This window comes from Myiozetetes cayanensis, unplaced genomic scaffold (assembly GCF_022539395.1).
Source record: "Myiozetetes cayanensis isolate MyiCay16 unplaced genomic scaffold, myiCay2020 scf9, whole genome shotgun sequence".
Classification (NCBI taxonomy): Eukaryota; Metazoa; Chordata; class Aves; order Passeriformes; family Tyrannidae; genus Myiozetetes; species Myiozetetes cayanensis.
In genome coordinates, this window is record NW_026088185.1 from 29,268,523 (window position 1) to 29,398,296 (window position 129,774).

The 129,774-nt window shown below is 42.8% G+C and overlaps 3 protein-coding genes and 1 long non-coding RNA gene across 6 annotated transcripts; 1 reads left to right on the top strand and 3 right to left on the bottom strand.

Moving 5' to 3' along the window:
- Positions 1 to 4,141: 4,141 nt before the first annotated feature.
- On the bottom strand, positions 4,142 to 37,300 carry SNX4 (sorting nexin 4). 2 transcript variants are annotated; one of them, XM_050340344.1, is made up of 14 exons: positions 37,134 to 37,300; positions 36,060 to 36,175; positions 26,594 to 26,732; positions 26,368 to 26,517; positions 25,298 to 25,345; positions 21,231 to 21,286; positions 16,564 to 16,636; positions 14,995 to 15,056; positions 13,433 to 13,498; positions 10,120 to 10,209; positions 8,766 to 8,865; positions 7,881 to 8,026; positions 6,405 to 6,519; positions 4,142 to 6,034 (listed from the first exon to the last, which is right to left on the bottom strand). In XM_050340344.1, exons 1-14 carry the CDS (start codon positions 37,257 to 37,259, stop codon positions 5,987 to 5,989), a joined length of 1,335 nt encoding a protein of 444 aa, XP_050196301.1. In that variant the 5' UTR covers positions 37,260 to 37,300; the 3' UTR covers positions 4,142 to 5,986. The 2 variants fall into 2 exon arrangements, with proteins under 2 accessions (XP_050196301.1, XP_050196300.1); XM_050340343.1 differs by having other exon boundaries at positions 37,128 to 37,285.
- A 1,780-nt stretch (positions 37,301 to 39,080) lies between these two features.
- LOC126652999 (uncharacterized) lies at positions 39,081 to 44,939 on the bottom strand. The gene is made up of 2 exons (XR_007632100.1): positions 44,653 to 44,939; positions 39,081 to 41,909 (listed from the first exon to the last, which is right to left on the bottom strand). It is a non-coding gene; the product is annotated as an uncharacterized LOC126652999 (long non-coding RNA).
- A 22-nt stretch (positions 44,940 to 44,961) lies between these two features.
- On the top strand, positions 44,962 to 76,099 carry LOC126652997 (TGF-beta receptor type-2-like). The gene is made up of 7 exons (XM_050340342.1): positions 44,962 to 45,102; positions 64,025 to 64,175; positions 66,489 to 66,691; positions 69,734 to 70,542; positions 70,656 to 70,797; positions 71,977 to 72,104; positions 75,887 to 76,099. Exons 1-7 carry the CDS (start codon positions 45,051 to 45,053, stop codon positions 76,097 to 76,099), a joined length of 1,698 nt encoding a protein of 565 aa, XP_050196299.1. The 5' UTR covers positions 44,962 to 45,050.
- OSBPL11 (oxysterol binding protein like 11) lies at positions 74,954 to 119,716 on the bottom strand. Of its 2 annotated transcripts, XM_050340333.1 has the most exons (13): positions 119,505 to 119,716; positions 103,792 to 103,860; positions 102,889 to 103,064; positions 102,012 to 102,091; positions 100,832 to 101,014; positions 97,018 to 97,219; positions 92,581 to 92,726; positions 90,420 to 90,560; positions 88,094 to 88,592; positions 86,300 to 86,486; positions 82,830 to 83,012; positions 82,067 to 82,220; positions 74,954 to 81,350 (listed from the first exon to the last, which is right to left on the bottom strand). In XM_050340333.1, exons 1-13 carry the CDS (start codon positions 119,639 to 119,641, stop codon positions 81,273 to 81,275), a joined length of 2,235 nt encoding a protein of 744 aa, XP_050196290.1. In that variant the 5' UTR covers positions 119,642 to 119,716; the 3' UTR covers positions 74,954 to 81,272. The 2 variants fall into 2 exon arrangements, with proteins under 2 accessions (XP_050196290.1, XP_050196291.1); XM_050340334.1 differs by lacking the exons at positions 103,792 to 103,860; positions 119,505 to 119,716 and having other exon boundaries at positions 100,832 to 100,988; positions 102,889 to 103,035.
- Positions 119,717 to 129,774: the final 10,058 nt, after the last annotated feature.

A 129,774-nucleotide genomic window follows, 5' to 3' on the forward strand; every position in this document is an offset into this window, starting at 1 on the left:
GTTTCCTTGATGGAGCAATAGTATTAATGCAGCAATCCACCATATCATAGCTCTTCGCACTCCGGTTGGGCTGGTCCTGCTCTTAATCAGAAAGCAGAGAGCCAGCCTAGCATGCCCTAAAACAAATTAAAATCTGGTCAAAGGCTTCAGGATGCAACTGGAAATGGGAACTCTTTGGGGAAGCAGGGTCCGGCCGGGTTCTCGCATTGCCTTTGTGCTGGTCAGCGTCTTTACTGACAGCCTGGGCAGTAAGAGCATTACTGAGACCACGGGTGAGATGGAGGTGGAAGGGATTAGAGGACCACAGAAGAAGAGGAGGCTGTGCTGCTGGGAAGCAGTGACGAGTCACCTGATGGAAACAAACAAGGAACAGGTCGGTGGCTCCATGTGGCCTCCCTCAGTGGGGCCCAGCTGGGGGAAGAGCCACTCTGAAAAACAGCAGGAGCACCCGGTGTAGCTCGAAATGATCAGGATTACCTTGTGGCTGACAGGGTCCATGGAGGAGCATGGGGAATGGCACATGGGAGTGGGAATGCTGCTGTGGCTGTTGCAGCGCCTGCTCCAGTTTGGCAAATGTGGCTCTGTCACTGTGACTCCAGTGGGATCTTGATGCAGCACAGGGAGCCCCTGGCTCTTCCCTGCTGCTCCCTGAGCATCCCGTATCTGCAGGGCCATCAGAGGTGAGCGGGCAGGAGACACCAGCCCTTTGTTTGGAATCTAATCACAAACAAGTGAGACTGGAAATAAAGTCTGTGCTCTTAGGCCCTCGAACAATCACCATGAGATTTGGCCTCTGTCACCAGAGAGCACACACTTCAGAAAAAGCTCATTCAAAGCAGCTCTGGGCCAGGGCGACTTTGTCATCTCTTACACAGGACTGCAGCTTACACAAGAGGCCACAGATCATTCCTTCTGAGCATGCAGCTGGCACCACTTCCAAGCAGTTATTAAAAATAAAAAAATACTGCTAGCTCATAAACCTTTAAGTGGAGCTCACAGCGGCATTTGTGTGGTGTGAAAGGCACCCAAGGAACCTGCACAAAAACTGCAAATCACGGTGTAATACATGGTGTTATTAACAGCAACCTACAGCAAGACACAAACTCATAACTAAATCCTGCATAGAAATCTGTTCCAGATTAGCCATCCCTTTGTATTTAGGCTTCCATTACACCCCGGCTGTTCGATGGCTCTCATACCTCTGCAGGGCAGCAGGCCAGAAGGTGTCCTTCGCCTCCCTCCTGCCACAGCTGTATCCCGGTCCCTGCGAGCTCCTGCTGGAGACCCACAAGAGGGCGGTCGGGGTTGCCTTTTCCCTCCGACTACATCATTTTCCACCTTAACATCCCGGGGAGCCTCATCACAATGTCACCTTTCATCTTCTGCGGCCACCTACAGCTGCTTTCTGAAGAGAATGTCATTGGTGTTATCACATGCCACGATATATACAGGTATTAGAACCTGTTTGCTGCAGATGAAGAAGCTAGCTATTAATTGTAGTCCCTGGGATGGTGGTGATACTTGGGGCAGCCTGTTTTAGAGCTGCATCAGCCAGGAGGCTCCCCAGATACCACAGCTGATTATGCTGGTGTTTGTAGGATCGGGGTGTCCACAAAGTTTATGCTGCGTTTTTGAAGACTGAAGCTGCTTCTCCTGTTTTATTTATTTGGAAAAGTCAAAATGATTGTATTAACTACAGATACAAAATATGAGAAAAAAGTACATCTCTCCTTCTGAGCTGAGGAGAAATATTACACCATTATCAGTGTTGAACTCCAAGACCAAGGTCACCACTACAGGTTTCACTCAGGTATTGTCATTACAGTATCATTAGTAATATATAGCTGCCTTTGACAGCTCTTGGAACTTCCTTACCTCCCGTTATCACCTCCCTCCCTTTTTTTACCTCTCCAAAGCACGGACCACACAATGCTGCTTTCCCCTTCTCCTGTACAGCCCAGCCTCCAGGTGCAGAAGCTTTCCATCTGTTCTCCTCTCCAGTTCCTCCACCCATTCTATCTCTGCTCTCCCTCCTGCCTGCTCCCTGTCTCGTCTTTTCCTTACCTTCTCATCCTCTTGTGCCTCTCTCCTCAAAACAGGTCTGTCCTCATATGCGGCTTAATCCCTTCCCTGCCTGTCCAGGCACAGCACCATTTCCCCTTATCTCAAAAATACACTGTACGTTCATTGTCTGGAGCTGTTTTTCTCCAAATCCACCCAAAATCCTTTCCAATTTGTCTTTGTTTCATTTTTAAGATACCTTCTACAACCAGTCAGAGCCAGAAGATTCTTTTTGAAGAAAACACAGCACTAGGAAGTCCAGTCCAGGTAAGCCATTCAAAAACAACAAAAAAGGCAGTGGGGCAAAGGAGGGAGGTTTTTCTGCATTTGACCCTCCTGAAGTCAGAATCGTAAAATCCTTTTGGTAACACTATATCACACCAAGAAGAATCAGAAAACAGCAGCCAGCCTCACAAACCTTAGGGAGATAACCCTGCCCTGAGAAACGCAGCTCTGCGGGGGAAGTAGGTGGGAGGCCACCAGGCAGGAGCAGACATGGGCTCTGTGGCAGCAGCAAAGCCACTGCTTACACAGGTCATGCTTTTACTGGTCATGCACAAGTATTTTGTGCTTGCATTTGGCACCAAGGCCTGCACTCCAAGTTTCCCAGTTCCCATTCCACTTGCTTCCTTTCTTTGCATTCCTACAGAACAGCTCTGTAATGGGGGCTTTTACTACACATTGTGCCTCCCCACAGAGCTCTGGGGGCAAATACAAGACAGAGGCACCAGGGATATGGAGAACAGGGGGCAAAACGAAGCAGGGATTAGAGCCCTGCCCTGCCATTGTATGACAAGTGCGGGGAATTAAGACAACTTCCTTCCCTGTAATCCTTTAGGCAACATTAGAAAAGTGTTTGTTGTTTCTCGAACTAAAATGCACAAAGGAATTTCAGTGGTAGGGAGAGTGATACAAGAAAACAAGGTCTCCCATTGTCAGATGCAGTGCTCCCAGCCCAGCCAGCTGCTCCGGGAGTTCAGCCTTGCTTCGCTGGCTCTGCTGTGTGTTTGGCCACAGCTACCACTTTTCCTCTGGCTCACCTGCACAAGGCAAAGTCCTCAGCGTGGACTCAAGTGCCAGGATCTGCTCTGTGTCTGCCAAGGTAGTCCCTGCACACAGCTGCTGGGTTAGCGCTGCTTGGGCTGAAGTGCCAGATACTGAAACAACACAACATCAAAAAAAGAGTTCATAAAACCACTCTATCTTTCCATTTCAGCTGGCTCCCCTCACCCCAGCTGCACTGCAGGACCAGACAACAGTAGCAACTAAAATGCACTGACAAGCCAAGGTCCCGCCAGTAATGGGGAAGGTCAGAGATGGCATGAGCAGTGATAATCCACCCAGCAAAGCTTCCTGGGACAGGAGTGACAGGATCAGCAAATCAGATGATCCAGGCAGGTAAACGCTTTCACGTACAAACATTTTGCTAAGATTGAGTTGAAATGGTCTTCCTTTCTGCTACGATTCTCAAGGCCTCCCGCCAATTCTTGATGTTTACTGGGTAACTGAAGGAAGCTCACTGAGGCAAAGTGGAACAGGTCACAGGAGCTAAATCCACGCTGTAACTGGAAAAATGCACATTTCACAAAGTGTGTACGTGTCACATGGGCACTGTTATCCACACAGAAACAGCCATTAACTAGCTGCTTTCATCTTAAAAAGTTAAAAGGCTAGAAGGAGAAACCCCCACTGTTTGCCAAGATCCCCAAGTACACACGTCACATGCAATGCTTTTCTGGAAACACAGAATAAAAAGCAATAAAGATATTGCAAATTATCCTAAATTCGCCTTTCACCCAATTTCTGTCAAACAATGCAAACTGTTTTCAAACACATCTTCTCCCACCTAGGCGAAGATGCACATGAAATTCAGACAGCTGACTTGTAACAAGGACCTAATTTTCACCTTAGCACTACGTTCTTCACCTAAAAGGCAAATGCACACAATTTACTGAATTTTAACCCCAAATTTGGAGGTCACTTGAGAGCTAAGATGGACAAGAACTGATTTTCAGAAATCAAACAGCAGTTTTCAGAAATGGAAGGCAGTGCTTTTACAAAAAACAACGTAACAAAAATATCAAAGAGCAATTTTATTTATCTTTTTTTGGCACAAAACTTACAAGAACCATTTTGTTCCCTTCTTAAATTTAGTACAACTAGCAAGGAAAAAAAAAAGGCATACTAATACATTTAATGAGCTGTACAGCAAGTGACATGTGGAAAGAGGCACCAGAAAGATCTACCAAAAATCAAAGTGCATGAAAAATACCTACTCTGAGCGCCTCATGGTATTGTATTAAGGCACCACTCCTTTAGAAGGTTTACTGAATACGTCAAGTGTGCAACTTCTTGGTTTGGAATGTAAGAGTCCTTCAGCCTGTATTGGAACCAGATACTGCAACCTCTGCATGGGAACAACACTTCTCCTTGTAAATGTTAAATGGAGAGGCCTCTTCTTGCCCAACATCATCTCTCAGCCAGGTGTGTCACTGTCATATGCTTTGAAAAAGCCAACACAGGTTATCAGAGTGACCAGCATTTTACTTCAGAGTTTTAAGCTGTAGTGTACACCAGACCTATGAATTCTTTACGATGGTTTTATAGAAAAGAAATGCTGCAGAGACAAAAGTAACATGGGACACATCAGGAACTACATTTAGATAGTTTTATCAAAAGAACATGTAAGCACTTTCTGGAATATCTCTTAAAAAAGAAAAAAAAAAATCTGAGTAGTGTTGTAAGCCAGAATAATTAAATACACTTTTCAACAGAATTATTACAAAGCTTCCTCCATGACTAGCAATCAAATCTGACAATTCCACAAGACTCCAGGAACTTTCAGTACAGATGTAGAAAAAGCCCAATATTAGACAGCAGTGATTTTCATAATTAGAAACATTTAATGCAAATACCTGTAACTGCAAATCATGTCATACAGGTGTGTATACACACACATACACACACACACTGAAACATCATTACAAGGGCCAAACAGACACCTTGGTTCACTGGGGATTCTGCACATTGCTGCTCTGAAGTACTACAGAAGCTGCAGGTTTTTTATTTCAGCACCTTCATGAGGAACTATCTGTTTAAGAACCAAACCACTTCAGTAACAAGAAGGCGCCACAGGCCAGATTCATATCTAGGTAAACAGGTTCCAAACAACCAAACAGAAGTTGCATCTGCTTCTTACCAGCTTTGACTTTGGTTTTGCTGCTCAGCTGGATCACCAGTCTCCTTTACTTGCAGAAAGAAGTTTAATAAGAAATCAATGCCCGTATCAAAACTGAAGTGGGAACCAGTAAATGCAGAATATTGTTATCAAACCACTGTACAACACCTCTACTGTAGAGAGTTTCAAACATCTCAGGAGCTTGAGACTGCTTAACCTGAACTCTGGAAAAGTGTTTTTCTCTATGGACATGCAAAGGCATTTAAATATGAACTCTAGGAATTACAATATTTCATTTTTTGTCCTCTTATGGTGTAAACCTCGAGAACACAACTGTGTGCCCCATTATAAAACCAAAGAACCCTTGAGCATTAAAAATTCTAAACAGCAAGAGCTGGAAAGAAGGGCATCTGGAAGTGATCTACACATTACAGAGCATGGTGTTTCACAAGTCTCAGAACAGTTCAGTTCATACTTGCTGGGATAACTTTCCCTATACCTTTGTCCCAGTACAGAGCTGTAGTTTTCAGTAACTCTTTTACCCCTGCATTATTTGCTCCCACATATAAAACATGCCACAGAAGTGGCATTCAGGGCTAAACGTTTAACAATATGTCCTTTTCATCCTTTATTGACAATTACATTTATTTCATGATTTGTATGTAAGTCATGTAGCAACTTAACATTGGTGTTATTCACTGTGCTTCCATTCTCTGGCACTTGGAGGAGAAATTCATTTCCAGACAATCACATCTTGCTGAAGCATTCCTTTGCATTTGTCCAAACTTGAATTCCCTTTAAAAAAAAAACAATTAAAAAATCAGTAGGTGGGAATCTACTTTATTTGCAAACCTCATCCACAGACTTTCTTCTACAGAAGACTCTACAAAGAAGTCCCATAGAACTTCACACAAGAATAAGACAGAGAACACAATGAAACTGGACCATGCTGACTACTTTATATATATATATATATATATGCATGTACACACACACCAACATTAACATGTCACAGAGTTCAAGTAGGATGGAATATGTGGGAGGTTTTATGCTAGTGATTTCCAGTCTTCTGTGACTGCCACGTTCCTAGTTACTGAAAGTCTGCATCTGTCTCCCTGCTGATACAATAAATACACTGGCCTGGCCTTTCACAAGCCAAACATACCTTTTTGCACATGCTAATCTGCATAACAGCATAGCTTATAAGTGCCTCCTTCAAATCGTGATTCTTTTGCTCCTTAAACCGTTCAATGTCAGCCCAGGCACTTTTCACGAAGTCTCTGAAATTAAAAGCAATTATTTCTGTTAGTAAATGTTTTAAAAGTTCCATCCTCAGCTCACCTTCCTTCTTCTGGACCCTCAGCAGAGAAGCTGTGTATGACAGTGAGTAAATCCAGTCCTGCAATTATTATGCATCTTTTGGCGTCCTCATTTAATAAATGGTACTACTACCTAATTCTCCATCTTATTCTTAAGGTTTTTAACTCAGAGAATCAGTTTCACAGGATGCATTTGTATGTTTGTTTGGTGGGTTTTTTTCCCAGGCAGCATCACTGCCATAGAACCAGTGTAAGTCAGAATACACATTTTTCTTCAGATTCCTTTGGGATAACTAAATCTTTATGCAGATATTCAGCACACAACACTGCATGTTTCTTTTTCAATTGTCAAGTCAGAATCTTCATCTTCCCAATGCGAAAACTTAGGATGCGAGACTGTCAAGTACAGCAAACATTTACAATGCAAATGTAACTTGGGCAATTCACTTCAGAAATTAGTTTTGGTTGGGTGATGTGTGGTCAGGTCTCTTTAACCAAAATGGAGGCAGATATTTGTAATTCATAGTTTCATTTGTGCTGGATGTTACATACAAGGCAAGTATTCACTTGAAGATTGCTTCCAGAGCTACAAAAGCACATCTCCAATACATCTGTCAAAATGATTAAGAAATTGCATTTACTGTGTATCTTGTTGTTTTGAACTATTCATGAACCGGTCTTATCTTTCCAGCTCTAATGCTAACATATTAGGAGATGCCACGTTTACCCCTTGTGCTGTATGACAAACGTGCTTTGACACAATCACGTCGCCTTAGGAATGTTCGCTCCCATTTTTCATTTTCGCATTCCTGAAGAAAATTTCATTAGAGCACCAAGAAGCAGTTACTCAAGCACAACTCACCAGAGCTTCTAATCTCCTTCAAACAGGAGTCAGTTGTCCCCCGCTATGAGAGGCTGCAGAACACGAGCTCGGGACCCATACACGTAAACCAAACTAAATACTGTATTTGAAGCAAATCAGCTTTTGAGTCTCAGCCCACTCAGCTGCAGACCCACAAGCCCACCTGCTAAATATATTACTAGCTGAACATAAAAGCACGCAAGTCAGCCATTAGAGTGGGCTCAGTAACTGGGAAAGTCATCAGGTTTTACATAAGCCATACACTCAGCCCAGAAGCTAACTGCATGTACTGCACTTTATTTCACAACTTGCAGCTGACAGGAGCTTTTATAGACAGCTCATAAACACCAAGAATATATTAAAAACACTTATAAAATGCAAACACCTTCAAGAGCATCCACTCAAGGACTTTTGCTAAGACAAGCCCTGTGTTTTCTTTGAAACAGTCAAGCCTGTTTACCTGCCCTCCAGATTTTTAGACTTCAATTGCTCTTCTCCTTCCTGTATCTGCTCTTCTAGAACCTTTATCTTGGCTTCTCTCTGCTCGGGGGTTTCCTGCCCAAAGAGCTTGCTGGTCATCCCCTTCAGGGAGAAAGTTCTCACAGTCTACAAAAAAACCAAGACACGTTAGATTTGGAATTCCTGAGCACAGCCACAAGACATCAGGTGATTTTTACCAGCATTTGTGCTTATTATTTGGCTGATTTTTTGCTTTGACTTCCATTTCATTAATTGATAGGTAGCTATGGTGGCTTACATTAGACCAAGCAAATTGGGGAGGAAGTAATTTGATGTTCAAACTATTCAAGGCTGATAAACTTTCAGAGCAGTCTTCCTACTGAAGTAGGAAAGAAATTAAGAGAGAGAAAAGCCATAAAGGAGTTCTGTTTAGAACATTAATAGATCCAAGAGCAACATTAAGAATTGTAAAAAATTGTCAGTTACCATTTTCAGATAATATTTTAGATAACATTACCTTCCATATAAAAGGGACTAACACCACATATCAGTAACACCCACCATTCAAAAGGCAGAGGAAGCCTTTTAGAATTCCCAACATTTTGATCTTTAGGATAGAGATGTCTGTGTTATTCTGCTCAAGTCATATTTACTGCAACTCTTTACTTGCTCAGTATTCAATAAAAGAAGTTTGGCACAAACAGCTTATGTCACTAAGAACCAAGTTACTTTAAACCTCAGATGTCTAGAGCTCATATGATACTGCTTCTCATAAGCAGCAGCCAGCATGCTGGTGCCATTTAAATGTCATTCTAAGTAACTTGGCTTAAATAAAAATAAATTAAAAAAGGAGGCATCTTGGAGAAGAAAGTGGAAAAAGACTCACTCCTGTTGCCAGCTCCTCACACTGCTGTTTCTTAGATGTTAAGTCCTGCGCAGCCATTTCCAAATCATATTGCATTAGTTCGTGTTTCCTGCAAACTGCCCTGAAAAGTAAGTAATGAAAGATCTGTCACATAGTCTTTTATTTTACTACATTTCCCTTCATGTAAATTTTAAAAATGGCATCATATCTTGTTTGGTTTTTTGACAGGAAGCACCTCCAGTTATTTATCTAGCTCAGATTCAACAGCCTTATCACAGACTGCGTAACTCTGCAAATGCTGTAGTTGAGCAAGTTTGGATCAAAGTAAATAAAGTTCTTAGTGCAGCAGCATTCTGCTCCTCTTCTTAGACTCATTCTAAGACACACTCAGCAATACAAGCCCTACCACCCACTTAAGGACACCACTGTAAAATAGTTTTATTCAAAATACATGACAGAAAAATCACACCTTTGACAAAAGGTACCTGGAGACAGTACCTGTCACAGCAGTAATCTATCAGTCAATCAACAGAATTCCTCACATTTTATTTTTTAAACACCAAAACAAGAAACTGTTTCTAGATTCACACAGTGCCTTTCATCTGGAAAAGAGGAGTTTCCTCTGACCACCTGCACTAAGTCCCAGTCCTGTGTGGGCTGCTGATGCTACATCCGTACTCCACTGCCGGATGCACATCCGTCTCCCAGGAGAGGCTACTGGTGCTCTGGGCTCCCACACAGCAGCCGTCACACTCGCCAACCCAATTCCCTACAGCACCACTGGACCTCTCCAAGAGGTTCAGAGCCAGCCCTCTGAAAGCACAACAGCTTTAGGCAAAGTCTTACAGCATAAAGCAGTTTGCTTTTGTGTCCACACTTGTAAGGGATGACTGCTTGGTAAAGACTGAAGTAAAACAAAACCAAACAAAGAAATCAGTATTTACATGCACAATACTGTACAGCTGATGGAAGTTACACTGGGCAGTTTGAAAGTTCCTGGAATTTATAATGGCTGTAGCAGCTCTGTTTGGACTATCTCATCTGAAAGCTGAAGCTTTCAGCACCTTGGGGCACTATTACACCGGAAGCCAAGGAAACAGTGGAACCAGAGGAATAAACAGCATTTACTTCCACAGCATACAGATTTTAACATTTCTGTCTTTTCACTATTAATCAGCTCAGTTCTAATTTGTATTGCCACTCATATGGCAATCAAATATAAGTAAACAAAATAAGAAATGATAACATGGAGACTCCACAACATTAAAATTTCCCCTTTTCAGAGAGAAGAGGATACCAAACTAAATTCAACATCAACACAACATTAAGAAAAAGGACTGCAGCTTCCATTTGAGCTACAGACTTCTGTACATACCGTAGTGCTTCTGCATAGAAGAGATACTCTTTCAGCTGATCTGCATAGTGTTCCTCTTCTTCCAGAATGTCATCAATAGAAGCTGCATATCTAAGGAAAACCAGTCATAGTTAAATATAAAGTTGCTAAATTTAACCTTTAAGGATAACACATCCAGTAACAAGGGAGGACACATCTTTGACAGAAACACCAGTCACAAAATAAAACACTGAGACTTCCAGAAAGGGTTTTTCCCTTTGTTTTTAATTAAAATCTGAATCAGCTAATGTAAACATTCCTGTGGGCCTGTTTCTTTGGTTGTTACTACAATCAATCTTTTGACAAGTACAAAATCTGTCATAAGTTTCCTGCTGAAGATGAGGTAGGAAAGAAAAACAATTTATTCCTTTTCTTATAGGCAGCACCAAGGCAAAAAAAAAGACACGGTGCAGAAAAAATCCTGCAAGGCTTAAAGCATTAGGGCACAGGAATGTGAATATGATATCTTCTGAACAGTGAAGAGGCTGCTTTCATGGTTCACTACTAAGCCCAAGTACCAGATATCTCACAGTGGTGCTCTGAACACAACAACATTAAGTCCCTTTTTCCCTGTGCCTCTCCAGTAACTGGCTCTATGGAAGAAGTGGCAGAGTTTCGAACTGAAAGGGACCTGGTTACATGAATTTGATAAGTTTGCAAGTATGACAAGTTATTTTGATACTCTGCAAAATCAAAGAGCACGTCCAGGAAAAGCCCTACCAAGGCTATTGGTGATGAATACACATAGCATATCAAGTGGCCAGCAACAGCAGATCAGTTTATGTAGAAGGGATAGAAGAACAGGAAGAACAAGAATCCACATTGTAAATCAAAGTAAGGAATAAGTCCAAACTTGCAAAACTTGTTGAAAAATACACTTAAATACACTTAAATACACTTAAAAATACAATTTTTAAGTCTTAAAGTGCAATAATTTTAATGTAGTGGTTCAGATTTCTCAGGGCAGCAGATGGACCAGATTTCTGTTTCAAGTAAGATCTACATTTAGAGCAGTGCTAGAGCTCATTGTGGCAGAACAACTTTCAGGGAAAAAAAGCAACAACCAAGAATCACACCAAACAAAATCCTACCTTACCTAGACAGGGTTATGAGCTTTATTTGACCAAAAAAAAAAAAAAAGTAGTAAGACAAGTTATATTTCTGACTGCCTAAATTTAGGCAAATCAGGGAAAATGTTGAGGAGAAACACTGCAGTAAGTTCTAAAGGTACCTAACATGTTCTCACCCTTCGTGGGAACTGTCAACTAAACCCCTGTTTTACTTTAGACTGGTTCCACCTGTAATGACAGTCTAGTTGATGCAGAGATAAAGGGTCACTCATTAATAACATAAAGGACAGAAATCAAAGGTCTGGCATTGTTTTCTTTCATCTTTTAACTACCAGAATTACAGCCATTCACTCCAACTTTCTCAGCATACTCTGCCACTTTAGCAAGCCTCATCCTGTAATACAGCACATATCCAGAGAGCTTTGGGATGTCTTCTCCAAACATTAAGCAGTTATAGATCATACTAGACAATAACAACTCAAAAATTTAAATAAACATCTAGTAAAGACTACAGCATATGGGGTAGATAGAGAATAATTAAATTAGTCTTGAAGTTTAACATCTATATTAGGCAACCTTCTTGAAGTAGCTTTCTGTTGCAATAAACTCCTGCCTGATGTTATGGGAATGATAACTGAACTGCTAAGTTATACTTTCAAGAGATCATACATATGAACCTTACTGGCAGAAGACCACATGGGTCACTGAATGAGTTCCTGAATCTCACAGCTGCTGCTTCTTGCTTGATTGTCACTAAGGGATTACTGTTACAGGAGAGTGCCAGAGCAGAGGAGATGACAGACAAGGAAAGCTACCTCAGGCTTCAAGCAGTGATTAAAGTTACCCAGAATAGCAGTTACCCACTGCCTTCACTCTGCATCTTTAGCCCTAACTGTGTTACAGACAGAAATATTAAATACTTTGGATGTGTGGAGAGGGTTCAGCCTCCTGACCGAGAAGTGAGACAAACTTTAATTTCTAGGGTTTTGACATCTTGGTGTGGTGTATCTGAACTACTGAAAACCTACTTTTGATTCCTTAGCTCCACTGTATCATGCCATGTTTTCATAATCTCTTCAATTTCCACCTCTACTTCAATTTTTTTTCTTCTGAAAGCAGAACACGTTCTCCATTTCTTTATTCTCACCAGAGCCCTCTGCCTAAAATATATCATAGCTTTTCTTGGATGCAAACTACCACGTTAGCCAAAACACAGAATTGTGAATAAATTATTCAGGGGGCTCAAATTCTTAAAGATCTGATAAAACCAGAATTATTCTGAAGAAGCTGAGGGTGTGGCTCTTCAAACTCTTCCATTTGACAAGGCCAATAACAACTGATATCTTGATAACTTGACACCACCAATAACAACCAGCAGTAGTACATATGTAAATCTGCACTGTAAACTAAACCTAGTAATTTTATTTCCACACAAATTACATTTTATCGGTAAAAATACTGTATGAAGTGTAAAACACCTTCCATTTCTTGCTGGAGTGGTTATTTATCTGTTCTGTGGGATTACAGAAGAGGAATCAGAGTGAAATGTTGTAAGAAATGCTGTTTCACTTACTATACATGACTACTTGAGAAGCAGAAAGCATGAGCCTTTACACCACTTCTGTGAGCATTCTCGTGTGCCAGACTCTTATTTTGAAGGCTGTGCTTCAGTATGCTCTGCCAACTGACTCTAAAGATGCAAAGAGGGAGGATTTTATGCAAAGAGGGAGGATTCTTTATTATATCCATTCAGTGTTTGTTTCAAGTATCCACTGGAGTTTTGGTGCCTATTAATTAAATTTCTTAATTCTCTGTAATTAAGTCCAAACCTGTGTACCATCTACTGCATGGTACAAACTGCTGCTATCAAAACCAAATGGATCTCATCAGGTCTGCAGTACATTAAAGTTGTATTCCACCAGTTTCTGGCATAGTAGCTTAAAAGGAAAACTGGAAGAAGTCCAAACACTTCTACAGTTTCAAAATAATAATAAAAAAAGAAACCCCTCTGATTCTCCTGAGACTTTTTGAGCTACTTAATACAGTATATGGATGCTAAAACTGTGCCTGCATCCAAGTCACAGAAACACTGTATACCTAAAAACAATGCACCCCCAACTTTCTCGGTACTCATGTGTGCTTTAGGGTTGAGGGAAAAGAGAGGAAGGAGGGAGAGTTCCACATCTGGCTTACATCAAACTATCAGATATTCAGTCAGTACTTACACATCCATGTGGTGGCCAGCACTCTGCAACCCATCCCCCATCTCCTTTTCTATTGCGCTCCACTCACTGCAGGAAAAACAAACGAGAAACAACATCACACATCAAGGGTAAGGGAAGTTAATAAGCTGCATCCTGTATACAGTTTCTTTCCAGGTGACACCTGAATGGAAACTGCCTCAAAGTTAGACTTGGCCAAACTGTTTTCCTTCTCTAAAGGAGTAGCACTGACAATGTGGCGAGGCTATTCATGGCACTCCGTTAAACAACTGGCCCTAAACTCATTGTCACAAATATATTTAGTTTGAGATTGCTTTTGAGCAGAAGGTCTTGTTCAAAGAGCTGAAACTCTATTTAAAACAAAACCAGCCAAACAAAAACAAATCACCTAGCACTCAATATAAAGAGGGCAGGGGACACCGACAACGATGAACTTTCTAAAACAGATTTTGGTCTAACATACTCATCAAGAAGAAACTAAGCTTTCCAGACTCACAACATATCAGATAAAAGCCTCTCATTCCAAAAAACAGAGGGCAGGATTTGACTTTTGTAAGCATTTTACTTCTCCCGAAGCCATTTGATGTATACAGCTGTTTTCACAGTAGACTGCTGTTTAGTTCTATTCATCTGAAAAAATACCAACTTGCAACTGTCTCTTTATTACAACTACCTAGTTATGTTAGAGAGATTATTTAGATCAAGAAAGAAACAGAGCTACAATAAAGATAGAAAGAGACTTGTTCTGAACATCCTAGCATGTGCACTGCAATTTTAATTGTGTTCTCAGCTTTATGAAACCTTATTAGAGTTCTTAGTTAGAAGAATTACACCACAACTCCTTTTACAAGGAAAAAAGGAGAGGTTCCCCTTATATTTCACATAATTTATGTGTAATGCATCTATTCTGTCCATTTTTTCATAAACATTCCACTCTGCTGATGTTGACATTTGTTTGTCTTTGTGTTATTACAGAACTACACCTAATTTCATTTTAAAACCCCCAATGAGAAAGACATCTGCAATCCATTAACCCAGAGAATTAAATTTAGCACTTGAACAGTGTGTAGAAGCAGGAGGTTTCCCTTAACCAGAAGTTTAGATTCTTTAATTCTCCAGTGAGATGGAAAACTTGAGCATGCAATTCACTCATATAAATCAAAAAAACGATTGGCAAATTCACTTTAAAAAGCTACCAAAATCAGATAGATATAATTGTTGATTTTTAACCACTAAAAGTACCTAGAAGCTGTTAAGAGACAACTGCGTGAAGATAGATGGGAAGTTACTTTCTGAAGAAACAAAATGCCAACGCAACAGCAAAAGGCCCAAAGGTCTGGCATACAAAACAAAAAGCTAGTCTTCCACTAGAGACTAAGCTCAGCAGATCTGGAGATTGCTCTATGCAACACAGAAATCTCATCAGTACTGCAGTACAGAGCTTTTCAAGATAAGACAGTGAAATGCCAGATATACTTTTCAAAAGTGTAACAACATAACCAACAAATTCCCTTCTCTCTCCCCACATGTCTTTTTATGTATTTAAAAACTGGATGAACTCTTACCTGAATACTCTTCCATAGTTGCCATGGACCTTATAGACACCATATAGCCGGTCTGCTACCCTCTAAAATGTTTTAGAGAGAGGTTTAGATCATTGGCATTAAGTGCAATTGCTTTGTGAAAGCCCACATACAAATTCCAAGCTAAAGCCCTAATGTTATTACACAGGTAAACAAGATTAGGCCTAAATCTAATCTAAGCCACTACTGAAAGAAAAATCAACAGCATTAATTTCAGAAGACTGAACTCGCAATCAAGGCTATATTGGAAAATTAGCATTTCAAGTATTTCTTTGGAAGTGCTCAATTATAGGATATGTCTATGGAGACCATAAATAAGCAAGTTCCCTCCAGTTTTTGATCAACAAATATAAGGCATCCTTTATCTGAATAATGCCAAATTTATATACACACTTCTTTATTTAACTTATCGATGGCAACATAGAAGTCCATCCTGACATCAAGACTGTAGAGAAATCTTTGGTAAAATTCCAACAAGTGACTTGATTTTTCCACCCTGCTCAGTGAACTGAGGGAAAGGAAATAAGCTATCTGCTGCAGGACCTACTGCTCAATCTAGATGTCATTTCAGCTGTTTGGAGTGTCAGTGCCTGCTGCAGCCAGCACTACAATGCTGGCAACAACCTCAGAAGAAAAGACACGTGTACACTCTGAAGTGTGAGTTGTAATCCAGATAATGCCCTTGGAATCATGATGTACCAGCAAATGAGGGTGAAGTTCTGCAAGAGCTACCACTGTTATTATGTCTGTCACAGCAGTAAAAAGGGAACGTAAGCAAATTGCCCAACAGATCACACACACCCAGCCCTGAGAGAACAGGACTGTCTGTAGAGCACCAGTGATTAATCCTCTCAATCAACAGGGCAATCCATTACTGTCCTCTCTGCTGCACAACTTCCATCAAAAATTAAATCCCTGTTGAACTTACTAAAAAGTATCATGCTCTCATTATTGGAACTGCAATTTCCTATTTCCTTTTTGTGACTTTAAAAAAATAATAATCTTTCACTCTCAGCCCACAGCGTATCTTGATGCATGACATTATTGTTCTCATCATTAGAAAGACTATTATTCATTACAGATTGAAGAACAAGCCAAAAAAAGAAAAAACATACTGGGAAGCATACAGGATTCATGCTACAAGCTCTGGAAAGCAAAGTATTACATGTCTGACCAGAAAACTGGTATTTTGGGGCCCTTCCCAGCCCAGACATCCAGCAAAAGCAACTCATCTGCTGTGCAGAGAGAAGCAGACAAATCGATCCTCTTTGAAACACCCCCCTGTGATACATGGACATCACAGGAGAGGGCAGATTAGCAACATGCACTGTCAAACTCAACCATTGTATCTGGAACTTTTCCTCCTCCCAGATCTGTACAGTCAATGCCCCCACCCCTTGCTGTCTCCTGCTCCACGCTCCAGAGACAGACTCCCTCCGGCAAAACTGCCCTCATTCTAGAACACATACACCACTTCTCTTGACTAAACAAGAAATACTGCCTTATAAATAAATCATACTATTTGTCACGACACACATGGGAAATACTTACAGCTCTGACTCGCAGAAGGTGTGATATGACAGACTGCAGTTCATCGCTATAGTGTTTTAGCTCAGTAAATCTCCTGGGAGCAGGAAACAGATAGTACATCATTAGCCATCATGAAAACAAGCTTTCACAGCATGCACGACACAGCCACGATGCCACAGCCAGGGAGACGGAGCCTGGCCTGTGCTGGAGTGGAATTAGCTGAAGACTCCCAGAGAAGGGACTGCAAAGTTTAATTCCCCCAAAGCGAACAACCCAACACTTGCATGACTCCTGTTTTTTTCATATGCAAATGTTGAAGGTTCAGATCAATTTAAGAGATAACATTTTATGAAATAAAAGTGGTTAGGTGAAGTTAGCATCACTGTTTTGCTGTTTGGGTTTGTTTGGTTTTTTTTAATGGGATTTATAAAAGTGAGGGTTAGTGAACAGGAAAGCTTCAAATGAGTACAAAGTCAAAATCTTCTGAAGCGTATTTCTTAATACAAGCACGTTCACACTTCTGACCTGGCAAAGACACTTTACTTTCAAGATGCCATCTAGCCAATTTTGTGCACAGCTCTTCAGGAGTTCAAGGAAGCATTCACAATTCCCACAATTCCTCTAAGACTAATCCATACAGTAACTGTAACATTATATATGAAACCCTATTGAGACTTGTACCTGCACAGGAGTCATGTATGGCCAAAAGCCATCAAACCACTACATCTTAACAAGGTACCAGACAGGTAACCCCTTGCAAGTGACCATGTGCACACTGCTGGCCTGTCACTTCTGAAGAAGAGGCATTTTATCAGCCAGCCCAGTTAAGCCTTGGAGGCAGTTTAAGCTGATACCTTTAGCTCAAGCTAATGACTTTGCCACAGCCTTGCTAGTGACAGGTAACCAATTAAACCACAGCAACAGCCTCTTGTGTACATATAAACCCTCCCTACTACACACAAGTCCAACTCCAACTCATGACCTACTCTGGTACACAATAAAGTACTTATTTCATCCAGAGGGGAAGCCAGAAACAGCTTTACCTAAATTTCTAAACAATGATCTGAAAATAAACACAGAAGAATGCAACTAGAATTAAAGAATGGGAGTCTAAGATTAGCCTTCCAGGCTGATGTTCAAGAAGGAAAAAAGAAATTTCATCCCTCCTCCCAGCACAGGCACACAGTCAGGCTTTGTATTTCAGAATAGCTTGTACCCAAGGGGTCTTACTGAAATGAGTCGGGTCACTTGTTTTGGGTGACCAAGTATGAAATTCCAGGGTTTTTCATTTAGCACCTCTTCCTCCCCTGCCAGGAAGTCTTCCCCAAAAATATTCTCATCCTTACATTCAGGAAGTAGAAGTTTTATTATGATTTCTAAGATTTGTGATTTTCAAGAAGTATCTTTTATAAGATTATGACACACACAGGGTTAAAATACATAAAAATATTTAAAAGCCAGCAGAGAAAGTGTATGGGAAAAAGAAATGTAGTCACTGATCTGCACAGTGGGATTTAGAGAGCAATCTTTTCAGTTTACACTTTATAAAGTATGCACCAGGGCTGCATGTCAGACAGCTGCAGACACGTACAGTGAAGATACTTGAAATAATTGAACTAAAAACAAAAGATTAAAAAGCATGCCTTCAGCTCAGGAAGACTTCCCTTTCCACTCCAGAAATTTATAATGAAAAGTTTTATTTATCCTGCTTTGTGGCAAGAAATCTTTTAGGAATGCTGTACTCCCTGAAGGCAAGAGTCAGGAACCTAGGAAGGCTTTCTGTATCCTGGAATGCAGCAGCAATACCTCTTCTCCCTTACAAATTCCTCCTCCATTAAAAAATAAAATAATCTTTAAAAATTACTTCTGAAGCAAGTTGTCCTCTTTTTACTGTCTCAGAAAAGCATAAACCAAAGTGCTGCTATTTTTCCCCAATCTTCTGTGAAGGTTGAAAATTTTAAAAACACAGTTTATGGAAAAACTGTTTTTAAGAGGTGTTGCAGATCAAATACTTTTTCTGAAGTATTTGCTTAAGTCCTACTCATTGTTCATGTAAAAAAATTTACAAAATTATAATGTAATTTCTGAACTGAGTTCAGTGAGGCACACAAAGGGATGTTCACTTTCCAGTGCATCATAACAGTAGAAGTGTGAAACAAGACAGTTTTGGCACTCAGTAACTGAGGCTTTTTTAACTAGCACTTTTCACTTGGTTTTACTTGTTTTACAACATTACCAACAGTCTAGATACTTAATTAAGCTATTAAATAGAACTTGAGACACAAATGAAGAACTGATTGGTCACACTGGTGTAGGAGCACCATCAGGTCTCTTAAAAATATCTTTTATGACACTGGAAAATAAGAAAATTTTATTTACAGTAGACAGCATTTCAATATAAGTTATTTACTTTGTGCATGTTACTTAGTAGTACTCCTCCCTGCATCAGTGAGGGCAGTGCCACTCTCCTGTTTTGTGAAGGAAGACACTACAAGAACAGAACTGTTCACTAAAGAACAAGTCACTTGTCTGAGTAACCAGACAAAAATAAAGGAGGGTTACTTTAAAAGAAAAAAAAGTCTTCCTTAGGAAAGGATTTAGTGTTTTCTAAAGAAATCTTTCACAGAAAAAAAAAATAAAACAGTTACTGTTTTGATTAAAGCACAGAAAGAGAACAAAAGGATGGGCACCACGAGGCCAAATCAAAGAGGTCTGCAGTAAATACAAATTTACCTCTGAGTAACCAGAACACCGTATTTTTATCACCATTTAATTCCACCATTAAAGATATAAATTGCTTCCCACAGGAGAAGGTTTCGTTTCCAGTCTACACTTGACCTGGAGGAGCAGCCTTGTTCCAGCTGTGTAGAGCTCCTCACGCTGCTAAGCTGAGGGGTGCAGCTCCACAGCCCCGCAAGGCAATCCGGACTGGGAGCTTCACCTGAACCCCTCCTGCTCCAGGAACCTGAAAGCCTACACCCCACACAGCAGTCACACCTTTTGTTTCAGCAAGGTGAGCTTGCTGAACCACTTCACCACCCAGCCACATAAGCACCAAAGATAATGCAGAGGGACAAGGCATCATATTCAGGCAGCTCAAGCGTGAGTGTGCTGGGCAGAGCAAGGCACTGTCCCTCCTGTTAAGAGCCACATGTGCTACGGTAAAAGGCTCTCCCTGAATTTATTAAAAAAAAACAAAAAACAAACAAAGAAAAAAACCCCCAACCAAACAAAAAACCTCAACTTCTGCTCATCAGTTAGTTATTTCTTAAACAACTTGTATCCCACAATTCAATTTGGAAGCTCCTGTAGCTGGCAGAATACAACAAAAAACATGTGCCATCTCTCTCAAGCACTTTGAAGGCTCTACCGAGACACTTGGGAACTGTTTTCGTTACAAGCCCTTTGTCGTGTTATCCTTTTCCTCTTTTCCTGCTTTTTAACAAGCCACTTCTCACGACAGCTTTGTTTTCTGAAACATTGTTACCTCAAAAGACAACAGGATATTCCTTAAACAGTCTTGCCCACCTATGCCTACAGTCAGACTTCTGGGGAAGGTTTCCCTGCTGTGAGAACAGGAACTGCTAACTCCTACCATCCACAGGGGAAGATGACTGAGGATGAAGCATTCAAAAAGGGGCCAATTTCACCTGCAGGCACAGAGAGAATTTCTGTCTTCCAATCTCATCCATGAATGTTTCCTTTTGTATTGAACCCTGGCTGAAAGTTTCCCTGCTGCCACAGAAGGCTGTAAAAGCAAGCACATTTAAAAGGAAGGGACTGGACCAATTCACAGGTAGGTCTATAAAGAGGTTCAGAAAGGTATGTACCCTCTAAGATCCTTAACACAGTACACAGAGATTCTGTGGAAGTACAAAGGGAACAGACAACAGAAAGCAGTCAGGCATGTGGGCTCTCCCAGACAGAATCTCCTATTGCCACTGCTGTACAGCAGATGAACCCAGAAGGGCACTTGGTAGGGGTCTCCTCAGCTTATGGATGCCCACAGCAACATCTCTTGGCCCTACTGCTGCACACTGATGCTTCTAACTATTGCAGAAGTTATACCTAATATCATTTTATCCCTTCCCACATCACCCAGGGTCTGATGAACCTCCCTCTACATACCCTGATGATTCTGAGCAGTTCTTCCATCCAGCAGACTGCTCTAGTGTCTGTCCCAGAGCTTCCTAAACTGTAATGGAGCTGAACTGACCTCTGGACTTCCAAAAGCATCTGTGAAAATTGGCAGCTTGAAGGGAACTATGAACAGCAACACCAGGGTGTGTGCATCCGAAACTGCACACTAGCAGACTTCTGGAAAGATCTACTGTCAATCTGTATTCTGTTCACGCTTGGAAAGATTTCTTTGCAAACAATTATTAAGAGTTTCTTTTGTTGAGTCTGTGTTTAGGGGTTTTTTTGTTGCTTCCTTTTAGTCTAGCTAAAGCGAAATACTCGTTTTGCATAAAGTGATGGAATTTTTCTAAATGTTTCCTGCTTCTAGAAGCAGGATTTATCAGACCTTTTCACACTACCTCCTTACTGGGCTTCTGTTAAGATTTGAAGTGCAGAAAGATAATTTTTCTTTTCTGAATTTAAACTGAAGAGAGAGAATATTCTGTCACCTGAAGTTATAGATGTAACTGAAAAAGGGAAAGGGAGGGAAGAAGTATGTGGAATCTTACTTGTCTGGGTTTTTCACTCTGAATGTTGCATTAAGAGCTTTTAATCTGGAATCTGCCTGAAAAAGGGGAAAAAAAGCTTTGTTAATTTAATGCAATTAAATTTCAGTGACAAAAAAATCTCAGCCTTTGGCAGCACCATTAGAAAAAAATCCTGCCTTCCTGGCATATTTAAATCTTCCAACATTGAACAAGTTGACACTAGCTGCCCTGCATCTCAGATATTTTTATTAAAAAGTAAAAAAACTGAGCTATTTTTGTGAATATGATGTAAACAGTAACCACTAAAATTAAGCTGGTATAATCCAAATCCCACAAAAATAGTCCCTTCTTAAAATGCTGCACAAATCATGGAGTTAAGATACACAACCCTGCATTCTTTTTAGATGAAGCAATTAGGTAACATAAGACCATATGGACAAGCTATTTTATATTTTTCAAACCAAATAAAACCAGTGGTAGAGTGACCTCTATATGCTCCTTATTACTAGGAACAGTTCCCCAGTGAAATCAAAATCTTATATATGGTGTTCCCTTATTTTATGACTTGCTTTACAGAAAATATGTAATTTGTATATCAGAATAGAACCATTTTAATGCAATGTTCTTCTCTATAGTAGAGCTCATATAAATCTCTACAGAATAAAGTTCAATACCTAATTAAAAAGGTAATTGGCTGCTTTAGTTTTTGAGATGTTGGTTTACCAATGACTGCAACAGTAGTATTGAACCTTGCTAAGGAGGTGGAGGAGGTTTTTTCCAGTTTAACTGAATATTAAATTGTGCAATGGGTATTTACTCTTAATAAGACAACAATACAGACGAGAGATCCCAGCCTCATCCACAGAGGTCCCGATCACTACAACTCTTCATTTCTATAATGCATTTTACACACAGCTCACTCAGGGCTCATCTACGCTGCAGGAAAACTCCAAATCTGGGTAAATGGCTAGACTTCGCTCTTGATCAAAACATCCTTCTCCCCAGTAAAAGGAAAATAAAACAAACACCCCTTGTGAGGTGTATAGATTTCCAACAGTGTACTCTTTAGCTAACAGGCTGTGCCACAGCTGTGAGCAGTGAGTTACTTCAGCAGTACTTGTTACTGTTGGTATATGACACAGGAATATTTTGTGCGCTGTTACAGCCAACTCAGGGCTTGAAGAGCTATTCTGAGTTTGACAGTGAAGGGAACACAGTGTTTTCCCAAACCAAGAGCAGCTTTCCTTTAGGGCCCTTGCAATAACCTCTACAGATGAGACAGGCACAGTTTGAGACTGTTTGATCTCCTGCTGCATTTGGGCTGAGCAGAAGATATACCATAACTAACCTGGAGAAAGGGAGGCTCGGGGGGAACCTTAATGCTCTCTACAACTACCTCAAAGGACTATAGTGAGGTGGACACTGGTCTCCTCTCTCACATAACAAGCAATAGGACAAGAGGAAATGGCCTCAAGTTGCAACAGGGGAAGTTTAGATTGGATACTAGAAAAAATTTCTTTACCGAAAGGGTTGTCAAGCACAGGATCAGGCAGGCCAGGAAAGCGATGGAATCACCTCCAAGGTGTTTAAAAAGTATGCTGACGTGGCGCTCAGGGACATGGTTTAGTGGTGGCCTTGGGAGCGTCAGATTAACTTTAGCTGTCCTTCCAATGACCAAACCATCAAAACAAAACATAACCCATAACCCAAAAGGTAAGTGAACAAAACCCTCAGGACTGACACTGGGAGAAAACTGTTTCACTGTCACCACTGCGTGTGGCACTTCTCTAAGAGTATCTTGCAAAGGGAAGACAAGGCAGCATGTCCCAGACAGCACAAGAAACACAAAATCCTGCTGGAACTCCAAGTCTCACTCTTCATGTTTATTCAGAGCTCTTCAGGTGCTTGTATGGTCTTGATCTCCACTGCTATACACACGAGTCAATACACAAGCCAGTTACATTTTGGGTTGTTCACACACACCTACGTGTACTCCTCGCATACCCTCTCACAGTACAAACATCACCTGGATACACTGACATTGTATCAGGGTCCATCCCTCTAAGTAGCTATTTCAAAAAGCACTGTATTTATGTTCAAACAGCAGTCACCAAAGCCACTGAGTTGGGACAGCATGCACATTCCACAGGTTTACACTTGGTCACTTCCAAACCTACAGCTGCAGGGCAAGCTTTTTGTCTTTTGTCACAGAACACGCAGAGGTCTGAAGGAAGAGTTCAGTAAAGCACTGTCAGGCAGGAAGCACAATCCTGCCAACACTCAACCATCTAAGTAGGGCTACTTCCTTCTTGCCCATCGCAGCAGTAACTCCCACTCACCACTTTTGAGCATTTGCACCAGAGTTGAGCTTCGAGAAAAACATCTGTCCAGTCTTAAAACTGATTTAAGACTAATACGCACAAGCATTTTAGAGATTAACTCCCCATCAAATGAAGTACAGTAGAGGAGTCTTCAGACAGTTAATTCCTACTATGATCCTATAATCATTTAAGTAAACTAAAGAGAGGGGGGGAATTTTCCCTTTCCTAAAGGAAGGGTTAAAATCCCAAGTGACAAATCCCTTAAATATAAAATTAAATGCTGGGGGTAGGAGGGAGGAAAGTCATGATTTAATGATATAGCTGGTAGAATAAACAAAGTCTCCAACATCAACATTCAGCTGTAACATGCTACACTGCATTAATGTCCAATTTAAAGTTTAGTTAGCCTGGTTCAAACTCTTTCAGACAAAAGACACATCCTGCTTTAATGCAGAGGCAACAGCAACATGTAAACCAGTGGTCTGATTACAGTCTAAGACATTTAGGGAACAGAGGTTTTCCCTCCAGTGTAGTGATAAATCTTGAGGGTTTATGCTTTAGATGTAGAATAAAGGAAAGATGCTCTTTAACAGGCTTTTGAAAAAGTTATTTTTCTTTCCTAAGGAAACCAGAACCTGTAAAAGGGAAACTCTACACAATCAAATCTAGAAGGAAAGCAGGACTTGCTCATCTGTCATTAATCTACAGTGTGGTTTCAGGTAGGCAAACAGTCTCACCATTCTGCTATGAGTTTTCACACACCACTGTGTGCACTCCTGAGCATACCCTGCCAGTACAAACCTTCTGAACTCCTATGAGTGTAAGCTGAAATAAAGATGTGCTGACTAGGAACATACAGCTCCAGAGCTTTACACTGTTTGCACTGTGAATAGCAGCAATATGCAAAACCTACTGTGATGGAAAAGAATTATTGTCAACTTAAGTTATCAACAGTAAGTGTCAGTATCAAAGCCCCTTGGACACTGAGGATAAGAGCACCAGGGATTTTCTTTAGCTCTCACTATTCAGAATAATTCCTCATAATCCACCTAGTTTTCAGCTGTGATTTCATGAGAGCAGATCACATTACAATGAAACAAAAAGCTCAGTATTTGTCTCCATACAGTAACTCTTCCAGACACAGCCCAGCAATCTATCAGCTTCTCAGATTCTTGACCTGTACAGACACATGACCTTTGATCATTTATTCCTGCAAGTCTTCCACCAGTTTACCCAGCCATGAACTCAATGATGTCAGTGGGGATAGCATTACTCCAAGACACATTCTGTTAAACAGTTAAGGGGCACCAAATCCGTCTGTCTTAGTCCCTTTCAGCAACTTCTCCTTGTAAACGAGTCCTACAATTCAGACCTCTTTGCTTACCTTTTCTTTTTTTTTTTTTTTGACACCTTCCACCTCTCACCAGGCTAAATCTGACACCCACCTTTAAAATGATGCTAAACTGAAGTGACAACATAAAAAAGCACTGCTATGGGCTTATGTTCATTACTTTTAAAGCTTATAAGGACCATAATTCTACATTTCTAGAAGAATTACACAGGCACATAACAAGTCTGCTACAGAACTTAACAACTGCAATCCTACCTATCACGTGCAAAGAGCATCACTGTTTCTTGCAGTTACAAGTATACATAAAGCAATACATTTAACTCATTCTTACAGCAAACAGCCTTTCATAAATAGCCTAAAACATTTGCTGGAATATGTCTGTGTCACAGCAGGCATGAGACAATTACAGTAATTACCTTTAACTGAAATCCAGTCTCATTCACCATTTCTTTCCACCCACCTTCCTAAAAATACAGGAAAAGAATGTTCAGTTAGAGTAATTAAAGAGTGCTGTAGCTTTTGCAAGTCCCTCTTTGAGAGCTTATATCAAAAGAGCTTCTCCAGTAAGCCTGGCTTCTGCCTCAGCTACCCTTCCCATGTCTTTCCAAGATTCTGGGTTAAGAATAACCAATCATTATGTTGTGCTTACATACTAATCTCCCCCCAAAACGCTCTTCTCTTCACTACTCAATTACCTCATTCTATCAAGTGGGGGCAGGACCCACACAGCTCTGTCTAAAGAAGTAGTTCAGCTCTTTAGAAAGAAGAGATTATTGCCTTTGAGATTATCAGCAGCTCCAAAGACCTTTGCAGCTCGAGGCAAAGTGCAGAGAACATACAGGTGACAACAGTTTATGTGCACACGCTGTCAGCTCCTATACATTGGTTCACCTACATACTATACTGTGCTGCGGCAAACGTAGCTGCTCAGTCCACTATTTGGGAATCTCTCATCAAAGCACAGAAAAGAGCCATCCAACATCTCCTAAAGTTGAAAGCTGCAGAATGCAGTGCTTAAGCTGACAACTGGACCACAACTTTTGAAACAATGATCATGATCTAAACCTCAAAGCTACAGAAACTATGGATATCCAAAGAGTGAATTGGAAGCCAGTACTGTCTCTGCAGCCAGCAGTACAGCATGCTTACTATTTCAGCTTTAGTCCTGTGGAAGCTTTCCCAACCAACATGCATTAAATGTTCCCAACATGCTGTTTCAAAGAGGTAGAAATTCTCTCTTAGGAGTCCTAAAACTTGACTGGAAAAAAGTCATGAGGTACATTAGAAGAGCAACTGCACAACTGCAGTGGGTTGTTAAGAAACCTTTAGCTGGACAAGCCTTTTCCACCTCAAGTTTATTCACACTGTCTATCCTTCCTCCTGACATAGGACAAGCTATGGGTCAACAGAAGGGAAGAAGAGCAAAAGGACATTGTCTTAAATAAATAATCACTAAATAATGTATTTAGAAATAACTTTACTATACCTGCGTTAAAAATGAATAAAATATTTTGTCTTGGCAAAGAACAGGATGTGAAGCCACACGTAACAAGAAGTTTTCCAAACCAATTCTTCTTCTTTCCACAAAATCGGGATCCATGTTATCTGCTGATAGCTTATGCCAAACAAAGTCAGCCTAGTTAAACAGAAGAGTGTCAATAGTAAATAAATAACAAACAAAACAAAGCAAGCTGCAGCCTCAGCTTCCTTACCCTTTTTTCTGGCAAAGGTGGAACAACAATATGCGGGTAAGTAACGGACAAATAATTCCTCAACAACTCAAATTCACTGTAACGTCGCCACAGGGACTCCACTGGTGCACATTGTCCCTCACTCTGGGACTCAACAGCTCTGAAAGACAAAGTAGCAAATCTGAGAATTAGTAAGCTATCACCCATTCCCTCAAACCAGCAGTACCATTACAGCAAAGGCCCCAAGAATACTACTGATTACTGAATAACTTGCTCATACCCTGAAGGAACCTTAATTAATGTCATGTCTACATACTTCATTTAAAAATATTTGTAATTTCTCCCTGATAGCACTCAATTTTTTTAGGAACACAGGAAAAATCAATGCATTTACACACCAAAACCAAACAGGTAGATCACAGTCAAGTAAAGAGTCACACAGGTTCAGATCACTGCAGAATTAGGCATATTTCTCTTGGAACAATGTTAGGCTCCAAATCAGCACAATTTTATGAGCAGTTGAAGGATACAGAGTATTATAAGAAGGAATCACTTCAGAGCATAAAAATTGTTTTGCATGCAACAGTTAAAATAGTTACAAATAGAACTTTAATAAATATTAAGTAATTTTAAAGGATATTTTTAGAAAAACACAGCAAATTTCAAAGTATTTCCAAGTTTTTGTTCAAAGTAGTATCTTTTTATATTTAAGGACCAAGGATATAAACTAGCTAGAGTAAGTAGGTACAAAATTGATGCATCTGAAAAATTTGTTGAAAACTTAAAACCAACATGACCTAACAAGGTATTGAAGGATTTTATGTTACTAAAATAAAAGGAGAAATCATGAAATACTGTAGAATTGAAAAATAATACAAAAATTTGACAAGAAAAATCATTTTTCACACAATACATTTAAAGCAACAGAAATACTTTGCAATATCGTAAAATAAGCACTGGGTCAGTAACACTTCTTGGCAGTGAGCATCAGCTGTCTCTTTCAGAGGTTGAGCAAACCCATCTCCCTCAGCCTCTTCCTGCACGTCAGACACTCCAAGCCCATCATCACCCTCATGGTCCCTCACTGGACTTGCTTCAGTAAGTCCACATCCTCTTTGTGCTGGAGAGCTCAGAACTGGGCACAGTTAAGTTATGAACTTCAATTAGTTACTCATATGGTACTCAGTAGAACAGATTGCTATGTTATTTCTTCCAGCTGAAGTCAGGTTGTGCAGTTTTTGAATTCATAAGAACATTCTGAAGTTTTAAAAACATCTAAGTAGCACAGAAATTATTGATTTTTTTTAAGCTATTCTTAACTTAAAGGGTTGGATTTCTAATGACCTTGCTGAAAAACAAACAATCCCACTCTAAAGCAGCCTTACATCTTGAGGTGGAAATAATGTAATACAGATTTATGCAAAAGATATTTTCTTTACTGAGTAAGGTAGAATGACTTCGGTATATCTGCCCTTGCCTTGAGGAAAGGACATTTATTCCAGGTGACTGAATTTGTAGAGGAAAAAGACTTCAGAAGGAAGAAGAAAAAAGGATGTATTCATAGCATTCAACACAAACTGCTGCAGATTAAAACTATTTGAGAGTGACTCAAGAAGAAAAGGTGAACACACTGATGGCAGCCACCAAAACTGCACTGCCAGCATCCCACAGAATTCTTCCCTATTAGAGTATTTCGATTCAATGAAGTCACAACTGCAAATAGAGTTCTGAAGAGGGTAAGCTCAGCTTAGCACTGGACTGACAGGCTGTGCAGCATTCCTCCCCACACTAACATTGCACAGTTTAAATACTGCAAGACCACTTCAGCTCAAAGCAGGTATCTAGTGATTGAACTATTGCTGAGTAAAAGGTAAACTGAACAGATAAGGAATTGAGCTACTATGCCTCGAAAGATTAATTGTTTAGTTGAAAGCTGAAGGCACACACCTTACATTCCTAGAGGAGAAACTCCCAGGGTTTGGTAAACAACCTGGCCATCCAAGACACACAGAAGTACTTCAGTGTTACAGATCCTTTTAATCTCCAGCTTCAGCGGCTATCAACCAGCTGCACAGACTTACACCATGGGTTTCAAGAGCACTACTTTCACATGGGTTATCATCAACCCTTAAGCAAGACTGACACCATCAATACATCCTCGGATTATGTGGACCCTGTCTGAGAACACAACCGCACAAGCAAACATGAATAAGGAGACAAGAAAAACACAGGTCAGGACTGCCCTGAGGATCCAGTCAACATCCCAGGAGGACCCATGTGTGCTGCATACACAGATGCTGCTGTGACAGCAGGAAGACAACAGAGACTCACCCAGAGCTCAGTAGATACATTAAACAGAATGTACAAGACTGCAACTACCTTTACCCAAATGCAGGAAGATCACAGAGATTCAGATTTCAGATCTGGTACAAGAAGTTCACCAAGTTCACCAAGATCTTCTGTCAGACAAAAATGAGAGGAAGAAAAAAAAACAAACTGCAGGATGCACTTGGTCCATTGCTATTACATCTCTGTCACTCCTATGCATAACCATTTCCTGGTCACAGCAAATGCAACCCTGGGATTGGCACAGGAGTTGTATTTAATCAGTTCTTCTTTCCTGTATTGATTTCTCTGTAATATGAGAGTTTCATTATTCACTTTTCTCTAAAATGTAACTAAAGTTTATGACTGAGTGCATCACCTCATAACTAGAGGCAGGTTCAGTGTGTGCACACTAGTGACAGTAGAGCGACAGAGACTTAAGAACTTACCAACAAAGGTTGACTGCAAGAACAGTTCATTTTATTTTTTAAAAATCATTCTTATTTTTCTTGTCAATATGAGCTCCTAAGGAAAAGTACTCCTAGTTGCAATTATTTTTCATCTCCACATACCTTATTCTTTGGGCTTACACTGCCATAGGTCACTTCAAATATAAAGTTTTCTACTTCCCAAATACAAGGAAAGTTCCCAAATACTTAGGAAAGTTCATTTGTCTGTTTCGTTTCAACACAGAGTGTGCTTAATTGTTGTCTTCTGCCTCTAACCAAACCCACTCCCAATGCAGTACAAGCCTGATCTTAATGTATCACTCTCTGAATAACCTGTAACATCAATGAGGTCAGCACAGAGAAGAATGAAAAGGAGTTTCTCTCTCCAGGAAGTTTCTGGCCCAGACATTCCTACCCTGTTTTCAAGTGCACTGCTGTAGAAACACAGCTTCACATGACATCAGAAAAGAACCACCTCGAATTTTGTTAGGATGCATTTGTAAGTGGCCTCAATATATCATTCTCATATCAGACACAATTACAGTAATATACATTAGATAAAGTTGGGCAGCTTGTTGATCTGCCTTAACTCATCCTGCTCTGGCTTGTCATTCCTCCACACACCCATTTTTTGCCAAGGCAGCTTTATCGTGTAAAAGTTGATCTGTATTTTTCTTAGAACTCCCAATGTCTTAAGTCAAGAGAAACACATTATCACTTAATAAGTTTCAATTGTTTTAACACCACAAATATTAGAAAAGAACTAAAGAATAGTAAACTAATAGTAGAAAAAGAAATTAAATCAAGAAAACTGTCTTTACAAAGTGACTTCACAGATTCAAGTATGTTTGGGGAACTACATAGACTTGACTTCCATAGTATAGATTACAGGTTAGAACCAAATGCACTTATGTTTCACATTCTTATCCTATAGATACTGAAGGAAGGCAAATACACCGATAAGATCATCGCATATTTTCATAGTGCAGCAGTTCATTTATCATTTGCAAGGGTTCAGGTCAACACACCATCACTAAACTGTCACTGTTGGAGTTCACAGCCTTCTGACAGGAAAACGTTCCAGTGTAAATTATGCTCTCAGTGCTCCATAACTGTTTGGTAGAGTTAATTATAAATTAGGAGAAGCAAAGATCATGTGGAGACTCAACTGTGCAAAAAACTTTCTCAAGTTTTGCATCAGCTGTGCATTCGTTAGAATTAACAAGAACACATCAGTTATTTAAAAAAATCAAAAAATCATAGTAGTAACATCTCAAACGCACACACATATACAAGCATTAAGCAGAAAACTAAATAATAATCAACATTTTTAAAAGGTCATTTAGGACTGTAACACTTCAGCACAAACCACTACCTTGTTACTTGAAGTTTTATGTCCATTTGGGGCCTCAAGAACTCCAGGAGGAAGGAAGCAGACTGCCAGACCAGATCATGCCACTCACTGCATCTTCCCTGCCCACACTGAAGACATCAAGGAAGTTTATTAGATCTAAAGCCTACTGCCACTTTGTTCTGACAAGGCAGATGTGTGGACAACAGGCTAGGCTTCCCTCAGTCTAAGTTAATCAACCTTTACAACCCTTATGAGGGACACAAAAGCTTCACACTTTACCCTGAAGATAAAGGTTAAATTACTGACAGAGAATCTTGAAGGTCAAACCTGCCTGTGTAGTTTGTTCTTTCTCAACTAGACAGCATCTACTACAACCTCATCACAGTTGTCTGTGTTAAGCAGCCTGACACTATTTCTCTTCTCAGATCATACTTACATCCTTTATTCTAACATGCATTTATTCTGTCTTAGGAATGCAAACACTGTCTTTTACAATTGCAGTTGTTGCTTTATCTTCATCAGGAGGGCACCTATGTAGCACCAAACAAAGAAGCCATGCTTCTTTAATTAAGCAATTTAAATAAATTTAAAATTACTTTGAAATTATCAACACTAGTTTCAGATTCCTGCTTATACCCAGGCTTACAATAAAGCTGCCAGAGTCTGCTTTTCAGAGCACACAACACTACAGATTTGGGTAAAGGAGGGGAACAGTAAAGTTATTTGCAAAGCTGGGGTGCAAAATCACTGCACAGCCCTCAGTTTGAAGCCTGCACCCACACCACGGCCTTTCAAACGAGGTAATAAGAGTTTGAAACTGCATGGATGGATTTGGGACAGGCAAGTAAGATTAGAGTTTTTTTTTTTTTTTTTTTTAATCACACCAAAAATGTCTCCACCTGGTTACATATGAGACCATAAAATATCACCAATTACAAGAACATTTCTCCCCAGGAACCCCATTTCAGAAAGGAAGTAGAAATCCACAAAGGTACTCATTACACTCAATACCTTCACTACCATCTAATTTTTTAGACCACGTTATGAACTTCCCCATTAAATGCAAGTATTGCAGACCAGTTTCAATTAAGATTATAATCACTTGTTGACGTTCAGTCAAACTTCTCAATTTGTTTTGGTTCTAAAAACACAATATAATACTTGTACAGTCTTCAGGCAGGAAAACCATATGTTTCCCCTTTAAGTACTGTTTGAACAATGCAAGTTATTCATTCAATGAACCAACCTGCCTGAAAAAATTAAAAGGACAAAATTGAAACCTTCAGTTTTTACATTCATAACTGATGTTATCATAACCGATTCGAAGATTACATTACTCCCTGTCACGTTCATTTGCCTTAATTCAAAGTGCCAATGTGAAAACTTCAGTCCATCTAATTAACCTCTTCTCACTTCCCGTTTAAAACCAATTACCTCAAATGAGCCATTAAACAATTCTGAGCGCAATAAAAAGACGAACAGCTGCAAAATATTAAATTAGACGTGAAGGAAATACACGGTTTTATTTCCTTGTAAAAGCCCTCGCCTCTTCAGCGGCAGAAGCATTAACTTTGCTTAAAGCCTTTGACCTTCCAGTGTATGAGAAGTGACACTTCCACTCCCCTGCAGTGGGCAAGGTTCACTCTCTGTGCAGAGGAACACCATTTTAAGGGATGGGCAATTTTTCTCACTAGCTACTTAGAAACAGTCTCTGTATTCAGGCCTCTCAGACAGCTGATATCTAGTGACTGCTCTTCTACCTGGCAAGCTGTATGACAAAGAAGCACTTCTCTTGCTATGGGATTTTTCACAGCCAGCTGATTCTTTGGTTTTTTACACTTCACCCAGTTTGCTGTATTTAATCAAAATACACATTTATTAGGCAGATTAATTATTCAAACTATCAATCAAGTAAAAATCAACAGTAAGTTTTCAAATCCTCTGTCTTCTTTCACGTCCCAGCTCTCCCATGGTTAAAGCTCATGCTGAATTTAGACTTTCTTTTTTCCTAATACCTCCTTTGGAGGGAACAGACAAGTTTTCCTGACTCTCAGTGACCAAAATCTGCCTTTTGCTGTTTTATCAGAAGACAACATACTTCTGTGGGCTTTCATCTTGTGCCTCTTCCCAAGGAACCCACGAGTGGGCTTTTCACCTAGCCCAGCATGGAATGGGAGATTTTGAGAATGGTATTCCACCAAAACATAACAAAGGAAAACTCCTGAAATCCCATGGTGCAGACCTGCTACCACTGAACTGTGGCCTGGCTGGTTACTGATTTCCAAGTTCATTTCTCTCACAGAAACTTTCTTCAGAAGTTCTTACACTTCGGATGGGCAATCCAAGTTCTTAACAGAGAAGCAGGTATCACTCCTGTCACAGTCTAACTACGAGAAAACTTTCCAAATATTGAAAACAGAAATAAGATTAGTAACTTCCCAGTAGTACTGGGGGAGTAAAAAGGAAATACACTGAGCCACCCTGTCAAATTACTTCAAGAGGAAGTGAAGACTAGTAGGGCTGGAAACCAGGGATCCTGCTATTAAGTAGTCAGATACCAGGCTGCACAACATTGTGCTACTTTTTCCTAAAGCCCCATTTAAAACAAACAAAAAAAATTACACTCTAGTCATCATATTGTTTGATAACAAAGGCCAGACTAGAGGTCTTAAAGTGAGCAGGATGGAAGCAAAGTGAAGTACATGGGAAGTATCCTACCACTACACTTGAAATGGTTTACTTTGACGGAGAACAGGCAAAAAAGGCATTCCCCAAATATCCTATAATTAAAAGTGCATCAAAACAGATCACTTACAGAGGTGCTCTGCATTCTGATTGACTTTCAGTCTGTCATGAAAAATAGGAGGTACAAGAGCAGGAGTCAGGGGTTTATACTATCTCAGTTCTTGTTGTTTCATGCAGACTTAGAATTTTAGGCAACTGTGTCTTACATCAAACAAGCAAGTCTGAATTTAGATAAGGTCTTGGATATTTGCAATTTCCCTTATAGAAAGCAAGTCACAGGCTGAGCACTTATATCTCAAGAAGGAATATTCAACTATACATCTTAATTATAAAAATTTGTACTTGCCTTAATGCCATTTCCAAAAAAGAAGAAGAAATGTCCCCTCTTCTTACAGGGAGAATATAAAAACTAAGTTATTTTTAAATAACTGTATGGTTTAACAGAAGCTGTGAAACAAATTGACATCATGACTAATTGAATAGAAATAGATCCCCACAAAAATCTAATTAGCTTATGCAGAAAGGTGTAATCCAAGAATATAGGGGATGCTTTCAAGAAGCAAAACCCTTGCAATTTGCTGAGGCTCTGTAGTCTATGGGAATGGAGTTTATTTTGTTTCAAAGAAACCCATCTTCATCAAGGTATAATATAACTTTAAAAAAAAAATCATAAAAGTCACATGAAAATGCGAGCATAATAACAAATCTTTTCATTTTGAAAAGAAAAAGTAAGCAACACCATCACTTGCATTTTGAAAACATTTTCATCAGCACTAGTGAAACTTAAATGTTAAAAGTTTAAACACTTAGCTCCTGTTCTCTAACAAATACACAGGGGTAATAATTGCATCCCTCTTGTGTCTCTTATTCACCCAGATACAATTCCTCAATTAAAACTGAAATTAAATCCTAGATAGCAGTAACAGTGGAACCCCAGTTACATAAACTTAATGCAACTATTATTAAGTGGTCTTCCTTTTATATTACTATAAACAGTTTTTTTCTTCAGCTACAGAATATCCTATTACCCACAGACAAATTGCTGTAAGCCCACCTACAGCTACAGGCTCAGCAGGAAGCACATTTAATAGCTACCAATTATATTTATGCAAGAAATTTTGCCTTCTCAGCAAAAGGAAAAGAGAACCCATTTTATTAAGAGATGTGACAAACCCACATTTTCAACAGTTCTGCGACAAACACGTCTTGGTATCTGCTGACCACAGAATAAATGAAAAAATGCCATCTGAGCAGCAAAATACAGTTTTGCCACTATAGAAGAACAACTGGGAAAGACCAGCAGGAGCGAATGGAAAGTAACACAAGGATGACCGGGAAAGGACATGCAGTCAGCATGTTCTGGGGCTGCATAAAGCTGCCCCCAGCGTACACTTCACATCATAGTTAGACACCAGTGATTCCAGCTTTCTTCTCTTTTCCTTCAGAAATATTATTTAAGAAAAATAACACTTATTTTACATAACATGTGATCTTTAATATCAATACACTGTAAAAGTATTTTTTAAGCATCTGAGCAACTGCCAAAGAACTACAATATTTGAAAAATATAATATATGTCTATTTTGGATTACATTCTGTAAGTTTAGCAAAAATACAGTAAAAATATCCCAGTAGGTCTGCAGTCAGTTTGACTGGCACGCCCATTAGTTAAACAAGCTAAGAAGCCTTTTAAATTTGAAGTCTTCAGGGCCTTTGCAAAATGCAACTGCTTTTTTTCAGAAGGTTTTATCTGTACAGTAGATCATTTCCCAAGGCAAGGCCCAAAGATTAAAAGTGGTAATATAAAGAAAAGAGAAGCAAAACTCCTAATAAAGTCTAATTCTGAAATTCTTGCTTCAGCTGGGTAACATGATCCTGCATAACAGGAGTCATCTGTGACTGTTTGGGAAGTTAGGATAAGTTAGAAAAGATTTTAAAGCTTTGTTCATTACTCAGTACTTGAAATTTTAAGTTGTCTTTGTGGTACTGAGCATGTTTACCAAAGTAGTAGTATTAACCTTGTTAACACAAGAAGACTGAAAGCAATAAGTTCTCCAGTGAACGTTCAAGGCAGTATAAAGAAAGGAAACAGTTAATTAACTCTAACCCTTAGACCATCTACAGGGAGGATGTGGTGATCAGTTTAAGCAAAACACTTCAAATGTTAGCAAACAGTAAATTTTCACCACGTGACATAAGTCATGAGACTTCTCTATTTTCTTGTGATCTCCAGCAAGCTTAACCACTACATTAGACCTCTCTCACATACAACCTCATAAATATGTGTATAAATTTGTCCAAACTATGTCTAAGAAATAACTGAGCAGTTGTTGACACCATATTAAAGCAAAAACTTTCAAGCACGCATTTTCCCACCTAGCTCCAAATCAAGAATTACAGTACAGTTACACAACACCAGCACTGGTACTGAACTGGAGATCAGCTGCCAAGTTTTCACAGGAAAAGATCCTCCACAGTGGGTTGATAACCACATGCACAAACCAGCTAAATTCTCTCATCAACTGTACCTGAATATTTTTAGGGGTGGAAGGAGGGGAAAATCTGTTTAGAATGGCACATCCATGTACTCTAAGAGCGATCTCTTATCACCCACCTAGTCTCAATGAGGTAAGCAGTGTATGTTTCTTGTATGTTCATGGCATTCCTCCCAGTCCGTTTTTCAGCTTCTGAAACAGTGATTTCCATTTTCTTTGCCAAACAGTCTTCCATCTTTTTAGAAGAGGAAAATAAAGATTCATGCAACATTAACCACACAAGGCAAAGGCTACTAACCCTGCCTCCCCTTCTCCCACACCACATTTGTTCAAATAAGACAGGTCTCTGTGGGATAAAGGCTTTGACAGGACTTCGTTTTATACCTATGTTCTCTATCACATTTGCAAGCAAAAACAGAACACCTGCTTTGGGGAGAAAAGAGCAAAGTCAACAAACTGACAACTTCAGGTACCAAAAATCACCATGAGCCAGGAAAATACAGAATGGAAAAGCATTTTTCTTTACAGGTAACAAACTAACCTTTTTAAAAACAAACACCAGTACTTTCTATCCAAACACTTCCCAACTACTGGCGAATTCCTCCTCAGGACACCCGGGACGTGTAACCACCTCTCCCCTTTCACAGGAAACACAACACATCCGGACCGAGATGTTTTAATCTCTTAGAGGAGGTTCGTTATCTTTTACACATTTGCGGCCAGGAACCAGTCAGGACCACATGCCCACCCTGAAAAGGCAGAGCTTCACTGAGCAGGAAGAGGGGATTCATTTGTGAAATTAAGGGGGAGGGGGAGACAAAAAAAGGTAACTGATAATAATCAGTAATAATCTAACACTAGGGACGAGGACAGAGGGTGCACAAAGCTCTCCGACAAGAGACCAGACCGGCTCTGGAAGCAGAGCCGCTCAGCTCAGAGGGTCGGGCTACACAGCTCTGCCGGGCAGGGCTCGGCCCCGGGCAGGCGGACGAAGGGCTCGTCCCACCTGTAGCCCCTTCCCGCGGCGGCGGGCAGCGCTGGGCACCGCCCGGCCCGGCCTCCCCGCGCCCCGCCGCCCCCCCGCCCGGCCCGGGCAGCGCGCTCAGGAAAGGCCGGTGCTCGCCCCGGCCGAGCAGGCCCCGGGCCCGGGGCGGAGAACACCGCCCCTCCGCCGCCGCCCCCCTCACCCTCACCGCGGCCGCGGGCTGCTCCGGGGGCGGCAGGGCGCCGTCCTCCTCTTCTTCGTCCTCCTCCTCCTCGTCGTCGTCCTCCTCCTCCTCGGGGCGGCTGCCACTCGGCTCGGGCTCGGCGCTCTCCATGGGGCTCGGGGGCTCGGCCGCGCTGCGCGCAGGCGCTGAGCCCGGCTCCGGGCAAACCCATGGCCGGTCCTAGAGCCGGGCCGGGCCGGGGTGTGTCCGCGGGGCCGGCCCCGCCGTGCCCACCGACACGCTCGGTCCGCCCTGCTGCCCGCAAGGGGCTCGGTAGTGCCCCTGTGCACCGGCAGCCCCCGCTGTGACCGTGCTCCGCAGCCCTGAGCCTCCCGTCCGGGACGGGGACAGAGCTTCCCCCTTGACCGCCCGCCCTCGGTCGTACAGCTGTCAGCGTTCATTTCCAAGCTCTGTTTGTGGTGGTGTGCCTCTCTCTCTAGTTCTCAGGTCACCCAAGAGTTTCTCACGCCTTTCCCGCTTGGATTTTTTGGCAGCCTGTGTTGTTCTAGCAAATAGCACACCTTAAACAAAATAAAACAAACAAACAAATATATATATATATATATATACCATATTAGTAGGAAATATTTCAGATATTTTCCTGTCTTTCGTCTGTAGCAGGAGTTGTCACTTTTCTTTACACAGCCTCTTTCATCAGCCAATAACTTTCCCACAGGATGTTTGTTAGCATTAGGCAGCTCGGGTTATTTTTTTAAAGCCCACCAGCCCGCTATTTCCCCACTCTCAGTCCTTTACTAGTAGAGAAGGACTCAGTCGTGTTGTATTCCTTACTCTACCGGATGCCCAGCCTTTTCCATCAGCTCCCTCCCGGCGATGACATGACACCCAGAAGGGCATTCTCCTGCTCAGCATCTCTGCTGGTTGACACCCAAGCATGTCCCACCCGGCCAGGCTTCCCCAGGAAGGACCTGAGTGGTTAAAATCTGCCGAGTTCAGCTCTGGGGAAGCCTCTGTCATTACTTATTAAAAGCTCCAGCCGTCTTGTCTCTTCTCGTTAAGCAGGAACAAACCTTCTTGTGCATTTCTGTCATTCCTAGCCTGTGTTTTTGGAGAAATATACAGCAAGTCCATCCAGGAGCTCCTACAGAACATCAGTTAATGTATCACAGACTATACATAAATACACCTTCATTACTGCAGCCTTTGGGTTTATTCCCTCATGATCCCGTGGTACCTACACAGTCCTTGTGGGGCTGGCAAACTGGATGAAGAGATTGTTCCTATTTATTCCTCGTACTCCAAACACCATTTTGGACACTCAGGAACAGCACCCTTGTTCCCTGGTTTACATATCACATCATTTCCTTGAGACTTCCCATTTTTGCACCAGATTCATGTCCTTTGATTCAGCATTGCATTCTTTATTATTCTCATGTAGCTTTTTTCTTTTCCTGTCCTTTTCTAACCCAGGTTAAAGGCCACCTCAGGGGATTACAGAGTTGATACTATGTGTTTCTTTGCTTTGCTTTTTTTCTGTTTTGCGTAGGAAACGGGTTTTTTTCAGTGTTGACCAGAGCTGAATTTGCATACATTTTTCATCCAAAATTTAATCTTTTTCTTTCAACAACAATTAAAATAAATCTCAAAATCCCCTTTGAAGACCCCATGAATTAATATTTGGCGTCTGGTTTCTATTCTGTTGTCTTCAATGTTTATTCAACTTTTTCCTCAGATTGTTTGAACAGATACCTCAATCTGTCCTTTCCCACCCCTCCACCACTGTAGCTGGATGGAGTTTCCCAAGCTTTTCCACAAAAGGCTTTCCTAAAACAAAAGTTTTTTACAAGTATGTGAACTGTGATTTGTCCTCTGAATAGGACTGATTTAAGATTATTTTTCTAAACACAAAGTCCAGTTTAGATGTAAAGGCACGATTGCACTTTGTAAGGCACAGTCTGTTTTCCATTAGGGTATGGTTTTCTTATGTTTACTCAAGATGTGCATTAAGATACATACCTTGTATCAATTACACTTGCATTTGCAGCATGCACATACTGAATTTTTTCTGATCCGTTATCAGTGATATGATGGAAATATTTATGTGAAGCTCATGCAGGATATTGTACTTCGTACTAAATGTTGTTATTATGGAAACAACATTATCAATAAAGTACAGTAATATTTTGTGGGTCTAACATTCCATGATTTCAAAAACTATTTTCACCTTTGAATTTTCTTCACAGTAGTAAAAGTTGCGGAGAAGAGTTAAAACACTATGGATATAGAAGGAGGATAGGGATAGAACTTGCCCAAATTAAGTTGACCAGCAGCCTAGGCAGCCCTCATGTACATTATAGCCTGGGAAGCTTCATATGAGAGTGAGATCTCCTGAGAAACTAGTGTGCAATGGAGAGGTCTTCAATAAGCACCAAAGTCTCCATCAAAATGCTCTTCCTCAGCCATATTTTCCTACCTCAGCCTGCAAAATGGGCTAACAGCATTTTCTCATGGCACAGTACTGCACTCAGAACTTCCAGGACTTGTGCTACTTTGGTCAAAATAAGCTTTAATGTTTCCTGCCTAAGCTAGGCACAACCACAGCCAGGGCCTCTTTGGATCCTCTCTTGTCAAGATGTGAGTCCAGTTTCCTGCAGGTCACTCTACCCAGGACACTCTACTGCTCATCAGCAACTTCACTAGGCAGCATGATCTTTGTTCTTCAACCTAGAGCAGGCAAACTCAACTTCCTACTTACAAGTCCCTTCAGTCTCTGAAGCTGTCCCGACTACCATCACAGCCTCTGGAAAACAGGGAGTTCCATCTTTTTCCATCCTTAGGTCTGTCCTTTTTAATTCTACTGTTACTCTGGATAAACTGCTTTTTGACAGAAGAAAGCTAAGCAAGGTATATTACCTTATAAATTAGCTTCCTAGCGCTTTTTGTAAGGTTATGTGTGTTACCTTTCCTTGGATCTTTTGACAGCCTGTGAGCTCTAGCAAATAACACACCTTAAACAAAACAAAACAAAAAAAGAACAACAAAAAACCAAAACAAAAACAAACAAACAAACAAACAAAAGCCATATTAATGGGAAATATTTCACAACAACTTTGTCACAACACTATTTATCAGTATCTTCATTTAGAGTTCCTCATCACTTCAACCTCTCAGAAGTAGTTAAAATTAAAAGATAACACAACTACCATCAACAACCATCACTTTGCTACTGAGAACTTAAATGAAAACACCTAAAGCAGCGGCTCTGCTTTGCATCTCTCCTGCAACACCCGCAGCCTTTCAGTAACCTTAGGAAAAGAGAGTAAACCAGCCAATATTCCTGCTGACGAGAGAAGCGTATCCTGTGCAGTGTCTGGCTGTGCCGGTGCATGAAAGCGATGGGGCACAGAGTAGATTCATGGAGCAACACAGCTGGAGCTGAGGACCCACCATCTGCACCACACATATTTTAGCTGATGATTTTTAGGGTGCCTCTAGTCCACCCCCAGGGATTGGCCACCCTTCACACCTTCCAGTTTGCCTGCTACCAGAAAAAAATTCAGAGTGTGCCCTGCCTTAAGCCTGCCTTGTAGCATAAGCCAAAGCAGGAGGGTCAAGAGTTTTTCTGCAAAAGCACATTCCTGATCCATGGTTCAGGCTCCTGGATCCTATCATAGTTTTACTACCAATAATAATAGTACAAAGATCGTGAATCAGGCTGTCAAACTGCTCCTACAGGCTAATTCCTCCAGAACCAAAGGTGTTTGCTATCTGGAGGTGTCTGGCAGCTGAAGTGATGCCTGCTTGTGCTCTTGGTCTTCAAAGGCTGATCCTCACTGAAGACCCTGGCATCTGTCTGCGTATGATGTCCTTGGTATGATGGATGCAGCAGAAAACAGTGCTTGCTTAGGATCCTTAAGAAAACACTGAAGAGGAGTGAACGTCAAGGAACTGTCACTAAAATGAAGGAGTAGCTGCTTCAGCATGGAATACTGCAGGACGAAAAGTAGGTGAGTTCAGGCTCCTCATAGACATATTTCTAGCATCTAAATATCTGTGTGAAATGATCACTAAACAGCAGGAAAATCAAAATTTTTTCAGAAGAAGAAAAGCTCATGGAAAGATAAGCAGAGAGTGGAAAAGAGATATGGGTGCAGAAAATCACTCAATTCCACTCAGTCTGAAATTGGTAGCAGTGGTTTCCATCCATTTCAGCTACAGCAGATCTGGTTCCACAAATCACACACAAAGGCCCAAACTAATACCCATTTTTGAAAGAATCTGTGCTAACACATTGATAGTATGAATGAAAACTTAATGAAAGTGGCTTCAAAAGTATCTTGAAGTGAGCTGTGAGAAAAACTCAAAAACTTCAGAGGAAGAAAGCCAGAAGATTTGGGACAGAACTGAAGAGAAAAAAACCAGCAAACCAACTCAGTGACATTGTGAATTACAGAGGTGTTAAACCTTTACTTAATCTTGGTGCATCATTGATCAAGGAACCTGTTGCACGCAATCTGTGAGAAGTCAGAAGTTAGGCCAGTGTTTCTGGCTTATGCAAAGACTCCAGTGAAAGTCAGGCATCACAGAAAGTGCAATTATCCTTCATGGCTACCAAAATGAGCATTAGCTGAGAGGCAGGAGCATGGAGAAGTTGAGGGCTGAGGAGAATTGGTTGAGGCAATGCAGACAAGGCCAGAGGAGTTGCGGCCATGTCCCTCAGGATGCAGTGCTGGCTTTGACTGCTCATACTCCTCTTGCTATCTGGGTCATCAAAGGTTACCACACCATCGCTGGGACAGGCTGTAGCAAGAGAATGGAAAATGCTAAAGGTATTTTTCATGGTATTTTTCCTTAGGTTAAAGCAGGATGGAGGTGGTGGCTGGATTGGATCTACCCAGCAGGATGCACATCTTTCTCAGGCAACTGTTGCTGATGGCACAGTGAAACCAAGGTCATGCTTATACAGTGCAGAAGTGATGACATTTCCGGGGTTTAATTAACTGCCAGGACAACTTGGGGGTAGTTCAATATGATCACACAATAAATGCACATACATTAAGCGTATGGATTTGTGCTCACTGGTAGAAGCTAAGTCCCTATCCTATCAGGTAGCCGTTTTCATTAGACCCGTCTTTTAATTCTTCAAAGTATAAAATTAATTCTCCTCACAACAAAACCACTCATGGAACTCATCTAAAGCCCAACATAACTACTGATATAAACAGATTAAAAGAGAACAGTGCTTAAGCAACAGATATTAGTCCAGTCGTATAATGTGCAGGAAATCAAGAGGGCCAAGGGAAAATCTCCTGATTGCACAAGTAAACCCAACACTTTTTGCTGTAGTCAGTCATTTTAAACTCAGTGCCCCTGCTATGATCTCTGGGGTCTAGAGGGCAAGGAGGAGGTCCGGGGAAGCTTGGGAGCATTGGCCCTTGCATTACCACTGTCTTGGGCATGGTTACGTGGTTCCTTTCTCTCCCTTCACATTCCTATCACATGAAGGTGATCTTCACCCCTGGGAAGCATAATAAGTTTGACTCATCTGGGTCTGGCACACATCCATTGTGACATTACCCTGCACAGAGGTATTTAGTGCTCATGTTGGAGCTTCAGAACTCTTACTCGATTGCTGAGCCTTGCCTCCCACGGTGGAAACCCAGGCTGTTTGCAACCTTCCTTTAAATATATGTTATATTGTTTCAGGTGTCCACAGTCTTATTTAACTTCTCTAGTAAATATCTTCCAGCTCCTAAACGAGAACTTTGGGAAAACTTCTCCCACAATGCAACTTAAAAATCACCCTGCAGAGACCTTACGTTCCTCAGCTTAAATCCAGCCTTCAGTGTGCCTTGAGTTATGAGGCTATCCAGATCACTAATAGAGAAGCAGGGGAATTTACACCAAAAGGAATAAACAAGCCAACAATAAAAATAACCATTTATCTCTTCTTCCTCCCCAGTGCCTTACTCAAAAGTTCACTGTGTTCTTTCGTGGAACCAAAGCTCTATAATGTGAGTTTAGATACTTTAGGTTCTTACTCACTTTCCCCGAGTAACTTTGGTGGATTTTTAGTTTGAATTTTTTCCTTGCATAAGAATCTAAGAAATAACCAGGATTTCCAGAACAGAGCTGTTAGTCAGAGAAAAGCCCAGGTCAGTGGGGCACGTGCTGCGGGACTCCCCACTTAACTTGGCATGACTCATGGCATAGTGCTAGGAAAGGAACAAGCTCCCTTTGCTCCTATTTTGCAGATGAGGTTTGCTTACAGTAGCCTCAGCTCAGTGGACTGAAAAGGCAGGTTACAGGAGGGTATATCTAGCTCTGTGCAGTCTTACACAGAGGCTGAACAGACAGGTTACCCCTGTGCAGAAAGCAGCCTGCAGAGCCCAGTGTTCAGTTTAGGACAGCAAACCCCTGCCCATGTCATCATGGCACCATGTTTTACCAACCAGCAGACCTAACACCATCTAGAAATAAGTACAACTGTTTGGAAAGAGCGGGACATGCACTGCTTCCCAAAAGCTTCCCCCTGCACAGCTTCCTGTAGAAACTCCACTGTCTTGTAAAGGTGTCCTTGCATGGGACATCTACTGCCTTTGTTCTCATTTCATGGAGGACTGGCCCCAAATCTCGCCCTAAGATTATGCTGCAGAAAGGATGAAGCATTTTACAGGGTTCAGTTTGGCCCAGAAGTTATTTGGGATTGCCTGGAATTTTGGAAACTGCAGCTCCCACAGCTCAGGGTCCCTGGCTGCAGTGACATTGTGCAGGCTTCCTGCTGCCTTCCCAAGTTTTGCTGCTAAAAAAAATAATACCCCATGCTTCCCTAGAAGTTCCAAATCATACAGCGTGTTTTGTCAATGTCCACCATTGTTTAAAGCCCCTCTGGGCTCCTGCTGGGGACATTATTCCTCTCCAAGTTTTATAGGCAGTGGGGGATTCTTCCTGATTTTAAAGAGGGCTCTCATGGATCATGAATAATCTGTGACATTGCTAACACAAGCCTTATCCAGTTGTCTTAATAACAACATCTCTTTCTCTGCCACACTCGAATACATTGATCTGAAGGATTGGAGTAGATCATAGGGCAAGAGTTTGAGGATTTTACTCTTCCTTTTGCCACTGATTGATTGTGTTAACAACCAAGGCAAGACAGAACTCTGCTACATTTCACAGTTTCCCTTTTGTAAGTGGGATAATATTTCTTACAAGTTTTGTAGAGCAGTTTGGATCTTGGGGAAAAATGCTCTATGTTGTTATTTTAGGCCCTGCTTCAGGAAAGCATATATGCTTAAATCCTGCTGCTTTAATGGGTTGAAAGCACCTACTTTAGGCTAAGCTCATATTGATGCGGTCTTTCTGAAAAAGCTGCCCTAAAACTTCTAATTACCTTTGTTAAAAATGTAGCCCATTGAAGCTTACTTAAAAGATAATTTCTAAAAGAGAGGGGAAAAGTAGTGAATTAACTGCAGCTCAGCATATTGAAGCATTACCTTTCATGCTTTATTCAGATGAAAGAGTCGTGCAGGAGTACCCATACCTTTTTGATTAGATGCACACAGCAGATTTTAGGTCCCCTTCAAAGATCCTTGGGCCGTGTGGAGCCAGGAGCAACTCCGCACTGTCATCAGAAAAAAAAAAATCAAACTCTTTTTCTCAGAGCCTGACTCCTTCGCCCAGCTCCCCCCTCCCATATTTGTATATATTTCGAGAGGAGAGTCAGACTTAGTTTGTTCATAAACTGCAGTTCCTGGGCGGACCCCACGCACAGCTGGGCTTTAGCGGCTGGATCCGCCTTCCCGGCAAGGCTGGCTGGGAGCCTCGCAAACTTGGAGCTCCGGGCTTGACAGCAGAATCGCAGGAGACTGGCTCCACCGAGGGAAGATGAATTGGTCAAAGCTGTGAAACCGGGTTTCTTGTTGCTAGTGGGATCCAGAAATGGGTTACCGAAGGAGTCCGAGTCTGCTTCCCTTACTGCTGCTCTCCTTCTGTGAGTAGAAAAATGTTTCTGGTTAGGCAATGTTAAGCAACATACTCTGAGAAGTCGTTTATTTTTCCTTCCCCCAGCAAAACAGCTAATCTTTGATTTCTCCCCTGACAGCAATTAGCCAGAGGATTGGAAATAGCTGAGAGTTTAGTAGAATACGCTGCTGCAACTGCATCAGCTGCATATTGCTCTTATGGCGAAGGGCGAGCGATCTCTTCGTGGAAAGTGCTGCGTGCTCGCTTGGAGCAGCTCGCAGATGTCAGTGTTTACAGTGCAAAAATATATATAGGTCAGCATTACTTGTTGGAAGTTTTTATTTTATTGTGGGAGATTAAAAGCAACTGAAGTGCACGGCTGAACGACCTGGCTTCGACAGTGTCCAGATGTGGTGAAGTTTTCAGCTTAGAACTTTTATCAGCCGTGGTTTATGCGCGGAATTAATCGAACTATTAAAGAAGGGAAGAAGTGGAGAGAGGGGGAGGAGAAGTGTCTTTGCAACAACATCTGGTTATTCGGCAAACCTTTCCAGCACTTACGTAAAGATTTCTTTGTAATAAGTGCCCTGTTTCAGTTTTGATAGCACTTCTTCAATACCGGAGATAAAACCCTCCAACAGCACTTGAAAATGTGCCCATCCGTGGTTTAGCTTTTCTTGTTTATATCTTGATGATTGTTTCATAACAGGGAATGGATTTGTGTATAAGTGAGTGTTATATACACATCTTCTAAGTATGTGTGTGTGTCTTTCTGTATATACAGAGCCTATGTATGTGTATACATGCATATATCCCTATATAGTGTATATTTATATGTTTGCATGGACACTGACACTTTTTAAAGTGAACTCTGACAAAGACAGACCCATTCCCCTTGCTATAGAAATTTCCATGCAACTAGAATAGCTTTTTTCTCAAAGCAATGAAGTAGGAGGATTACAACACCAGTATTTCTGCATCCAAATGAAATAACTGGGGGCAGGGATCTGTATCTGTATTCACTTTACATGGGTCCCCCTATCTACAAGAACAGGGAATAAAAGAATGATTGGTCAGTAATTTGTGTGTAGGCAAACACAACCCTGGGGGCAACTGTTGAAGCAGAGAGAACCACATGGGGAGATTTAGGACACAAAATCTGGTTGATTTTTCAAAAAGTTATGGAGATATATAGTACTCATTATTGTAGATAATACCCTAAAGTATGGTTTGAAATGTAGGATGCTATACCGATAACATCTTGCTAACTTAATTGCATTTGGAGCAGAAATTACTACAAGGTATTATTTAAAGCACAGTCCTGGGTTGTTTTTGGTAAGAAAGAAGACCACTAATTATCCTTCAGAAATACCTAATTTTGGAGTTATTTAACTTACTGTTTCCTTTTTCTGAAAGGCAAGGTTTTAATCTGAAAGAAGCCAAACCAAAACATATCATGATTACTAAGTTCATCTGAAAGGTTATGTGAGTGATATGATGACAAAATTTGCCTCTGCACAGAGAAAAAAAAATAAGCCAAGGCTTGCTCTCTGTGATTCAGCTAATCAATGATAGATGTTTTTGGAGACTACATCCACTTCCCTTGCATTTAGTGATAAGATTGACCCTGCAGCCATTCTGAGACAATAAAAGTACCCTGGGAGCCCACTTTGCATTGACATTAAAAGAGAAGGGAACAGCAAGTTCCCCAAGTAGACAGAATATACACATTCAGCTGTTCTTCAAGCAACAAATCTTACCACTCATCCAGCCTCTCTTTTAAGAGTGACAGTGCTAACCTGGTGACAGCAGCAAACTTGCTCCTCTTAGCACAGAGATTTAAGACTTGCCACAGAGAACTTGGCTCAGACTCCAGCTGAGCATCTTTAGGGATTTTGCTGCTCTCCCTAGGAGTTTACACCAGGGCAGCAGAGACTCCAGTCTGTGCTTCATGATGCCTGTCTCTGTGCCTTGAATCACTAGCATGGTGAAGTGGCCATCACACAGCACCTCTGGCCACTTTTGTCCATATACAATGGAATAAAGGGCTGTAGTCTGACAGACCTCTGTAATTCCCTAATTCTCCCTGGCCAGCCCTAGCAAAGCTTCAAAATATCCACCCTTAAACTTCTCCCCAGTGGCAGTGGCTGCTGGAGGGCAGCATTTTTGCATGACTTTCTCAGCAGAAGGGGCAGACAGGAGCTGTAGTTGCACTGCTGCTGACACAAACCCTCATGCAGGTGAGCAGACAATCCTTCCAAGGCAGGCCTGGACTTACCTGGCCTGGGACAAAACAAGAAGAGGACTTCCTCTTCTATGGAGCAGTGGAAAAACAAGATGTAGACACTGGAAGCTAAAATGGGGTGCATTTGTGTTAGAGCATAACACAGTAAAGTTGTTCCAGCAAGTAATTACTCAGGCTGGGGACATGGTGGATTGTTGCTCAAAGCCTTCAAGACTGCAGGACTATCTGCTTGGAACTATAACCCATACAGAAGCTACAGAGCTGAAATCAGGATTACTGTATTGTGCACATGGAAACACTCTGGCCTTAAAGTTAATAATTAGGAGTTTTCCTGCCCTGTTTCGTATCAGCATTGGAAAAGTCTCCCTTGTGCTCCATCTGTTAGGAACAGGGCTCACATCTGGCCAAGCAGGCATGGGACTGAACAGAGTCTCATCTCACAGAGAGGACAACAAAGCTCAACAACCCTCTGACCTGTGGAGGCAACCTCAAGAGTGTGAACTAAGTATCACTGGTGTGACAACAGCTCTCAGGGTGTGAAGAGCCCCAGCAGAGTGTCTTTGGACATCCAATCTCCAAAAGAGGAGATGAAACTCAAAATCTGGCAGGGCACGTAGCACTTCCAGAGTGAGAAGCCTCTCTTCCACAGGGAGAGAGAGCTGTACCCCATGGGATCTGCTGAAGCTCCAAAGTAAGAGAAAGGAGATTTTTGAAATGAGGGGATGTTGCAAGTCTGCTGCCCCAAGTCCAGATCTCCCAGTTTCTGGGGTTTGAGTCTGGTTCCCTACAACTCAGCCTCCTATTAAAATGCTGGTCCACTAAAATATCCTAACATTTTTGCTTAGTCTCCCAGGCTCCCTTTGTCATGGTCCCTCATTGATTGAAGTTTGATGGCTCCACAGAGGGTGCATTTGAGGGTTATCTCCTGGTAGATGGTGGCTCTCTGAAGCCATATGCTCTTTCCTGCTTACACAAACTGTTCCCCCAGTGAGCCTCTTCAGCTAAATATATAGAGCGTATATAATTCATAAATCAGGACAGGGAGCTCCAGGGCTGTCAGAAAAACATCTCTGGCTTTTGATCTGCCCAAGAAATCTCTGACCTATCCCAGGCTCCTTAGGCAGCTTGTTCAAGAAGTTGGCCTCCTATTTCTGAGGTCAGCAGAGTTAAACCAGGGGTTGTAGTGCCACCAAAATGCCAGCCCACTCCTCGGGCAGGGGAGCCATTGGGATTGCACACCAACACCAACGTATGCACAATTCAGGAACACGGGGTCAAATGTGAGCTGGTGAGAGGACAGGAGAAGAAATAGGACAAAGGAGGAGTCACCCTCCACTTCACAGGCAAATACATCCTTTTGCAGAAAGGGGCTTTGCAGGTCCAAGGCTGAGCCAGGGCAGCTGAGCAAACCTCTTCTCCCAGACTATGCAGTGTGTGGGTGTGGGTGCTGCCTACTCCAGGACACAGGACTGCAGGGTTGGTAGTTATAGTCCTTCTCAAGTAGCACCATGTTTTGCTTTAGTGTTGATTTAAGCCAGCCAAAACACCAAGGAAGAAATTATCCCCTCAAAACAAACCAAGGGGCTGCAAAGGCCCCACGTTGGCTGGGCGTAAGTAGCTCAGCTGGGAGCAGGCAGAGCATCCCGCTGCCTGAAGGAGAAACTTGTGTGTCCTACCATGAGGCTAAATAAGAACAAAGCTGGAACAAATTCTCCAGTTAGGAAATGAAAGGGGAAAACACAATAAAAACCCTGACAATGCAGAACTGGAGTCCTCTGCAGTGTTGCAAGTGGCAAGAGATTCAGCAAGGAAAGCAATGGATTATTTTGAATTCAGATTTACACTTCTCTAAATCCAATACTACTGTTTCAGTCTCATGTAACTTAGATTAACTGAAGGTTAAGAGGACTGGCAGCTTACAGCTATGTCAGATTTATGAAAACTGGCATTTCCTCTCCCCTTGCACCTCCAGCTTTTCTCAGGCCTGAGGCAGGCTGGTCATCATTAAAGCTGCTCAAATCTGTGTTTTGGTGGGGGCTTTGTGGAGGAAAGTCCTTTTTGAAATATAATTCCATAACCCCCAAAACCTCTCCCAAACAGAAAAAACACAAACCAACAGTAAAACTGATGCTTACTGGTGTTTTACTGGTGTTATTGCTATTTAATAATGGTCACAAAGACATTTTTGTTTACTAATAGTAAATAAATTCAGCCAGCTGCAATCATGATACTTGTTACTCCCATTAGAGATGGAGTTCTGGGCAGTTGTATCCCACATATTCACTGAACATGCAGAAAGCAAGCACTGGCATTAAAAAGAGGTGACTGGGGGTTTTTATTCTGAGAAAATATTCAGCTCTACTGCCTATACTCCACAGCTTTATATTGTTCCGTGTTTTGCTCTGTCGAGTTTGTTTCCTCAGGACATTGTTTTCCTCTCCCCTTAGTGATAACTCTTTGCAATAACATTTGCTTTCTGCTGGGTTCCACAGTGTTGCAACTTGCCATAAACTAATGAACTCTCCCATAGATTGTCATGTTTTCAAGGAAGTGCAACATCTGATCTTTTTATTAAAAAAAAACAGTCCCACCAAGGAGACAAAATCAGCAGCTCCCACACACTTTGCTCTTTTCACATCCCATGTTTAGAGCTGTGTGCCAAGTGAAAGCCTTTTGCTGGAAGGGGCCTCCACACAGAGGGGAGATAACACCACGGATGGCTGCCTGCCCTATCAAACCTGGGGATTATAGCTACATTATCTCTGTGCTGGACCCCAACTGTGGGATAACATTTCCTTAGGGATCTTTAAGGGGAAGTGAAGGGATGGCTGAAAGCTGTCTTGGCTCTGCTTGCATGCACATCCCTGAATTCAGAGTCAACTGTTGTGATCCTGCCTCTGGAAAGGATCTGTAGTGTCCATCAGAGTCTTATTTCTTCTTCATCAGTTGGTTCATCTTTTTACTACAGTCCATGTAGGGTTGAAACTCTCCTGCCAGCTGCTGGTAACTGTCAAAATTTTAGGAGAAGTAGGAGAGCCTGCTTATCGTGCAATCCCCTCTACAGCCCATGCTCCCACCAATTACACCGCTCCAGGACCTACCCTTTCATGGAGCTGTTCCACTGCAGTGTTTTCCTTCCCATTGATAAGCCAGGAACATGCCTGACAGACGACAGCTGATTTATACTACAGCAAATGCATCCTGGCCTTGGGGTAATTAATGTGTCCAGCTGTGCACCGCAGCCCGCCAGTCTGCACTGGAAGGGGGGCTACTGCCCGTGTGAACTCCAGCAGACCAAGGACATGCCTCAACCCAGTGCTACCCATGACTACACAGGGTTATTTGGATTCAAGATTAAAACTTTTTCTTTTTTTTTTTTTTTTTTTTGAAGTGCCTTCTCAGTACTTGCACTGTGTTCCACTCCTGCCACTCTCAAAGTAGGCAACAACTCTCACAGTGGTTGAAGCAACATCATATTGGACATACTCTGCCTGTGGGAAGAGCTCTCACCTTGCCACGCTGTGGATGGAGATGTTCCCTTTATCTCTATGTCATTTACTCTCCACTGGACCCAAAACTCCAGTCCTTCTAGATAAGTAGATGTCCAAAGAAAATTGTGCTCAGCAGCTTCCACCCTGGCTCCAGAATCAGTTCTGATGAGGCCTGAAGGTTTCTGAAAGAAATGCCAGCCTGCCTTCACTCAACCTGCAAAGAGCTTTTGTCCTGCCCTTGCAGTATATGATGGCAAGTCCTCTGGCCATGTCTGGGAGCTGGAGAGTCCAGGACCATCATACACACCCTAATGCATGCCCTGCACACAAAGCAGTACAGACAAGTTTGTACCAGCAATGGGAACTAGCACAGCCATGACTAGCCAGCAAACAGGGCTGGTTGATTACCATGGCCTGGGGTCTCGGCAGGGCTGAGCCCTGAAAAACCCCCTGAGAGCTGACACCGACTGATATCGCCCCAATATCTGAGTCTCTCCTAATCTTTTCAGTTCCTCCAACACCCCTGTGAAGATGTTCACTCTGGGAACAACACTTATATCTTTGCATCTGGGAGGCCCAGTGACATCTGCTGAAGTTCTTGGCTACTAAGAGGGGCCCTTTCCTTAGATCAACAATGCAAAACCCTGGGATTTTGATACGGATCCCTTCTCATTTCAGTCGTCCCAAACCAGAAGGCTTGGCTGTGTCCTCCATTGCCACAGTGCACCATGCACCCCATCAGAAAGATGCTATTGCCAATGTGAATTCATGCTGTGTCCAGCACTGAAAATCCAGAGTAGAATTTCTCCCCTATTCCTGCAAAATAGGCAGCTCATCCCCCTTCCTGGAAACAGTTCTTGGGAGTGCCATGACTGCAAGTGCTTCTGGTGTCTTCACAACTAACACTGTATAGCTATTTCTTTAGAAAGATCCATTGCTGTTTTCAGGTGGATTGTTTAATAAAATGCTGTCTATGAAGAATGAATGCCTGTGTCCCCAGCGAGTGTTTGACAGAGCAGGTTGCCAGTCAAGGCAGTTGGGACACGATGAGGAACATCTGTTTGATGTTGCTTGATAAAACTTCCTGCCTGGGAGACTCTAAACATCAGCATCCAGCATGGAAGAAATTGAATCAGCTGCTGTCTTGCTGTGTACAGCATTTTTTCCATGCTAGATCTGTCCCAAAATTAGCCCCAACCAGTCCATGATAGCAAACAAGACCCTTCTTCTTACAATGGGAAGTGACACACAGAGCTATAAGCTCGAGAAGTTGAATGAATCATCCTTCTTCAAATAGATCCAGGGTATAAGCATCCCCAGAAATAAGACCAATGGATCCCCTGGGAGCTCAGTTCCTGCCATGCCTTTAATATGTCAGAAGGCACTCGATGGAAGAAAATGGTCGCAGATGTTCCCACCAGAGGCAGAGTCCGTTTGCTTGGGGATGTGATCTCAGCACACATTTACTGTGGGTTTGTGTCTTTGCCCTGCATTCACCTCCTGTAAAACAGTGTCACAAGCCTCTGAGCTTTCCTTTCATCCTTGCCAGGACTATCAGCTCTGCAACAGGCCATAGCTTGGGAGGCAGTTCTGGGGCAGCAGTGCTGCTCAGCAGCATTCAGATTCACCATGTTTCAGAGGTGTCCAGAGGCAGGATGCTGAGTTGAAAAGGCAGTGCACTACTGCAAAATGATGAGATCTTGGAGCAGAAGATGGTGAATAGAGAACATCCCCCTCTTCATCATTTCCTCCATGTTGGAGGAGCAGCTTTGCCCCCTGCACCTCATCCCCTCCAGCTGGGACTTGTGGGAACCTTCTCCTTCTCCTGCAAGTGGGATCTCTTGAGATGCATCACAAAGACAAGAAAGCTCCTGTTACTGTCACGTGCAGAAAAAAAGCACTTTAGGTTCTGTCAACAGGGCTCTTTGTTCCATTCCTGAAAAAAATTCCTTTCCAAACCCCTGCTCCTTCTGCCCTCCTGCCATAGCTCCCTTCTGCTCTAGAAAGTGGAAAATGTTCAAGCTGAATTCAACCCTATTGGGCAGCGCTTTTTGGTAGGTTACAACACAAGCTCTCTAAAAGATATTTTAAATAGATCAAGAAAGGCATGAAAGAGAAGAACACACCATCCATTTACACGCTAAATGTGGGACACTTCTGAGAAGGGAAAAAGTTTTCTGTGTCTGTAATCCAAGCTAGCCTCAAGTTCAAGTTCCCTCTGACAGCAGAAATTATTTAATTACTGTTAGATCCGGTCTAAATGAGGGCAAAACTCAACTCTACATAATAATTTTAGCAGACATAAAGAACTGGCAGTGCTGGTACAAGCTGATGACAGCACTCGGATGGAAAATTAACAGAGCATCTCTGCCCCGGTAGCTTGTCTTAGAGTCCCTTGCAAGCCCCACTTGGTCTGATTCCTTGGGAATCAAAGTAATTTAAATGCAAAAAATACAAACTAGTCAATCACAAAAAGTCCAACCCAGACATGAAGAGCAGTTCCAGTCTAACGTCTCTTTGTGGGCTCATCAAAGACCTTCTAGCAGATGGCAAACCGAACGTGTGCCAGGAATTTCAAACACTCCTCAGGAAGTTCATCTAAATCATCAGTAAACCATTTGCACTTAAAACAGAGCGAACTCCATTGCCCAAATGTGACCCAGATAATGTTTCTGATGTGTTTACCTATTTGGATGATATCTTTAAATTTCAATTCCATCTATTCACAGAGATCCAGGATTCCTGCAGAGCCTGAAAAATGTACACAAAACTGAATTCCAGAGCATAATATGATGATAATAGTAAAAAACCCCTGAGTGCCATGCAATAGTTTTATTGAACTTGTAGTTTAAACAGAGCGATGTCTGCTACCAACTTGCAGCTTGTGCTTTTTCTCCTTGGTCATTGCTGCAGCTTTTTAAGTGTAAAAAGGGGTACTCCTCTTTGCAAGATCTTCCTGAGAATGAGCTGCAGAAACTGCAGTTAAATGGGATATAAGGTAGACTATAGGTACCTCTGCAGAAACAAGAGCAACAAAAATGATGGCAACAGCAGTCTGGAGTTTGTTGACTCTTACCTTCTGCCATTCACCTCCCAGTCCTGAAAGTGCTCGAAATACTCAGCAATTTCTGCAGTGACTTGTGACAAGATGAGCTCAAACCAGCTGCATGTGGCCAGGCTGTGACTCCTTCTCCCAAGCAGTGTGGGAGGTGGGAAAAAAGACTTATTTTTAAGAGAAAAATTTAGTCAAAACCAGATCACTGCAAGGTGCTCTTCAAGGGGCTGAAATCTCAGAGCCTTCTGAAAGCATGGCATGCAAACCTGCCAATATCAGAAGGTACTTTCCACGGGGGATGTGGCAGCATAGCCCTCTGCAGACCCCACTGGCAGCCCATGCACACCATACCATGACATATGCTAATGCTAACCCTAACCCTAACCCTAACCCTGCAAAGCCCCAGAAAAACAGAGGTGCTGGCAGAGTTGCTAAAACTACTTATGAACTGCTGAAACTCAGCATTTCCCCACCTCCTCAGACCCTGGAAAAATTGCTTTCCATCTGACAAGGAGAAATGGCATGTTCCCATCACACACTGTCTGGGCTGGTGGGAGTTGCTGAGGCCGTGGGGCTGTGAAGTGATCCTGGTCCAGGTGACCACACAGGACTGTCTGAATACATGGGCTGACCCCTGGCTGTGGGGTTTTTTTCTCTCAGTTCCAAACCTGTTCAGGCTGCGCTGCTGGTTTGGCTTGCTCTCTCAAGGCTTTTCCAATACAGCACATGGTTAGAAAGGACAGCAAAAGACAGGAAAAAATAAAGGAGTGGGGTCATAGTTGCAATGAGGGGGACTTGTTGCCAGCTGAGGTCTTGAGCTGCACGTTCAGACACAGGATAGCCATGAAATTTGGTTTGTGTCATAGCTCCTCACGTCTGACTTTCTTAGCCCAGTCTTTAACCAGCCACTGCCAAACGCCTGATGGGATAAGTACAGTTATTACTGGGCAAACTCACGACTGGTTTTGTCTGCCAGGGAAGTTTGCACCTGGTGTGGTAATGGCTCTGGAGGTACCAGCCATAATTACACAGCGACCCACAGCAGCCAGCACACACTTGGCACTGAGGGAGTGAAAAGCCCACTGTTAAGCTGCTGTCCTGTGCATTGTGAGGGACTCCTGTGCTAACCTTCTGTCCTGTGCTAATCTTCAACTACCCCTTGAGCCACCTTTTCAAGGCAGGATGCAGAGCATACCTGCTCATCTTCCGAAGAAGTAAACTAGCCTCCAGAACAGTGGACAACCCCCTAGCTTGTGGGTTACCTGTTTGCTGTGGGACAACTGTGCTCATCTAGAGAGTCAGCACAAGGCTGACACCCACACGGAGCTGTGAACTTGCACTTTCAGGGCTGTCCCATCCTGCCCTTTCGTAACCATCATCTGACCCTGGATCATGGCTTGGTGCCACTTTTATGTTCAAGTTGCAGCCCAGCAGGTGGCAAATTATATTCCATGATCCATCAGCCCAGCCAGGTCTGATACAGCAATTCACCTTAACTGGACTTAGCTTCTTGCCCAGGTGAAGCAGGTGCTTGGCTACCACAGGGGCTTACTGAAAAATAATGCAAATAACACACAACCAGGTAACCCCCAGTCACCAACTTTATATTGATGTTTCAGTGAAGTGCATTGTCGAAATGGATCCAGAAATACACAAAATTTTCAAACACTGCTGAATGTTTCAGACACTGAGGAACAGCAAATGAAATAGTGCAAGACCACTACTGTTTTATCCATTCCACATTCCTCCATCCTCAGGTCAATATCTCTGGGTGCTAAGTGGTGTTAATGGGGAGGATGTTGCTCATAACACCAGAAAGAAAGGGCTCCTGCAAGAGCTTGGGTTCAGAGTCTGATGGGGTATAATTTTTGCATCACCTGATACTTCCAAAGCTCAGCAAGGGAAAACATCTTCCTTGTCATATTGGGTTGGGTCCTGTTGGGCTTCAGGACCTCAGGACTTGCCTTGTTTTTCAAACTTTAATGCCAAACTTTCTTTGGTGAAAAATTTTCACATTTGAAGAAGTTACCCAGCTAAAAGACAAGCAATAGGCAATTGTAACACATTTCAAGGGGCAGCAGAAATCCACAAAGCTGCTTAAAAAATGTTTACGTAAAATAAGCTTCATCTTAATAATTTTTGCTTGTAAGACAGTGTCGTGTTCTATGTGCAATTTTTCCATAACTCTTTTGTAATGGGTTGCATGAGAGCTTGGATGCAAAGCAGCCATGAGGAGATGGGGAAGATCCTCCAGGAATTGCTTTGCATGTGGAAATGGATTTCAGCTCAGCCACTTCAGAGCAATTTTTTGTTTACTTTCCACTGACATGAAATCAGCCACGATTGCATCGCATGCGGGATTGGTTAGCCAGTTACATAATGCTTAATAAATCCAAGAGAAATAATATAAAACACATCACCCAGTCTGGGAAGTGGAACAGTATCTCAGTCAGTGTCACTAACCCGCCCGGGCCTGGCATCGCCGAACCATCTGAACCGGTGCTGGGGTGGGGGTGCAGGGTTGTGCTGTTGCATGATAGATGTGATCAGGAAAAACGCTTGTGGCGTGTGTAGGAGCCTTGAAGACAGACAGATTGCGTGGGCAGACTGTGTGCAATGGTGAGGGTCTATCAAAAGCAGAGGTCACACTCCCGCGGGGAGGGCAGCTCAGCCCGTCCCGCAGGGCAAGGCAGGCACGCGCTCGCCCAGCTCTGGCTGTATCTGCCGCTCGTGTAAGGCATTACCTCACCCTAATAATTTTCCTCTGAATGCTTCATAAAATCATAACGGCCCTGTAAACAGAGAGAGCAAGATTAGGTGATTAATTATTTACCACAGATTATTTCTGCAGTGGCATGTGGAAGAGACAGAACACTTCACTGGTGGTCCCCAGGGAGTGAGAGGGAAGGGAGACAACCCAGGACAGGGTTGCCAGGCTAAACACAAAACTATGGTGCCCACTTGCACCTGAAAACTGGGCTGTGCATGGAGACTGCAGGTGCCTCAGGCTCGGCAGTGCCAGTACCCTGGCTCTCCCAGGAAAGCTGTCCAGCCCATGGGTGTATCTCTCCAGGCACACTCCACTGCTCTGCACAGAGCAGCTCTTGGCCTCCTTTCCCACATTTCCCTGCCTTCTTTGCTCCCCTGCTTTGCCTCTAGTCCCAGAGGAGACCTGCTGATGTCTTCACCCACGCTGTGGCTAACTTCCAGCAGAGGAAAAGCTAGGGATGAAGGGGTTAATTACTACAGGCACAGCGCAAGCCAAGCCTCTAAGTGACTCCCTATTGCTATTTCAAAAAAAGGCTGCCTGGAAAGGGAAAGGAAAAAAAAAAAGAAAGAGGTTTACTTTACAACCATCATTATTTCATCTGCAGAGTTTATACAATGGAAAATAAAAGCCAGGCTACGCGAAGTCAAATAATTTCTGTTTCATTAATGGTATGGAAATCGTTTTGTTTTTATAGGGGAAAAACAAACGTGAACTTGATGTGTGTGTGTGTGTGTGTGTGTGTGTGTGTGTGTGTGTGTGTGCATGCAGCTCCCTTCATCGCAAAGGGCAGAGCAGTGAAATCCAGAAATAAAAAATGACTCAGAGGCCGTAGGATCTATGAGTCAGTTGAGCTGTTTTTGTTTTTAAACACAAGCGAGAGCATAGCATGGCAAAAAATTGCCCCTGCAGCCCCCCCACGGCAGGTGTCCAGCCCAGCCCAGCCAGCCCCCAGCTGGACACCAGACAGACCCAGGCTCAGCACCCCCAGAGCCCCGGGATCCAGGCAAGGGACCAAAGGGATGGAGCAGGGGCTGTCCCCGCAGGAGCAGCTTTGGGGGTCAGAAAGTGAAATCCGGGAAGGAAACTTGAGATCTTGTCAAGTGGATGGAGGAGACAAGTGGCTCTGAGGGCGGACGGAGGAGCCCTGTCATTGCCCACAAGCACAGACATCAACTGACCAAAATCAAAGGGAAACTGCTCTGACCAAGTTCTCCCTGCATAGTGCCAGGAATCACCTCGCTGGCCCTGGCATTCCAGTTTGCCTGGATGCTGCCAGCTTTGTTGAGGTGCAACCCTGGGATACATCTGTATGAAATGTCCCAACCCCCCCAAAAGCAGAGTCATTGTGCTGATGCATAAAAAAACTTGTGAAAGGGACCCAAGAAATGTCAGAGATTACCAAAGCAGAAGGATGGACAGTAATCTGCAGAGCTCATCTCTCCCCGGGGTGAAGTTAGATCATGATGTAATTCAAGCATCTGAAGGAGATTGGAGGAGCCTGCTTGGTACGATCCATACCCAATTTACTTTGTAATGGGACTAAGCAGTATTTGCTAAACACTTAATTTAAAGGGATATTTTCACAAAGGAAAAATAAGTGGTGGAATAAGTCAGTTACCAGCCTGTTTGAAGAAGGTCCAAGCAAACCAGAAATGTATACTGCATGTCTTCCTGGCACTGCGAAGCACTGATGTCTAATGCAATCAAAATCAGTCCTTTTTTATTCACCAGGAAACATTTCTGGCTCATTCCTTGCTCCATACTGTACTCTGCCAAGTACAGTATTTATAATGCAGGGAGATGTGGGACCACATACCTGAGGGCAGAGCCTGGTCCTCTTATCCGAAGGCAGCCTGTGCACTGCTGGGTTTCCTGGCAGAGCCAGTGGTTTATGCCTTGCAGAGGCAAAAAATAGGATTATAAGTCTTTTCAGCTCCATTTGGTCTGCTCTATCTTCCCTATGAAGATAAAGTGTAAAACACATGGCTGGAGAAGAGCAACCCAATACTAAAAATGTCTTTGATTCAGCAGCAGAAAAGTAGCACCAGACCCCACCACTGGAGAACAGAAGTGTGCTGGAGGAAGCCAAGCTGCTTCCGAAATAAAAGTACAGCATTTTGAGGTCTGGTTCTGGGGAGATTCTGCAGCACAGCAGGATGCCACAACATGACCAGGCGCTTTCCAACAGCTCAAGCTGGACCTGAGTGCAAGAAATCTGGGACCTCTGATAAACAGGTCATGCCAGGCAACTGCAGAGGGAACTTCTGACCCTGTATAGGATCTCCTGGCAGTAAGGACATAGGAATTACCCTGATGTGCAACCGTGGCACTGCGTGTTTCTTCGTGGAGGGGGCAGCTCAGGAGCAACTCGCTGATGGAGAACACCAAGGACCTGGTGCTCTCACGTGGGTCAGCAAGAGAGCAGAGCTCATCAGCTCTGCTGTTGGTTTAGTCTGAAAAACAAAGTACTGCATTTATAAAAGGGAAGGAATTTGTTTGTTCTCATAATAATTTTATGAGAGGCTCTGTTATTGCGTAGTTGTGTCACTACCCATGGATGAAGCCCAAGGTAAAGCCTAATCCTAAACTTGGCAGCAGACAAAGGACTCGCCGCTGAACCCAGGCTCACCGAGGTGGGAAAGCAGGTCCCAGTGCAGATTTCCATCAGGACACCTACTTGGGTGTTTCCAAGAGCAACCTATCTGCAGGGTCGGTGTGGAAGTGCTCCCCAGTCCTACATTTTCGTGTGCTGCTGGTTAGAGAAAGCTGCAGATCCCCTCAACTAATCTCCATGGCCTTAGCCTCTCCAAGTGCAAAGCCTGGGGATTACACCTTGACCTGCATGGAAAAGATGATGCAGAGAGCTCCCAGAGCCACCACAGTAACAGCATGCTGGGCAGCCCGCTGTGAATACTGAGTTAGTGTCAGCCCCATTCTGGGGTACTTGGAGATACACACAAAAGAGGGCCTAGGTAGAGTGTTTATGACCTGAAAATTATCAGGTTTTCTTTGTCGTTGAGAAATACAAGCAGTATAAGGGTAATTATCATGGCAAGACAGAGCATAATCTGAAGGTTGCATAGAGGAAGTCCTGGGTGGCAGAGGCCTTGGTCCCCCTCCACCCTGGGAAGGGGAAAGCTGGGGATCTCACACCAAGCACCTTTCCTTAAGCCTCTGTGGTGTTTAGGTGTTCTGAAAAAGCATGTCAGGGAGAGTACGTGAGAACTGAAAGTGTTCATTGCCTGCCCGCGCTGTTGCTTGTGCTACACAGCACTTTCTCCTCTGCTATAACAAATGCACTGTGCCTGCACCTCCATGCACCCCAGGCTTGCTCCTTGGTGATTTTCCCTCCATGGGGACCTCAGCGTGCAGAAACCTGGAGCCAGAGCTGGGTGGTGGATGACCTACCTGCTCCCTGGGAATGCACTGGCAGAGAGGGGCTAACAAAAGCCCCCTGCTGTATTCTTACAGCTGCAATAAGAGCAGCTGAGCCCCTGGCAAACAAGCAAAGAGCTCATCTGTTGGGGGCTGACTACTTCTGTGGCTGCAGCATGGGATTGGTATGAAATTCCCTTGGAGGGCTGTTTTCAATGATTCTTTTATGGGGGAAGAGGATGGGTTATTGACTGCAGCAGTGGTGCTTCAATGGGCTTTGCAGGTGGCCAAGCAGAGAGTGTGGATGCCGTAGGGGCAATGAGAGGAGGGAGAGCTTCCCCGACACGCATGAAAAAATATCTGGGGTCCTTGGGTGGTGGTATCACTCCCACTGCTCTTGCAAGAGAGACACGGGCACTTCTGGCATCATTTTTCCTTTATTTCTTGACTTGAAAATCATCTCATATTCTCTCAGTAACCTCTCTGGGGTCCCAGTTATAGATACCAGAAGATTTGATCCTGCTCTCATGCACAGGAGAACAAGCCTTCCTATTGATGGTAAGCCAAGCTCGCTGTGAGCCCACCTATCGGTGACTTCAAACCATCTTTCCAACTGTCGTTCCACAGTAACTTTGACTAACTGTACTATTTATTGGCTCACATCACATCCTTATGGCTTCAATTTATTTTTGGAAAACTCAACCCCCATTTAATTAGTTTATAGTTTGTTCCAAGTTTTGCTTATCCAGATTTTTTTCTTTTTTTTTAGATTTTTTTTCTTGAAGTTTGTATTTTGATGTTTAGCGTTTGCCTTGGCAACATCTGGAACCCGTTTATGGAAGTGTATTGTTACTTTTACTGCTTGTGCAGCTTTATTAAATCATCTGACTATTAATATTGAAAGTGTTCATCTGGGTCTAATCAGGGCCAAGATGAGTGATGTGGCAGTTAAATTGTACCTACGAGCTAATGGTTCAAGGACACAAAGTCCTGAAGAAGCTTGTAGTGGAGTGGGCTTTGTGCTCTTCTTTTTAGCTTCCTAGGAGAAGAATGAAGGGGGGAGGGAGGGAAAAAAGAGATATTCCTGCTCTGACCTTTCTTGCAGAGCAGATAACAGAATCACAGCCTGAGCTAGTTTAGAACAATTTGTCTCCAAAGAATTTTGTCCAGTTACGGCTATATTTCTGGATCTCGTTTCCATATTTAACTCTTTCATCTGCCCTGGCTTCTCAGCTGCACAGCTCAGGGGACTGCCAAGTCGAGATCTGCACCAGACACAGCAGTACAACACTGTTGGGGATGGCGTTTTGCTCTGAGATTTCGACTAAACCCTTGACATAAATAAGTAAATAACATACCTGGTAGGTATAAATACACCAGTAACAAACCTCATCCTGTGCTAGCAGAATCCACAATCTGGATTTGTCCTTTTGCTGCTCCTCTGCAGGGATATCCCTGATCATCACCCCAGATATCCCTGGGTGATGGTGCTGAGCCCACAGTCCTGCACAAACCTGCTGCAAGCAGAGCAGGAGCCGTGGCATGGATGGGTGGAGCTGAAAGGGTGAAAGCAGAACTATGGCAGTGACACCAGTAGAGCATAGACCTGGCTGTGGTAGGACTTGAGTTTGGGAGGGAGAAACCAATTTACCTTCAATTCTTTGTTCCCATGTAGAAACACCAGTGGAATTTGTAGGGTGTAGTGGCTGCCACTGGAGGTTGAGAGCTGCACACAAATGCTTGGGCTTGATTTCTATCCCATCCCCAAAATTCTCATCCTCCAGAGGATGCTGCCTGGGATGCTGCAAGTTCTGCCCTGGCAGAGCAAAGTGGGGAGGTGAGGGCAGTTGGTACTGGCTGCGGGTGCTTCAAATCCCAGCTGAAGCTGTGGTTTTGGTAGCTAACCCTTGGATGGATGTGGGGCATTGGTTCTGTTCAGGTCACCACAAAATCACAGGACACTTTAGCATGGCCAGAGAAGCCCCCTGGCTGGGGGGATGCTGAACAAGAGGTTGTGGGCAATATCTTCACCCACTCTGCTCTCAGCTCCCTCACCACCTGGCGCAACACAAACCCTGCTGAGCTGCACTTTAAGCCTGGCATCGGTCACTTAAACAAAAACTTCCTCCTTCCAACCTTTAGATGTAACAGGTTTTTCCTCTACAGCCAGGTTTCCCCTCTGCCATTAACCTTGGCCCTACATATGAGGCCACAGGAGCTTGTAAATGGTTTATTTCTGTGTGGAAGCCTTCCAGCAGCTCTTTACGAGGGTCACAGGGAGGGGGGCCTGGGCCGTTGAGGGAAGCAGAGCAGGCACATGAGATGCTGTCAGAGCAGGCTGTGTGCCCTGGATTTGGGGAGCAGAGTTGTTAAAAAACCCCTTTTTGCTATTCAGACAGTACTGAAGAGGGTCCTTAGGCTTGGCCATGGACCACAGGCAGGTGACAGATGTGACTACAGGAGGTCCTGCAGGTTGCTCACAGACCTGGGGGTGCCTGTGGGTGTGTTCCTGGATGAACAGGGCCCTGCTTGCAGGGGCTGAGGCTTCGCAAACCAGAGCCAGGGATTTTGGGATTTGTTTCTTCTTCAGACTAACAGCTGGTGATGGAAAACCCTACGATGGCTGTTGCAGCACATGACTGGCTTTTCCATAGGGGCTGGGAGCACCCAAGCACTGCTAGGTGCACTGGGGACATGGCAGACAGAGAAGCATGGATGGCCCAAACCTTCAAAAAATGAGCTGCTGTAGTTCAGGTTCATACCTGAACAATTTGGAGTGTATATATTTAAGTAAAAAAGTACAAATATACATTTCTACATAAGCCACTTTGTGGCTTTTTTGGTTTTTTTTTTTTTTTTTTTTTTTTATTCTTTTATTTTAAGACATTTAGCAGCCTTAAAACAGGAAGTTTAAATATAGCTGGGATTTATCCCTTAACCAAGCATGGTTCATGTGCCCTTTCTATAAAAATAGAGATAATGTTATGCCTGTGAGATACAGGCAGAGCAGCTCCCCACAGGCAGCAGTTATTCCTGCTGCTGCAGCAGATACAGGGCTTTAGGGGCAGATCATCTGATGCTGGGATGGGGCAAAGTGGGCAGTGGAGCCCTGGAGGGAGCAGTCCCTGTTGCCCCAGAGCTTGGGAAGTCTCAGTCCATCTTTTCTTGCAAGAACACAGATGCTCAGGGTGGCAAACACTCTTCTCAGGTGGCAAACACACTTCCCAGCTTGGGCTCATTGAACAGGCAGAGGGAGGACGAGGAGACAGCAGGAGAGAAGGAAGCCATCCCAGCCTGGCCATGCATCCCCCCCCAGCACCTCTCCTCCTGCTGGGAGGGGAGTAAATGAAGTCTGCAGGCATGCAGAGAGCTGGGGATGTCCCTTTTTGAACACCGCGTGTACTCAGGGTGAGGGGAAATGCCAATCTGAGCCCAGGCTGTAGAGGAAGAAGTAAATTTCCCCTTGATGATAAAGGGTACGGGAAACACAGAGGGAAAATGTGGCTCTCTGCAGCTTCCCAGGCTCTGCAAAGCTCTTGTCCAGTGGGACCTGCCTCTGCACCACCAGCATCACCCCATCTCCTCCAGGCTTTGGCGTAATACAGAGCACATTTGACTGAGTGATGGAGCAAAATTGCTCCAACCAAAATAGGCTGGATATTAGGAAGAAATTTTTTACGGAGAGAGTAATGAGACACTGGAATAGGCTACCCAGGAAGGTGTTGGATTCACTGTCCCTGCAGGTTTTTAAGATGAGACTGGGTGTGGCACTTGGTGCCATGGTCTGGTAACCACGGCGGTGTCGGATCAAGGGTTGGACGTGATGATTTCGGAGGTCTTTTCCAACCTGGTTGATTCTATCCTACGATTCTAAAATGAAAGACTTAAAAAAAGTGCGTGGAGAAATAGGGTCAGTTCAGGCTCCTTCTCCACTATTTGTGTGAATTGCCAAAAGTGCCCCACTCTGGGCACGCACGGCCCCGCTCAGCCCCCGGCCCCTCTCTGCCCCCGCAGCCTGCAGTGCCGGCGCTCGCCGCAGCCTGAAGACCAACCTGTGCAAGTGGTGCGACTCCACATCCCCGGCCTGCGAGGAGAAGGTGTGCTACAGCAACTGCAACCTCAACTCCTACTGTGAGGACCCCTACGAGATCTGCGTGGCCATATGGTGAGAGGAAATTCCCCTTGTCGAGGGGAGACGTGGGGGAAGAAGGGGTTTGGTCTTGGAAATGCTCATGCATGTACCCCTGTGCTTGGATTATTGCCCACTGAACTAATTCAGGACTTTCTCTTCCTCTTTCTTTGACTCCACTATAATTAAAATTACAATTCACTGTAAAAAAACTGTTCGATCTGCCCTATAATTAGTACCACTTTATTTTCTAAATAAATTAAGCATTTAAGTACCTGACACAAAGCGTGGCAAGTTTGCTGCAGGACCTCTAAAGCCCCATAAACCTCTGGATTTAGCTTTACGAGCTGAACTCAAGGGCAAATCAGCAACCCTGACCTCCAAAGCTATGATGTCCTCCTGCATCAGGCTGGCAAAACCTTGGTTCACATGCAGGGGTGCAGCTGAGGTCTGTCCCCATCCGGCACATGGATATCTGAGCTGACACCAAACTGGGCTTTAACACACTGGGTTTAACCCACCTCCTTCCTATCCCCTGGAAAAACCCTTTTCTGCTCCTGTGGGAGGTGCCTGCAAAGAAAATGCAATCTTGCATTTCAGGCCGAGCGTGAACTGCATGGTTTGGCCCAGAAGAGTGCCTCCCCCAGCTTTTTGGTCCTCATGAGCAAAACTAAAAAAACAACCATTTTGGGTCTGCCCAGAGTGATTTTTCTCCTCTTTCCCTTTTAATTTGGCTGCCAAAGTGAAAGCCAGCCAAGCACTTATCGCTAGGCTTTATCTCAACCTGCTAATTAGCGTGAATGCTGAACGCCAGCTTTCAGTAGGAGTTTGCCTCAACATAATTGTTGCATTATGGACTTTTAAAAAAGCAAAACACAACAAGAAACCCAAACAAACAAACAACAAAATCCACCCCCTGCCTCAAATTCCCCTACACACATGGAGAAGCCACCCTAAATCCTGGGTAGGCAATCCAACATCTCCATGGGTTTCCCCATACAGCCTACAGGAAAAAGGAGCATGAATCCCCACACCAGGAAAGCAGTCCCACTGCACGGGATGGAACTTCACCCTGCATCATATATCAGATGGAGTGGGGCAGCTACAGAGTCACAAATAACCTGCCTACCCCTCCCAGTGTCTCCCGTCCCATTCTAAGGTCCACCCAGAGAATAAGATCCCTGCAGGCAGGGCTCACCTCCAAGCCAGCCTTGCCACTCTTTGCTCACTTGCAGAGGCATATTTGGATCATCTGAACTTGTCCTGCATAGGCACTGCAGTCACAGCAGCAGCTTTGCCTCCATGCTCTTGAGCAATGTGCTCACATCCTCCAGGTGCCCAACCTTGGCTGCCCACAGAGAAGGGATTGCACCCTCCTGGGACTCTTCAGCTGGAGGTTCTTGGTAGCTCCAAAAAAACTTGGGGAGCACTGAAAGCAGTGGACTTCATCAATGAGAGGGTGACAAATTTAGGTTCTTTCCCTGGCTTTTATATATGACTTCCCAGCTGACCTCAGAGACATTGTGAAACCTCTCCAGACCTTCACCCTCTCACTTTTCATGGCAAAGTCAGGAAGTAGAGGCTGTCCCTGGAAAAGTAGTTAATGGTTGTAATTCCATTTGAACACCCCCAAGAGTAGCTGCAATGCTCTCCAGGCACCCATAGCCCATGCAGGGCCAGTCATTCCCCATCACTGCCCTGGAAACATGAAGAGTGCTGGGTTACCCTGCCTCCTCTGAGGAAGACTCCAATGGAAGAGGATGCCCTGTGTATTATTTGGGACACAATTCCCCTTTTACTAACAGCAGCCCACACCTCTCCACTGCACAGGGGAAATTTGGGCAGCAGAGACCCCCAGCCTCTGCTGAGGCACAGGTGTTGTGACTTGTATTGCAGTAGAGGCGACATGCAAAGTGGGACCATCATTTTGGTTGGTTTCCTTAGGACCATACAGCCCCAAAACCTGCTGGCCTAGCAGATGGTGTTACTAAAAGGGGACTTTTGCCCCAGATAACGCACAGGGCACTCAGCCTTAGCACTGGCAGTACCTGATCCAAGATGCGATTACGAACTGGTGAATTATCTACTGGAAAAAATCAGAGTCTCTGGCTCTCATCCTACTATTGGTGTGTGCCAAACATTTCTCTTTTCAGCAAAGAGACAAAGGGCTTTAGCACAACCCCTCCAAAAGCATGTGTAATTAGGATTTACACCAGAGTTGCTGCAAAAAAGTCAATCCCTACACAGCTTAAAACGAACGATCTCAGAACCAGGTTTAAGGTGCCGGGCAGGTGGCACAAAGGCTGAGCTGCCAGACTAAGGCTGTGTCGGTTCGTTTGCAACACGCAGGAGACAGGACAACGAGAGCATCAGGATCAGCACGCTCTGCCACAACCCCCACCGCCCCATCGAGAACCTCATGGTCCCCAACTACAACACCTCCCGCTGCGTCATGGCCCCCCAGCCCAGTGAGGACGGCGTCACGTACGTCTGCGGCTGCGTGGACGAGCAGGAGTGCAACGACAAACTCATCTTTGAAAACCACACCAACGGTGAGTGCTCTCGTTCCTGTTATTTACGGGGGGAGCAGCACCCAGCGCCAGTGAAAAATCACTTGTATTTCCAGCAGAGTGGGAGATGCAGCGGCAGAAGGGGCTCTTTCAGCATCTTCTTTGAGCTCCCTGTATAAAAGCCAGTTAGAATCTGTACCCTGTTACTGAGCCCAGGTTTTTGCCTGTAGCTGAAGCATCCTTCCATGCAGTACCTCCAGCTTTTGTCTGGAAGCATTAGGTGATGGAAAATCCACTGTATCTCTCGGTGGGCTGTGCCCTTCAGCACAGGATGAATCAACTGGGGAACCCAAGGGCTGATGTAACCCAGTGTGAGTCAATGCTCTGAAAGCTTTAAATAAATCATGTCAGAGCAAATCCTGCCCCAGAACACACCCACAGGAACTGCTGGCATCCACCATGGCTGCAACCTGAAAAGGTGGAGGTGCCGGGGCTCAGGGCTTGGCACATGGGGGTGCCTCCCCTGCCTCTCTCCTGGGGATCCCTGCAGTGGAGTTTCTCTCGGGCAGGGACGGCTGGAGCCATCCTGGTGCTGCACACACATGTGAGCGTGGCTTGGCATGCCTGTGGATGCTTCTGCAGATGGCTGGAGATCCAACAGGAGCTGTAAATCCACAGGAGGGAAAACTAAGAGGCAGCCCATTTCTGTACCGCGGGAGGGTCATATACTTTGGAAATGCTTCCAACCAGATCTTGAGCCTTTGGGGGCTTGTCCAAACCTCCCTAAGTCCAAATGAACCAGGTTTATCCAAGTGTCCATCAAGAATCTGACCTGTAACAAAAGCAAAGTGAAACTCCTCCGATTTTCCATAACCACAGAACAAGGAGATGCTGAGAATGAGTCTCAGCAGAACCTGCAAGTCAGTGGCATAGCTTTCCTGCAACACAAGGAAAAAAGAAAAGCACCACATAAAACGCAAATTCTCTGAACAAACAAGCCACTTTCAATGGAGGCAAACGATGCTAAATTTGGCAGCTCTTTGCTGCTTCCCCAGCCAAACATAACAGGTACACACACTTCTAGGGAGAGATAGTCAAATCCCAAAGCTGGGATGTGTAATTTCACACAAAAATGACAACTGGCTCATTGGAAATGCCGCCCCCAGCAAAGGCTCCACAACCAGCCTCCTCCTGCCAGCCAGCATGGAAAAGTGCTGAAAGTCATAGAGGGAGCAGTGCAGGTCTTAAACAATTCCCTCCTCTTTGTTTTGGGTCATGGGGATAGCTTGGCAAGCCTGAGGCTCACAGACCCCATTCTTTACGTCCTTTTCTTCTGCTTTAAGGAATCATTTGCATTTTAAATATTAACTTCTGGTCATTGATATAGACAATGACCTGAGCAGAGAAATATCTAACACAAGCACTTTTTGGGTGGCTGAAGCAGGCAGTTTTTTTCCGGTTTCTTGATTCCTTAAGCCCTGCTTTCAGGCCTGGGCTGATGGGTGGCATTGCCCTCACGCTGGGGCTGCATCAGGGCTCAGAGGCCACCCTAATGAACACACAGAGGCACCATTTCCTAAAGCTGTGCACGCAGGAGCCCAGCAGACACCCTGGGGAGGTGCTGGGTAGGGTGGAGCATGCCAAGTCCTTTCCACCTCTGCTCCAGTTGAGCCTGGCCCTGGAGCTCCATCTCCCCTCAGCAGGGATGAAAAGACCCCCGCAGCAATGCTCAACAAGGTGTGAGTTTACAGACCTGTGGTTATTGCCAGAGCAGCTACATTTGTTCTCCGTAGAAGGGGTCTAAGCCCTGCTGCAACCCTTGTGTATCAAAAGACTTCCATCAGGATGGGGCATCCTCATGAAGGAATTTCCTGAAGCTATGTTAACTTCCCCTTTCCAGGACTCGTGCACGCAACTCCCTTAAAAATATCTTCTCTTTCTTCAGAGTTTCAAAGATGGGATCCGAAGCATCAGGTAAATCCATTAAAGCAGTAGGTGATATCCAGGCCTAATGCTTTCCAAAATAAACATATTCCTGAGCTAGTTATTGATTTATATCAGTTTAGGTTGATCTTGTGGTTTAAACCTGATGCCTATTTTAGAAACGCTTTCACAGCCTTGCAGAAATTAGCTGCAGTGTATTTTTTTGAAATTTGCCAAGGAAAATAGCTAAACGCTCTGTTTTTCCAGAACCTGAATTATGATCTGCACACACTGAGGTCAAGCAGCGAGAGTTTTGCTTATGGAATGATTCTTATCCCTCTTCCCCTGGGTTATTATACTTGGCAGAAAAACCTCTGAGTAAGATTTTACTTGAATATCTCTACTGAAGTCAGCATGTTTATTCCAGGAATTGTGAACATCAAAAGATCAGACAATTATATGTTGTGTGAGGGTTATGGCTTTGTGTGCGTGTCATGGGTGTGTGTGTGTCCCCCAACTAAAGGGGTTTTAAAAGAAACAAAACAAAAGCAGCCAAGCCCTGGCAGATGATGGTGTTAGTGTTGTGACAGAGTGTGGAAGGATATGCCAATGCTGGCAGACAGCATTGAAGAGATGCTCCTTTACTTTAAAAGTATCTCGGTGCTCTCCTGGGCTGGGCGGTCCTGCCCACCCCCAGCATCCCTTCTGGCTCTCTGTGTGTCACAGGGGTCCAGCAAAGCTCCAGTCCCAAACCCCCTCAGAGATTCACTCTGTTTGAGGCTTGCCTTGGGTTTATCACTGTTATTTCCACTCCAGCTCCCCATGCCATGAGTGCAAGTGGCGCCTGGGACCCCCAAAAGGCAGTGGAGCCGTGTAGGTGGCAGCAGCAGGATCTCATGTGCTGCACTGCCCAACCCAGGCGATGCTGGCCTGCATCCCGGACCCTCTGTTGATAAATTGAGCTAAATTTGAGACCAAAACTAAGCATCCCCCTCGCTAACTGCCTACATCTGGGTTCTGTGCTGGGACGGGTTTGTGTGGCCTCGCAAAGGGCTGCGCTTCATTAACAGCTTCGCATATTTTCCTCCTCGGCGTGATGAAAACGAGCTGTTGCAGAGCCGCGGCAGCAGCAGTACCTCGCCTTTGCTTTCCTCCCCGCAGGCTACTCCATGCTGCAGAGCAAAGAGGTGATCCCGGTGGCTGCCATCAGCCTCCTGCCCCCGCTGCTGGTGGCAGTGATGATCACGGTGATATTTTACCTCTGCCGCACGCAGAAGCGGCGCAAGAGAGCCAAGGCGTGGGGTGCGAAACCGGGACAGCCCCCGGCCCTGCCGGAGCCAGGGAGGGCGACGGAGCGGGAGGAGAAGTTGTCCGTGCTGATGGATGAGAACCCGGCCGGCGCCAGCCCCAGCTGCGCCAGCAGCCGCCCCACGGAGCTGCTGCCCATCGAGCTGGACGAGATGGTGGGCAAGGGGCAGTTCGCGGAGGTGTGGAGGGCCAAGCTGAGCCACAGCCGCTCGGGGCAGTACGAGACGGTGGCCGTGAAGATCTTCCCCTGCGAGGAGTACTCCTCCTGGAAGAACGAGAGCCAGATCTTCACCGACACCAGCCTCAAGCACGACAGCGTCCTGCAGTTCCTCACTGCCGAGGACAGGGGCACGGGGCCCCGCCGGGAGTACTGGCTCATCACCGCCTACCACAGCCGGGGCAACCTCAAGGACTACCTGTCCCGCCACGTCCTGAGCTGGATGGACCTGCAGAAGATGGCGGGCTCCCTGGTGAGCGGGGTGGCCCACCTGCACAGCGACTACACCGCCTGCGGCCGGCCAAAGATCCCCATCGCCCACCGGGACATCAAGAGCACAAACGTGCTGGTGAAGAACGAGCAGGAGTGTGTGCTCTGCGACTTCGGCATCGCCATTCGCCTCGACCCCTCCCTCACAGTGGACGACTTTGCCAACAGCGGGCAGGCGAGTATGGCCCACCAACCCTCTCTGCAGGGCCCTTTGCAAGCCACCCCTGGCTGTCAGGTGGCCACGGCCCTCGCCCACCCTCCTAATGCCTCTCTCCTCTTTGCGGGCAGGTGGGCACCGCCAGGTACATGGCCCCAGAGGTCCTGGAGTCCAGGGTGAACCTGGAAGACCTGGAGTCTTTCAAGCAGATGGATGTCTACTCCATGGCCCTTGTTTTGTGGGAAATGGCCTCCAGATGTGAAGTGGTAGGAGGTAGGAGCATTGCCCTGTGGTTGCCATGCGCCTTTTTGCTCCCTTACTCCCACATCCCCACTGATGGCACAGGACCTGATTTGGGGTGGCTCAGGTCTCTGTAGGGGTGCTGAGAGCTGGTGGCAGATCCCTGCCATGGCTGCCTGCTCTGTGTGCTGTGGCCAAGGGAGTGGCTCAGTGGTCAAGGAGCAGGATGGGTTCCCAGGGGGTCACCTGGTCCAGGCCCTGCTCAAAGCCAGCCAGCCACTGTGTCACATCCAAGCCTGTGCCAGTGATGCAAACCAAACCAAGCAGAAAGAGCTAAAGGTGCCTCCCCCTTCTCAACCATCTTTTTCTTCAGACAACACCAGAAAGTTTAGGTTGCAATGGGGACCCACAAACCCTAGACTCAGGCACTTCCCAGAGCTGCATCCTGGCACCTGAAACTGAATGTAGCAAAACAGTTCATTACCTGCCCTGGTGCTGGCCCCAACCTGCCTTATGCCTGCTCCACTTCCCTATCCCACCTACTTGCAATACAAACCCACTGGGCTGCAAGAATCTCCAACCCTTGGCAAGAAAGCTGCCCCAGTTGCCCTGTACACCCCATGCCTGGTAGTGGGGGGCCCTTGACTGGCTCAGATGGCCTGTGCATCCTTTGTTCCCAAGCCAGCATCCCAGCCATCCTTCCCCACTCATCTCTCACCTGCATTCATATCCAGGCAGGAGCTGGTAGAAACCAGGGTGGCCTCTCACCTCTGCAACAGGCAGTTAGTTTCTCCTCGGCCTCACACAACACAGGGTTGCTCTTCTGGAAGGGCCATTTCTCCTTGAAGCCAATCCATGCCTGCAGTAGGAATGTAAATGCTGGTATCATAGTCACCCCTCCCACCTTTCACCAGCACAACACTTTTTACCTGCTCAAAATATGTTTCACCCAAAGACAAACCAGGTCCTTTGTAGTGCATCTCTTGGGTTCAGGGAGGTAGTCAGATCATTCCTCAGTGCTGTCTCTAAAAACAACCTTTATGTGAAAGCCCAGCACTATGTTTCTGTGTTCAAACTCTCAATTTTTTTCCGAGATCTGTTTATTTTTGCAGACTGCAAAAAACAAGCGTGTTCTTATCCAGTGGACCACAGCAAAACAAAGCAAGGAATGCACTAAAAACATCCTGTAATGCTGCTGTTGCTTCCTTGCAGAGGTAAAGAATTATGAGCTGCCTTTTGGGTCAAAAGTCCAGGAGCAGCCCTGTGTGGACACCATGAGGGACATCGTGCTCCATGGCAGAGGCCGACCCGAGATCCCGAGCAGCTGGCTGGTGCACCAGGTAAGCTGGGAGCAACCAGAAAAGAACAACCCACGTTGTCTCACTTGACTAAACCAGCCTGAAAAATTACTAAGGTTATAATCAAAGGAAAAGTGGCTAGAACTCTACTTCCAGCTGCATTGTGGCTGGATGGGCCCACATAAACCCCACCAGCCACCAGCCAGGGGTACAGTATAATTTGTTGATCAACAGCCATGATCAGGAAGCATTTTGAGTGCCAGGTGATGGGTTATCCTTGAGGATAACAGCAAAATGGAGCACTTCAGTGCAGGCTCTTCTCACAAAACACTAAATCATATGAGTCCGCCCCACTTCTCCCCTAAACACCTTATCCAGAAGGCTCTAGCTCAGGAAACATGCAGTCCCTGGCACACAGCCATTCACAGCAGGTACAGGGGGGAAAGAAAGTGCATCCTGCCTTCTGTAAGCCTGGTTGTGGAGGTTTCAAACTCAAAATTACCTCTAACATGAGAGAAGGATTTCCATTTCTACAAGGAGAGCAAACTAGAAAGCATCTCCTTCATGTGAAACACCCAGGGAACACACATAAAGCTGAGAGCAGGGACCCTGCTAGGCTCAGGGCTCAGGTTTTGCCAAGGGAAGTCTTTCACCAGCCTTCAGAGGGTCTGAAAGCAAAGTGTGTCAGCACAGAAAGCGTAACCCAGTGCTCTAGAAAGGCAGCACTTCAGCAGTGATGAGATCTGCTCTGTTAAAACCATCCACAAGCACACCCAGACCAAACAACTGCAGAAGCACAGTTCCCTCCTGGCCCTGACAGGATCCTCTGTCCCAGGGCCAGTGCCTTCTTCCACACACCAAGGACACGAAAGGTAACAGGCACGCTGGCCATGACTTTCACATCTTGTGGAAAAACACCATCTGCTGATCAACAATCCCATTCACCTGAAAAACAAGCTGAAACATCAAGCCTGCTGGCTTTCAGAGCCTTGCAGTGTTCAGTGCATCATTTTGCAATATCTACCCATAAAACACACTGTCACTGCCCTCACTCTGCCCGGGTGGCACACAGAGGCAGACATTTTTTAAAGGGAAAGATACAATTTCTTGACCTCAGGAGGCCACGTGTTCCCTACAATGTCTCCTCTCAAAAACCATGTTTGTCCAAAGACTCACAGCTGACCTGACTGACCAAAGCTGCAAACAGCATCAAATGAATCTGTGGTTTCTGCTGCACCCCCAGGGATTTTATCAGTCAGCCAGTCCATGTCAGAAGTTCACCCAGCCTTTTTCCCGAAGAAGGCAAATACAGGAACTTCAAATCAGCACTGCCACACATTTCAAGCCTCAGACATTCACCACCCAAGGTCTCTGATAAACTTTGAAACCACAGGAAAAATACACAGAGGCTTGGGTTGTGAAAAATCACACTCTGATAGAGCCTGGCCATAACTGTGCTGTTCCCTGGGCTGGGGGAGGCTGACTGCAGTCACCTCCCAGAAACAACATTGCTGTAGTCGGGTTGGTTCAGCACACAAACAGAGCAAGGCTTTTAAGGAGGGAACTTTTATTAGACCAGCTGATGGTCACTGGGGAAGAGGAACAGAAAAGCTACGTTGTGTTCCTGAAAGTTTGCCCCTGACTAATCTTGGCTAATCTAATAAACATCTCCTTTCAAGCCTGGCTTTACAGCATTTTCCGGGCATTTTGCAGCCGTTCTCCCCAGGATGAGGAATTGGGCAGCACCATCTGCTGGGAAGCTGCAGAAAGCCACCGGCTTTGCCACTCCTAGGGTCAGAGCTGGCTTCCTGTGGGAGGAGGCGTTGGGTGGCACCAAGAAACTGTGACAAGTCACTCATCTGAATGGGCAGCACCATCAGACATTCCCAACAATGAAAATAAGTTTGCTGCAGAGCTTCAGATGTTACTCCCATGTTTCAACCATCAGGATTGCTCTCAGTCAAGTGAGGGTCTACATGTCTGGCCATGGTTTGATTTTCAGCAAGACTCAGCATTAACTTCCCTGACAGGGCTGACTCACCCAGCAGCAGCTCCAGGGCAACTGTTTGCAAGTCTGCACAACAAAGACAGCTGAAGAGATTTATCCCAAACTTTCCCAGATAACTCACAAACCCCTTACGCCCATGTTTCTACCTTGTTTCACATCCCAACACATTAAAAAAAAAAAGAAAAAAAAAAAAGAGAGAGAGAAAAAAAGTTATTTAGGCCAGGTAAATTCCTGGATCTGGTTCACAAAGCATCTGAACAGACGGATGTACTGGCCACAACTGGAGGGCTGCTGCAGGACAGGAAGGAGCAGTGGAAGCTTAAGTCAATATTGCCACTAAAAATCACTTGTACCACTCAGCAGCCTTTGGAAACAGATATCAAACATAAAAGCCAAACAAAGTCCATTTGTAAACGAAACAAGATGCTCCAGTTGAACCATTCAAAAGAGCACCATCACGACGGAGGAGGCAAACTACAAATAATTGTCTTGATTTCAGGGTAAAATAAGCACAGAAAATCTAATGCCTAAACCATTTGACAGTGCCATGCTCTGTTTGAGAACAGGCTTACTTTAAAAGCTTCGCCTAAGCTAGCTCATTTTTGCATGTAATCAATTATCCTCAAATCCTTTCAACTAAGCTAATAAACGAGTGACGTCAGGGGTACTGAAACACACCATCTGTCAGTTTTACTGCACAACCCTGTTCTCTCCAATCTGTGTCCATTATGGAAGATTTAGCACAATGGACCTTAGCAGAAAGGTCCAGAACAGATGACACTGACCCTACACGTCTGTAGGACTTGCATTTTTCTCCTGTCTGGGTCCACACGAAGCCTTCAGGGTTCTCTCAATTGCAAATTAAGAAATACGCAAAACCCACTGAAAAACATGAAGCTTTATTTAGAATAATGATTTTTCCACTGTGTTCCAACCTTAGTTGACAATGATGCCAAAAGCAATAGCACATGATAGGAATTACATGGGCAAAAGAAGGTTCAAAACAGCTTCTGGTGCTAGCTGTGTTACTAACTTAAGAGTGGGAAAAATACCAGCTGAATACTACCATTTATTTTGTTTCTAAGCCCAAAATATTGACTCTTTTCAGAGCATTACACAATTGGACAAAAAAAAATATATTTCTGGGAGACATAAGCATTTTAACTGAGAGGAACTACATGTGTTCTGGAGCACACTGGGAAGCACCAAACCCCACCTCAACCAAAACACTATTTTGTGATGAGAGAACAAGGTTCAGTTGCACAATGCAATGAGTATTTGGCACAGTGCACCCTTTCAGAATGCTACTAAAACAAGAAGTCAGATTTAGGAAAGTTAATTCCAAACTCACCCCACCCATCCCTTCCCTCCAGGTGTAAGAGCCAGGGCACAGGCTGGAACCCAGGGCCTGGGCTTACCCACCATCCTGCAGGTCACCATCTGCACCTCCCCTGTCCCTCCTGATTTTAGGATGCTCTGAATGGAGCATCTCTGAGACAGGAGATGGAGGGCCTGTTTCCTTCCAGCCCTTATTTAAGTCCCAGAGCCTACACAAGCCACCTTCCAGCAAGCATTTCCAGGAAGCATGGGAACTGCTTGGGAGCAGATGCTGGGTGAGCTGAGGCTGCTGCTCTAACACAGGCAGTGCCAGTCATGGTGGAAGCACCAGCACTTGCCACAACTTACCAAGGCTGTTTCCTCTTGGCCAAAACCAGCCTTTATGCAGGAGGCTGTCAGAAGTGGCAGTAAAACGCTGTTAGGTCAGCTCCTCTTCCTCCTGGCCCTCAGATCCTAATTTGAGCCCTTCTGCCTGCAGGGGATGCGCTTTCTGTGCGACACCATCACGGAGTGCTGGGACCACGACCCCGAGGCTCGGCTCACCGCCCACTGCGTGGCCGAGCGCTTCAACCTGATGGCACAGATGGACTGCGACGACATCCTCAACAACAACACGGACAACGAGGCCAGCAAAACAGCTTCTCCGGGTGGGGAGCACCAGGACAGCGATGGGAGCACGAACGTGCAGTGACACAGCAGGCAAAAACCCTCATCACGAGGAACAAGAGGATGAGGAAGAAGCATTTAGCTCATGAGGGAAAAAAAAAACCAACTTGGCTGTGTTTTTCAAAATGGAACTAAGATCTAGTACATAACTTATTTATAAGATCTGTTTCCTCCCGCAGATACGGTGAACTGTGGAATCAATACTTTGGTTACAGTGCAACATTATATATGAACTGATTTTGTACTTACTTTAAATGTATAATGATGCCAAAGCATTCTTTTTATTATTTTTTAAAATAATAATGTTTAATCTTTTATTAATAAGCACCTGAATTCCATGTCTATCTTTTTTAAGTCCTTCTATATTGCCATCATGAGTTTCTCTTCTAACTGCTTAATCTGCAGAGAACAAGATAATTTTCCTTTTTTAATGGCCTGCACACACACACACACACACACACAACCCCCTGTAGCAGCGAAAAAACCCCATCTCGAAATGTGACATACCCTCAATGGAAGAAACACTGGCACACAAGAAAATTATTCATTAATCAGAATCCTCAATATTGTGCAAAGATACACAATAATCCACTCTGCAAAAGCCTGATATGCTGCAACTCCAACACACCTTTTCTCACTGGGGAGTTCCTGAGAGTTCTTGACAGTTCAGGTGGGTGTGTGAAGTCTCTTTGATAGAAATAAGTCACCACCGCTTCACACTAAAAACTCCTCATGCAGGACATGGAGACAACTTCTTCCCCCATCAGACCAGTTTCCAGCCTCTTCTAGCCAGATCTGTGCTACAGTAACAGTGTCAACACAAAAGTGTTGGCTAATTCTTCTCACAACTCTTGCACCCCTCCTGCTGGCTTACCCCACCCGAGGAAACACGGTCAGACAGAACTGAGACCTTTATTCCCATAATCACCACACCAAGCCAGGCTGCCTCTATTCCGGAAAGCAATTAAGGAAAGGTAAGTCATAACTTGCTCTGAACCCTGGCACTGTGCAAATTCCTCCACCCTTGGGAGCAAATGGGAATAAAACCCGTGGGTGCTCCTAAGCCCTGCACGCCCATGCCTGACATCTACACAGGGGTGTATCTTTCAGGATAGCACTGGAAAGGAATTCCTTGCTTGCCACCATGCAGCTGCATGGGTCAGCCCTGAAAGAGGGGAAAGGAGCAAACTCTACAGCAGCCATGAGCTTTCTACAGCTGAGGCTCCCAATGTGGAGCAGGGGAGCAGATCTGCAGGGCTGGTTTGGTTTTCTAAAATGCTGTGACAGCACCAGCCCATAAAAAAAGCTTTTCTTTTCTAGCTATTGTTTCCATCTCTTTGGACTATTTCCACAGCTCCTAAATTAAAAACCTAGAACCAAATTGTCCCTAAATCCTTCAAAGGACAGAAGGGGAATGAACTAGGTTACATGAAATTTAAATAACAAAAAATTTGCTTAGCTACCACATATAAATCTCCACCTGCAGCTGTGACAACACCTGTCATTCTCACTAATCTTCACCTGGCTGCTACCTCCTGTCATCTTACAATTTTTCAAGTTAACCCTTTTTTCTTGAATCACATCATCCCCAGTTCCCCACAAACACACTTTTTCCACCCACCTGACTTCAGTCTCATTTCCTTAATACATTAATCACTGCTCTAGCCCATGGGGCAGCTTTTCTGTCAGGAATATCAAAACCACAGAATGCACGGAACTCCCCTCAAGCCATCCGATATTTCCTTCCCATAATATTTCATACACAATTTCCATACCAAGTTCTTCACCAAGTTGTTTGGGTTCACTCATAAATATGTTTACTTGGCCTTCCAAGTTCAGCTCAAGAGGCTTTAAAGGGCACTCTGACCTATTCTTCCCACAGGTAACAGGGACAGAGGGACCAGCCTGTGCAAACCAGACACTGAAAGCTGCGTCTGATTCTGATGGCTGAAAGCCAAATTTTCCTGGGGAGACAGACTTCGTTCTAGGCTTGATAGGTTACACTGTAAATATGCTGAAAACTTAATCCATTCCCCTCCCTTTTGCCTAAAACCTTGAACAACCTGATTTGCATATTGCATTTTTTCCGTAAAACACAAATCCATCAGGATCACATGCCTGAATGCCTGCATTAAATAGGAGTGACTCCTCACACTTTGTTTTCCATGAGCAGCAGGCTGCACAGCACCTCTGAAGAGAGCCACTTATTTAAGCTCCAAGATCTGTTTACAACTCAGGGAGTCTAAAACCGCTGAGATCAATCAGAATTTCACTCTTGAATTCAGTGGAGCCCAATCAGGCCAAAGAGACAGAAGGGAACATAAGCCAAAGCCCTACGTTTTGCCATGCTCCCTGTTGAACACACTGTGGTTCTAGCAAATGTCTACATCGGAAGCAGCAGTGAGCCCTTCCCTGCGCTGCAGAAGGTACAAGATGGAAACAACAGCAGTTATGCAAGAGAATCAAATCTGGTCAGAGTTAAAAATACAGCCATTAGTCCGCAGGGTGCTTGCAACTCCCAGAAGAATCACAATTACAATTTAAGCTGGATGTACGGTGGCTAGTTGCCTTTTTTTTTTTCTTTTAACTGTTTTCAATTATTTTCTTTGTTTTGAGAAGTAGAAATCTGCATCCTAACTAAATCCACTTCAGGAACCATTCCAGTTCTGGTGATCATCTGAGCAAAGGAAGGTTTTATCTTCTTTTTTTCATAGCAGCATCCCCATGTTAAAAGAAATAATTTCACGTGTTTTATAAAGTTACTTCTTCAGCATTGGGTCTATTTTTACAAAACAAAATTAGTAACAGCTTTCCTAGTGTGAAACCACAAGCATACCAGATGAGGGAGGAAGAGAAATAACTTGACTAATAATGTTATATAAGGAACACAAATGGGTTTATCGTCAACATAGGAGCTTTTCAGTCTGATTTACCACCATTACCTTGACAAATTCCCAAATCAAAATTTTAAGCAGAGTTCAGTGACTGAGTCATAACTCTCTCTTTTAGTAAGCACAAGTTTGATCCCTGGAGTATGCTCAGCTGAAAAAGGTTTATTTTTGCTCTGATCACTGCAATATTAAAAGTTGGACCTTGCACCACAGCCCTTGCTGTTTAAATCAAATGTGCCAAGGGATACAGATAAAACAATTATGAAACATATATTTATTTTGTTTCTCTACCACCCCCAGTTTGACACAGCTACCAAAGAACCATGACAGAAATTCATGTTACACCATGATTCCTACTCCAAATCCTGGAATAGGCAAGGAGTGCACCTCAAATGTGCCGCAGACCCAGAAACAAGGAGGAACTGATCCCACTGTTTTAATTTTTATTTTTATTCCTGGTTAAACATGAAAATGCCCAACGGATATCCAAAACTATCATAACAGGATGGTTGGACAGGATATCACAAATAAGACAAGTAGAGCCTAAAACATTCTTCTGCTGGAGAAAATAGCTCCTACTTGAGCACACAGTGCCAAAATATCCCACTTTTGGGACCAAGGAAAGCTCAGACAGACCTCCAGCATAAAAGATAATGACAACCTGCTCTTTCCAATCACCTGATTTCTAGGAAAGCAGACAGAACAAATGAATCATTTTGTAGTTTTATTATTCCCCCCCCCCTTCTCACAAACGGACTATGACTCGCATTGAGACCTCAGTGCATTTCACAGCAAGAAAAAAAAAAAAGTACAAGAGGATCAAAACAGTTGTGCATAAACCCAACTCTTTTTTTTTTTTTTTTGCACGATTTACAGTTTGTGTTGAAAATTAACATGGTTATTTAAACCTTCTGATGCACTCTTACACTTGCATCTCCTCTACGGAAAACGTCTTACCAGATCACGCACTTGTGAGTTCTCATGATGCTGGATCAGGTGCAGCCATTGCCATGGCTGGGAAGTGGCAGATAATGTTATATACACTGATTGGAAGACTACATCAGAAGAAAAAACAGAGTTAAGGCACCACTGTTGGAAAAATTAAGGTAGCTTGTAGTTACAACAATAACGAAAGCCATAATAAGTACTATTCTTAATTGCCAGCAATTCTTAGACTTCAATAAAATAGTTATTAAAAAAAAAAAAAAAGGATGTTTGTACCTGAATACAGTTTCCTGATATCTGATTGTGTTTCAAAACAATACCCAGTCCTCAGCATAATCAGTTGTTTGTTTTTATGGTAAGATGAAAAACCAGGACCTACAGTCCATGTATTCAAGGTCACATTTCACTGCTTTGCTCTGAACAACACCACAGGAAAAAAACCAAAGCAATCCAAAGGACAGTTTGTAACACTGATACTTCATCTCTGAGATGATAAGATGGGCAGAAAAATTTAAATACAAAAATTGTACGTTTTCTGTTCATTTTGAAAGCCTTAGTCCTCGGGAAGAGAAGTTGGAGGAGAAAAAACCAGGCCAAACCTCATTACTTTATAACTTGAGAAAAATCAGTCACTCAAAGAGATTTAATAAAATTAGAGTTGAAAAGTGTTCAAATTACTTTTCCAATTCAAGTCAATTATTTCAAGTATATTAAAACGTTTCAGAGGAAAAATTTCTCCATGGTTACACGTCTAATTGCTTTTATAAATCCATAAAAAAGAAAAGTAGTCTCTACATATGTTCCGTATTCCTCCAATGCATGCACACGTTCTCTCCGAAGAAAAGGTCGTCATGATCCAGTTGTTTCTTAATACTGATTTCGGGCACATCTTCCAAACACCCCTCCAAGTTTTTGCCAAGAAGGTTAATTACTGGGCAAAAAAGCAGCAATTTTTTGTTGCTGTTGTCTACATTGGTGCTGAGAAGGTTTGAGTTATTAAAGAGCTTGTTGCAGATTCCAAAAGAGTTCTTATGTCACTTCAAAATCCAGCAGGTCTCTCTTCTCTTAGGCAGCTTTTGCAATCAGATCTACTTAGAAGAATCTTACACAATGCAGATAAAATCTCTTGGGTCATACAAAAAACAAGGTGGTTGAATGTACCTGCCAAGTTTGTCTCTACAACTTGGATTTTACCTTATTTTTTAAATAGCTTTAAAGTGCCCTAGTATAGTTATTTCTTTATGCTCATTTAAACTTGCACAATTACATAAAAAGGGGACACTCAGTGTGATTACTGTGTTTTGAGAGACAGAGGAAAAGGAGATGAAAACCAGAAAACTGATCTTAAAGCAGGTTGTTTTTCTAGTTAGTGTCTGTTTGCTGAGTTTGTGCGGCAGAGACTGTTTTCCACAGGGGTTTATGATAAACCCAGCCATCTCCCTGCAATTTGAAGAGAAAACATGGTTATAATAACGACAGTGCCCTGAGAGAATTCTCTTCACACAACTATTAGGCTGATAACTGTGAAAACCAGAGGGACATAGCTTATACCTTCAACTCCCACAGACTAAGGCACAGAGGTGAACACTGCAGGCTTCTGACACTACTTCAGAACACGTGTAGGCTCTTGCCGAGCCACAGCGCTCTCTGGGAGTCGACTGCACTTGTAATTAACCCAGTCAAAGAGCCACTCGTCTCCACTCCATGATCGAAATTACTTTAAGAAGCCAAATAAGCAGCCAGTAGAAAGGAAGCTACCCAGGATTATCAGCTCCAACACACGACCAGCTGCTCCTCTAGAAATGAAGTAGCTCAGGATTAAGTTTAAACATTTTCTGAGTACGTCTGTGTGGACCATGTTCTAAGCTCTTACTAAATCATAGATATGGGAAGAAGAGGGTGGAATTACATTACTGCTGTTTAACAGGCAAACATTTTGATGCAAGGGAATCACAGAATCAAAGTGTTTGGGAAGTGAAGGATAAAGTCACACCTTTACATGTTAAGGAGTTTTTATGTTACCTTACTCCTATGGATCCCATGTAAGATCTAAGGCCAAATTCTCTATTCTGACAGGACACAGACCTACATGTGCACCTGCTTTCATAATAGCTCTGCTCCTGCCTCCATCAACAGCTAAATGCTTGGGAACTTACATCTTTAAGGAAGTATTTAGTACACCAAGGTGTTTCTGTTTCAGCACGAAGCCTCTCTTCGTTCCTCTGTCGTTCTTCAAGAGCTCGCTTGTGCTCCGTGGCCTTATCAATGTCTCCATCCCGCAGAGACTCTGTCACGTGCTGCCACAGCCTCCTGCAAAACAAATGGGTAACTTCACTGTTCAAAAGTTTCCTCAGCCTGCCCCCTCGAACTACAGGATCACTGCAAGCAGTTCTCTCAGAACAGGAGCATTTCCTCCCCTTACTCATGACAAACCAGCCCAGGTCCGAGCGCGGTGCCATAGTGCAGAGAAGGGCTCACAGCTATGCCAGCAACTGGGAGCGGGCAGGAATAGCTCTGAGGTTTTGGGAGTGCCAATCTGTTTGCCAACCCTTTAAAGCTGCTATGGAAGTGCTATTCAACAAGCAGTTTCTTGTGAGGATGTCCCTCATCAGGAACTGCCCTGCTGTGCAGCTGACGGTTAAAAACAAAAAAAAAAGAGGCTCTGTTCTAGCAGGCACTCTGTGAACTCAAAAAACATCTGTTCACGAATAAGAGACAAGATAAACAACTATGTGCCTGCACTTGGTTTTTGCACTTTTTTCTGTGCTCTTGGCTTTTATTTTTAAAAACATGAAAAATTAAGATCACTGCTGCTAAGCACTATGAACAAATTGTTTCTACAATTTGCAGGTTTTGCTAAGGCACTCACCAGACTGCTCAGGGCAAAAAGGGTCAGACACGAGCAAGCACATACTCTACCTAGATTCAAAGGGTCCTTGCTTCTCCAGGGGCCGGACTCGTTTTCTCGTCACAGTCAGCTTTGTCAAGTCCACGTATTTTGTCTCCCCGTTGCTGTAGGTGAACTCAAGCACACTGTTCCACTCCCCCTGCACTCTGCACACCACCGTGTTCGTTGCATTCTGCTTCACTTCACCCGTGACTCTGGCAAAGAAATCTGGTTTTAAAAGGCCATGTCTAAAGACACCTGAGGACTATCAGTTGCATAATCACTCAGTCCTGGATGAGTTTGCAAACTTGTCACACTGCCTTGAAAAATGTTAGTTCCATGAATTCCATTTGCATGAAGAAGCTCAGAGAGCAAAGTGACTTTCACTCTCTGCTTTAGTTCTCTTCATGTTACCCAGGAAACTCCATTTTTGGCTTCACCTTAAGCTTATTGCAAACCTTTTAATGGACTTGAAAAGAAAAAGAAACTAACACAGGTTGGTTCTCATGCAAGAAGCAGTTGATCATTGCCACTTGAAGTATCAAATCAGATACATAGTTCAGATTTTTTTAATAAAAATTAAACTTTCTAGCAAGAATATATTTCATGACCTGCTGGCACTTTATCTTGAATCTTTATATTTCAGTGTTCTCAATATGTAGGTGGTCTCATTTTTATGTTGCTCATATAAGCAGCAGACATACAAAGGCAGAAAAACAAGTAGGAACCTAGGAATTGGGAGAGCTGCTTTTTTTTCCTGTCTCTTCCACAGAAACTTCTGCCAATAGCAAGATACGAAAAATGTCTTTCTAACATGCAGTATTTCATTCAAGGTGTTGCACAGTGTTCAAGTATCACCATAATTACACACTGATGCACATTTTTCTCCTCAACATCAAGACCTGTCCAAAGACCTTCTGACACCCACTCCATCCTGACCGAGTTGTGGAGCACTTCTTGGCAAGCAAATGACCACCCTCCAACAGAACTTATCTCCCAGAAACAAAGAAACAAAAGGGTTTGTGCACTATGCAAACCAGATTTGAGACATTGTCACTTGCAAGGGGCTGCAGGATTCACAAATTACACTATCTCCAGCTCCCATTAAACTGCAATTACCTGTTCCCAAGCTCCCTAAAAGACCACTCTCCAGCTCCCTTTCACGCATTTCATCAGCACTCACAAAAACCACAGGTTACATCTCCTTCCAAACTTCCTGACTTGCACACCACAACGACATACAGGAGAGTGGGAAAGCAGCACTTCTGTGCTCCCACCCTGTGTATGGTGTCATGCTCAGAGGAAGAAGGGAGCACAGGACACCAATCCCACTTCCCTTCTTCCACAAGCACTGGTCACTCCCTGCTGTGTCTACACTGACCTGGCATCAAAATAGAGAAATCCATCTCTCAAACAACAAAACAAGGATAACAGGTCAGACCTTTCAGCACAGAGACACTGGATGCCAGTCAAATCAGACCTGCAGGGAATCTCTGGGGCAAGTAAGGAAAGCTCACAGCCAGCTCACAGCAGGAGACGGCAGCCAGGACTTCTGCCACATCATGGTCCAGCACCTCAAACCTAATTTAACCTCACTAAAAACATCTTTAAAAAACCCCAAACAGACTGATAAATATGTGCTGCTCACACACAGTTTTCCATCACAAAAATTTAAGATTCATAATTTTAAGCAATAAAAGCACATTTACAACTTTTATTTTTTGTGGAGGTTAACAAGCACTAACAATTACTAAAACCAACTGAAAGAGCAAGAGACAAGCAAGCAGCATTCACTTTGTGCTGCTTTTCATCCCGTGACTTCCACACCTCACCAAAGCTACTGCACGTGGTGGAGTCCCTGTTCTCCTCCCAAGAGATCCACAAACAGCCTGAATCCATAGGATGCCAGAGACCAGCCCAGTCAGACTCTGCAATTACATCTTCACAACTTTAAGACTTCCATTTTTTCCAAGCATTGGTAACAACAGAATACTGACATCCAGTATTTTAACATCAATCATAAAATTACTGTCTCTGCTCAGCTTAAAGCAAACAAAGCTGTATCACTCACTACTAAGGTGCAGTGTTGACCTGCTCCATTAGAACTCATTACAACTTGTATTTTTCCAAGTTGCTTTGCTCTGTGACACACACCCATTCCCAGTATTGCAGACCACAGTATCTGCCTGAACTGGTACGAGTGACAAAAATCTGGTAGCAGTTATTTGTAAGCTTGGCATGACTGATATATGCCTAGCTGGTCATTATCATTATCCTCTATTTCATCCAGCTAAAGAGGTACAGGACCAAGGAGCCAACATCCAGCTGAGGTCTAACAAGAAGGGTCACTCTACAAAAAAATCTATACCATTGCTATAGCAACTCAGTTGTGCTCTGGGTAACCATGACAACACTGCTGCTTCCCCATCAAGAGATTCTTTTGGCAATGTCCAATCATCACCATGTCAAATTTTCAATAGTTGCAGTACCTTGAACAGATCTCTCTTTAAAAAGCCTCTACATCTGTGACTAATTTCCGAAAGACAAATAACAAAACAGTTTCCAAAATTAAATCACTGAAGTAAAATTAATCCTATCACTCATGTTTTATGGCACAAGAGGTGCTCTTTACGGCACAAAGGTGCTCTTTTATCGCAAGGTGGAAGATACATTGTAATCAATGGAAAAAAAATCCCAAATGATGTGTCACTTTCAAATTGCATCAAGTGAAACAGAATTACATGAAAGCTTCAGTTCTCCAGCTGCCATTGGGACAAGGGAGTTATGCTTCCAAGTTAAATTCAAGGCATGTATGGGAATTTATGGGGCGAGGTGAGGTGTTTTGTATTCTTTAAGCAACAAATACAGCCTTACCCTGCTGTTTCAGGAAAAATGGTTAAGAGAAGACTGCTGATTTTTTGCAACCTGAGAGAGCAACCCACATCTAAGAAATTCTGATGTTCTAGGCTGTTATATATTTCATTATGATCTCCAACACTATTTAAATAAACACGATTCAGTAAACAGCTGAGTGCAAAATGCTCTGGAATCAGATATTCTTTGTGTTACTACTGCCCAATTTGTTCCTTTCTCAATTAATTGTCTATATTAGCACAAGGGTAGTCTGCAGCAGTCTTAATATAAAACATCAAAAAAAACCCTTTTGCACTAACTGCGCAGACACATCCTAGCATTTGCTAGAAAGAAGCCCAAATAAATTTCCACTGGATCTTCTTTTATTTACCTGTTAGTTTCTAAACATGTGTACCAGCGAAGAACTACCATGAAAAGAATTACTACTTTTGTCTTCAAAAAAGGTAATTTTACCTAGAGATTTTCTATAAGCTGTACTTAAACTTGATAATCTTAAGTTTCCTACCTAGAAATCCTAAGACAATGATCCCTGCAGTGCACTTACAATGCATGTTGCAAACAACGTGTAACCCTTTAAGACAGTGAGATCAATCTCGTTTCAAACAAACAAACAAAAAACCGTTCTCACCGATGCAATTTGCCACCATAGAAGGGTTTGGTGTGGAAGTTAATACTTGCAGAATACCCAGTCTTTGCACAGTTTATGTTGACTTTTCCTCCCAGTTCTACCCAGGGAACAGTTAAAATTGACCGAGCGTATGCACAGGGCAGAGAGAACGTGTATTCTTCCCCATGTTCCAAGAGGCTTAGGATACCTGTGTGGAGAAATACAAGAATCCCTGAATCAGCAGCACTGGCCAAAAGGTCAAGTTTTTGAAACATAGTCAGTCCAACCTCTGACTACTTTTCCTCACAGCCTCTCACATCAAAAAGTAAAATAAAATAAAAAAAACCCACAAGGTGACATTTATTAGATTCTAGATGCAAGCATTTTCCTGAAAGTACTAACCTGAGTAACATGCATTTATGTCTCTTTTGGAGAAAAAACACTTATCCCAGCAATATTGCTCCATAAAGCACAATACTGTGCTGTGCACACACTTCTCAGTGGTACGTAAAGAGGCTGGTCACTCTCTTACTGATGGCTATGGAGCACAGCAAGACAAGACTTGCACTGACAAAAGGAAATATCAAATGAATTCCCTGAACTGCAGATCCTGAAGAAGGTTAATACTCCCATTTTACCTCCCTATAATACAACTTATCCTACCTGAAGGCAGGTAGCAGAGACAACTCTCCTAACTTCACTTCTCTGCAAAGATAAACCCAACTCTTGCCTGGCAGTAGCTTTTGCAATAAATGAATCTCATAGAATCTCAAGAATCTCATAGAACAGTAGAATTTTTCTTGGAGTTTTAAGATACGCGGGTTTGTTTCATTCCTATAAAAAAACCCCAAAATCCACCTCTTGCCATCACAAGACCATAGCACAACACCTGGCTGCTGCCTGCCTCAGCCCGTGCCTCTGGAGCACAGGATCACTGGATGCCTCACATCAGTATGAACAACGCGACAAATTCTGAAAACTTATGACCTGATTTGAGAAAGGCCCTAGAGGAGATATCAGTTTCAGAGATTACCTGGTACAGCCAAAGCATCGAGATGTGCCCTCCACATCCCCTGCCATTCCCTTGGTCATTCCTTTGTCCAGTGCGTAGTTTACATGAAAGTGCCTGGAACCCCCAGTTACTGGGCAATATACACAGGGGACACAGAATGGGAGAGGCTGTCTCATCTCCTGCAGTAAATACTAGTACTAAAGGGAAGTTACAGTTAAAGGGCAGTTATCCTTCTCTGTCCCTAAAGGATCCAATTTTTCTAGTTAAAGAAAATCAAAACGTGCACAGTAAGATACACTGACTGCAATACAGGGAGATGGAGCAACACTTCTGTTTAACAAATGTCTGATGCAAATTTATTCATAAGTATCAGTTTACATCACAGTAACTGCCCTTGGGTTTAAAAGTTAAAATTATATTTCCAAATATAATCCTGATTTTTGGCAAAGAATAAGCCTATCTGTTTTTCCACCCCATATGAAAATTTGCTGTTTACACAATGATGACTTGTAGCATCGTCTGTAATTTGTAAACAGTAAAAGTAAAGGAAGACATCACCAGTGATTACATATCAACTCTTGCAGATCACAGAGATTAGAGGAAAACCAAAAGTATGCAGGAAAAAGAAATCTAAAAACCCACTGATGTCTTCTGCAAGCAGATTATTATAATTTTTTAAAAGTCTTTGAAACAAAACTACTGAGCAGTATTCCCCTACCAGAGGAATGTAACATCAAATCTGCTATCAAACTAATATTTTAACAACCTACTAAAAATGAATAAAGGACAGAAGTTACACTTACCCTCGCCAACCATCGTCACTCCTATTGACATTCCTAAGAATTTACTTTTTGTCCAGACGTGGGCATTGACACACATCTTTCTCTCTACACACTCAGCATAAAACCCTGAGACAGGAGGATGGTGGGACACTTGCTCGGCTACAAATTTTACTGTATAGTAGTCCAGCTCTGCTTGGCCTTCCACATCTTTAGACAGATTTGCTTGCTCCGAGGGGGAGTGAGCAGGGAAGTTACTGCTGGCATCAGCAGCTACGTCGCTCTTCGGCATCCTCCAGGAGCAGTGGAACGTCTCCCCGATGATGGGATTGTAGGGTTTCTTTGCAATGGCTCCTTTGCGGCCCTCGTGGAACGAGGTGAGATAATACTCAACAAAGCGGATCATCCTCTCCTCAGGGGTGGTGCCGTTCGTGATTGCGATGAAGAGATCCGGATGGGACATGAAGTCCGCATACATCTCCAACAGCGACCGCTTCTCCAAAATAAATGTGGGAAGAACCACCTGGAACAAAAGAAAACCCAGAAGGCTCTAGTAAGTAAAACAAAAGAGACAGGCATTTTATAAGGGAAGTTCTTGAGAGGAGGATTCTGTCCTGTTTTTGACACCACACATTCAGACTGAACTTTCTTGTCCCTCTTGTAGGATGTGAGCAAAATACAGTGATCAGAGGTTCCAGAAAAGCAATTAGGACTATTAGGATTAAAGATGCTGAAAGGGATTGAGTATCAGGAGGAGAAAACAAGTGTGAAGGACTCAAACTACCGCAAGGAAGGTTCCATACAGAGGTTAGGAGAGGATTTGTCTAATGGAGAGAAAAGCAGCTCTGGAGAGCTTGCAGAATCTCTCTCACCATAGCAACTAAAACAAGCATCCATAAGAAGTAGCATAGTATAGGTTGATCCTGTACCTCTGAGCAGAGGCACCTTACACTTTCCCAGTTACATTCACCACTATTAAAAGCAGTTCTGTCCTTTGCTGAGCCAAGAGCAATCCTGTGGAGTGAGAGGCCATGGATATTATCAGCCTTTTCCTTCCCCATAGTGGGAACCAACCCCACATAACTAACTGTTGTAAACAGCAATACAGGGTGTCTCAACCATGACATCAAGACAACCCATTTAAATCAGCTGCACCCAAAGAGAAAGAACACAGACCTAACACTCCTAATAAACATGTCAGTTAAACTGAATACACTTGTCATGTTGTTGCAACACCAACCTGGAGTATTAAAGTGGCTTTTCACTTCAGTACCCTGATACTCTGCCTGCTCTGAACTAAAGATAATTATACACAGCCAAAAGTCACAACTGGAAGACAGGCTTGACAATTTCTTCCAACTAAGAGAAAAAGATATCCCAAATCCAATCTTCAATATAAGTGAAATAATGACTTAATCAATTTCTGGTTAAGCAGCAAGTGTTTAAGCTTGACCTACAGACAGTGGGGCCTGTTCCTACCATCTTTTTTTCCCCTCTCAAGTTGTGAAAGGTAAGTTGCCCAATACAAGTGTTTCTAGGGGTTATGTAGCTAGTGCCCCAAAAATAATTAAACAAAAATAATTATAATCCATAATTCCAAGAGAGAGAGTGTTTTCCTCATTCCATGGCACTCTAAAATCCATTTTTTATTCAATAGTGCCTAGTGCTTATGGTAAGAAGTCTTTACAGGAGTGAAATGAACTTAAACTGGTAGCAGCCTGATTTTCCCAGATTTACTGCCCAAGTTGTCCAGTAGGAACTGTTAATTTTTCCAAGCAGCTTGCTTTTGATATTTGCACTCAAGTGTCAAGTCTGACTCTCTCCAGTGTAACTTTTCTTGTGTCTGCTTGTGAGCAAACACAGAAATGAGAATAGCAAAGAGGTGTAAACAAGTGTGTAAGGATCAATAACGAGGAACCAAAAGAAAACCTCTTTTCAGAAGTAGCATGAATACAGCTGTAGGGTTATGTAAGTTGTGTGAAAAAGCATTATCAAGACAGAAAAGAGATCATGGAAGGAAAGCAGAAAGAAAAATAAGAGAAGTCTGTAGAAAACAGCATGAAAAGACTCAGGTGCAATCACAGGAAAGAAAACAGGCCATTACAGGAAAGGCAACAAAAACACAAAGAGAAGGTAATAGAAAAGATAAGGTCAGTTGCACTAAAGAAAATCCACCTCCTCAGCCCATTTCTCTTAAACCTGCCTCAAACCGGGACATCACATCTTGGGACCTGAAGTTGCTACAGGACACAATTTAATATAAAACACAATATTGTTCAATACAGAAGTTGAGTTTAAAATGATACTTCACTTTTACCACAGCCAGTCTTCACACTTCAGTCATACTTACTCTTGTTAAGTCCATGCCCAGTTTCAGCTGAGACAAGAGATGCAAGATAACGCTGCGCTGCTCTTCCACTGCTCCTAGATCATCTTCTTTATCATCACAGATATCCTCCAGCTCCTCATCTGGATTTATTTCTTCAGGTTCCTGGAATAAGAGCCATAAACTCAGCTCAAAGATGCAACTGGCCAGGGAGTATTCAAAAAGGACTTCATACTGTATTTAACTGTCCATGTATGAAAAAAGACTAAATAAACCCCTGCAGAGAGCTACACAATGGAATCTACTCCCAAGATAAACAACTGCTAAAGAATTTGAAGGGATATTAAGATAACTCAGTGCAGATTCCATCTAGAGGATTCAGGCTAAGATTTCTCACCACCTCTCACAATGGGTCATGGGAAAAAAAAAGCAGCTCAAAAGAAATCATGACCTGTTTTCCTTTAAGTTTTATGAGCTCACAGAATGGCAAACATCTAGCACATACACAGAAACAGCAAAGCAAAAACTACCAGAAATTCCAACCACTTCAATAACACCCCTCCACCTTCACGCTATTTCAGCCTTTCCAGTGTTGCCATCATTATTCCAGAGGCTGTATCAAATGATACGTGACTACCATCCTGCCTGGTATCTCCCAAGTTGCTCTTCACAAGCATTATGGTATTGCTGCTAGTGAGGGAAACAGTGTAACAGTGAAGGAAACATATGTAACAGTGAAGCAAAAAAGAAAAGTAACTTAAGAGTAGTTTTATAAAGAAACAACAAAACTCCACACATACACACACTACAGGTGCTGGTTGCCTGTTTAACTAAAGCAGACAGATTAGTAGAAATGATATCAGCACCATTTTAACAACCCTCACACCACAAGCTGAAAGTCAAACGCTTCAGGCAGAAGGGAGGGTGGTATTCCTGGGGCTCTGAGCTGCATCCTCCTGGGGCAAACAGCTGGAGGGAGGCAGATAGAGAAGGGAGAGGCACTGAATGCCACTGTAAGGCAGCAATATGCCTCTGCCTAAGCAAAGCCATTTGTTCTGGAGCAGCTGCCCTGCCTGGAGACAGGTTTATGAACACTCAACCACCCAAAACTTGGGGTCAAGCCCACACGCAGCGCTCAAATCCTGTTCAAATGTACAATACCAAAAAGGTGATTCCTTTCCAAGGATGTTATGCTGTTTGCTTTCATAACTACTGGAGGTGAAAATACCTGGGGGCAGGGATAACACCAGCCATATCCCATGTATTCAAACTGTAACTTGCTTAATTATTGGAAGAAAGGAATTACGCGATTTAGTTGAAAGTTCCTAGCTTTGCTTCATTTTTTCTTTTCTTTTTTTAACTTAATAGTAACTACTCTGACCCATTTAAAAAACTGCAGCAACTGAAAAAATTATTTTATATTTCGATTTTGCTCCAAGACAGACAGCCCAGTGCTGTTGCAGAGACATAAACCAGCACATTATCTTTTCACAATGACAGTCTCAGCCAAACAACTGTGTGAAACCAACTAGCATAAGGAGAATGTAATTATGATTTTCTAGCTTAGTTAGGAAAACATGTTCTTCATCATAATCCCTGCTGTTTTTTTACTTTAGTATTTTGCAATTCAAATCCATTTTGTCAGTTATAATGATACAGGCTGTAGCTGATAATGATATAGACTGTAGCTGTATTTCAAATACATTAAGCCATTCTGAAGTCAAGTGATGAGAGTTGTTCAGATTAAGAAAAATTGATGCAGCAAGACCTAGAAAAAAAAGATGGAGATGTCATAGCTGGAGACCAGCAATTTTGTCTTTTGTCTGCTTAGGCAGTTCTTCTTGGGCCCATTTTGAGAGTGTTATGAATTTCAGTTAGTTTTTTTGCACTTCATTATTTACTTGTTTTAGATCAAAATGCAAGGGAATACTGCCTATTTCAACACCTTGCATTACCATCCCAACTGACTTCCTCCATTTGATGTTTAATTACATAAAGCAGCAAAAAATTGTTGAAAAAACAAGCTGGAGAGTTTCATTTACTGCAACTGGACTCACTCCTCCTCCAGCACAGCTAATCAAAAGTATAACTGTCATTAAATCATTTTCCCAAATTATGACTGAAGCATTCACAGGTATTCCTCTAAATAATTCCCCGCAGAAATCAGATGTTCACATTACCTTACCCTTGTTAGCTCGCAGGGCTCTGCAATGGATTGCTCTTCTCTGACAGATGCTGGTTTGTTTATCTCTGCTGGGAAATTCTGAGCTGCTCCATTTTTGAAGTGGTTTGCCAGAGAGATCTTCGGTTCCAACCAACTGATTGTCGTCCCTGAAGCAAAAGAAAGTTTGCGCTGAAGCTTGCTCATCCTCCGCAAGGTCAGTAAACAGTTTTTCACAAAAGAGATGTTTTTTATGGAATAAGCTGAAAGCAGCCAATTCCTCCTGCAGCCAATGCCTCCAGCAGCCACTAAACAAAGGTGGTGCAATGAGACACCACCTTCAGTGATCATTAGCACAAACACTGCGATTGGTGAGCTGTAATACATGCAACTTGGACTGGAGAAACTAGTTGGTGTCATGAAAGGTGTAATCAGACACTACAGGAGGAACCCAGTATCACAGGAATGTTAAGTAACCCTTATAATTTTCTTTAACTGGTACAAAAAAAAAAAAAAAAGGCAAGCTGCTTTTCACTTATCAGCTTCTCAAACCCAGCTCAGTTCTACATTAAAAAGAGATAAAGCAGAAGTTTTGTTGTCAGTGTTTTCTCTGGAGAAGGTGTTTGTTTTTTCTCAGCTGCAGAAAAGGTAAGCACATGCTGTTGAATAAATAATAGTTGTCAGAGAAAAAAAAAAAAGGCTGCAGGGCTTGGAAGGCTATTACCCACCTGATGATTCCAGCATCTCCAGTTACTCCCAGCTAATTTATCAGAACATATCGAGTTCCTCGTTAATAATACAAATGTTCCATTCTTTTTCAAAGGGTAATAAATGTACAGGTGACTCCAATCAGTTTTTACTGAAGAATACACAAACTGACAAACCATCTTGGTTGTGTTGCAAACACAGAAATTATGAGGAAACCTGAATTTCCACCACCAGAGAGAAGTTCCCTGTGCTTGGGAATCTATACTAAAATGTCTGTTTCCTCTTCCTATATGATACACAATCCTTTATTTCCAGACCCCTGTTACCAGGAACTAGGTCACATCCTCAACCACAACAGGCAGAGTAAGTTAAATTCAGATAAACAGTAGCATTTCCACCAGGAAAATACTGGGGTAGGAAAAAAGTCCAGCTTTACTATTGAGCCAAGACAACTTTTCCCACAGCAGTTTATTTTCATAGTCTATTACTCATTACTATTACTCTGTTACATAATAAGAAACAAAAATTCCTGAGCAGTTTAAGCTATTTACACAGAAGTTTCAAAGAAGTCAAAAAATAAGATGCTCAGAATGTCACTGTCACACATATCTTTTTTGAAAAGGTTTTGCTTGTCTTTAAAACCTCTTCATGACACCTGCTTTCTAAGCTTTAACTTTCAACACACTAATCTCTAACTGCATATTCTAGGCTGAACTTAATCCACACTCACTGCCTCTACACTAGCTTGAATTTAATAAATAGCCTCCCTTTTATATTCCCTATCAGCTACATCTAAAACGACCTTATTTATTATGCACTGTTTAATTTTTGCCCTTAGGAGGGTATTATTAAAAGATTTGAGCTACCAGTTGCGTTTTAATCATAAAATCATAGAATCATAATCTTTCTGAATGGACAATATACCACCTTAACATTTCTCTTTCACTGGAAGATCATATTCAAATCTGCTCTCAACTATTTTTCACAGGCACAAGCTATTCTTCTTACTTGTGTTCTCCTCCTCCCTAAAAGTCTTCAACCCATTTCTTTTTAAACTTTTGTCAGTACTTCCCCTGTACTACAACACAGACCTCCCAGAACATAGAATCTTTACTTCTAACAGTGTTCTTCAAGAGTTGCAACTTGTTGCTGCGATTCACCTTTATGATAACAAAGTACCTTTTTAAAAAAAAAAAAATCCAGTACATTTCCCCACTTCTGACTTGAATTTAGAAAAAGTTAATAGCTGCAACTTTCTTGTTCATCTTTAGATTTGTGATTCATGATGCACCCTGATGTGTTGATGCAGTATTTTCACTCTTCTGTTTTTTTGGTGTTTTTTGTCATCTAATGATTTATAGCAAAATGGAACTCTTACATAATTTCTAATTCTTGTTTTTTAGGCCTGACAAGCACTTGTCCAAGACATTCTTCACAGTCAAGTACCGCTTCAATGGACTCAAAGATACTTTTTTCCACTTCGTGTTTAAACTGATGTTAAGTTAGACAAGTCTCCGTCACTTCCTCCTGCACCTCAATCATATCTAGGTGAAGCATGATGACCTGCTTTCCTGATCCTACTAAGACAATACAGTGCTTGTATATATTTTATTAGATAGCACAGTTTGATTTCAAACTTTTCCTTTTTCATGTTATGTTTTCCTACATTTAAATATAGAAAGAGCCTCCTGCAGCATTTGAATTAAGCTACAACTCTTTTTCTTTCTATATCAACTCCTGAACCCTCCAAAAAGGCTCTACCAGTTGAACCAGAAGTATCCCCCTGAGTTAAGAGGAGAAATCTAAGCTAAATAGATTTTGATTATGATAATAATAATAATAACAATAACAATGTTCTTTGTGATCCTTGAAAGGAACAAGTGTATTATGGTGTCTCTAGAAAGGCCACAGCAGGGGGGAGCATGGAAGGTTGCAAAAAGGAACATTCATTCTTTTAGTGGTCTGTCTTTAACTCTGGCTCCAGTAATGCATGATCCAATCTGCTGACCCTCCCCTCTCCATCTCCTTAGGATATCACCAGAAATCTTCAAGAGTTGGACATCTCCAAGCAATTGTTTTAGATTTGGCCATTAACAGGCAGATACCAATTGAACAGCAGTGAACTAAGCTGCTACACATATAATTTAAAAAATTATAAACCTACAACACCACTTGTCAAAAAAAAAACCCACAAAAAACAAAAAAACAAAACAAAACAAAGCTATCTTCTTAAGTTGGTCCAGTGGTGCTTAGTGGACCCTACCTATGTCCCCAGACACAAGTCAAAAAACCATCTTAGTAGTGCACATGTGAAAATGCCAGAACAAAAGTACTTCTGATGTGCACCTCCCACTGTTATCCACCAATAGTCAAAAAAATTCAAAGGGAATAGGAAGAGTTCTTTCAGTGTGAGTAACTTCAGAGTTTGGACAAAGGTTTGGAGAGGTGCCATCCAACTTTTCATTTTTAAAATGAAATGTTGAACTGAAATACAGCAAAAAAGTTAATTCATCCTATTCACATATTCTCTTTTAATGCCTGTGGTGATTTTAGAATTACAAACTTTTTTATATAGTTTTAATACTTTTATATGACGTATTTTTTCATCTTAAAAGCTAAACTAATTACAGCTCTAACATAATATGCCCTGGCAAAGCAGGCACCACAAATATGATAGGAATATGGGAAAGATAAGGCAAGAGACAGTTTATGAGTATACTCTGTTACATAATTACCATATCTACAGATCTGTTGTGCAAGAAAAGCATTTGAAAGTCCTCAAAAGCTTTTTGCTCACAAAAAGCCACAAAGTAAACACATGAAAAAAGGCACAATAAAATGCAGAATTTACAAACAACAAACACATTCAGTTCCATACACTGCACATGAATTAGGGTAGAACAGTTCTGTTACCCCTACTTGCATAGAAGTGATCAATTGTGCAGACAGGGCAACATATTTATCTACTGTCTGTGAATGGACATACTCCACATGCATGAGCAGTAAGGTTTGGTGTTTGCAGGGGTTTTGTTTGTTGTGGTGGTCAGTTGTTTATTAAAAGAAATTTTCTTTTTTTCTTAACCTTTAAGCAATTTGCATTGGCTTACAAGTCTGTTCTGGTCTCAGAATGGAATGCAACACGTGTCTTAGGCCATGGTTCAGAGTAGGACAGTAACTCAAAACAAGAATACTGATATATTAATAGTATTAATAGTAACCTGTACAAATGTAGAGCTGTTTTAATGTTTAAGTAGAAGTGGAAGCTACACACATGTAAATGTTTATAATAGGTATTTAGTGTGCAATAAACAAACAAACAAACAAAAAACCTATGACATTTGACAGAATTGTATCAGACACTATATATCCTAGCTTCTGCAATCCCATGAAATTCCTACTCTACTGTTACTTTTCCTGAGAGGTCAGTACATCCCAAAGGCAGCCTTTGTGATGTGCTGCCTTATGTAGTTTTATTCTGCTGCAAGATGCTGTACAACAATTAGATGTTATATTTATGCAGCTGCTGCCACAGACTTCTTGACAGAATACACTATATATAAAAAAAAGTATATATATATATAACATGCATAGAGTTCCACCCAACACAAGCAAGTTAGGCTCTGGAAAAGCTCACAAAGAAGCCAGTTTTCTTTGCCCATGTGAAAATGGATTCAGTGGAACAAACCTTTCTGCAAGAAGGGAAGGATTTGTATTTGTTACAGAGTTCTGCTCTCTGTGAGCACCTATACCCACCTGCTGGTAAGGATCCCTTTTGCTGAGAAGCATGTTGTAACTGGAGAATATGGAAACAGTCATTTAAGCAGTTCATGGTTGCCATGGAAGTTGCTTTGAGCATTAACAGGTCTTGATCCAAGGACGTAAGGTGACCGGAGACAGGAAGGCATTCTATGCTCCTGATCAAGTCTCTCTGCTGGCCTTCAGCCTGAGACATCATCTGCCAAACAAAACAGCCACTTATCAGGGGGTGGAAGTGCTGTGTGATAAGTGCTCAGCTGTGCACACAGGGGAGCCCAAATGATTTTATGACAATAATAAAACAACAAGGTAACAGATGTATGGCAAGGTAACTGTACTTTGTTTTCTTGATGCAGCCTACTAGAAAGTCATTAAATGCGTAATGAAATTCCCATGGCAATACATGGCACCTTATTAACAAGCAAAAGAATAATCAGAGTCATTCAAAAAAGAAGGAATTTGAACATGATACCTGCTGCAACAAATATCAAAAACTTCCATGCCTAGATGATAGGGAGGGGAGGGAACCCCACATGCACTCTATATGAGGAGTAATTAGGCTCTGTGCTCTGCACAGACTGGAAAAGGACCTACTGTCTGTGAGTATTAAGATCTTTTTACTCCCTACAAGAAGGGATGCAGCACTTTGAAGGAAAAAAATATATTACTCATTTTGGCTCAAACCATAAAGGATTATCATTTATTGCCTGCACTGACACCACACTCAGGATCACTATCTCACCATGTACTTCGCAGAGAGGGAAAAAAAGCCAGCAGGATTTTTACCTTCATTATGTGTTCAAATTGCATCTGTCCTGCTGTCACTGTCCACCTTCCTTGCCCCCCCACCAAGCTCCTTTCCACCCTCACACGGAGCTCCACACCCCTAAATCACAGAACCTGCAACATCACATTTGCCCACATGAAGTACGGGGGCAAAGCACACCAGCCACCAAGCAACACTCACAGAAACAAAATATTATCTGATTTTTGAATCATAGGATTCAAACTCCTTTACTAGAATGTAAACTCCTACACGTTAGACCCCTTTCTGGGGAGGAACAACAAATATCGATGTAACTGGACAGCATGACTGTAATCATTATGTGTTCTGGCAGTTGATTTAAATATAAAGACAGATTGATTTAGCAGAGTAGCAGTAGAATTTCTTTAAAGAATCTAAAGTGCATTAATGCATTTAACTGCTATGACACTATGTAGCTTTTTAATTCACCAATCCTAGCAGTACCTTACTGGGTTTTTTTGGTTTTCTTTCAGTACTTCTGCAATCCCTTCTAGGAACTATTTTAAGATTTTATGCAATACATAAGGAACACGTATTCATCCAAGGTCACGGTATGTGGTATCTGGAACATTTAAGGGCTTGGCTACGTAGCATGTGAATGTGTGACTGTACAGAGCACTGGCTCTCTGGAAGTGGTTTAACTGTGCAGAGTCAGCCTTAGAGCTGACAGGGCAGAAAGCTAGTAAAACAATTATATACAGCCTTGCCTATGCAAACACATCACTATCACAACAGACTCCTTTTCCTCCAGTCACAAACATGATAAAAGTCTTTGTGTGTAGTTTTTTCCCAATACTTTGAAAAAAGTGTGTTGGATTAAAAAAACTAAAATCCACAGATAATCTGTTGACAAATCATGACAATCCTTCTGACGACATTCACTGTTAGTAATTTACTATTTGATAGGACCCAAGCACTTCATTCCAGCATCAGGTCAGACAACAAGACAAGCCATGCTATGCTGAGCATTGCAGTTCAAGTAGGCACATCTCCCCTTTCAAAGAATACACTTTGAACAGTCCTCAGTTTTTTCTTATTTATACACTCAGATTTGGAAAAAATAAAATAGTGCGAGAAGAGGAAAAGCACCGTGACTAAAAATGTAGTATCAATGAGAAGTTTACAGGCAATCGTTCTCACTTTGCAAAAACATACACCTGCATTTAGTGCAAGTCAGCATAAAGATCTTCTTACATCTCCTGCTTTGCAAGGTATCCAAGTCAGCAGCGTGACACGTATTCAGCCAAGAACAAGGGGAAGTAAAAGGGAAAGAGACTGACAGAAGACCCAGCTATAGTGCAATTCATAGGAAAATCAAAAAAGGTCACCATGCAGCAAGCAGATCCTTTGAAAGAGAAGTTGCTCTTCCCCCAGTTTCTCACACAGAATTTGTGAGTATTGAAGCTGTATCATGCTCAGGTGTAACAGGCGTGTACCTGCCCTTGAAGTATTTCAACTATATCTTTAAAAAAAAGTAGGCATTGTATCTAATAAGCATTTTTGCTTTAAAAAAAAGGGCAAGCAAACTAACATTGAGAAAAGCTGCTACTACTGAGGATTCTTCATCTGTACAGGTCAAAAATTTTGAAGTTGATAAATAATCATGCTGTGTCTCCCAACTCAGTAGCAATCAAAAGAGAGCATAAATAGTTTCCTGTGCTCTTTGCAATGCCAAGAAAAATCATTCCACTTTACTTCCCACCCAGTGAGAATCCAAGTAGAGAATGCAAGCCACTGCTTCAGTGCTCCAGCTCACACACACTTCCCTTTTCTCCCTAAAATTTTGAATGCCATATCACCTTTTGAAAAGTCAAAAAGTGAAAAAGCCATTTCTGAAACACTATCTCACTTAAAGGCAGCTTCTCAAACACCAAAATACAACAACAACAAAAAAACCACTGCTCAGAGAGCTATTGGCATGAATTCTATAAATATTAATGCCATATTCTGTATTGTCACTGTTTCCATGCAATAGGTAGGAAAGTGAAAGTATTATTTAAGTTCACCAAATGTTGTAAGTGTTGCACCACACTACTAAGAAGTTTATCACAAGTAAGAGGTAACTTGATGAATCAAACTGAAAAGCAACTACCTGTAAGGCTTCAGTTCTAAAATGAATTTGGAAGACAAACTTCTCTTTCACAAGATAAAGCAGATGAAACAGCTTACAAAACACAGAAGCCAGAGGAATGCCAGAATTTTTCCTGAGTACCTGGCAGGACTTCACATGTCTCTGCATTAGTACTATTGGAGACTTTACTGCTATTAGAGGATAAAAACAGGATGTCAGCAGTTACCCTTTTGCAAGACATCTGCAAGAACAGTCTGCTGTGGACAGAGAGATTCACAGATTCTAAGGTCTAAGATCTACCCTGTAAATATTCACAAGTTAAATCAACCAGTAGTCAGTCTGTTCTGTCGGTCAAGATGGAAAAGTAATTATTTCTGGTTTTCCCCCCCAAAATAGACTACACCTGAATGTGCAGTGAAAAAAAAAGCAGGCTTCTGAATTGCTCTCTCTTCAATCACATCCATCCCTAGACAATTTGTCCAAATTTACCAGAAAGTGGTATTAGTATTCTTAAACATCAATCATGACCAACTTCTCCTTAGTCATAGGAGATACAAGCACAGCTTAGTCAGTTCTTCTATACCTTAACATGGGAAGAGAAGTGTATAATAGCATCACAGTATATGAGGTCATACTTCCTCCTTAAGGATATTCCTTTGTCACTTGTAGTGCCAGGACTTGCAAGGAAGAGAACATGCATAGTTCTATCTTCAGCATCAGGATACTATTGCAGAGCACAAAAATCACAGAATATACACCACATACTTCTACAGTTAGCCAAGGCAAGTTCCTTATCCTCACACAGCTGTGCAGTAATAGCTTAGGACATGCTACTGACAATACATCCAGCTAAGAATAGCAGGTTTCTCCACAATCCTACAAATAACACGACAGCTCTCTCAAAAAAAAATTAAGATAATTCAAAGCATACAAACCTCTCTAACATCTACAAGGTGATCTGGTTGCATAATGGGAACTCTTTTTCCTGCTGGCAATCTGTGATGTCCAACACTGAAGAAGGAAACTGCATTTTGACTGGGTCTTCTCTGCACACCAGGAGAGTTGGCGCTTCCTTGGGATGCAAGAGAGAAGCTGCGAGATTTCAGAGGAGGGTTGTTCTAGTGAATAAATAAGCATATTGAGAAACATTTACAATTAATCCTAATAATCAACAAATGTTCTAATATGAAAGATACAGCAGGAACAGCTTAATTCATAATTTTTTAAAGAGCAAGGACAGATGACAAAGCCCTAATAATGTATTAGTAGCAACTGCTAAATATTTTGCACTGTCTGCTGCCAGTTGCCCTGTTTTACAGTCTAATTACAATCAATCTGTGAAATGGGATTGATCAATAAGTATCACTTCTCTGACTTGAAAATTAGTCCTTGATCTGCAACAGTAGCAGAAGTTGACTCCTAACAGATCCTGCAAGGATAGAGTTAACATTTAAGAGAATGGAATTTTGTTTAGAACTACTAATTGAACTTCTCTCTTATAACAAAGCCAGCTACGAGACACTGACTGTAACTTAAAAGCAAGGCTTTATTCAGGTATCAGAACAGGTGTTATGGCAGTCAGGAGGTTCTATCAAACACATTGTATTTGCAACCACCACATTGTTGGTTAGCAACAGTACCCAGATATAGTGTTGAGGACTTCCTTCTCAAACATGGGAATTCATCCTAAATTTATTTGTGGGTTGTTGAGTGGTTTTCAGAAGAAAGGTAAAGGTTAAAAAAAAGGAAAGCAAAGTTCCCAAAATGAAAGAGCTTCAACAACATGAAGCCCTGTTTCCTCATCCATTTAAAAAAACAACACAAGGCCACTGGAAAAATACTGGGCTAATATCCTGATCTTTCATCTCTGCTCCCTGTTCAAACACCAGCTCAGCATCACCTGCTCAGAGAGGACCACTCAACTCTTCAGAGGCTAATGGACTTCACTCTGTTTCATTCCTAGAGCATATTTCTATTACAAGTCATCTATTAAGCAGAAAAATGTTCTTTGACATAAATTTCAAGCCTGACCACGGGTCCTTTTGTAATATTTGTCTTAGATGGCAGAACAGTTGTATTTGCAATTATTTCTGCCCGTGAAAATATCAGTCATACCTTTCCAATAGCTTCCGTGTGATGCTGTGTGCAGATCTGTAGCCTGCTAACCCAGTGCTGCCGTTCTTTAGCATCAGTAGCTAATAAAAGCAAACCAAAAGGATTATGTCTGAAGACGTTTCAAAGTAGGAGCAAACCAGACTGCTTCACGCTTGAAAACACATTTTAACAGTGCAAAGTAATATTTTTTTAAAATCTAGAACTTGTTCACATGTAATAACTATAATACTAAAGCAAGCTCAGCATAAATAGTATGTACTTTTTCTTTCTTTCTTGTTTTTTTGTTACAAAATTAATTGGGGGAAAAAAAATCAACAAACCATAACTCCCCTCACACATATTGTCATCTAACAACACAAACCATTTTCCTGGAATAAAAGTAAGATATCTTGAATTAGAAAATGACAGCAAACCTACAAGGAAAGAAATACTAAAAGTTGTTAGCCCAGATTTCTGTAGCCTACAAAAATCAGAGAATGGGATTTTATAAGCACCATGAGGCAATTAACAAACCAAACATTAGGAATATTGCAGTTCTCTGCAAGCATCCACACAGTGCTGTTACCTACAATGATTTAAAACCTTTGAATCAGTACAATTTGAGGACACTACAGATGGAGATTAAACTCCACTCTACAATACCAAGTTCAGTCTTCTGAAGGTCCTGAAACCCAAACATTATGGAACTATCCATAAAGACAGACCGTTTCTAACAGAAGAGCGGGATGGAAGTTTTGCACACAGTTCCCACTGCAGCAGTCTGCCAAACAAGTTCTCTCTCCTGGGCTATGCAGCCAAGGCCAGCCAGGCAGCCACAGGTGAGAGCCAGGACTGTCCTCTAGTGGAAGAATCCCCTGCCCAAGAACCCAGGCCCTACCTCTTAGTTTATACTGCTCCCCACTGGCAGCGTTGACTGTGAAGGTGTGAGAGTCCTCATCACTGGGTGAAATGACAGCCCCAGCCAGCTGCAGGGTACCCCTGGGCTTTAGATGTCTGGACTGCTCATTCACAAAGTACTCCAGCAGGCCAGCATCGTTGTTTAACACAAAGAACCTGCAATGATAACAAAACAAACACGCTAAATAAAACCTGCTCCTTTTCCTTTTTTTTTTTTTTTGTGGGGCTGGTGGTACTGGGAGAAGTCAATACTTTCATTACAAGTTGGCACAGATGGCATTGGGACTTAATGACTTGAGTCAGGCAATCGGCCAGTGTGGTATGCTAAGGACATGTCTCTCCAATATTAATTTGGTTGCATTGTGTTGGTCTAGCAACAGGACCAAACAGGAAGCCTGACCAGAGAATTTCACCTGACATAGAAAATCAAGTTATTGCAGTCCAGATAGGCATCCTGGAGAACTAAACAGAAAAGCTTGTTTAAGTTTGAATTTGCAGTAGAGAAGTCTTTAATTTTTTTTTTTTTTAATGATGGCATGAGTTAGCATAAAGCTGAAGACTCAACAGAAAACAAAAATATTTTTTAATGGAAAAGGACAAAAACCTCAATGCTGTACATGCTTTTTACACATACAAACTTAGTTACAAGCCACCAAATGAATTAACCGCCTCCTACTTCCTATGTCTTTTTTTATTCATGCCTTAATACAAATATAATTCATGTACACATTAGCTTAATCTATACTGAGAAAAGAATAAGACTCTTGCAAAAAAGTTTGTCTAATAGCAATAGGGAAATCCAAGTATTGTTAAAAAATCTGAAACCTGTTCATTTAGATGCTGCAAAGACCAGCATTACCAAAAAGCACCATAAAAGACTTACCGATATTGCCAACCAGTAACAAGATTGGTGTATTTCATTAAGTAGCCATAAATATTTTCCATGTGATCGCTACCAAAAGAGAGAGAAAAGCAATCAGCCAACATCAAACATATTTTAGATCTACCAGCTTCTGATCATCATCATCTATTCTCAGACTGAATGAATTTTCACTTTCATTTTTAGAATGTCACTCATTTTAATAAAGATACACTTAACAGATCTTCCAGCCTCATTCCTAAAATATTTTCTTAAAGACATCTTAACTATATTTACTGAATTCCAAATAATTTCAAATCATAATCAGCTTCAGCAATAGTTGTTCTATTCAACAGGTACTTCTGGACACATTTTTACAAGTTTCAGGTAATTAAAGACTTAGTAACCAAGCTGCTTCTGCTTCCTGCTCCCTCTTCTAAGCAGGCTTTGTATTTTTGGACTCCTAAACAAAATTAACTTCCACAAGCTTTTTAACAGAACCTTGATCATGGTCACCAACCCAAACAGCCCACAGGTGCTCCTACACCAGCGTGGTGTTATTAATCCCTAATGCCCAGCACCCTTCTCCCTGCACAAACCGTCACGCTCCCGAACAGATGTTCTACAGAACACAACATGCAGGTACAGGTCACACCAACATATTCTGAAATCTAAAGCAGGAGCCAGAACTTCTCCTCCTCTGGCCTGACGGGAAAATCAGGTAGTTTCTTTTTTAAGGACTGATCTTGCAACATCCACCAGAAATGAGAATCCATCAAAGTCATTTTGGCATTGCATATCACTACAGGCAAAATACATTACTGCTTCTGAAAATCAGTTGCCCTAAATAAGGCATGCAAGTGCTATGGTTACAAACTACTCACTTTAAGATCACAGTTTAAAGACCTGTTTTATGCTGTATGTTCCCAAAGTTCCCACAGTTGCCACCTCAATGCCCTCACCTCTTACAGCAGGGCATAATCATAGAGTGAAGAACACACTTAATAGACAATTCAGGTCTCCAGTATGAGGATTTCCTATTACTCCAATGAAGAATTGAAACAATGACCCAAATATCAGACACTATTTGTTTTGTTTTTTTTTTAAAAAAGATGTGTTTACCTAATCTTATTTAGATTTTAAGTTCAAATTTCAGTAGCTCATAGTATGTTGAAGATTAAAGGAAATTATTCAGAGTCCAATGGAGCAGCAGCCTGTCTTGGTCATGAAAAGGTCAAAGTAGCCCCATATCAGCAAAAAGGGAAAGGTGGGGAAAAACAGGATTACTACAGCCAAGGGATCATCTCCATTAGTGGGTTTTGGTTGCAAACATAGTTGGACTAAGTATGGGAGTAAATCTCAAAAACATCTGGAGCTGCTTTCTACACCTCATTTATACACGGTGTCAATATCACCAGATTAATTAGATACCTGACAATTCGATAAACGTAATGTTACACTGTTTCATCCTAAGGGAAGCCATTTAGGATGACACTAATGAAAACAGCAACAGAGCAAATCACTCCCATTCCATATCACTACTCAAATAAGAGATGCAAGAATGTATATTTTTGAAGAAAAAACAAGTTGCTGATTTTGAATGTTACATTTAAAAGCAAAAATACATGTTCTAGCTACTACTGCAGCAATCAGTATTGCAGTAATATCCTTCAGTGGAGAGCAGCCAGCAGGACTATCTAGGAATTTAATTTCTAATAGTTCATTAAGTGGTACTACAGATAAAAATAAATCCAAGGAGAGCAGAGGGTGTTCAGGCTATCGTGTATTTTAAATGTCTGAAAAGTTAAAGGAGACATAATCAAACTCATCCTCTGCAGACGCCTCTCATTTGTTATTACTGGCATACAGGGGAAGTGCAGTTTAGACTTCCTTGCTGTCTTAATTTAGCTGAAAGTTATGAGATTGCATAGTCATAAAAATGTATGAGCTTGGGTTTTAATCGTCTGAAAATCGTCCCTAGTCACAGCTAATTGTTTCTCAATTTTAGTGAATGCAAGCTTCACCCCTGCTTTCCAATGAGACATCGTACACAACCCTGCAATTTGGGCTAGAGCCACTGCACTCTCCCATTAACTGAAGTGCTAAATCACAGGAACCTTTAACAGAACCCAAGAAAAATTAGAAAAGTAACTTCAGACTGCAATGAATACAGCAGACCTATGTGTATGGTCTATGGAAGTCCATTCATCTGACAATGGGAAATTAAAAGGTCTTTGATTAAAATAATTTGACCATTTTTCTTTTTGAGTGTGACATGTGAGGTGGTTGATTTTATCAGTCTTTAGAAAAAGGAAAAAGTCACTGTAGCAGGGAGTGCAGCTCTCTTGGGGATGTACTTCCACATCAAATGACCACTTGACTACATTTTGCCTTCATCCACATGTTCCTCTTCCCTTGGATTTTCACTTCGACTATACCCAAACTTCGCCCAATGCCTCCTCCTCAATAACTTGTATCTCTAGCCTCATGAGTCCCAAAAGTTGGGGGTTCAACTGAAAGGCTTTGAAAACATCCAGAGAAGTCTGAGGAAGTGACTGAGGACAAACAAGCCAGTCACCCGCAGCACTGTGGGCACTGCCAAGCTGAAAGGAGCACACTGCAGCAAATAAACACGAGTGCATGATGTTAAACACACGGACCAGTTGTGTTCCAGAATCCCTAACTCTGCACACAGGGCGTCCCCAAACCCCATATCTCAAACACTGAGCTAGAACTCAATGGACACGGTGAAGCCCAGAAGTACATTGAGCAGGTACCTCCCATTCACTGCCAGGGATGAGAGACTAAACTGTGGGAGATCAGGAGGACATTAGAAGAGCCAAAGTCCAAAGAGATGGAGCATGAGCAGAGGTCCCTGCTAAATGAGCTGCCTCTTGGACAATATTGGTTGAATTATTTTCCTTCTTAATTGTGGTCATGCATCTGCATTAGAACTGCACAAACCCAAAAGACTGTATTTAGCTTTCACCCTGCCAAAGGCTGGGCAGACTTTGAGCACCCATGCCAATAACAGACAGTCTGCCTGGCAAGGGGAAGGAAAAACTTGGCTGATACTCAAAACATTTCCCTTGACAGTATAAGGGCTGAGAGGTGAACACATAACCAAATATAAAAGAGTAAAAGCACAGATCTTATAGGCACTGCTCACACTATCTGAGCACAAAGTCCCATACCACGTTGGGCAGGGAATTTTCAACACTTAAACTAAGGTTTATTTTTAAATAACAATTTTATATGCTGAAGAAATCTAAATCCAAATCCAGTCTGCAAATTGCAATTCACAAAAAGTAAATTCCATAACTGCACACAACACATGACAGAACTACAGTTAACCTCCTAATCTTCTGGGTAAGCACTAGTATTTTCCCATGAATACTGAAACATATTCTCAATATTACTTATGAACACGGCAAGAGATTATAACTACAGTATTTCTCCAAGAATTTTAAGATGAGTGTCTCCACAGTAAAAGTTAAACTAAGATATTTGTTGATGCTAAAGCAGTATTGTAAGGCAGTTAATATTGAAAAAAGAAAATCCCAAAAAACAACCACAGAAAACCCAGTAATATTTCACCAGTATGAAACTAACAGCAAAGTTCTACAGAGTGCTACAAAAGGTTTCTAAGATGGTAGACCTTGGGAACAAGAGGTTGAGGTTCAGGCAGTGGCTCTACTCACAGATAATCACAGTTCATAAAAGATGAGTAAGATTTTCCTTAAAGCCCTTACCGTTGTTTCATTAGAAACAGTGCTGGTAAAAAACCTTTTTCAAAGTCATCCATGTACCTCTGAAGCCTTCACAATTCCTCACATTGGGGTTTTTGACTTCTAGGAAACAGACTTTGGAAGTGAGCTTGACACAAAACACTGAACAACTTAGCACTGACACTGAAGCCTGGCTACATTGAGATTTTTCCCAACTTTACCAAGACCTTTGCATTCACAGTGCTGCCTACATGCATGTACATGCACCCAGGGGTACGTGTATCTTTCCATAGCCAAGATGCTGTTGTTGCTATTCAAAATGCTTACTGCAGTCTCAGATTGTCAGAGGAACAGCAACAGCTCAGCAACAATGAGTCAACAACTCCTAAGGGCCCTATTTCTGTTGCAATTCACGTGTCCTGTCAAAGGAAGGAAATGTTGCAACAGACATGTCATAGCCTTAAGGATTTCAAAAAAAAAAAAAAATTGATTTTAACTTTGCTGGGCTACTTTAAGTGACTACTTTAAGTGAGGATACTATACAAATCACAACCCAGGAAAAAACTATGCAGAAACTTGTCTCAGAAACATCTGAACTCCAGCCCAGCACAACCACCACCTCCCATAATCTGGGGTTATTTCCAAAAGGCTGAACACCACTGAACTTGACTTATCACACTTATTCAGTTTATAAATATTATGAGAGACTGAAACTGTCCACCTAAGCAAATGACAGAATTCTATGAACAATTACACATCAGTTCATATTCTTTCCAGAAAACTATCCCTCCCCTAAGTCAAAGATGTTTCCCACAAGCCAGATTTCTACATATCTACATGTCACTAAAATACAATAGGAATAAAGGATTCACAAAGGATCATTGTTAGCTTATTTATCCTTTTCTAATTTTACTCATCCTTTTCTAGTATGACTTTAAGTTGCAGCAGTTGTCAGTCTTTGCAGGGTGGTCTCTAGTCCCAGGGGAAGAAACAAGATAGTGACAGTCGGGCCAAATTCCCCTGTATCCTGTTTACATGCAGCACCCAAGCCTTGAACAGATACTGAGGAACAGCAGTCCCACAATGACGTCTTTCAGGAGCTTCTGCCAACACACCCAGGCTCACACCTGACATGTGCTGGGACAACATTTTCTCCTAGAAGAAACAACGATGCAGAAGGTTTCTCCACCCTTGTTTCATCCACCTCACGTGCAGGTCTCCCCAAAAGCCCCACACAAACAAATCACTGCAAGCAGTGGCACAAAATTACACCCATCTGGAAAGCCATTACACAATTGTTCCAAGACTGCCCTTCAGATGATTTTAATTTTGCTGGGACCCAAACACCACCACGTGGGATACTTTGAGCAGCCAAGTCTCTGAAGACCCAACAGCTGCCTGAAGAGCAGAGGCAGCTGCCAAAGGCTTCCCCACAGAGTTGCGTAAGGCTTGACTACAAGCAGCAGCCGAGTATGTGTGGATTTGCTTACAGCAGGAAGGATGGCCAGGAGTCTGAAGCCCATACAGATGTCAGGGAGGGCTCCTGAAGGGAGATCCAGCCCATGTAGATGTGAGGGAGGGCTCCTGAAGGGGGACCCAACCCATGCAGATATCACAGAGGGCTCCTGAAGGGAGATCCAGCCTCCAGGGCCAGCACCAATGTTATCACGATGCCTTAGGACCCTGGCCAAGGGAGGACACGCCTTTCTACTGAGCTCAGAGCAAAATGCAAAATGCTGGTGAAAGAGACCATCTTCACATTAAAGGCTATAAAAGCATAAAGAGAAGAAAATAAAGAAACTGGGATTGTAAGAGTGCAAACCAATTAGTGATTTTGACTATACAGTTTGGAAAAAGCAATAACCATTTTCACTTAACTTGTTCATCTCTATCTGCCCACAGGCTCACTGTTGGTAATAGCCTGATTTTTGCTCACTGAGCACTGCAATGTGCTTGTCTAAAATGCACTGATTCCCCTTTTCCTTACACAGAGGGGAAGTGTAGGGGAGAATAAAAAGGGGGGGAAAACCCCCAAACAACTACATCAGCAATAGACACTTTGGGCATATATTCTCGCAACTGCAAAGATCACTTACCCCCAAGAAACCACCACCAAGTTAAGCACACTCCAGTCCCACAGCTCAGTGGTGCAAGAGCAGTCTCCCCAGTACATCCAACAAGATAAGGCAGAAGTATCAGTTGCTTACAGAGTATGTACATTACATACATATATACATGACCTCTGCTTTTCCAAACAGCTTTTGGAAGAAAGAAAAAAACCCTAACCTTGCTGTGCAATTCATCAGCAGTGCCCTACAGAGAACTGTAAAGTGGCAGCAGAGCTCCTGCTCTTCAGCTCATACGTTTGACTACTCAGCTATAAATTTAGAAACCAAGAACACAAGTGCAAGGAAAAGAGGTCCAACACTATCACAAGAACATCAACAGTAGACCCCTGGGATGCTTCAGAACACCACTTGGCTGCAAGCATCACACACACCCTCACCAGATATAAAAACTGATCCTAACACACACTCCTGTAAATCCTTGGGAGTACAGACACACATTGGAAGAGCAGTGCAGGCTTGCCAGGAAGAAAGGGTGTGGCAGAGCCGTCAGCTTTCCATGAGCCATCATGACACTGCCCAGGCTTCCTGCCCAGGGCTAGAGGGGCTCTCCCATGGCCCAGCCTCCCCAACCCCTGCTATCAACACAGTAGTTGTGTTTGCACCTAAAGTTCTATCAATACTAGTTCTCAAGGGGAATGTAAAATCAAGTTTAGAGTGGGGTTTTTTTTTAAACCATCTTAACTGAACTTGTACTTGATTCTCCTCTTTTGTGCGTTAATGGCACAGGTCAATGATATACAAATGTAACACTTTTGCAGAGTAGCAAATGGAAAAAAGAAAATGGATAATATTTAATTAATAAGTAGCAAAATGCTGCTCTCACTGAACAACTCTAAAACTGATTATTTAACTACTTCATAATTTACAGAGCTCTTTAGCTCTCACAATACATCCAGTTTTTTGCCTGGAAAAAAAACTGCAGCAAGATTCAGCTAAGTAATTTGTCTCACACACAGATGAACTCCTCAAGTCAGCAAGAACTCCACTCACATACAATTTATTTGTGGATTTGCGTCAGCAGAACAGAACTGAAGGTGGACCCAAGAGTCAGTAGCCAACCCTGCACATTTTTCTGCAATGATATCGCTGGAAAAAAAATAACTGTAGATTCAGCCAACAACATCTTAGAGCTGGAGCATACGAAAAAGAAGCACTCTAAAGGTCTGAACTACCCACTTGATGCCTCTGATGATGCATGATGCCAAATGATTGTTGCTACCATTTATGTTACAAGTTTACACCAGCACACCATAATGCACAGTTTCACATGTTACTGTTACAAAACTCAAAACTTTCACCTGATGTCAAGTTTCAGAAAGCCCAAGCAGTCAAAGCTGTTCTGCCCTGTGAACAGTATTGGCATAACACAGACAAGGTAAATACTGATGGATGAGCATCTTGGCAGTTTTTGACAATCTGCTACCTATGACACCCCAGAAAGCAGTGGATCCTGGTAAGCACTATCCACAGAAAGTAGTGGAGTAAACCTCTGTATCACTTAGTTACTCTTAGGCACAGTCCAACATGGTTCAGCTTGCTACACATTCCGTCCTAGGGCATTTCGCTCTGCTTCTAGTCTAGTAGTTCTTATCCTACCAGAAATATACAGGTATGCCTTTGCAGGTTTGAGATTTTTTTTTTTTATTATTATGACTTTTATACTAACACGTACACATTGCTGTCCTGGACTCTGCAGCAATAAAACACTGAAATGGAAGTTAATATACTGCTCAGCTAACTCAGATTTTTGAGACATTTCAGATTCAATACTGAGCATAACAATTTATTACCACCTCTCAAGCAGGCAAGAACACACTTACTTGACTGTTGTAATTTAATGTTATCTAAATATTCAGAAATAAAGGCAAAAACCTGTGTGAGCCACAAGACTCAAGAAGCAATGGCCATTACTGTGAAGTCTAGCTGGCAAACAGTTACAAGTGGCTCATTTCAGGAGTCAACACAACTGAATGCCTTCTAGTTGGCCAGTGGACCAGCACGTGCTCTCCGCAACCTCTCAGGTCAGACCAAACCTAGGGGAGCAGTCTTGATGCAGTAGTGTTGGCTGCCTTTCCAAATTACACTATAATTCTTGGACACAGGGAAATTAACCAAAAATATTCCTACATTTAAGTTGAGGCTTAAGATGTTAGGAAGGTTTAAACTCTAATTAAGAAAGCACGTGTTAACCACCTATGATTATGACAACACATAAAGAGAGCAGGACTACTTTCTTGTATAGTGCTTTAAATGGACAGCAATTCCCAGAAAAGAGGTTATTCAAAAGTGCTCCTTTTCATCATGCAGTGAGTATCAGGTATTATTCATCTGTCACACTCATGCACTACTAATGAGTTTTCTTGTGGTTTTATTCTCTTGTGATTGCCACGGACACTTACAAAGGAGTCATATACTGAACAACAAAAGGACGAAAACATTATCATTCCATTTTGCATATAAAGAACTGAGGCACAGTGAATTTTCAGCCTCTATAACTTTGAGACAGTTGCAGCCAAAATTTTATTTTATTCATGGCTTATTTTATTTATGGCTTCTGCTGGTTTCAGCTGCAGCCATGGCCCTTTGAAAGTTTTGCAAAATCAGAGCCAACTGTTCCAAACCAGGCATCCAAGAAAAAGAGGAACGCGGTTCGTGATCACAGGAAAAAAGTAGTTTTAATAATACATGACTATTACCACAGAGGAAGATGGAGCCAGGGTCAGAAACCAGCTCCTATAATACAGCATCCTGCAGTTCTGCCCAGCAGATCTCATGCTTTGTGATGCATCTCCACGCTGTAAATGAAACCAACTTTCCCAGTGCGAACTGGGCTCTTTGGAAAACTGATCTGGCAATACCTAAACATTAAACAAGATTAAAGATTTCCAGCCTCATTGAAAACTCTGGAATTTATACCTGGAAAGAAAAAGAAAAAATGCACACCCCCAGCAAAAAAGCCTTCCCCTGACACTGACATTCCTGCTCCTAAGCAGGTTGTCAAATACAAGACTGGCAGCTTAACACACACATGAAGAAACAGTATTTTTCCTATCCAACTTCAGCCTGTTCTCCCTACCCATTTCAGCTTTAGACACACAGTGCAGAAACTTTGAAAAGGTACAAGCTTTGCAAGCACCCTGAAAAGAAAGTTGTCTGGCAGCATTGCCAGCAGGCAGCGATCCCCTACAAGAATTCATCAGCACAGGCAGGTGATCAGAGGGCAGGTGATCAGAGGGCACGTCAAGGCATGATCCTTAAGTAAACAGGGGTCATCACACTTGTGCCTTAATTTTCACAGCCCAGTGAGTAAGCACATGAACCTTCCCAGGATAACTTAACAGCAGCAGCTGGTGCTTTCTGCTCCTGCATTAAGCAATGTGATTAGGTCAGGCACATGCAGTTTGTTTTTCATCTTCTCTCTGGGGAGAGAATGTGTGTGGTGAAGCAGGATGTTGATGTTGTAGGCAATTTAATTAACTCTCTGATACTAATTGCATTAGAAAAGGTGAAGTTGAAAAATACTCCTGGCACTTAGTGATGGATAGACATCTATAACAGCCATTACCTCCTGCAGAAACCTGTTCCATGGAAAGCACAAATTATTTGGTATTTAGAAGCTACCCAAAAGTTCATGCATCTTCAGTTTAGCTTCATTTAAACTCTAGATGAAATCCCAGCATGAACACAAGTACATTGTGATGCCAGAACCAAGTCCCATGTGTGATACCGCTGCCTGTCCAACATGGGAATGCTCTGAGAAGTAGGAGAGGGACAATGCTTTTGATAGTTGCTCACTGAGGAGCCACAGGACCAGAGAAGGGAACCCAGACCTTGTCACCTGGTTCAGAAATTGAGCTCATATTCCCTACTAGAACACAAATCAACATGAAGCTCCTGTTTAAATTACCAAACCTGTTTCTCCAACTCTATCCACTTACCACCCCTCACACAAAGATTTAGTTGTCTTAATTTACAATACATGTGAGCTTCCATCTGCTCCAACCCCATTATTCCAAGTTTAAATACATGTGTGAACACGAATGGCTCACTTGCCTTTTGAGAAGTGCCTGGAGCTTCAGCAACTGTAAAATCAGCTCGATAAAAGATGACCTTAACATTTTAATAACACAGAATAGATGCTGAGGACTGATCACTTTAAATATGAGCTTCTTGTCTAATTTTCTCTCTAATGAGCAAATTATGTGAAGTGCAGCATTTCTAAATTAGTGTTACAGGCATGGTATACTCTTTAAGCAAAGAGTCAAATGAGGATAAAGAAATTCAGGCACCAGGTTTTTCAGCCAGTTCCCTCCAGAATATCAAACAAATGTGACAGCGGTCCTAATCTCATTTTTAGTTGTAAAAAGGAACACCCAAAATTGCAGAAATAAATTCTAAAATTCACAGCAACCACTTGAGAAAATCTTCTTTTCAGCATTCAGAATCACACTGCAAAAGGCCAGCAACAAGTCAAAGTGAGCAGCGTGGGCTCTCTGAAGGCAGTGCTGAGGTATTGCCACAGATCATCAGAAACAGAAGCAAGGAAGATCATCTACTTTGACACAGGTTTGACATAAAAGCCACCAGCCAACCCAAAAGACACCAACACAAAAGCCATTTCACTTGGCAGTTGGCACCTCTATGTGACAATGCCAGCAGGTTCTTAGGACAGCAGGATACTGAGAAAGTGGGGTGGGCTGCAAGAGCAGGGAAAAGTCAAAACAGTAACCCTTGCCAGACCTCCCACCTGGGAGATGTCACCATAAAATCACAGCCTCTCTCTCCCTCTGCAGCTGTGCATCACAAGGAGGGGGTTTACAGTTATTGATTACAGCAAATATACACAAATTTCATGTAGGATCTCAAAGAATTTTGTTTCAAGCACTGCAAAAAGAAAACCCAGAACAAGGGAGGTGGGTAATAAAAAAGGAAGCAGTAGGAGTGCCAGCATTAGAGAGAACTGTCCTAGGATGACACTAACATTTACCTGAAGGTTTGGGAGGTTTTTCTTTTCTTCTACTTAACAAGTGATAGGGACTTAAACGTAAATTCTGGCCTGCTCTCGGGAGCCACTTAATTATGTCAGTTCACACTCCCTGTTGCAGCCTAAGCAAGAATTTGATGCTCAGACAAGAAGAACAGAGGACCAGCAAGGGAGAGGTTTGCAACACCAAGCATTATTGAACACTGTGCTGCCATTACTTCCTGTATCTGTTCCTAACCAAGTTGGTTTCAGCTTTATAGGCCAAACAGGTGAAATTTATCCTCCCAAGATCAAACATTCATGGAAATCACTAGAAACACATAGAAACTAGAAACACTCAACACCTCTCCTTGCAACTGACATCAGTGACACATCCAATACAAAGGATCCTTATCAATGTCCACTCAAGAAGACTGTATCAGTTTCAAGACACTCTTTTTTACAACTAATTAGATCATTTTGGCAAGATAGCATGAATAAAAATCAAATACTTTCACAGTCTAGCTCAGTTTCACAGGCTCGGCTTATACGTGTTTAAGTGCAAAGCACCGTCAGTCACCCTCAGAAAACTGGGATCAAACTTAGAAAAAGCATTGTCTTTAAAATGCATTTCATATGAGATCACTGTATGGAGAGGAGTTCATGATCATCTCAAAATGCAGAATTAAAATATATTCCTGTGTTCCAGTTACCAGTTCTTCTGTTACACTACCACATGCTGACCTGCTCAAACACCGAAGATTGAATTAAGGTCAGTAACTGTTTACTCCCCTTTTTTTAGTATTTATGAAGAGTGCTTGCATAGTATCAGCTGCAAAACAAAGCCCTTAAAAGACTGGTGACCATTTCACTTGTTTCATGTCATCCATTTGCATTCGACGCAAAAAAAAATTAGTGTTACTCTTTTGTCAAAACGCTCTCTCTGCTCTTATTTTCTCTTACTCCAGCCTAAAGCCACCTGGAGTAACTTTGTAAGAGAATTCTGCCTGAACTTGATAACCTTATTAATGACAAGCAGAAGCCACCTAGCATGAGGAAACCTCGTACTGGCCATTGTCACCCCTAGTAAGAAAAAAACCAACAAACAAACAAAAAAATCCCAACTAAATAAAAGTACTGTCAGTCTAGGAAGTTTAGTCCTTGAAGCTGCTTTCATCCTAATGGCTTTATATACTAATTGACAACTGTGAATAACCCTGCTGCAGCACTCAGGTAAACTTTCAGGACCAGCTAACTAAACTTAACTTGCTTCCTTAAAAAAAGAGCAAAAGACACAATCTGTAGCATTTTATAGCTATAAATGGCTAAATCCATAGCAAGCAGATGCTAAAACCATTTCCAAAATAAGGAACAAAGGCAGCTACCTACGAAAATACATGCAGAACTGAAAAGCAAATAGGTTTTCAAATATAACTTGTAAGCTTCAAAAAGAGCAATCATTTGGGAAATTCATGAACATTTCACATGTATTTCTACCAGCAAGGGAAGAAATGATAGGAATCCTTTTAATAGCAGCTAAATTGATTTATGTATCTGAGAGCAGAACCACTAAGAAAAACATAAGAGGACAGCACATTTGCATGCCTCCAACTGGGGAAGACTACCCTGTTTTACTAGTCAACCACAGCACTTTGAACTTCTCATTTTGTAGATAAATGAGAACCAGTAATTGAAAGTCAATTCTCTCAAAATTATCTGAAAGCCCCTCAAGCCAGGCTGACAGGACTTATTACACTTCTCTGGTACATATTCCAATCAGCTCTCCATTTAGCTCATAGACAGAGATTCTGCTTTCTGTTTGAGACATTTTTTATGCTATTTGAACGAATACAAATCACATGTCATAGACACACCTGCCAAACCTGCCACCTTTCTCTCTCTGCTTTGGAACTACTCTTGTTCATTTAACCTACAGCAAGGCAAAACCCAAATGAAGATGGTCAAGAGTTAGGGTAGAACTGCTGAATGCAAGTAATTCTTTATATGAATAAGGCTATACTTACTTCTCAGCTTGGTTACTGCTGAAAATAAAGAGAATGTTATAATCTTAAATTACTTTATCAAGCTATCTTTTAAGAATTTGAAGTTATTCAGAAGTCTCTCCTCCTGGTAACTGTTTTTCTAAATGAAAAATGGTTAGAGTTTAGTGTACAGCACAGCCTCTCAAGCTCTCTTTATCTACTTAAACCTAAGTTAACATTTGGGCTGTTCCTGACCCCAGTGAGGAAAATGCAGCCAAGGGTTGGTTGCTCTCAGATGCTCTCTGATCCTGACTATATATATATGCACAAGAAGACAAGATCATTTCCTGTCAGGTGGCTAAAAGAGAAGTTTCTGAAGAACTAAACTTCTAGTAAGTAAAAAAAAACAAAAAAAGTATCTTCCTATCCTCTGAAGAAACCAAGCCCTTATAAATTTCAGAAGAGGTACTGCTGTACTGGCTGCCTTAAGTCACCAGTACACAGGCCACAAGCGGGAAGTCTGATGGGAAATTCAGCTGTAGGGCCACATCACCTCAGGTGTCTGGCAGCCTCTGGTTGTATCTTCTCCATGATGATAAATATTTGGTCTAACTCTGTTACAGCTACTTAAAAATCTCCCTATTAGCTCTCACCGAAACATAAAGTTAGACTTCCTGCTTCACTTTTTATCTTCTAGACTTCACTCTGTGCTGAGGATGCATGACTTTCCACCTCTTTGAGAGATTCAGTTTTCATCATTTCAGGTTCCAGCAGTGCTGGAGGTTTATTTTTTGTCTACAGTCTCAACTCCCCATTTGGAGTATTACGGTATCAAGTACCTGTTGTCTCATTTGTCTGACAACTATGCTACAACTGTTTTGACAAGATGCTTCACCAACTAGAGAGCTAAAGTTCTGTACCAGATCCGGGCTGCGAGAAGCGAGTACTGCAGGACCATATTCCTGCCAAGCTGTGTGACCACAAACTGCTCACACTCTGAGCTAGAAAAGTTCAAGATCAAACTTCCACCAAAAGTTCCCTACTTCTAAAACCCATACTTCAGACACTGATTCATCATTGGGAGGGGTCTCTCATTTGTTGAATATATTTTAGTATAGAAATAATTCACAAAGCAAAATCTAAGCTACAGCATCTCATGCAGGAGAGCTTCCTACAGAGACGGGGGGAAAAGGCGATATTTTGTGGGTAACTAGGTATAGAGACAAATTTAGGAGTAAATAATTGATTCCCAAGAGAGCAGAGATTAACAGCGAGGTATCTCAAGTGCCCATGATAATACCATTAGTACATTAAATCTAGAAATAAAATAAATAGGAAAGACTAATTTGCACTAGAGTATTACAGCAAATTAAATGAGATATTGAAGAATAACATGGATAGTTCCCACTTAGAGCTGTCAAGCTAACTGGCTAACACTCAGAGTCAGTTCAGCTTTCACCCTGCAAGTCACAGCACCGAAAGAAGAAACGGAAGACTTGGATGGATAATTTTAAAAAGTGGAATTTCACTGCACAGCACTGAACTGCGACCACTATATCAAACATACTAGAGCAAAAAGGCATCCAGGCAAATCAGGTATCTCATCCCTTTCATTGCCTCCAATTCCACACAAAAATATAAAATACTTCCATCTTGATTGCATAAACTAACTCCTGTGTTTTATATGTGAAACATATGAACAGTAAGTGTGTGCTTGGTTACAGTAACAGCAATTTGCTTTAGAAAATTCAGTTCTACTTGAATCCAGAGTTTTAAAAAAAGTTTAAAAGCAACTGAAAACAACAGATAAGGCAAACAATAACAAAATCTGACAATTAGCTTTCCCTCTTTAGCAGCCTGAAATATTCACCCTGAAATCACCACTTCTCTTCCAGACACTTAGTCACCAGAAAAGTAAATTACTCGTGACCCAGATTCTCAGCAATGACCGAGCTGTTCACTCCCTATTAAAAGCACCAGGCTCTTGGTTCCTGCACAGCCTGGGCCTGGGCGCTCCTTTCTCTGAGCCATCCCATGTCCCTCTGTCCCGCTGGGTGCAGGCAGATGTACCACGCTCCGGCTTTGCTGTCTCCACGTGCAGGGAACAGCAAGCCAGCCCATCTGGAATGGCAGATGACGGCTTTGGGGAGTCTCCATTTGAAGGAGAAGTGTGTAAACTTCACGTAACAGCAGCACAGAAACATGGTAGAACTCCAGTGAAGGATGAGAGACCTAGGATCAGACATTTGGAAACCTCTAAAGCGATGCCATAGAGAGCCAGCGTGTGAATGGGAATATGGTCAAACAGAAAGTAAACCGGGAAAAAAATATATGGAACTCCCCAAATCTCTCAAACACACAGGCAAATAATTCAGACTAATGCTGCGTGCTCAGCTTCTTCGGCTTTCTCAGCTCTCTTCTGCTGTACTTGCTGTACCTAAGTAATCACCTCAATTTATGCTAAGCACAGCCGTTCTTAAAACAAGTCAGATAAGACACCCCGTACACACACAGTTTTGCTATCAGCAACAAACAGAAAGCATCAATAAAAAAAAAAAAAATAAAAGACTGCCATTAAGTTGACACACCGAGCTAAAACTCGGCAGAAAGTTTGGCTTTTCTGGAAAGAGACGAAGCGCTCCCCCCACCCCCACCAACTTTAAACCGCGCTCTGCAAAGGGGGATGAGGATCCGAGAGGCGGGAGCACAGGCACATCACCCCCGGCAGCTTTGTACTGATACAGGAGAGCGGGAGCCGCCCGCGGGCTCCACAGGGACGGGGGGCACAGGGACAGGGGTGCCCGAGTGCCCCCGCACCGCGCCCGGCCGTGCTGGGGGTGCCGGGGGGCTGCAGCCGGGGCAGCCGCACCGCCCGCCCGGGGGCAGCCCGGGCAGCGCTCCCGGGCCCGCCGCGCTCACCGCGCCCCACGCCCACCTGTACTGCCAGCCCTTGCTGCCGCGGCCGCCGCCGCCACTCCTGCCGCCGCTCTGCCCCGCCGCCGGCGGCGGCGGCTCCGTCCTGCCCTCGCCCTCCGGCCCCTTCATGGCCGCCGCGGGGTCCGCGCCCTGCATGGCGCCGCGGCTGCCGCCCCTCAGAGGCGCCCCCGGCCCCGGCGCACGGAGCGAGCCCGCCCCATGCGGGCTGCGATGGCGGCGGCCGCCGGCACCTCCGCGCCCCGCTCGGCCGCGCCGGGATGGGCTGGGCTGGGCCGGCCGGGCTCCCGCACGGCCGCGCTGGGATGGGCGATCCCGCCCTCCCGCTCCCTCACCCGGCCCGGCCCCACCGCCCCTTCCGGGTCAGCGCCGCCGCCATCTTTAGTGCGGGCAGCGCTGGCGAACCTGAGGGAGCACCCCGGGCTCGGGCGGCGGGGGAAAAGCGGGGATATCCTCAAACCCTCCCTGTGTGGTTAGGCTGCCAGCGCCCTTGAACGGCTCACATCAGAGGGGTTACAGCCTTTATTAATAACGCCGTGACAGGTTAAGGTTCGGGGATTGCCGGTGACAGTGTCTGACTGCAAAAACGCATTCAAAACAGTACGCTAATTCAAAGGAACATCCTAACAAGCTCTGATCCCTAACAAAAGTTAGCTCGAGATAATCGTCCAGTGCACACAGAGTAAGCTTCTTACCCAATAGGTGTCCCTATGGGGAGAACACAGGTTCAGACCATCTGCTGGTCCCAGAAATTATTGATGGAGTCTTCCCTAACTTCCAATTTGGTATATTCTATTATTCTATTATTCTATGATTCTCCTCATTTTTAACTTATATATGCTCTTATATTCTTAACTTGTATTATGTCTTAAAATCAGGGGCAGAGAATCTTCGTTCTGGCTTTAATTAATCTGCACAGGAAGAAGAGGAAGGCAGAATCAGGCATGCCTGTGGTTAGTGAGGTTCTAGTTCTACTCCATGTCTCATCCAAACTCCCTCCTCGGCTCTCTAGCTCTTATTATACACCTATAATACTGTAAACAACCATGACACAAAAGATGCTGAAAATTCCCTGTGTGAGAATCATACATAGAAGCAAAAATGTAAAGGACAGTATATTTCATACATATATTTTATTTACCTACAGCATTTCTGCTGGTAGCAGCTCTTTACCCCATGAAAGCTGCCCTGGCCTTCCAATCTCCTACCAGCACTTTCCCAGTGACATTCAAAACATCTTTGCCTTTGGCCACCAAATGACAACAGCACTACATGAGCATCATGTCTTTAAAATATATTTACAAGCTTTAATCTGGCTCTAAATTAGCACATATCTCCCTACCAAGCACACAAATTTGGATAGAATTCTCTTACAGGGATGTAAGATATTACCACTGCACAGACATAAAACCCACCACTTCTGCCTTTTTAGAAGCACACTTGCCTCTGCAGGCAAAAAAACACCAAAAAATCCCCAACAACAACAAAAAAACCAACCAAACAAAACAAAACAAAACCAAACCAATTAAACGAACAAAAAAGGCTTTCTCAGCTACATTTTTCTCCTGTGGACCTGCAGGTGAACAGACCAGCAGAGTAACGTTGTCCATCTGAGAAAATTTTAGCCAGAATGACATTCTTCTTCCCCTCCAAACTTGTTAGTTCCTGCTCTGCCAATCACTTCACATTTCTATTGAAAATACAATATAATCGCATGGTATCATAATGCATGCCAGTACCCCTGAAACTTCCTACTGACATTTTCCTGGGAAAATCTGAAGCAAAAGGAACTCAGGCAAGAACTTCACTTGTGTGCTTTATTTCCCCACTGCTTGAGGACAACTGGTCCCAGCAGAGTCATAGCTTCACCCTTGCTAAGGTTACCTTCGTAACCATCACAGGTGGTCAGCAGGATGTTCCTCCACCCAGAGCGTCTCCAACGCCCCACACAGGCCAGCGATCCTTAGCGCATGTTTCTGCAGCCCCTGAGCACTGGGTGGTGAACTCCGCTCTTCTTCCTCCATGCATTTAGTTTTTTTCTCTTAAAAAAAAGGTGCTGCATGTGCAGTACCAGAGGCTCTCGTAAGAGGGCATTGACGAAATGCTGAATAGCACAGGAAGGCTGACCGCTCAACCATGTTTACTAAGGGCTTACACCCTTCTAGCTGCCTTCTCTCTTTAGTTTGTGGGTGCTGCTAACTATAGCTTGTGTTCAGTTCACTGCTCTCTTCACTTTCCCCGTTATAATTCAGTGGTTCAAAATGACTCAGATCCCACCCTGGCCTTTTCCAGTGCAGCAGAGGGTAAGCATCGCGGTCCCGCATCTGTGCCCTGCCTGCAGCCTGCCAAAGCCTTGCCACTGGCTGGGAATTCCTGGTCTGGAGGAAGAAATGAGGAAGAGCTGCAGATCTGGAGGAGAAACGTGTGAATAGGATAACATACATTTACCAACATTTGTCAAATAAAATCATTGAAAGCCTGATTATGGCTACAAGCTGCCGTGTATTGTATTTTATTATAACTCAGGTTAAAACAAATCTGCGAAATTTTCATTCTTCATTCTGTTAATTTCAGGAAACTGCCCAGGATCTGATCAAACCCCAAACAAATCTTGTTGATTTCTTTCAAAGTTTATACTCTGGCTATACATAGAATTATGGAATCATAGAATGACTTGGATTGGAAAGGATCCTAAACATCATCTCACTGGAACCCCTGCCAGGGGCAGTGACACCTTACACCAGACCAGTTTTTTCAGAGCTCCATCCAACCTGGCCTTGAGCACTTCCAGGGATGGGGCATCTACAACTTCTCTGGGTAACCTGTGCCAGCGCCTCACCACCCTCACAGTAAAGAATTTCTTTCTGATATCTAATCTAAATCTACTGTCTTTCAGTTTAAAGTAATTTAACGATGCTTAGCATTTCTTCAAATCAGCATCATTTCTTCAGAGCAGCAAAGTCTATACGTGTTCAAAGAGTAAAAGCTCTGAGAGTCAGCATATTTCTCATCACTGTGTCCTTAAAAAAAAAAAAAAAAAAGGTGTAATATTTTAAAAAATAATAATACGAGTTTTCTACCACTCCCTTATTCATCAGACAGGATAGTTTTTCCTGACCTAGTAAGTATCTTTGGATGAGAACAAGTTTAAGAGTTTTAAATCTGTGTTCCACTCTGGTATCCGGGCAACAGATACCATTGCTACATCACTATTGCTGTTCCTGTCTGCTAAGGGAGCTACGTCCTCTACAGGCTTGTGGAGGAATGGGACCAAACCTGGGAAAAGAACGCCCAAAAGTGCAGCCTGCCTTTACTGCACAAGAATTGCGACCTATAATCTTTGCTGAACTGGGGGAGCTGCTGGGCGACGAGAGAATGACACAAAAGTAACATTGCTAGCAAAAATTCTCGTCTGCGTTTTTATTTGAACAATTGTTATTGGGGTAGATTCTTTCTCAAGGCAACTGATACCTCTGATACTACTATTAACTGATACTGTTAATAGTCTGGGAAACAATGTTTTCTGGTCTCTTCTGGGTAATGAACATGAAAGAACTTCCTATTCTTGCCAAGAATAAAAGATACCTGCCTACTAAAACGGTAGGTGCTGTGACACAGGAACAAGAAAGGAAATTTGGTTAAAATAAACAGCATTCTCCTTCAACATACTGAGCACACGGCTGTATTCTCCTGTCTGTAGGTGAAAATGGCCAGTAAGGTCAGGTGAATGTAACACAAGTTATTTCATCCACCAGAGTATTTTACACTGTGAATGTTCTGATTTTGGAGCTTTACAGATATCCCTGAGTCCCTGGGTCTGTGGCTTTGCTGTAATTTGACATGTATATGAAACACTGGATTTCTGGTGCTTGCTTTTAATGGTTTTAATTAATTCTTCTGTAGTTTTAATGATTCAAAACCCTTTTTCATTTGGGATTTTCAATCACTGCCAGTCATCTCCTGATTCTTTGTTCTTCTCTATCAATCCTGCTGTAATGCAGGTGCAGCTGAAAGCAGCAAACTTACACATCACAGCAGCTCACAGTGCCTACAAAGTTTCCCTCCCTGTCCATGACCCATTTACATCCTTCCCACTCACATTTGGCACTGTTTTGAGCTGCACTCAGTGTGACTTTGCATTGAGTCATGCTTCAGGGTCCAGCATTGCCTCATCCCAAAGACCAGACATGGAAATGGAAATTGGAGCAGCAGCAAGGACTCAGTCTGGTTGGAAGCTGGGAGTGTAATCCCACTAGTTTCTGCCCTGTGAGACACTCTCTGAGGAAAGGACTGTGCCCTGGGAACTCAGTGGAGAATGAGACTGAAGGACCTTGCATCTGCCTTCAGAGAGGCTTCTTTGGAGTTTTGCTGCCTGTGTAATTTTCCTTTAATGCTTTTGTTTGGAGGGCAGCGTGGCACAGCCTAGAACTGTCATCCTCCTCACAACAGCCATGGAGCTGCAAAAGTATCAGAAGCAACACTGCTCTGGAGCCATCACACAAGATGAAGAGCACAGCATCCCATCCCTCTCAACCTCAACAAACTACAGTCAGCGCACCTTTTATCTCCTAGACCCTGACAGCCTACAGCTCTGCCCAGTGCCCAGACCCACCACCTGGAACTGTCAAAATATTTACACAGTCTTGGAGGGCCTTCCAACTCCCCACACAGACTAAAGCTTGTCCTGGAGAGGCAGCTCACCAGCACCAGCAGGACATAACTGTTTTACAATCAGAGTTTGAGACATTTCTGTAGCCACAGCATGGATGAACCCTGTGTTTCAACCCCTTTCCCTGCCCTTGCACCACTTCCCAGCATGCATGGCTTTAATCTGTCAGTGTGCTGGAGCTGCTGCTGACAGTTGGATATATGTCCTGGGTCTTTCCCAAGTGCCAATTCTTTGCTTGCTCAAGTCACACAGGATGCCTCCCTGCCCTTTTCTCTCCAACTCATGCGCAGGCAGAGCTCGGGGTATTTCCTCACCACCCACTGTGGCTTGGTGCAGGCTGTTCTAGTGCAAAGGGCGATGCCTGGACCCTGTCACCCCTGTCTGCTCCTTCTGCACCATGGAAGGGCTTTCCTTCTGCCTTGCCTCAAAACCCCTGGGGTGATCCTTACCTGGACTCCTCACCCTGGGCTCAAGGGGATCTTTTCCACCAAGTTACTCACCCCAACAGAGAGTGAAACAGGAACTTCCTCTAGATAGCCCCCTACTCAAGCCCTTTGTGTGGGAAATTCTGGAATTCAAAAACACACATTTGGCTGCTTAGGGCCTGACTTCTTCTTCAGAAAATGCAGCCACATGTGAGTCCATCACAGAGGAGTCAGCCTTGCAGCACTGGGGGACCACCCAGCAGGTTCTCTACATGGGCAGAGTGAGCAGGCACCGAATGAGCTGGGCTGGGTCACATCTCAAGAAAGTATGGACTTGCTGCTGCGAGAGGAGTCCAAGGAAAGCACATTCCCTTACCACTACCTGCATCCTGGGTGTGCTCAGCAGGAACAAGGGGTCACATGCTGTGTTTGTGTTTGAGGGGCTTTGCAGCTTTGTCATCCATCTCATGGCCTTCTCTAGAGACTTTCTCTGCCCTACACTATGGCACAAGATGGCATTGCTGCCTTCAGCTGTTCTGCAGCTCACTGTTAGGATTCCTTTCCTCCATGATTCCCAATATCCTGAAAAACGAATGTGTTCTTATTAATGTGTCATCTAACCTTAAGAGCTGCTTGGTGAGTTCAGTTCTTCAGTCACCGGCCCTTTCTCCCAGATGCTTTTCTGTGCCACACTTTACTCCTACACACTTTTCCTGCATGGTTTCTATGGCAACATGATTATCTCTCCATCTGCTGTAAATCTCCATTATCATGTTTAGAGGCTTGTTATCTCAGTCACAAATGCCATTTCCAGGTGTATCATGTTAACAAGTTCAGTTTGGAAATCAAACCAAAGCACTTGGTAATTTTTGTGGGCAAACCTACATAGTCCGTAGTTTTACTGCTGTGTTTCCATATAAGCTCTGCTTTAGGGAGGATACTGATACCAAGCTGTTCTCATTATCAGATCCCCTACTTGTACCTGCACACTCTGATCAGTTCTGGATTTTCTTCAAAATTTCCAAATTATATTCTTCCTTCTCATTGTAGTCTGTGCTGCATACAGAGTGGGTATATTTGGTTTCTGTAAAGTCTTTGTAGGTCAGTTGCCTGGGGTTTGATATCTTTTTATAGAAAATTAACTCCAAGTTACCAGTACTGTTTCTCTCTGGCAAATACATTTTTCAGTTCTGCTATAATCCTGTTGCTTCTCCTGAAAAACTTCTCTGTTGAATTATAGACACTCCTAAGGAGTACAGATGGTTTACAATTGGCCTCTCAGTCTGTGCTGCTTGAATTCCTTAAATTACTTGGAATTATGTAGATTTCTGTAGGGCTAAAATACAGTCTTGTTTTCTGCTATGTACATGCAGTTTTCTGCTAAGTGTGAAAACAAAAAGTTCTTCTCATATAATCTGGTTAGAACCTGCAGCAGAAAACTCAACTAATGAAATAAGTAAAGTAAAAACTTCACTGTTGATTTGTTTTCTAGATCCCATGAGTCAGTAAAAGCAGACTGCAAGAAGTCCATGTGCAAGCTGTAAAGCTGTCAGCTCTTAGGGACACAAATTGACTTTATTTGTTTGTACCTAACATCCAGGAAGAGCTTTTTAGCTATATTACATGCTACCCCAGTATAAATGGTTATTATTTGCTATAGATAATTAAAATTAATTAAGCATACAAATCACATTTAAAACAATGCAAATATTCAATTTAGAATATAATTCAGGGAAAACATATGTGCAAAAAATTTCCAGTGGAAAATGAAGGGGCCCATGATATTCAAGTAATTCTGATGCCAGTGCAGTCCATCACTCTGTCCAGTGCAAGGTTAAGGTCAGGTGTGGTGCTTGCTGTTTGGACAGAGCTGAAGTGGTAGGTTTTTTATGGTCTGCAAACCTCGACCAGGGAAAGGTTTCTGTGGACTCTCACAACAGGTGAGCTCCTCTCACACACCCAGGCTGAAATTAGGAACCCTTGTTCTAAACTCCAGACCTACCTCAACTTTAACTTTACCTATAGCTTCACAGGTGAGGAAATTAAAGGTTTGAGTCCTGCTGACATCAGCCCACAAGGTTCAGAAAAAAAAAAAAAAGAAAAAAAACCACCAAAAACCCACTTTAATTTTCAGTTCCTCTTCCCCTAAACTCTGAAGCCTTCATTCCTTAAGATGCTGAGGAGTATTACTGTCTGGTCACCATCTAGGGAGTGCAAAATTCCTGCTCTGCTTTCAAGTAGTCACAAGACAGAACAGGCTCCTTGAATCTTACTTCACAGGATGCAATCAGTGCAGGACATCTCAGGAATATGGAGAAAGTCTAGTGAAAAAAATGAGAAGGGAGTGATATGTAGAGAAAACTGTCTTTCAAACACTCAAAGTTAAAGATACTGCTCAAAATAAAAAAAAAAAAACAGACCAGTACAGGGAAGTAAAACAGAAACATAAGGGTTTTAGCTGCATGATTGCAAAGGAAACAAAGGAAAGTATTGCCCACAACAACAGCAGGGCAGATTCCTAAAAGCTAAAGGAATATATTACTTCAGACTCCAGAAGGGAAAAAATGTAACTAACCACAGAGAGCAGAGGCAGCACAATTAATGGGCTAAAGGGCATGGATATAGAAATCACTGTGTGACACAGCCACAAAACTCAAGGGCCCTCTACCTTTTTACTTCTGAAGACTGAATAATCTCTATTACTGAAATCTTTAAGCTTATTTAAAGGAAATGTTAGCCATGAGTAACATGAAAGACATGAAAGGAAGGAGAAAATGGGTTAAAGTGTAGGCAAGGCACATTATGTGTAAACCAGTCCAATATCTTTCTGTGATAAGATAATGGCATATAGGAACAAAGGAAAAATAATAAATCTTATCAACCTGGACTTTGGTAAAACATTTGATTTGGTATTACCTAGATAATTATTAGTTAAACTCAAGAATATGAGAATTATCATAAGCTCTATAAAATGACAAAGCAAGAGATTTGGGAGTGAAAACTGCTTATGGGGCTGAGAGCAAAATTATAGGACTAGAGAAATCGGTCTTAGTAATTTCATTACTTGGCTTGATGCAAAAAATGACAAGTGAGGTAACGAAAGTTGCTAATGACAAAGATGGATGATATTTTCAGTGGAGAGGAAATCCTATAGGACAAATTATATGATTGTTATGCCCTAATAACAGACAAGTAACAGCATACAGTGCAGAGGCATGCACTGAGAGACTGATAACATTTCTGCTGTAAATTATAATTTATCCATTATGAACAACAGCAGAGGAAGAGCATGTGTGGGATATAGTTATTAAAATGATAAATGCAGTCTTACATGTAGCAAGCCATGTATTTGCAGGAACAGAAAGTAAATATATACAAAACACTGGCTAAAATTCGGCTGAAATATTTGGGCATCATTGGGGTTATCGGTGTTCTGCAAACCTGAACTCATCCTGTAACAGCTACAGAGAAGTGACATCGAGATAATCAGAGGAAAAGATAGAGAGCATGTCTTGCTGAGCTTGGCAAAGTGACTGGTGAGATGGGATCTAATTCCTCTCTGTAAATACATTTGGGGTTTAGGCAGGCAGACAGGGAGAATGAGCACCAGGGGAGAAGAATCACTCACATTTATAGACAGCGCTTGTGCTAAGAGCAGATGGGCATAAGTTGGATATGAAACAGGGAGAAGGGCTCTCACTGTTAGAGGAGTAATGCTCTCAAACAGCTTCTCAGTAGGAGAAGAGGGGGCAAAAAACCTAACCAGTTTTAAGGTGGATACTGAGTTTGGCACTTCTCAGTCACATTTTTCAGGGTGTTCAGAGAGTGCATTGCCACCACAGAAAGAGCCACACGTGGCACAGAAAAAACTCCCCTCGGTTTCCCTGTATTTGCTGCACTGACAATGATGTTTTTCCATTTGCAGAGGAAAACTGTTCAGCTGTGTAATCTCTGACTGCTGCATGACCCATTAGGTGCGGAAGATCAGGTGAGCCTGGGTGGGGGTGGCCTTGAGAGAGTTGTCTTTAGGCTCCCTGTCATGCAGACTGAGTTTTTATGTCTGCTACATACCAGTGACTCACACTTCAGAGATAGACTCCTGGGCTTATGTGAAAAACAAACATGGAGCCTTCATGGGAAAGAGCAGATCCTCCTCATTGCCTGATAAAACAACCATCGTCAGCATCCACCAGTGTGTGCTATGTGGCTCCAGGGCTCTGGAATCTGACAAAGGACCCATTTCTTGGGGCCATTCTGTCCCCCCACACAACACTGCCACAGAGACAGCCTTGACATTCGAACCTGACAACTAAAATTTCCTGCAGATCACCTGAAATGTCCTTTGGGAGTGAATGTTTCTCTCCCCATCTCCACGGAGCAGTGACTGCACAAATCCAGGGGAGAGTTCAGCAGCAGCACAAGTTACCTACTTCCACAGCCAATTAGTGTCACAGATGGATAAGCTAATGTGTGCACTCACAGTCCCAGGCTGTGTCCTCTGCTCTTCACAAGTGCTGCCATATCCATCTGCCTGCTTGTCCCCTGCCAGTTTCTGTGTGCCCACCAAATGGTCAGTGTAACTGGAATGTGGAGGGCACATAAATCCATTTCAGAGGCCACTGAACTGATACAGTTCCCCTTTGTAATTAAAAGCTTCCACATTAATTTAGATGAAACTGTTACAGTTTGCAGTACTTCTTTACTGTATAGAACAGGGACGTTTTCTCTGCCACACATTAGTTGCAGAAGCCAATGCTCTGGTAAGTGTGTCCCCTCCATGAGGCCTGGGGATTCACCAGCACAGAAGAGCTTGCAACAAGCAAAGTCTCAGGGGCTGAATGGAGCAAGAAGGATGATGGCTCCTCCCCACCTCTGCTTTAGGTCTTCTTCAAAAGGGGAAGGTGAGTTAAAGGGAGAAGAGAGTGAAGGGACAGAGAGGAAGAAGCAAATCATGGTGAACAAGCAGGAGACTGGAAGAAATGTTTCTGGAACCAGAGAAAGACTCTTGTGCCTTGGCTGTCCTCAAACTGTGCTCGTGGGTAATGCCTCCTCTTGCAGTTCCTATGAGGCTTCACATGTGCCCAGGGTCCCATCTTTTTCAGCAACCTTCTGTTTCAGCAACCTGTCCCAGTCATTTTCTCAAAATACTGTTCAGCAGGATTTTGCCCTATTTTTTT

What these genes read in the sequence shown, in the direction of transcription:
- SNX4 (XM_050340343.1), bottom strand. Translation starts at nt 37,259, where the DNA reads ATGGAGAGCGCCGAGCCCGAGCCGAGTGGCAGCCGCCCCGAGGAGGAG. An exon ending in TTTATTCATTTTTAACGCAG is followed by an intron (nt 25,346 to 26,367) that starts GTATAGTAAAGT and finishes CTGTATTTTTAG; the next exon opens with GAAGGTGGGTGGAAAGAAAT. An exon ending in TCTAAAAATCTGGAGGGCAG is followed by an intron (nt 6,520 to 7,880) that starts GTAAACAGGCTT and finishes TTTTAATTTCAG; the next exon opens with AGACTTCGTGAAAAGTGCCT.
- LOC126652997 (XM_050340342.1), top strand. Translation starts at nt 45,051, where the DNA reads ATGGGTTACCGAAGGAGTCCGAGTCTGCTTCCCTTACTGCTGCTCTCC. An exon ending in ACTTTGCCAACAGCGGGCAG is followed by an intron (nt 70,543 to 70,655) that starts GCGAGTATGGCC and finishes CTTTGCGGGCAG; the next exon opens with GTGGGCACCGCCAGGTACAT. An exon ending in CAGATGTGAAGTGGTAGGAG is followed by an intron (nt 70,798 to 71,976) that starts GTAGGAGCATTG and finishes GCTTCCTTGCAG; the next exon opens with AGGTAAAGAATTATGAGCTG.
- OSBPL11 (XM_050340333.1), bottom strand. Translation starts at nt 119,641, where the DNA reads ATGCAGGGCGCGGACCCCGCGGCGGCCATGAAGGGGCCGGAGGGCGAG. An exon ending in AGCAAGGGCTGGCAGTACAG is followed by an intron (nt 103,861 to 119,504) that starts GTGGGCGTGGGG and finishes CTCTTTTGGTAG; the next exon opens with CGATCACATGGAAAATATTT. An exon ending in AGCCCTGCGAGCTAACAAGG is followed by an intron (nt 90,561 to 92,580) that starts GTAAGGTAATGT and finishes CTCTTATTCCAG; the next exon opens with GAACCTGAAGAAATAAATCC.